The sequence below is a fragment of the Sminthopsis crassicaudata genome, chromosome 1, assembly GCF_048593235.1.
Source record: "Sminthopsis crassicaudata isolate SCR6 chromosome 1, ASM4859323v1, whole genome shotgun sequence".
Lineage (NCBI taxonomy): Eukaryota > Metazoa > Chordata > Mammalia > Dasyuromorphia > Dasyuridae > Sminthopsis > Sminthopsis crassicaudata.
The window spans coordinates 642619796-642763974 of record NC_133617.1 but is presented as its reverse complement, the minus strand read 5'-3'; the positions used below and the strand labels follow the sequence as shown (position 1 = coordinate 642763974).

The window sequence follows — 144179 nt, the reverse complement described above, 5'->3', positions numbered from 1 at the left end:
AAGGTTTTGAAAGTTGACCTTCATTTTATTGATTCCATGATCTGGAATCCCTTCTTTTGCCCTTTAAAATAATTCTTTGTTATGTAGGACCAGTCTATAGGAGGGAAGAATACAAGGATGAGAAAGGGAATTTGGAGGATGCAAGACAAAATATGGTAAAATATTTACATTTTTGTTAGCATTCCTATTTCTATCAATGGAAAGAATAGAAAAAAATTGACTATTTCATCTTTGTCACCATAATCACCATCAAAATACAAAACAGTAAGGAAATAAATATATTAAAATCTACTTTTAGTCAAGAAACTTGAATATCATTCTACAACTCCTGATGATTTTCATCCATTTTCAATTATTTGTATTCTTTCTCTGATTTCTCACAATAGTAACTTCATTCAAAATATTACATAAAGGTACCATACATATATAGGTGTTTAGAGAACAATTGCCTCATTTCCAGGATTATTTATATTGCATTGGGCAAATCTACATAGACTATATAAATATTAGATATATATTTAGTAGTAGCAGTAGTAGTAGTAGTAGTAGTAGTAGTAGTAGTAGTAGTAGTAGTAGTAGTAGTATATGATCCATAATATTCTTGTAGCACTTTCTACTTCTTCAGCGATAATAGCTATATGGTTGAAAAGGAGGCAACCAGTTTCAATAGGATAACTTATAAATGCTAACCACTGTGAATATGAAGAATCTATTGAGTACTAGATGTATTATGAATGGAGTTAAATCAATTTTATATAATGATAAATGCAACAAAAAGAAAATGGTTGCTCACAAGTTTTTACACAGAGAATAACATAAAAGAAATGGGTGAGTTTATTATGTCTACCAAAGTATAAGGAAATATTTGTGCAGATGGTTACTTGAATCTTCAGTGGTCACAAATAATATAGGCTAAAACAGACCTACATAAAGATACACTAATTGGTGCACTAGTGTCTATGTCAGATAATTAAACAAATAACACAAAAAGATTACTTTCCAAGATATTTTAAAGAAAATACAAAACAATGAATGGTTTTTAAAGAACATATATTAAACTGCATCTTTACTTTCTCATCTTGAATGATCTATATAGAATGAAATACATATAGCTCAAGGATATTTTTCATGAAAACAAGAGAACTGAAAGATTTCTACAAACAATTTTTAAAGCATATGGTATCTTTGTAATCATACAATTGACTGAAATGTACAAAAATCACGTGTCTATTTTTTGTTGACAAAAATTGAATCAATAAAGCAAATGCAGTCAAATTCTTTCTCTAATGATGATTGTCTTGTGCTTAAATTAAAACAGCACAATATCAATTGATAAGTACAACCACAGGGATAACTCTGTTTAATAATCCTATGATGACTGATGTTAATCAAAGCAAGAACATGTTTAATTATCAAGTGTGTTTGTCACAGTTAAAAACAACAATATACAAAAAATCGAAAGGAAAGAGATTTCTCTACATATTGTGAGATGATTGTTATTGAAAACATCAAGTACAGAGAAAATACTGTGCTATATTTGTGAGGCAAAGGTCAATCTAATAATTGATTAAAGAAAAACTAGAATAGATTTAAAAAGTCTATTCCTCAGATTAAAAAAATATGGAGTTGGATGTCAACACTATTGAAATAGTTAATCAATACATAAATCTAGGGCATCTACCATCGATAGATAATGAGTTCAGTCCTGGAATGAATAAGAGAAAGAATGGGGTAGATTTATTTGGGGAAATTGTGTTATGTTTTTAGGAACTCTAAACTGCTTTCTGGTGTGTGTATGTGTATATACATATATATATATACATACATATGTATGTGTACATACATATAGATACATACTATATATATATATAGTATATGTATATACATACATAAATATATACATATACTATATATATAGTATGTATATACATACATATATATACATACTATATATACATACATATATATCCATACTATATATATATATCCATATATATATATACATATATATCCATACTATATATATATATATATATATATATATATATATATATATATATATATATATATAATTTTAAAATATATACTATTTTGATTATGTCATGTGAGTACCATTCTTGGAATATTATAATGTCTAAAAATCTAAATAAAATTGTAGGTGAACTAAAGAACAATAAATAAATTGTTATGATAAAATCCCTTATATTGATATCCAAATCATCATCTACTGGCAAGAAATGAAATATAAGTTTTTACTAAGGAACCACTTTATAAAAAGAAAACTAGGTTAGCTGCATTGGATCCATGTGGTGAATAACAAATAAGAAATATAAATTGTATGTGTATATGTGTGTGAACATAGATTGATTGTTAACAATATTTTAAATAGAGGATATATTTAACTTGTGTAATTAACAAGATAGGGGACAAGACATTTTCCATATCATCATGACCTTATATATTTTTGCAAAAATGAAAATATATGTCAGAGATAAATATAAATTAAGTTTTAGCTATCTTCATAGTTTGGGATACCGGGGATTTAAAAAAAATGATAAAAATAAAAGGAAAATCAAAGAACTTACTCTACCCTAAGCTCATTCAAAAAACTTTATAACTCTCATTGTGCTACCATGGCAAAAATGCACGAGTTAACCCAAGGACCCAACTGATAGATTTGCAACAAAACCTAGTTCTACATCTTGGTTCAGCCTTTTGCTTTCTGGTGCTTTGGAGATTCAGGCTCCAGACTGCAGAACATTACTAAGGCTGTGATAAATAACCAAGGTTGTGGCAGCAGTGTTCTGTACTGTTAAACATCTCTGCAGGAAAAGAGGAAGAGATAAAGGGGACCAAGATATATGTCTAGGCTTGAAATAATCTCAACTCTACACCCTGTATCCCATATTCCCAGACACTCAGAAACCCAAACTACAGAAATAAATCCTATAAGACCAACAAGATAGATCTGTAAACTTCTGGTTTCAGGTCAGGAAACTGAGGAAAAGGAACAAGGCAGGACATCAAAACAGGACATTGAATGGGAGCAAGAGCATGCAGCATTATTTTAAGCTTGAATGAAAGTATTCAGCAAACTGCTGATACCATTTCTCTCTCCCCAAAAGTAAATTGAGAAAGAGGGTTAGGATGTTGAATTGTGAATTTCCCAGCAAAGAAGGAGCTTAGGATATTTTGAGCTACAGGCCCCAGGGAAATCTCTATCAAAAAGAGAAAAATAGAAAATGAGTAATAAGGATGAAAAAGAAATAAATTATAACAGGTCAAAGAAAAAAGAAAAATCAAAATCTTGAACATAAGCCAATATATCAACAGGGAAAATAATATCAAAAGGAACAATTGTCTTCAAATTGAATAAGTGAATTCAGTAATTTATTAACAAATATTGCAAAGCAAGAGGAAATGATCCCACATTTAATGAGGTCTAGGATTTTGTAGATTATAAGGACAGCATGAAAGCATTATAGTTTCTGAATTATTTATAAGAAAAATAAGAATTATGAAAGCAGGATTTATAACTTGTACAGCAAAAGTAATTGACAGAATAGGAGAACAATAAAAACAATTCTGTAATTGCAAAACTCATCATAGAAGCATAACAAATGAAAACAAATTAGAAATGCATAAACATAGAAATGAAGGGCATTGTAGAAAAAAAGTGAAACAAAAAAGTAAATCCAATAGAATACATTTCTTATCTAAACAAAGCATATTTAAAGAAAAGATGCATAGAGACAATTCAGAATTCTACAAGAACAACATGAAGAGACAAAAAACAAACAAACAAACAAAAAAAAAACCTGTACTCCATAATTCAAGAATAATAAAAGATAACTACCCAGAGCATCTGAACACACACACACACACACACACACACACACACACACACACACACACACACAAGTACAATTTAAAAGAATTGATAGATCATCTACAGAGAGGGGGGAAAAACTTATCAACAAGAAGCAGAGCTACAAACAACAAGACACTTATTGGATAAATTTACAATTCAATTTATAAACATTAAAAAAAAACAGATCTCAAGAAATTAGTTGCTTCTCAAACACAATGCAGGTAGGGTGAATGACTGCAGCAGCCAAGGACAGTAACAACAACAAAATGACATAAGATTATCAATTAAGAGATTTATTCCTAAATCATGCAAGGAAACCCACAAATTATTCTTATGTTTATAAAAACAATTGGAAAAGACAAATGTTAGCATATTATTTATAATATCATAACTTAAAATTTAAAATAATCAGTAACATCTAACTAAGACCATAAGCATTCATTTGTAATGGGGACAAATCAGAAGGGCAGATCAAGGGCAAAAGGAAGCTGTCCACTATCAGCATTACTGTTTAATATTGTATTAGCAATGTTTGCTTTGGCAATCAGAGAAGAAAAACAGATTTAAAAAAAGAGTAGGTAATGAGGAAACCAAATTATTATTCTTTGCATAAGATATGATGACATGTTTAGAGAACCTTAGATAATCAACTAAAAACCTACTAGAAACGAAACAATTTACAACTTCACCAACATTGCAGGATACAAAATAAATCTACATAAATCATCAGCATTTTTTATATATACTTAGAAGAGATACAAAGGGAAATTCCATTTAAAGTAATTGTCAATAAGATCAAATATTTGGGAGTCTACCTGCCAAGGCAAAGTCAGGAACTATATGAACACAACTATAAAACACTTTCCACACAAATAAAGTCAGATCTAATCAATTGGAAAAAATCAAGCGCTCCTGGGTAGGCTGAGCAAATATAATAAAAATGACAATACTCCCTATTTCAATCTACTTATTCAGTACCATACCAATGAAACTCCCAAGAAATTATTCTATAGATCTAGAAAAAAATAATAACAAAGTCACATGGAAGAACAAAAGGTCAAAAATTTCAAGTAAATTAATGAAGAAAAATTCAAATAACAGTACTCTAGCTGAGCCAGAACTAAACTATATTATAAAGCAGTGGTCATCAAAATCATTTGTTACTAAGAAATAAAGAAATCAATCAGTGGAATAAGTTTGGTTTACAGGATAAAATAGGCAATGACTAGCAATCTAGTGTTTGATAAATCCAAAGACCCAGCTTTTGGGACAAGTATTTAACAAATATTTGACACTATTTGACAAATATTTCTGGGAAATTGGAAATCGCTATGGCAGAAACTGGGGATTGACTCATGCCTAATATAACATACCATGACGTTATATAGGTTATATAGGTTATAAGGTTGAAATGGGTTCATGATCTAGACATAAAGATTGATATTATAACAAATTATAAGAACATAGGATAGTTTATCTCTCAGATCTGTGAAGAAGAAATCTGTGGCCAAAGAAGAGATGGTACTTGTTATTTAATACAAAATAGATAATCCTGATTATATTAAATTACTAAATTACTGTACAAACGAAACTAATGCAGACTAGGTTAGAAAGGGAGCAATAAACTGGGAAAACATTTTTATACTCAAAAGTTCTGATAAAGACCTCATTTCTAAAATATGTAGAAAACTCACTCATATTTACAAGAATTCAAGCCATTCCCCAAATGATACATTATGAACAGGCAATTTTCTAAGAAAGAAATTGAAATCATTTCTAATCATATGAAAAGGTGCTCTAAATCATTGCTGGTTATTAAAATGCATATTAAGACAACTTTGAGTTACCACTACACACCTTTAAGATTGGCTAAGATGACAGGAAAAGATAATGATGAATGTTTAAGGGGATGTGGGGAAATTAATACACTAATACATTGTTGGTGGAATTCTGAACCTATCCAAACATTCTGGAGAGCAATTTGGAATTATGTTCCAAAATGTTATCAAAATGTGCATACCTTTTGATCTAGCAGTGTCTCTACTGGGTTTATATCCCAAAAAGATCTGAAAGGAGGGAAAGGGACCCACATATGTAAAAATGTTTGCGGCAGCCCTTTTTTTTTCTATTAATTTTTTATAATTATAACATTTTCTTTGATAGTACATATGCATAGGTAATTTTTTTTACAACATTATCCCTTGTACTCCCTTTTGTTTCCAGTTTTTCCCCTCCTTCCCTCCACACCCTCCCCTAGATGGCAGGCATTCCCATACATATTAAATATCTTATAGTATATCCTAGGTACAATATATATGTGCAGAACCGAATTTTGTTGTTGTTGTTGCAAAGGAAGGATTGTATTCGCAAGGTAAAAATAATCTGGGAAGAGAAACAAAACTAAACAAAACTAAACAAAACTAAACAAAACAAAAAACAAAAATAAATAAACAATGCTCTCAGTTTACACTCATTTCCCAGTGTTCCTTTTCTGGGTGTAGCTGATTCTGTCCATCATTGATAAATTGGAATTGGATTAGCTCTTCTCTATGTTGAAGATATCCACTTCCATCAGAATACATCCTCATACAGTATCATTGTTGAAGTGTATAATGATCCCCTAGTTCTACTTGTTTCACTCAGCATCAGTTGATATAAGTCTCTCCAAGCCTCTCTGTATTCCTCCAGTTGGTCATTTCTTACAGAACAATAATAGTCCATAACATTCATATACCATAATTTACCCAACCATTCTCCAATTGATGGACATCCATTCATTTTCCAGTTTCTAGCCACTTCAAAAAGGGCTGTGTGGCAGCCCTTTTTGTAGAGGCAAGAACTTGGAAAGTAAGTGGATGCACATCAGTTGGAGAATGGCTGAATAAGTTATGGTATATGAATGTTATGGAATATAATTGTTTGCTAAGAAATAATCAGCAAGATCATTTTAGAGAGTCTTGAAGAGACTTACATGAATTGATGCTAAGTGAAATGAGCAGAATCACAAGATCATGGTACATGACAACAACAAGATTATACGATGACCAATTTGGATAGGCATGGTTCTCTTCAACAATGAGATGATTCAGACCAGTTCCAATGATCTTTTGACAAAAAGAGCCATCTATACTCACAGAGAGGATAATGGGAACTGACCACATATCAATTTCCCTTTTTTTCCTTGCATTTTGTTTTCTTTCTCATTTTTTCTTATTTGATTTGATTTTTATTGAGCAGCAAGATAATTGTTTAAATTTGTATGCATATATTGGATTTAACATATATATATATATATACATATATATACATATATATACATATATATCTATATATATAGATATATATAGATATATTTTTACCATCTTTTTAACATATATTGGATTTCTTGTCATCTAGAGGAGGGGTAAGGTAAGGGGGGGAAATTGAGACACAAGGTGTTGCAAAGGTAATGCTGAAAAATAATCCATGTATTTTTAAAATAAAAAGCTTTAATTAAAAAAAATTAAATTGCTGTGAAAATTTGAAAACATTATGGAAACTAGATATTAACCAGCACCTAACATCTTGTATTATGAAAAGGTAAAAAATGGGTTCATAGTTTAGACATATTAATACTATAAGCAAATGAGGAGAACAAGAAATAATCTACCTCTCAGAGTCGTGGGGAAGGAACAAATTCATGACTAAATAAGAACTAGAGAATATTATGGAATACAAAATGGATGAATTTAATTATATTAAATTAAAAAGTTTATGTGTAACAAAACCAATGGATCCAAAATCAGAAAGGAAGCAGAAAACTGGTGAAAAGTTTTACATTCAAGGGTTCCAATAAAAGCATCATTTCTAAAATATATAGAGAATTTATCCAAATTTATAAGAATACAAGCCATTTTTTTATTATATATATATATATATTTTATAATATTATCCCTTGTATTCATTTTTCCAAATTACCCCCCCTCCCTCTATTCCCTCCCCCCGACGACAGGCAATACCATACATTTTACATGTGTTACAATATAGTCTAAGTACAATACATGTGTGTGAATATCATTTTCTTGTTTCACAATAAACATTAGAATCCGAAGGTACATGCAACCTGGGCAGACAGATATTAGTGCTAACAATTTACATTCCCCTCCCAGTGTTTCTTCTCTGGGTGTAGCTACCTCTGTCCATCATTGATCAACTGGAAGTGAGTTGGATCTTCTTTATGTTGAAGACCTCCACCTCCATCAGAATACATCCTCATACAGTATTGTTGTTGAAGTGTACAGTGATCTTCTGGTTCTGCTCATTTCACTCAGCATCAGTTGATTTAAGTCTCTCCAACCCTCTCTGTATTCCTCCTGCTGGTCATTTCTTACCGAGCAATAATATTCCATAACTTTCACATACCACAATTTACCCAACCATTCTCCAACTGATGGACATCCATTCATCTTCCAGTTTCTAGCTACAACAAAAAGAGCTGCCACAAACATTTTGGCACATATATGTTTCTTTCCGCTCTTTAGTATTTCTTTGGGATATAATCCCAGTAGTAGCGCTGCTGGGTCAAAGGGTATGCACAGTTTGATAACTTTTTGGGCATAATTCCAGATTGCTCTCCAGAATGGCTGGATTCTTTCACAACTCCACCAGCAATGTATTAGTGTCCCAATTTCCCCACATCCCCTCCAACATTTGTCATTATTTGTTCCTGTCATCTTAGCCAATCTGACAGGTATGTAGTGGTATCTCAGAGTGGTCTTAATTTGCATTTCTCTGATCAGTAGTGATTTGGAACACTCTTTCATGTGAGTGGATATAGTTTCAATTTCTTCCTCTGAGAATTGTCTGTTCATATCCTTTGACCATTTATCAATTGGAGAATGGTTCGGTTTCTTATAAATTATGGTCAGTTCTCTATATATTTTGGAAATGAGACCTTTATCAGAACCTTTGTTTTTAAAAATATTTTCCCAATTTGTTACTTCCCTTCTAATCTTGTTTGCATTAGTATTATTTGTACAGAAACTTTTTAGTTTGATGTAATCAAAATCTTCTATTTTGTGATCAATAATGATCTCTAGTTCTCCTCTGGTCATAAATTCCTTCCTCCTCCACAAGTCTGAGAGGTAGATTATCCTCTGTTCCTCTAATCTATTTATTATCTCCCTCTTTATGCCTAAATCATGGACCCATTTTGATCTTATCTTGGTATATGGTGTTAAGTGTGGATCCATATCTAATTTCTGCCATACTAATTTCCAGTTTTCCCAACAGTTTTTTCCGAATAATGAATTTTTATCCCTAATGTTGGAATCTTTGGGTTTGTCAAAGATTAGATTGCTATAGATGTACCCTTTTTTGTCCTTTGTATCTAATCTGTTCCACTGATCTACCGGTCTATTTCTTAGCCAATACCAAATGGTTTTGGTGACTGCTGCTATATAATATAGCTTTAGATCAGGTACACTTAGACCACCTTCCTCTGAGTTTTTTTTCATTAGTTCCCTTGCAATTCTTGACCTTTTATTCTTCCATATGAATTTTGTTGTTATTTTTTCTAGGTCATTAAAATAGTTTCTTGGGAGTCTGATTGGTATAGCACTAAATAAATAGATTAGTTTGGGGAGTACTGTCATCTTTATTATATTCGCTCGGCCTATCCAAGAGCACTGAATGTCTTTCCAATTATTTAAATCTGATTTTATTTTTGTGGCAAGTGTTTTGTAATTTTTCTCATATAATTCCTGACTTTTCTTTGGTAGATGGATTCCCAAATATTTTATACTCTCAACATTTGTTTGGAATGGAATTTCTCTTTGTATCTCTTGCTGTTGCATTTTGTTAGTGATATATAAAAATGCCGAGGATTTATGTGGATTTATTTTGTATCCTGCCATTTTGCTGAAATTTTGAATTATTTCTAGTAGCTTTTTAGCAGAGTCTTTGGGGTTCTCTAAGTATACCATCATGTCATCTGCAAAAAGTGATAGTTTAATTTCCTCATTTCCTACTCTAATTCCTTGAATCTCTTTCTCGGCTCTTATTGCCGAGGCTAGCGTTTCTAGTACTATATTGAATAGTAATGGTGATAGTGGGCAACCTTGTTTCACTCCTGATCTTACTGGGAAAGGTTGCAGTTTATTTCTATTGCATATTATGCTTACTGACGGTCTTAAATATATACTCCTGATTATTCTAAGGAATAATCCATTTATTCCTATACTCTCAAGAGTTTTTAGTAGGAATGGATGTTGGATTTTGTCAAATGCTTTTTCTGCATCTATTGAGATGATCATATGGTTCTTATTAATTTGATTATTAATATGGTCAATTATATTAATAGTTTTCCTAATATTAAACCAGCCCTGCATTCCTGGAATAAATCCTACTTGATCATAGTGTATTATCTTGGAGATGATTTTCTGAAATCTTTTTGCTAATATCTTATTTAAGATTTTAGCATCAATATTCATTAAGGAGATTGGTCTGTAATTTTCTTTCTCAGTTTTCGATCTACCAGGTTTAGGTATCAGTACCATGTCTGTGTCATAAAAGGAGTTTGGTAGGACTCCTTCATCCCCTATTTTTTCAAATAATTTATATAACATTGGGGCTAATTGTTCTTTAAATGTTTGGTAGAATTCACATGTGAATCCATCTGGCCCTGGGGATTTTTTCCTGGGGAGTTGATTAATAGCTTGTTCTATTTCTTTTTCTGAAATGGGACTATTTCAGCAATTTATCTCCTCCTCTGTTAATCTAGGGAGCCTATATTTTTGGAGGAAGTCATCCATTTCACTTAAGTTATCAAATTTATTGGCATAAAGTTGGGCAAAGTAACTCCTTATTATTTCTCTAATTTCCTCTTCATTGGTGGAAAGATCCCCCTTTTCATTTGTAAGACTATCAATTTGATTTTCCTCTTTCTTTTTTTTGATCAAATTTACCAAAGGTTTATCTATTTTATTGGCTTTTTCATAAAACCAACTCTTGGTTTTATTTATTAATTCAATAGTTTTTTTACTTTCAATTATATTGATATCTCCTTTTAATTTTTGTATTTCGAGTTTAATTTTTGGTTGGGGGTTTATAATTTGGTTTTTTTCTAGCCTTTTAAGTTGTAAGCCCAATTCGTTAATCTTCTCTTTCTCAATTTTCTTCAAATAAGCCTCTAAAGATATAAAATTTCCCCTTATTACTGCTTTAGCTGCATCCCAAAGATTTTGATATGATGTCTCATCATTATCATTATCTTGGGTGAAATTGTTAATTGTTTCTATAATTTGCTCTTTCACCCAGTCATTCTTTAAGATGAGATTATTCAGTTTCCAATTACTTTTTGGTCTATTTACCCCTAACTTTTTACTGAATGTAGCTTTTATTGCATTGTGATCTGAGAAGAAGGCATTTATTATTTCTGCCTTCCTACATTTAATTTTGAGATCTTTATGTCCTAGTATATGGTCAATTTTTGTATAGGATCCATGAACTGCTGAGAAGAAAGTATATTCCTTCCTATTGCCATTCAGTTTTCTCCAAAGGTCTATCATACCTAGTTTTTCTAATGTTCTATTTACTTTTTTAATTTCTTTCTTGTTTGTTTTGTGGTTTGATTTGTCTAAATCTGAGAGTGCAAGGTTGAGATCTCCCACTATTATAGTTTTACTGTCTATTTCTTCTTGCAGTTCTCTTAACTTTTCCTTTAGAAAGTTAGATGCTATACCACTTGGTGCATATATGTTTAGTATTGATATGGCTTCATTATTTATGCTACCTTTCAGCAGGATATAGTTTCCTTCCTTATCTTTTTTAACAAGATCTACTTCTGCTTTTGCTTGATCTGAGATAAGGATAGCTACCCCTGCTTTTTTGGCTTTACCTGAAGCATAATAGGCTCTGTTCCAACCTTTTACCTTTACTCTGTATGTATCTCCCTGCTTCAAGTGTGTTTCCTGTAGGCAACATATTGTAGGGTTCTGCTTTTTGATCCAATCTACTATCCGTCTCCGTTTGATGGGATCGTTCATCCCATTTACATTTACAGTTAAAATTACTAATTCTGTATTTCCTGCCATCGTATTATCCCCAGATTATGCTTTTTTCCCTTGACCCCCCTGATCCCCCTCCCCGATATTTAATTTACAGACCCCCCTTGTGACGCACAACCCTCCCTCTTTTTTTTTTTTTTTTAAGGATCCCTCCCCCCTCCCTTCAAGTCCCTTCACTTATTCTCTTTTTCCTTTTCCCTTTTCCTCTCCCCCCTTTTAATGAGGTGAGAGAAAATTCTCTGAAAAACAAATATGTTAATTATTTACTCTTTGAGCCTCTTCTGATGAGAGTAAGATTCACACAATGATTCTCCCCCTCACTAAGTTCCCTCAGATATGGTGTATTTTCTATGTCTCTTCCTGGGATGTAGTTTCCCTCTTTTTATCACTCCTTCCCCTTTTTCTGAACCGACCTCCTTCCCTTTACTACACCCCCCTTTTTTTCTTTTATATCAGTAAAATCAAATTATCCTTGAGTATTTTTATATACCCACAACAGAGTTACAGTTCTCAAGGGTTCTGTGTACCTTTTTCTGTTTCTCTTCAGTCTTGTGTATGTAGATCAAATTTTTTGTTTAAGTCTGGTTTTTTTCTTAGAAACATATAGAATTCCTCTGTTTCATTGAATGACCATCTTCTTCCATGGAAAAAGATGCTAAACTTAGCTGGGTAGTTCATTCTTGGTTGCAGTCCTTGATCTTTTGCCTTACGGAATATCAGGTTCCAGGCCCTTCTATCTTTTAATGTGGAGGCAGCCAGATCTTGGGTGACCCTTATTGTGGCACCTTGGTATTTAAATTGTTTTTTTCTAGCTGCTTGCAGGATTTTCTCCTTTGTGTGGTAATTCTGCAGCTTAGCCACAATATTCCGTGGTGTTCTTTTTTTAGGGTCTATTTCAGAAGGAGTTCGATGAATTCTTTCCACATCTACTTTCCCTTCTGTTTCTATTATCTCTGGACAGTTCTCTTTGATAATTTCCTGTAAAATAGAATCTAGGCTCTTTTTTTGGTCATAGTTTTCTGGAAGTCCAATAATCCGCAGATTATCTCTCCTAGATCTATTTTCCAGGTCTATAGATTTTCCCAGTAAGTATTTGACGTTGTTCTCCAGCTTCTCATTTTTTTTGTTTTGTTTGACTGATTCTTGGGTTCTCTGTGAATCATTCATTTCTATTTGTTCCATCCTGACTTTTAAGGAGTTATTTTCTTCTTTCACAGTTTTTAGTTCTTTTTGTAAATGCCCAATTTCGTTTTTAAATGAATTATTTTGCGCTATTGAATTTTTTTTCCATTTCCCTAATTTTTTTTTTGAGAATTATTTTCTTTTTCCAATTCAGAAATTCTATTTTCTTGAGACTTTTTTATCTTTTCCAATTCAGAAATCCTACTTTCCTGTGTTTTTTTAACCTTTTCTAATTCACTAATTTTGTTTCCCTGCATCTCCTGTGAATTCTTTATTTTTTCCAACTCCAATTTCAGGACGTTGTTATTTTCTATCATAACTTCCCTTTCCTTTCCCCATTTTTCTTCGATCTCCCTCAATTTTTTAAGAGCTTCTTCTAGGAGAGAGTTACGTGATGGGGGGCAGGAATCGTTCCCCTTTAGGTTGTTATCTGCTGACTCTCTGCTGTTAACTTCCTCGGGGTTGGATACCCGCTCTTTCTCTGTATAGAAGGAATCTATAGTTTTTCTAGCTTTTTTGTTCATATTTAAAAAAAATGTTTTGGGGGTCTGTCCCTGGGGTAGGAAATTATTTACTTCTTTACCAGCTTCCTCCCAGACCGGATGGATGCAGCGGCTCCTGCACCTGAGCTAAGATAGAGCTCTGGGAGAGAGTTCCCCACCCCCTCCCTGGAGGTGCCTCAGAGGTGATTAGCACTACTGTGCTTTGAGGGCGTAGAATAGTGAAGACAGCAGGAAGCCCAGCCTATGTGTCCGGGTGGGGAGTGGATGTCTGCAGCAGGTGACGTGAGAAGCCCCTGCGCTCAAACTGGAAGTGTCTGCCAGAAACCGTGGTCCCTAGTTCAAAGGTTCTGCTTCTCTGGGACTTCCTGGAGCTGAGTTCCACTCCCTCCAGCTAAGCTAGGCAGTGTGTGTTGCCTTGGGCCGTATCCACCCACTTGTCAATCTCTTAACTATTCTCAGGTGGTAGCTGTGGCCACACCCCCTGGTGCCGAGTCAGCTGAGTCACCCCCCAGGATCGGGGAAAATCTAATCTAAGTTTTAAAATATTTTGGCTTTCTCTTCTGAACTGCTAAATAATTAGCAGAGAAGAGCTAACAGCCTGTGCCAGATTCCTTTACCTCAGTGGCTTCTCTGATCCCAGAGCCCTTCCCAGCGCAATGGGCGCAGTGTGCCCCTACCCCACCGTCTGTGCTGGTCTTTCTTATTCCTCCCCTGAGAACTGACCTTTCCTGTTGAAACTCCAGATTCTCTTCAGCTGGTAAGTCGTGCTTCCAGTCCTTGTGGTATCTATCAGTCCTGAGCTAATTTTGAGACTTAATTTATCTAATTGGTTGTGAGGGAGTGAGGACGTTCACTGAGTCGTGTGTTTCTTCTCCGCCATCTTGGCTCCGCCCCCCATTTTTCAGTTGATAACTAGTCAAAGATATGTACAGAGAGTTTTCAGATTAAGATATTAAAACATTTTTAGTCATATGAAAAATGTTCTAAATCAGCTATTGATCAGAGAAACCCAAATTAAGATAGAGGTACTACTATATATCTCTTAGATTTACTGAAGATGACAGGAAAATGATAATGATAAATGTTGAAGGGGATGTGGGACAACTGGGACACGAATACTTTATTGTTGGAGTTGTGAACTAATTCAACTACTCTGGGGAGTAATTTGGAATTATGCTCAAAGTATCATCAGACTGTGCACACCTTTTGATTCAGTGAAGTCTTTACTGGATCTGTATCCTAAAGAAATCACAAAAAATAATAAAGGGCCCACATGGAAAAAAATATTTGTAGCTTCTCTTTTTCTAGTGGTAAGGATCTGGAAACTGAGTGGATGCCTATCACTTGGGGAAAGGCTGAATAAAATGTGATATATGAATTTTATGAAATATTATTTTTCTATTAAAAAACAAAACAAAACAAAACAAAGAGCAGAATGATTTCATAGAAGCCTAGAGAGACTTAAATTAAGTGATGTAAGGAAAGTGAGTAGAACCAAGAGAGCATAATATACAATAAGAAGATTATGTGATGATCAATTCTTATAGACGTGGCTCTTTCATCAGTGAGGTAATTCAGGTTGATTCCAATAGACTTGTGATGAAGAGCATCTTCTGCACCTAGAAGGAGCTATTGTGCTAAAGAGACAGAGTTCTTCCTCAGTCTTAACAAAGAGACTTCTATGAGCTGAGGTCTCCAAAGCTTCCAGGGCCACCATTGTTCATGAACATTCCTAATATACTAGTTTCCCAGGGCCTTTCTCCCTATGAACAAACCCTCCTTGCTGACCTTCCAAGTCATCTCGTGTTTCTCTGGCTGGCAGAAACTGGCAGTGCTGCTGCTAACTTAGAGGTCTGTAGGTACATTCCTGCTTTGGTAGTGCAGTGCCTACACTGGTGCTACCTGCTCTGTCAATGCACACTGGACTCCCATTTGGTTCCACAAACGTTTCTGTTGATGTCCCAAGTCATTTTTCATTTCTCTGGGCTGACAGATACCAAAACCATTAGTACTTTCATTGATTCAGATGTCATGCTTTGCTGTGTGGGGCTGGGGCTGGTTCTGAAGCTGTATTAGTGTGACCTGAAGCAGGACATATAATGGACTTCCAACTCTGGTGTCAGAGACATTTTTGGGTCATCCTTTAAATTGTCTTCTACTGGTAAATATTCTACTCCATCTTTTTGTGTATTCTGACATTGCAAAATTTGTGTAGAGCCATTATTAAAAGAATTTAGACTGATTTGGTGAGGGGTCAGTTGAGTTCCTTATTTTGCTCTGTTGTCTTTGCTCAGTCTCACAAGATCTGGAAATGAGGAAGACTATGCAAGGCTATAAAATTATAACTGGAATTAGAAAACTGAAAGCATCTTCTCCCATGCTGAAATCTGTGAAATAATTCCATTTGCCATCCAACTACAATAACCATATTTCACTTGAGCCAAGGAGAATTTAGGGAGAAAAAGATTAAGATAAAATAGGTCTAGCGGCCATAGTGTTGTACACTCAATCTGAAGTCACAACAAATGAGAAGTGATGTACTGTTAAGGAGTGCTAAGCAGGAGAAAAATGTTTTGAATAACTAATATGCTCCTTTGGGGGCATGGAATAAAGAGTTAGGGCTAGCTCTTAAAAGTTTCAAACTTGTGTTGGTTTGAGTTCTTACCTAGAATCCTTGAAAAATCTATTAATTAGTCAGACAAGAATGCTGAACCATCTTTTCACTTAAAAGCACATTGCCCAGCATGTGTCTCATGTAAATGCTTTTATTGTGTGAAAAGCAGAAAATATTAAATAAAAGGAAATGGGTAGTAGAAACTAGGACCTCTCTAGAGTCTAAAGATAAAAAGAAAATGCAGTTATATGCCAGATCTCTTCAAGGGCAAACAGGTAATTCTTTCAAGAGGTAGAAAGTTTGATGTTGAAGTGAATATATAACTTGTTTGCATGTTGAAATAAAACTTAAAAATTGTACAAAAGCATGGCTAGACAAGTGGTGAGGAAGAACATTTATAAATGTGAATCATATACATACACATGTACACATGTATCTACATTGGATTTTTATATATGGATATGTTTACATGAGTGTATCTCTGGATATGTATACATTTATATATAATGCATACCTATATAATGATTTCATATTTTAAATAAATATAATCTATATTATATATTTATACTCTTTCTAGTTTCTCTGATGAAGTTTTCATTAAGTATAAATTGAAACATATGTGTCTGTTGTTGTGTTATTGCTTGCCCTTCCCATGGTATCTGGGAACTGATGCCATGACATATAAATGAATTAAACTTAAGGGAGGGAGGGCTATGCAAAGTTATCAGGCTCAATTTCCCCTGTATAGTCATCAGGATCCAGTGTAAAGACATAGATCAGCAAAACTGGAAATGGATCTGAATGAAGAGGGAGGCCTTAGCCTTTCTAAGCTTGTTAAAATCATTTTACTACATCTAGTAATATAATCATGATTTTTGTTTTTCTTCTTATTCATATTACTTTTATAGTTTTCCTAAAGATTAAAAAAATAAAAAACCTGACATAACATCTTCCTGATTAAAGTATAAACTCTTCAGAATATGTTGGCAAATTCTCTTTCCTAACATTTTGCTTATTTAATTTTGCATTGATATTGATTAGGAATATTTGTCTATAGTTCTCTAAGTCTCTCTTTTGCTTTGTCTCTATATCTGTGTGTGTGTGTGTGTGTGTGTGTGTGTCTCACTCTTTCTCATATACGTTCCCTGTTTGAGGAGCAATAATATATTTTTATCATAAAATAAATTTAGTTAGACCTTTTCCTTTTTTCAGTACACATGATTTTGTAACTTTATTCTCTAAGTATTTATAAAATTCAAAGTAATTTATCAGTTCTTATAATTTTTTTTCATTGTAAAGCTTATTTTCCTTTATACCACAATGCAACAAACTCTTTTTCATTTTTGGTTTGTATGTCCTTTGAAATGCTTATTTCCCAAAGAAATAGATATTCTAATATATCTGTCATTGAAGGTAATTCCTTAAGAATTAATAGTTTCAGGTATCCTTAGAATATTCTTTGAACACCCTAAATTAAAAATGCAATGAAAGAGAACAATGTGCAATATGTGTCTGTCACAATATCCAGTACTTGTCTTACAAATGGTATTAACTAAATATAGAAAACTTAGCTCAACCTACTTTCATCTAGTTAAAGTGATAAATTCTGAGGCATTATTGTTTCTGAAGAAGCCAGCACATGAGCATTGTTGTAACAAAATGAAATCATATCAAAATTTCAGTTTATTTCAAATAATTCAAACACTAGGCCCCTAACAAGATAACCATAGTCAAGTAATTTAAACCCTCTAGATTTCTGTATCCAACAACAAGTAGAAAGAACATCATTATATCTATTCAGATTAACTTATTTTTTTCTTTTATTCTGAAACTAAACTGAGGCAAAACATGAAATAGCATCAATGACTCAAATGCTATACTGAAAATATATGGTTTGAGTTTTCATTCGCCTCTTTTGTTTTTTTAGTAGCTGTTTTAAAAAAAGTACATACATAAATATGATCACATATGTTCACCAAGAGTGGGAGAAATCAAAATAAAGAATTTCCTTGAATTGGAGTTTCTGATAACTTACAATATTTTTCATGTTCTAAAAACACTGCATTTCATATTATTTAGGAAGACAGCTTATCATGTTCCTTAGTTATGGTATGTGGCAGGTACATTCTTGAAAATAAACCATCAAAATAATTATATTATTTCACAGATATTGAGCTCCAAATTTTGGTATCATTCTTCTATGGGTATGACTATCAAATACTGAAATTAATCCTCAGAGTAAGTACATGGAGAGAAAGAAAGCAATCATGCTATAATGAGAGTAAGCCTTGTGCTTGGCCATCTCTAATTGATCCTCCTCTTTAGGAGAAGTTCTGTTCTTAATGATCCCTTCAAGCATCTTAATAGATATGAGGAAATTCACCTCTTACATGCCTTTCAAATGTGAGAGCATGATGCCATCTTAATGAGCAATTCTCTTCTGTGTTTTCCTTCTGATTTTCTTATAGATTTAACACCCTTATAAAGTTAACAAGATGTTTAACAATAAGCAGTCTGCTGCTTTGTTTAGCATCAGCTAATTTGTAGTTTTGATATTTTATTGACACACACATATATACACATGCAGGGACACACACACACACACACACACACACACAAAATAAATCATTCTGCATCTTGCAAGAGATTTCTGAAAGGACAACCAAAAGAAAAATATATGCAGTTCTATTGATTATCTAAATTTCTCATTATAGGATTTTACTCTGTTTTCAAAGGGAGCCTATGTAATATTAGATCAGAAATAAATTCACACTATAGAATCCTGACTGAAAGACCAATTTCTTAGAAATTATCCAATGATCTGCTGCCGTATATTTTTGTCATTTGAGATTATGTGGATTCTACATTGATGGTCAGAAAGAACACAGGGAAGGCAGAAACTAAATCTTTGCTCATGCCATCCCTGTCACAAGAAGTGACTCAGAGTGTATCTAGAAGGGAGGAAGAATATTAATATACATCTGTGACTTTTTATCCCCCAACAGTTTTCCAAGGATGTCTCTTATTCTTCTTAGAAGAGGAAGCAGGAAGTAGGAGGGAAAGACCACAACTCCATTCTCCTCAGGCAGGGGTAGTACTGGGCTAAAAATATGGAGAGTGAGAAAGAAACAGAGAGGGATACAGAGAGAGACAGAGAGACAGAGACAGAGGCAGAAAGAGACACAAAGACAGAGAGAAAGAGAGAGAGAGAGATCACTATATCTATTTCATACACCTATAGCTTTATATCAGCTCCCTTAAATATTGTTTAGCTGTTATATGATTGAATTTAAGCTGACATTTGATCATTTTGATTTTGGGGGGAAGCTAGGATCTGAACTCTTCATCTACTGATTTCTATATCTACTTAATGCTAATGCCACAATGGAAACACTTTGAAAACAGCATTTAAATAAATCATAATAAAACAGTTCAAACAAGGGATATAATGGAGTATAGATACAAGACAGTAAAGATGAAAAGGGCTCTTCCACTGAGAGTGAGATAACTCAGTTAAACCAAAAAAAAAAAAAAGAAAATTTTTGATCTTAGCCAAGTGAAAAGTCCCCAAAATCTCTGTAAGAACAAAACAGTGAAAGAGACATAATGAAAACAACTATCTTCTTTAAATTAAAATAATTTAGTGAGTTTTTTTTTCCAGTTATGTATCAAGAGCTTTTTAACACCCATTTAAAAAAAAAAAAACTTTTGAGCTTCAAATTGTCTCCCTCCTTTCTTCCACATCACCCATTCATAAGAGAAGGTTAACAATAACACGGTTTATACATGTGTAGGCATGCAAAATATTTCCACAATAATTATGTTGTGAAAGAAAACATAGACCAAAGAATTCTCAGTAAGATGTATTATGGATTTTCTCCTGCAGGATTATATAAAATTTTACTGGGTAATTTTTATTGGTTGCAATCCTAGATTTTTGCCTTTTGGAATATCATATTCCAAAACCTCTGATCCTTACTCTAAAAGCTGCTAAAACTTGTGTTATCCAGACTTAATTCTTTCTGACTGCAAGTCAATATTTTCTCCTTGGCTTGTGAATTCTAGAATTTGGATATAATATTCTTGTTTTCATTTTGGGATCTCTTTTGGGAGCTAATTGGTGGATACATTCCATTTCTATTTTACTTCATGGTTCTAGAATACCAGGGCAGTTTTCTTTGATAATTTATGGAAAATGGTGTTTAGGCTTTTTGTGGGCATCATGATTTCAGATAATCTAATAAACCTTAAATTATTTTTTTCTGGATCTATTTTCTAGATAAATTTTCTTTTCAAAGCAAATACATCATACTAACTTTTTGTTCAGCTTTTTGGTTTTCTTTTCTTGTTTTTTTTTTTTTTTTTCACATAAACTCATTAGCATCCATTTTCTCATTTCTGATTTTTAAAGAATTCCTTTCTTTTTTGGACTGTTATAATTCCTTTTCTATTTGGCCAATTCTTCATTTTAAGGTTTTTTTTAATCTTCAATGCAGTTTTGTACCTCTCTTTCCAACTGACCAATACTGCTTTTTAAAGCATTCTTCTCTCATTGACTTTTTTGTACATATATAAACTTTTGACCTAGTCTTTCTTTTTTTTCTTTTTCTTTTGTGGTGTTAACTTTATAATTTTTTTTGTGTCTCCTTTAGCAAACTGTTCATTTGGTTTTCATTACTTTCTTGTATCACTTCCATTTCTCTTACCAATTTTTCCTTTACTATGTGGTTTTCAAAATCCTTTTGAGTTCTTTTCTGGCTGGAGACTGATTTCCATTTTTTTTTTTTTTTTATATTTTGGAGACTTGAAGGATAATAGGAGATCTGACTTTTTATTTTCTTCTGTTTTGATTTTCATTATCATCATAGAACCTTTTTATGGTCAGAATTTTTCTATGACTTACTCATTTCCCCAGCTTATTTCTTGAATTTTAACTCTTTGTTAAAGTAGGGTTTTGCTTCCAGGAGAGAAGATACACTGCCCTTATTCAGGGAGTTTATATAGTTTTTTTGTTTGTTTGTTTGTTTTGTTTTGTTTTGTTTTGTTTTGTTTTGTTTTGTTTTTGTTTTTGTTTTTGTTTTTGTTTTGTTTTTTGTTTTTTGTTTTTTGTTTTTCTCCAGAGGTACTTCTAGGTAACTAAATTTCAGTTCTTCCAAGGTGGTGTTTTCTAAAGAGAGGTGTTTGCTCTTTCACTGATCTGTGCTCTGGATTTTGAGTTATTCAAAGCCTTATTTTTTGCCTTGAAACTGTGAGGAGGGTATCATTTCCCTGTGACTCCAAGCTCTGATATGCTGGGACTCCCACCCAGAACTATGTCCCAGATATGAGTATGGGCAATATAATTGAGTCCTACCTACCTCAGTCCTAACAAAGAAACTTCTGTAATCTCCTTCTGGCCAGTTAGTTGTTTGACTCCCTTATTGTTTGTGGGTTGAGAACTTCTGAAGTAGCAGTGCCTGCCACTGCTGATTCATTGGGTGGTAGATCCTGATCCTTGTTTACAGGGCTTATTCCACACTTGGTGGCTTGTGCTGAACAGTGCTTTACTCACTGTGAAGTAAGAAACATTTTCTACTAACATTTTGAGTTCTCATGGACTAAAAAATGTTTCACTCTATATTTTTGGGCGTTCTGTGACAATAAATTTTTTTTAGTCATTATATAAAGATATTTGAAGAAGTTTGGGGAGAGAGCTCAGGTGAATACATTCCTTTATTCAGTAACTTGACACCACCTCTGAGACTATCTTCCCAGTCTTTTTCTTCAGCATCTGAAAGTAAGGTTAGACTCTTTAAATATTTTCTCTCAAAGTCAGAAGCACACAACACTATATTCAAAGATTCTTGCATGGAATGTCTCAAAGGGAAATTCCACTAGAAAACTCTATAAGTGACTGACTACTGGAGATCTTGTTTCCTACCAACTCTGTCTCATATATCTACCTATTAATTTCCACTAATCAAGAAGGTTTCATACCAATGAACTTTGAAACAGGAATTATAGTCTATCACTCCTTCATCTCTTGTTTTATGACATTTACAAGGTAGGAAAACTAAAGTTTCTTGATGAGTTAGAAAAAATAGAGAGAAAGGCAGAGCCAAAATGGGGGAGAGTAGATATAGCTCTATTTTATCTCCTCTGAGTTACCTTCAAATTAACACCAGTTTAAGTCTCTAAACGGTTTTAGGAATGAGAGAACCCACAAATATTTGGAGTATAAAAATTTCCAGAATAAGATACTTTGGAAGAAAAGACTTTTTTTTTTCAGTCAGGCAGATGAGAGTCTGCTGAATCCAGATCACAACATAGGAAGCCTCCGGGAAAGAGCTGATGTGAGGAGCCATGGCATTGTGGCATCTGCTCACAGGGACTCTATTGTGAGGCTCTCAGGCTGTTCTTTTCTACTTACAAGCCATTATTTCAGCAGATTTGTTCTGAGACAATCAAAGTGAAAAGAAAAGGCAAATTGTGAGCCTCTGTACACCAGAATACCAGAAAAAATGGGACTTGGCCATGCCGACTCAGCACCAGAAGTCAGTCAGCAGAACCACCCCAAGGCAAACTACAGCCACTATTGGCCCTTTTGCCCTAAAAAGCATACTAAAACCTTTAAAAATAATGATCAATGAAAAGTTATCAGCCTGTGCATACCCCCAGTATTCCTATTGGGCCTTTATGCCAAAGAGATCTTAAAGACAGAAAATGGACCCACATGTGCAAAAATGTTTGTGGCAGTCCTCTTTGTAGAGGCAAGAAACTGGAAACTGAGTGTATGCTCTTCATTTGGAGAATGACTAAATAAGTTATGGCATATGAATGTTATGGAATCTTGTTGTTCTATAATGTTCTATAATGACCATCAGGATGATTTTAGAGAAGCCTGGAGAGACTTATATGAACTAATGTTAAGTGAAATGAGCAGAAACAGGAGATCATTTTACACGACAATATCAATATTACAGGAGGATCAACTCTGACGAGCATGACTCTTTCTAAAAAGGAGATGATTGATTCCAGTTCCAATGCTTATAATGAAGAGAACTATCTACACCCGGAGAGTGAACTGTGTGACCTGAATGTGGATCATACCACAACACACGCATTCTTTTTGTTGTTGTTTACTTGCATTCTGTTTTCTTATTTACTTTCTTACTTTTTTGATCTGATTTTTCTTGTGCAGCAAGAGCCTTCTACAAATATGTTTACACATACTGGATTTAACATATTATATATATATATATATTTAACATGTTTAACATATATTGGATTGCTTACCAGCTAGGGGAGGGCATGGGAGGAAGGAGGGGAAATTCTGAAACATAAGGCTATACAAAGGTCAATGTTAAAAAAAAAAATTTTCTGTGCATGTGTTTTGAAAATAAAAAGCTTTTTAAAAAAGTAAAAAAGGAAAGAGCAAAAAAGCAAAAATAACTCTGATCATATTCAGCTTTTATGGAGAGAGAGAAGAATAGACCACAAACTCTGAGGATCCTGAATGCAAGTCAGCTCCAGAAGAAGTCCCAAAGGGTAATATGAGTTGGTCCCCATTCACAGTTCTCTCTTGGAAGAAGTCAAAAATGAACTTAAAAGAGAGAAGAAAAATGGGGAAATGAAATGAGATCTTTTCAAGTGGGTAAAGAAAAGGAAAATCAGAACATATCTGAAGAAAACTCTTTACAAATAGACTTGAAGAATTGAAAAAAAAAAATAAATTATAAAACTCCTTACAAAATAGATATGAAAAAGAACCAGTTCTTTGAAAAACAGAATGTGTGAAATGGCAAAAAATGTGATGATCAAAATATATCAACATATCAAAAGGAGATAAAAAAGTTATCTGAAGAAATTAGAATTAAACAAGTGGAAATGAGTGACTCAATGAGACTTTGAGAATAAGTCAAAACAAAACAAACAAACAAAAAAATTAAAAATTGAAGAAAATGTGAAATACCTCATTGTAAAAACAACTAACCTAGAAAACAGATCTTGGAGAAACAATCTAAGAATTAAAGGACTTCCTGAAAACCATGATGAAAAAAGATGCAAACATCATCTTTCAGGAAACTGTCCAGTATCTTGGAATCACAAGGTAAAATAATCATTGAAAGAATTCACAATCAGCTCCTGAAAAAGACCTGAAAATGACAACTTTAGAATATTGTAACTAAGTTTCAGAATTATCAAATTAAGGAAAAAATATTGCAAGTAGCCAGAAGGAAACAATTCACCTATTAAAGAGCCATGATCAGAATTACAAAAGACTTAGCATCTTCCACTTTAAAAGACTGAAGGGCATGGAATCTGATATCATAAAAGACAAAATAATATAGAATGCAGCCAAGAATCCCCTATCCAGCAAAATTAAGCATCATCTTTCAAGAGAAAAGATGGATATTCACTGAAACCAGTGAATTTCATCTATTTCTGATAAAAAGACCAGAATTGAATAGAAAATTGCAAATTTGTTTAGTATTGATATCACTTCAGTATCTATGGGATCCTCAAGTAGGATGTAGTTAAAAGACATAGAAGAAAACTACATCCTACTTAACTATCCCATACATAATGAAGTGATATCAAACGAAACAGATTTGTACTAAGTGCAATAGCATCCAAATTCCTAGAGGAGAAGTTTTGAAAGCTGCAAGAATAATTAGACAGCACAACTATACTAGTGGGGATCTCTAACTAGTTTTCTCAGAACTAGATAAATCAATTCACAAAATAAGGAAGAAGGTGAAGAGTTAAATAGAATCCTAGAAAAGTTAGGGATGGGGGAAGGGTGGAGCTAAGGACACATGTTTCTTTCTGACCTTCTCCCATTATCTTCAGACTATTTAGCAAATCCAGCCACTGGCTGGCAGAATCCACAAATATTGGGAGTATAGAAAATTACTAGCAGAAGATAATTTTGAAGCTCTCCAGAAAAGGAGTGTATAGAGTGAGATGGCTCAAGTGCAAGCAGGCTGAGCACAGATTCCATGTACTAATACATAATATAGACACTAATACATTGTTTTGTGGAACTGTGAAGGGATCCAACTATTCTGAAGAGAAATTTGGAACTGTGCTCAAAAATTTATCAAATTGTTTATACCCTTTGATCTAGTAGTGTTTCTACTGAGCTCACATCCAAAATATATTTTAAAGGATGGAAAGGGACCCAGTTGTGCAAAAATATTTATGGCAGCCCTTTTATGTACTGGCAAAAAACTGCAAACTGAATGGATGCCCATCAATTGTAGAATGGCTGAATAAATTATGGTGCATGAATATTATGGAATATTATTGTTCTATAAGAAACAACCAGCAGGATGATTTCAGAGAGGCCTCGAGAGACTTACATGAACTTATGCTAAGTGAAATAAGCAAAAGCAAGATATCATTGTATATGTCAAAAACAAGATTATATGATGATCAATTCTGATGGACATGGCTCTCTCCAACAATGAGATGGTTCAAATCAGTTTGAATTTTTCAGTGATGAAAAGAACCATCTACACCCAGAGAGAGAACTGTGGGAACTGAGTGTGGCTCACAACATAGCATTATCATTTCTTTTGTTGTTTGCTTACATTGTATTTTCTCTCTCTCTCTCTCTTTTTTTTTTCTTGTGCAGAAAATTGGACCACAGGGTTTTGCAAGGGCTAATGTTGAAGAATTGTCATCCATATGTTTTTTTTTTTTTTAATTAAAAGCTTTAATTAAAAAAAAATAAAAAGGAAAGTTAGGGATGACAAAACTTTGGAGATAATTGAATGGAGACAGAAAGGAATATACTTTTTTCTCACCAATACATGGAACCTATACAAAAATTGCCCATATGTTAGTGCATAAAAACCTCAAATTCAAAGGCAGAAAGGCAAAAATAGTAAATGCATTTTTTTCAGATCATGCTACAATAAAAGGCCAAGGGATAATAACCAAAAATTAATTGGAAACTAAATAATGTAATCCTGAAGGAGTGGGGAAAACAACTAATGAAACACACAATCAATAATTTCAGCCAAGAAAATGACAATAATGAGACAATATACCAAAATTGGTGGAATGCAGCCAAAACAGTTATTAGAAGATATTCTGTATGTCTAAATGCTTACTTGCATAAAATAGAGAAAGAAAAAATCATTTAATTGAGCTTGCAACTAAAAAAACTAGCAAAAGAGCAGTTTTAAAACTGCCAATTAAATATTAAATTTGAAATTCTGAAAATAAAAGGGGAGATAAATATAATTGAAAGCAAGAAAACTATTGAATTAATAAATAAAAGTTTTATGAAAAAACAAACAAAATAGAAAAATGTTTAGTTAATTTGATTAGATAAATAAAAGAAGAAAATCAAATTGTTAGTCTCAAAAATGGAGTGGTAGAGCTTTCCAACATTGAAGAGGAAATTAGTACAATAATTAATGAGTTATTTCAATTTGAAAATCTAAGTGAAATAGCGCAATATCTAAAAAAATAGAGATTGGCTGAAATAAATTTCTTAAATAGTTCCATTATAGAAAAATAAATAGAAAAAGTTATTAATCCACTCTATAAGAAAAAATTTCCAGGGCCAGATAGATTTACATGTGAATTCTACCAAACATTTAATGAACATTTAATCCAATACAATGCAAACTTTAAAAAAATTAGAAAGGCGTCCTACCAAATTCCTTTTATGATGCAGATATGTTGCTGATATATAAAGCATATAGCATGAAAACAGAGAAATAAAATTAGAGATAAATTTCCCTAATTAATATTGATGCAAAAATCTTAAATAAATTATTAATAAAAACATTACAACAATTTGTCCCTAGAATAATACATTATGACCAAATAGTATTATTACAAAGAATTCAGGGCTGGTTCAATAGTAGGAAAATTATCAGTGTAATTGACTATATCAATTGCCAAATAAACATAAATCATATGATTATCTCAATATAGAAAAAGCATTTGATAAAATCCAACAACCATCCCTACTTTTATAGCTTTTCATCATGTATATATATATATATATATATATATATATATATATATATATATATATATATATATAAGATTTATGTATGGGTAGTTTTTCAGGATTGACAATTCCAAAACTTTTTTTTACAATGTTTCTCCTCCTTCCTCCCACTCCCTCCCCCAGATGGCAGGTTGACCAATACATTTTACATCAATAAAGAAACTAAGACAAATTATATAATAACATAACATAAATAGATAGATAACATAAAATCATAAAATACTTGGGGATCTACCTGCCAAGACAAACCCAAATACTATATGAACACAATTTCAAAACATTCCTAAAACAATTAAAGTCACATCTAAACAACTAGAAAATTTTCACTTGTTTATACGTACGTCGAGCTAATATAATAAAAATGACAAATCTGCCTCAATTGCTCTACCTGTTCAGTGCCATACCAATCAAACTGCCAAAAATTATTTTATAGAATTAAAAAAAATTAATGTTAAAATTCACCTGGAAGTACAAAAGGACCAGAATATCATGGGAATTAATGAAAAAACAAGGTAAGATGTATGTTGGCTTAATAGTACTGAACCTAAAACTATATTATGAAAGCAGGAGTCATCAAAATCATTCGGTAATGGCTAAGAAAGTGGTGGATCAATATAATAAATAAAATACACAAAACATAATAATCAAGGCTTAGTAATTTAGTATTTGATAAACTTCCAAAGTCCTGCTTCTGGAATAAGAACTTTTTGACAAAATTTCTGGGAAAATTGGAAAATAATATGTCAGAAACTCAACATAGACTTACATCTCAAATTGCATGTCCAAATAGGGTCTGAGTACATGATTTGGGTATAAAGAATGATATAGACAAATTATGAGAGCAAGGAATAATTTACCTATCAGATCTTTGAGAAAGAGAGGAATTTATGAACAAAGAACAAGAGAACATTATGGAATGTGATTGGACAAATCTGAGACAATTAAATTAAAAGGGTTTTGCAAAAATAAAATCAATATACAATTTAAAGGGAAGTACAAAACTGGGAAAAAATCTTTACTGCAAATGTTTCTGATACAGATCTCATTCCTAAAATATAAAGAACTTTGTCAATTTTGTAAGAATATAAGTCATTTCCAAATAGATAAATGGTAAAAGTATATGGACAATTTTCAGATGATGAAACTAAAGCCATTTATCATCATATGAAGAAATGCTCTAAATCACTATTGATTTGAGAAATTCAAATTGAAACAACTACTTCCTCATACCTCTGAGATTGGCTAAGATGACAGGAAAAGATAAAGATAATTGTTGGAAGGGATGTGGGAATACTAGGACACTAGTGCATTGCTGGTGGAATTGTGAAATTATCTAACCATTCTGGAGATCAATCTATAACTATGCCCAAAGGGTTATCACCCTGTGCATACCCTTTGAGTCAGTAGTGCCACCATTGGATATGTATCTCAAGGATACAGCAGGGAAAAAGACCCACACATGCAAAAATGTTTGTACTAGCTCTGTTTGTGATAACAAAGAATTTGAAAAATGAATAGATGGCCATCATTTGGGTAATGACTAAATAAACTGTGCTATATAAAGTTAATGGAATATTATTTGTTCTATAAATATGATGAACAAAGTTGATTTTAGAAAAGCCTGGAAAATTTTACATGAACTGATGCTGAGCTATTCAAGCAGAATAAGAAATAAATTGTACACAATACCAGTAGTATTGTGTGATGATCAGCTATGAAAGATTTAGTTCTTTTCAGTGGTTCAATGATTGAAAACAATCCCAATAGACTTTCGATAGAAAATGACATCTGAATCCAGAAAAAGTATCTTGGAGATTTAATGTAAATCAACACATGTTATATTCAGTTCTTTTTCTGTATTTATTTTTTTTTTATTTTCCATGTTTTTTTCCCTTTTGCTCTGGTTTTTCTCTCCCAAATGATGCATAAGGCAATGCTCATGACAAATAAATTTTAAAAAATAAAACTATTGGGTTTAAGTTTTCATTTTAAGGATGAAGATACTTAGACTCAAGATTATATGATTAAAAAATCAGCTGAACCAGGATACAAATCCTCATAGTTTTTTCCAAATCTATAGCTCCTCCCATTAAAATGGAGAATAGAAATTTCAAAAGTGGAGGGTCTCATTTGTCTTTACAATCAGTGAGTAAATAACAAAAAATTACCTGCTACATTCTAATCACTGTTTAAAGAACTGGACATACATCAATTGTGTATATCCCACCAAATATGCAGACCAACCAAGCCTATTAATGTTAAGTGCATCCCTCAGAGGTATTTATTCTTATTCCTACTCCTGTTAATATACTGAGTCTAGATTTTATGACAGCACTTGCAGGAAATACATCTGAGTGAAATTGGAACTGACATATTGAGTCGTGTACAAGCTAGAGTGTAGTCAGGCAGTTATTTGCTTGCCTGTTAATAAAAGTTTATGAAGTGACAGGGTAGAAAAAGCAATGCTGAGAAAGATAAACAGTGTGCAAGGAAACAGAAAGTTGGGAAAACCTTCAAACATTCTACAGCTTCAACACTTCATAACTTAATGTGAAACTTCACCCAAGATATCTAATAATTACTGTAAAACCAAAACAGCTGAAATTCAATAGATTTACCCAAATTGAAAAGCTACTAATTCACTTTACAAAAAGAGTTAAAATGAGTTTTATTAGACTCTTCATTATCGTAATGTAAAAACCATTATACCTGGATAGGGAAAAAGTAAGGAGAATTTCACTATCTTGTCAAAATAAAAAGAGCCAGGAGCAAATGTAAACAAGATACATAATCAAGCATGGTAATATTCCATGGAGTCTAGAAGGAAAGAGTTTTTGTCAGATTTTTTGTAATCATATATTTAAATGCTAGATAGCCACATAATGCTCATTTTATTTCATGATAATCATTTGTTCAGTGCCTATTTACTAGTTACTTACTTGACACTGGAGATGATATAGTAGTGAAACAGATCGTGCCATCAAGGAACTTGCATTCAATTAAGAGAAACAATATGCAAAATATGCTGTAATTTAAAATCAGAGGTAAAATGATGTATTTGGAGAAACACAAGCAAAAAAGGGGAGAGGACCAACACTACTCATGATCACTTTCTATGTAATAACTTGCCACAGACAACACAAACAAACAAATAAATAAACAAGCAACCAAAAACCTAAGGAACAAACAAATAAATCATGCTGATTGCACTTATGCTGATTAGCTACTCCATATATAGTTAGACAGATCCATAGATTGCAGTCTATTTTAAGTCCTATTCTTTTTTTTTTTCTTTTGTTTTAATTTTTAAATTTTATTTTAAAAAAGGAAAATAAAAAGAGAAATAAAAAAGGAAAATAAAAAGAGAAAAGAAAAAACAAAGCAAAAATGAACAGAATACCAGGGAGGATCAAATATATATAACAATAAATTACCATTTCAATAAAAGATATACAATAATAGAAGAAATTATATTCATGAGTATTCAACTTTTCTTTACTTCCTTGTAGGCTGTTCTTTTATTCTTTGCTGCACACTTTTTAAAAATTTCATTCTTTCTTCCCCTTTCATCACCCCTATGTCTCCAAAACAGTATATATGAGAATATATTTATGTATACATATAGAGATACACACACATACACAAACACACACACACACACACACACACACACACACAAAAAAAAAAAACAAAAAAAACACAAACACATCTTTTCTATCCTAACTGCCTCTTTGATTAAATTCTGTTCCTTAAATTCCATTGCTCTTAATTAACCTCCCTCACTTATGGATGCCTCCCTTGTCTTCTTCCTCCATCACTTTGCATTGCCCTCTATCCATCCCTGTATCTTTATTTCTTTATACATTTTGGATGGTGCTATGCCCTTCATGCTAAGTATGTAATGGTGCCTATTTAGTCCATTTCCAAAATGAATAGGTTTTCAGAATTATGAGACTTCCTCTCCCTGTACTGCTTCTGTGTTTATTATTCCTCTGCACTTCATATGTATAACAGAAATATTATTTTTACATTTTTCTACGTTGTTTTGCTTTTTTGAGAGTCTACTCAACTGGGCCCTAAACTGGGCCCTTTTGATTGATTCTAGTGCTGATGTCAATCTTAAACTCATGATATATATTTCCATATAACAAAAATATTAAGTTGCTTGAAACTGATTTTCTGGATTAAAAGGGTCATTTCTAAGCCATGATGAATCATCCGATGCTTGTTACCAGTGCAATACTGGGGAAGTTATTTTACTCTCCTGCTCCTCAGTTTCCTCCTCTTTAAATTGAGGTAAGACTAAATTGCTTATGAGTTCCATTTTTTTTTTTTAATTTGTGACTCAGTAACCATGTAGTACTAGAAAATATAGCATGGAATTAGAAAAATCCGAGTTTGAGTCTTCCAGACACTTTTTAACTGTGTGAATCTGAGCAATTCACTTAGGATCTCTCAGGCTGTGTTTCCTCTTCTATTGAGAGTGATAATAATAGCACCTGTGTCATAGGAATGGTTTACAGATAGAAAAATATCAGAAGTAAAATGCTTTTCAATTGGTAAAGTCCTACTGAAATGCCAACTGGCATATGAGTTGGACCTTTTTGGAATATTTGCAGAATGATAAAAGGAAAATAAAAGGTTTTAATTAAGCAGGTAACTAGATAAAACAGAATGCAAATTTTGGGCCTGGAGTCAAGAAGACCTTATTTCAAATAAAATCTTAGTCATTTACTAGTTTTGAGTCACCTGGGCAATATACATTACAAAATATTAGCTTTTGTACCTAAATACTATCTTTAATTTTTCCAGTGACACTATTTTCTGTTTAATCAGTTGTTTGGTTATATTATAATATATATATATATATATATATATATATATATATATATATATATATATATATATATATATATATATATATATATATATATATATATGTATATATATATATATATATATATATATATATATATATATATACTATATATATATATATATATATATATATATATATATATATATATATATATATATATATATATATATATATATATATATATATTTATTCTTTTGTGAAGTGATTATTTGCAAAGATGGTGGCAATAATTTCCTAGTCAGACTAGGAAACTAGTGGGGGCTTTCAGGATTGTTGGGTGTTCCATCAGTAACCCCAAGACAGCTCAGAGATGTGACCTAATGCATTTTTTGCAGAGGTTCCATTCCCAATTGTCACCATCTCCACTCTGAATGCCACTCCACTTTTAACCTGCTTGTGAGATTTGTTTCCTCCAGGCTTCAAGCTACAAACTTCCAACTACTCGTTCAGTCTGAATATTATGAGTCAACTGACTTGGACACTTAATATCTCCTAGATGTTGCTGCTGCTACCTTCAGATCTTGCATTTCTCCTACTGGCCTGAACATGAATTAAACATAGAGACAGCTCTATGGCCCTTGTCAGCTTGAGGCAGCTCCAGAAAATGAGGCCTTTATCCTTTTGCCCCAAATAAATTTGGGGTGACTGCTTGAAGGGGGGATGATGTAAACTGTCTCCTTGATCTTTGTGAACTGAAGAAATCCTAAAAAAAATCAACCCCTCCTGGCTTCTGGAAGATATTCCACCCTCCTGTTCTTAGGGAAAACTCCCAGATGGTAATCTTCCCCTACAATTCAATTAGAGATCTTGGCCTGGGGCATAATTATCATCCTTTATTGAGTTGAAAATTATTCTCTCAAATCCATCTGGAGATTGGGTTTTTATGGCCTGGAGCTAGGGATCAATCTCCAGATGGATTTGAGAGAATCCATCAAAGGCCAAAATCCTAACAAGATTTGGCCCATTGAGAAGTTACTACTCATTGTAACAAACACATTTTTGCCACAAACCTCTCCTGTATTCATTTAGGTTGTGAATTCTTTCACAAAGCTTATGACAAGTGCTAGAGATAGTGTTCATAGCTTTGATCAAGTCAAAAATGAAATTTATCTTGCTTGTGGAATTAGTGATGCCTCATTACATGATAAGTTTTCTTGGGAAATATAAATAACAGAGAAGCAAGATATGGTCTACAGAGCACAGATGAATAAAGTGATGTTGGTACAGATGCACATGTTTCTTCAAATAGCTCAATTAGTATTTTTGTGAGCTATAGTTGAATATTAGTCACTATTTTTTTTAATTATAGAATATCCTGATTAATTATATCAGTGAATCTCCTGAAGAAGTATTTTTTTTAATCTACACTAATATAAGTTACAATTTTACAAAATATGGTCATTGGTTCAATAGAAATCTGCAAAAAAAAATTGAAATAACAAATTTAGAAGATGCATTATTTGCACTAGCTAGTAATTGTTCAATTAGGGATGGGGGGGATTGAGGTTTTTTTTTAATCTCCAATTAAATTTTATTGGAAGTTTCTATGAATGACAAGCTTAAACATAGGTTCTAGACATTAGAAGAAGCAATTATCACTATTAGCCCAATTCCCTTTCACTAATATTTTTGTGATTATTATTACAAATATCAATAAAGGAAGTGTACTGATTGTGTCACTGAAACTAATTTTAATCTTACTTACCATCCTCCTGTAATGCTGGAGAAACTGAGCAAGATAGAGATTAGAGAACAATTTAATAATTTATTTAATGGAAAGAAATACTGGGACAAAATGGATCCATGGTTTGATTCCAGGGCTGAATGAGACTATTGTCTCAAAGAATCCAGCCCTGAATGTCCAATAACAAGGTTCTTTTATAGGGTAACAAGAGCAATGACATGATGGGAGAGGTACCTGGATGGGGATGACCTAATGTGGGGACAAACCTAGGATGAGGATGACATAATTGAGGCAGGAATAATGGAGGAAGGTACTGGAGAAGCTCCTGATATTCTAATGATGTCTAGAATGGATAAAGCTATTTTTCATTTATCAAACATTAAGAGGGAGTGACTATAGACTAAGGTCTAAGATATAAGACCTTCATCCTAACATTAAGAGGGAATGATTATAACCTGAGGCAAAACAACTCAATAGGACAATTAGGGAAACTGGGTCAGGACATTAAAAGAGAACTGTGGGACAACATTCCTTCCTCTTCTTCAGGTCATCTGGCAACTATGTATATGATTAGAGAAAAAAAGAGAGTCTTATCTGAGGAAGCAAACCAATTTCCCTGACAGTCACTGCCCACACTGGAGATAGCCATTCCTCTATATGTATGCACAAATAAATGTATGCATTGTTGATAATGACTAAATTCTGTTTTTCTAAACATGAGACAAGTCACACTCAGTTTAAGTAAGTATTTGTCCAGCTCATTGTTTCAAATGGGAGTACAGATTTTGCAATTTACCTATAACAGGATCATAAATCTAGAATTTCAAAGGACTTCAAAAAGCCTTTTATGGATGAGGAAATGGGTTCCAGTAATGTTACATTATTTAACCAAGGTCATAGAGACAATAAATGATGGGGACAGTATTTCACTCAGGTCCTCTGACTATGGTCAAGCCTCTTTTCCCTCTATTAGATTGAACTGAGTAGACTTTCACTGAAATGAAAACTTGTCGGTTTAAATTGAAGTGAATGCAAAATATTAGTAGAATTAGATAACAGTCAGTTTACTACATTGAAATTCCCAAAATGAATAGATTCATCTAAATTACCCAAATATTTGAAAGTCATACACTGCTAGTTGTATAATTGTTTGTTTTGTGTGTGTGTTTTACATAGCATTATCAAGATTTTTCCTTGTGTGTATCTTCTTTCCACCTTCTCAATCAGAATGCATATTTTTTGAAGGCAGAAATGCTTTTACTTTTATTTTTATGTTCACTAAACATAGCACAATACTGGGCATATATTTTAGTAGGTGCTTAACAAATTTGAACTGAATTTTATCTTCATTATTATCTATATGTTGGTATTATTACACATCTACAAAAAGAAAACATGGGCTAATATTTATCCATTTTTAGTAATTGTGAACTATAGTGGGTGTTTATGCTTACTCTTTTCTTAAAATTACCTAAGGATTCATCTTTTAAATCCTGAATTTAGCACAGAATAATTGTAATTGTCAGCTGAATTAAATAATTATCATTTTATGATGATATGTTTAATATGCTGAAATATCTCTATATAGCAGTGTGGTAAAAATAGAATAGACAACTTTTTAAAAAATCTCTTGTTTGTTTTTCATTTTTGTTGCAGCTCAATAAATATTTCATATTATAGCTTACAAAAAATATATATCCCTCTGTCAGAAGACAAGAAAAAAACAACTGAGTAGGGTGCATAATACAGTTTTCTTTTTCAGCTCATTTTTTTTTAAATCACTAAAATAGTAAATTATATAACCCACAACTCACAAACTAAATCCTCGCATTATGTTATTTTGCTTCTTATTTATTGTCAGTATATGATGTAATAATAAGCATAGTATGAGACTCCTATGCAAGTATTTATACACATATACGTTTATTACATTTGTATACATCATCATGTATATTTATAAATGCAAAACTTATACATCAGATATTTTACTTTTTTTTCTTTTTTTCTAGTGGTTATACTTTTATACTAGTTCATCTTCCCCTCGTGGTATTTACATGGCTCAGTGGATAAAATGTTGAGCCATGAGTAAGAAAAATCTGGGTTCAAAGCCTGATTTAGGCACTTATTTTTCTACAGGACGTTGGCTATTTTACCTCTCAGTCTTAGTATCTACAAATATAAAATAGGAACAATAACAGTATCAGCCTCACAGATTTGTTATAATTAAATATGATGACATGTAAAATACTTTGCACACATTAATTTGATATGTGTATGTGTATGCATATATAAATCAATAGATATTATTGTGCTGTGGTTATTGTTATCATGTTTTTATAGTGTATGGGCCGAATGGAGTTGTGATAATCTATAACAATAAAACCAATAAAACCAAGCAAATTGATAGTGATAGTAAATGAATATTCTCAGTTCAAAATTCTAAGCAATTTGAAGGAAAAAGCATTTTACATAAAAACATTGGAATTTTTAGTGGATTGCTATATCAGCATATGTGAACAGAGTGACATGACAATCAAACAAATGAAAAAAGTAATGAGATCATAGACTACATTTAGTGCTATGATAATTAGATTTGTGGTGATTCTTGAGTAGATTTTGATTTAAGCTCCCAGGATATAGAGGAACTTTATTAAAACAATCGTAATTGTCTGATGTAATTTACTTTACAATGAATTACTATAAAATAAATCTTAAGCATAAATAAGAAAAAAATGGACTGAAGATTTATACCTTTATGCCATGTGATTTTTCAATAATGACAACACAAAAATTGCAAGGAAAACCACAATATTATAGAATCAGTGAAAATCTAACCAAAGAAGAAGATAGGCATTTCTTAAAAATTTAAGTTCAGTGGAATATTACCAGAAGTATAGAGTAAACCCTCCATCTTCCAGTTGAAGTGGCTACTCTAATGGCTTATAAACAGAGTAAGTTAAAGATCTGAAACACCTGAAACTTGTTTGAATGACATTTGGGGGATATCAGATAAGAGTAACAACTGCAGATATCCTGGGAACACAAGGACAATGCACTATAGATATCATAATATATGAGATCTTGTGTCCAAGAGGGAAGGTGGACTCTGGTTATGTTTGAGCAGCATGTTTTTGTACCCATCCTATCATGATGAGTTAGCAAAATACTATAACAAATGACAGTAGGTTACTGTTTGACCATTCCAGGGCACAATGTAAGAACAGGTTTAGGGTAGAGGGAATCATAATTTTCAGAATATTAGAAGATATAGGCTAGTATACTCTTCAAGAATATGTGAAAATAAAATATTATACTCTTCCCTGGTTAAATTACCTCTGGAGATATAGGTTCACTTTATGTTGAATAGACTAGAGAAACTAGATCAGCTTGAGAGAGACAAGAGAAGAAAGATCAATTAAAAAAAAAAAAAAAAACTTAAGATCTTGACATGCAGTTTGGCTGAAGAAATGGAGCAAGTTTATCCTAGAGAATAACATCACAATAAGTATAGAGAAGAAGAGATGATGGAAATGCATTTAGATCAAGAAGAGAAAATTTTACATACAATCTTGTTTTCAGATCTACCTTGTATTAATGATGAAAAGTACCTTAGACATTATTTATAATGATGTTTTGGGTCCTTTTAGCTTTGATGTCTATGATCCTAAAACTGAAAACAAATGAAGACTAAAGTTTAATCTACAATCAGACAATAGTCAAAATGGGTTCTGTAAACTATGAGAAGGAAAAAATATAATATAATTATCAACAATATGACTCTGTAGATACTCAGGAAAAGGAACATAATGTGCTTTCATGAATTTCCCCTAACATTCTCATAGCAGGGTTTTTCAAATAGCTATGGACAGAACTTTTCTGCTTCAGAATATTGTAGCATATATTAAAAAAAAAAAAAGAAACGAACAAAAATAATATTATTAGACCAATTAAATCACAAAAACAGCTCCTGTTTATAATATTCACCAACAGAAACAAATGCAAAATGTTTTGGATATCCTACATAACATAAACCACCCATGTTTCTCCACTATTCTTTATATTATCCTTCCCCAAAGGTACTGTGATCCAGTGATACTGCACTCCTGGCTATTCTAAGGGCAAAACACTCCATCTCTTGGCTCTTAGCATTTTCTCTTGCCTGAAATATTATCTCTCTTCTGTTCTGAATATTGACATATCTTTCTTTAAATACCAACTTAAATACCATTTGCAACAAAAAGCTTTCTCTAATCCCTCTCAAATCCAGTGCTATACCTTTCTTGTTTCCTGTTTATTCTTTATATACCTTGCTTTATACAAATGTGTTTACATGTTGTTTTTCCCTTTAGATTATAAATTCCTCAAGGGCAGTAACTGGCTATAACTTTTCTTTATTGGACACATAGGATACAGTTAATAAATGTTTATTTTTTAAAAATATTTTCTGGTTATACATGTATATTAACTTTTTAAGATACACATTTCTTTATGAATCATTTTGGGAGAGAAAAATCAGAACAAAGGGAAATAAACACAAGAGAGGAAAAAAACAAAACAAAACAAACAAACAAAAAAACATAAGGAAATGAAATGAACACACCATGTGTGGCTTTACTTCTATCTCCATTTTTCTTTTTGTGGATGCCCATGGTGGTTTTCCTCCAAAATTTATTGGGATTGCCTTGGATCACTGAAGTACTGAATAGAGTCTTTCATGGTTAATCATCGCACATGCTTGCTGTTACTGTGTACAATATATTCCTGCTTCTGTTTAGCATCAGTTTATGTAATCTTTTCAGACCTTTATAAAATCAGCTTGTTCATAAATTTTATAGAATAATATTCCATCAACTATATATCCCTCAACTTATCCAGCCCCTACCCAATTGATGAGCATTTATTTTTTTTCCAATTCTTTGATACCATAAAAAGAGCTGCTACAAACACTTTTGCACATGTGAATCCTTTTCCCTCCTTTTTGATTTCCTTGGAATATGACCCAGTAGTGGTACTGTTGGATGAAAGATTATACACAGTTTTATAGTTATTTGGGCATAGTTCCAAATTGCTCTTTAGAATGGTTGGATTATTTCATCACTCCACCAACAATGCATTAGTGTCATAATTTCTCTATATCCTCTCCAACATTTGTCATCATCTTGTTCTGTCATCTTACCCAATTTGAGAAGTGTGAGATAGTACCTTGAGTTGTTTTAATTTGCATTTGTCTATTCAATAGTGATTTAGAGCATTTTAATATGACTAGAAGTGGCTTAAATTTATCATCTGAAGATTGCCTATTCATGTATTTTGACCATTTATCAATTGTGGAATTACTTGTATTCTTATAAACTTGATAAAGTTCTTTATATATTTTAGAAATGAGACCTTTAAATGTGGCTTTAATTTTTTTCCCATCTTTGTATTTCCCTTTTAATCTTGTTTGTGTTGGTTTTGTTTGTGCAATAAATGTTTATTTGTTGATTGATTCCTTTAAAGTCAATTTAGACAAAGTTCATTCATTCATCTTAGAGTAAATGTGAGGGTGGCAACAGTAAAATATCTCTTAATGCAATCACCAAAAATTAATTCAGATTCAAACACATAATGAATCTGAAGTGTTCTGGAAACACTTGCCTGTGTTGTATGATGAGACTTCACTGCAGCTTTGGTTCTGATTAGACAACATATCATCTGGACATTGTACTGTCATGCACAAACATTGCCAAAAATACATTGGCTCAGATTTGATATTGGATTGAGTTAAAAATTTCTCAGGGGAATAAGGATCATTGATGCAAAAAATTTCAGAAGTGTCTTAGAGAATTCTGCTTGTTTTTATCTGATTACAATGTGACCCTTCTGGCATGCCAGGCATGCATTTTGCAAAGTTAGGGTGAATAATTCTGGTTTATGTCTTATCTTAATGGTATCCAGAATGTCTTGAAGGACTCTGGCTGCATTAATCTATCCAATAGGGAGACTTGGGAATTTAATGTGAGTACTGAAAAGGTGTTTTAAATAAATCACTTAAACTTTAGGAGCCTCAGTTTCCTTAGGTACTAGATGATGTGTAAGGGTTTTCACTCATTTCTAAATCCTATCATACTGTGATATCACCAGAGATTTCCAGATTCACTATAGTGTTATCAAAAAAGCAAAACATAACAAAACAAGCCACTGAAGAAGAAAATGGCAATTTCAGTGATACTTGGGAATAAACTGAGTTTAAATTCTTCTCATATAATACAGTTCCAACCTGGTTTGGATTAAGTAGTAAGCGCTTCAAAAGAAAATCTTTTCCACTTTAGGAAATAGGAATATGAATGTGTTATTGGTGGAGCTATGCATTGGTATATTTTGGACCTATGCCCCCAAATTTACTTAAACCTACACAATTCTTGACCAAGCAATATCACTGTTAGATTGTTAACCCAAAGAGAGAAGAAAGAAAGACAAAGAGAGACAGAGAGAAATGAAAATTACCTTTATGTAATCTCTCTCTCTCTCTCTCTCTCTCTCTGTGTGTATATATATATATATATATATATATATATATATATATATATATATATATATATATATATATATATATATATATGTACTTATGGAAGTTTGTTGTGTAGTATCCTAAACTCAAAACAAAATTAATATATAACTAGTAGGAATAGTTATGCAAATTCCGGTAATGAAATGTAATATAATATGTTTGTAACAAAAGGAATAATAAAATGGGCAGTTTGTGAGAAAACTTGGAGCACTACTATGAATTGATGCAGAGTGAAGTCAAGGGAACCAGGAGAACAGTTTATACAACAACAATAACATAAATAATATCAAATCTGAAATACTTCAGAACTTTGATTAGTGAAATGATCATCCATGGTGCCAAAAAATTACAAAAGAATACTATGTTTATTTGCATGAAAACAACTGGTGACATAGTAGATAGAGTGCTGGATTTATTGTCGCCTAAATTAAAATCTATCCTAAGATAAAAAACCAATGGTTTAATTCTGAGACAAGTCATTTAATATTTTTGCCTCAGTTTCCTTAACCAAGAAATAGGAATAATATTTTTTTAAATCTAACTAACAAAGCTCTTTTGAAAATAAAATAAATATTTGTGACATATTTGTATACACATACATTATGTCTATATATACATGTGTGTATACATATGTACGTGATTGTATGGATATGTGTATTTGTTCCATTTTTTTCTCTTCTGTCAGATGTGGAAAATGATGTACTCCAAATGCACAATGAAATATGTATTTTGGGATGTGGCCAACAATAAGAATTTTTATGCATCATGAATTTTTATTCCAATTGTTCTATTTTTTAAATTTCATTTTTTAAGTGTTCAATTGAGGGTAAAGGAAATAAATGGAAAAATAATAAAATCCAAAAAAGGAGAAAATGCTATTTTTGCACTATTTAGTCATTTAAAATAAGCCATTTACATGCAATCCAAAATGAATAAAATAGCAATAAATGAAACATTTGTTACATGTTTAATAGGATCAGCATGAGAGGAAATCTGGAAGAGTGAATATAAAGATAGACATGAAATTAGAAAAAACTGACTATAAATTTTGTTTTTACAATCTGTATAATCATGAATATTTAACCTTTTGTGACTTAAAAAAAATTCTTTTGAGTTCCAAATACTAAAGTGATTGATCTAATAGTTGAAATTTCTACAATGAGGTACCACTTATGAGAAAAATGAAAAATTCTTCCTATATTGAGTTACTTCATTTTCTTATACCTTTAAAAAACTATTAAACACATGATCAGGCATAAATTCATGATCTCTCAAGGACATTACACTCTATAATAAAGATAAAAATGAGTAGAATCAATTAAAATACTCAATTCAATACTAAATATGTGATGCAGTTTCATTAATATATAATGCTATGGTGTATTTTTAAAGTACTATGTGATGTATGAAGAAAAAAAATCACTATTAACAGCCTTGGCTTGAGATACACCATGGATAGAGGGATTAATTAATCCCTAATCCACGAGTGACATCTAATATCTTCAACATATGAATTACACAGCATAAAGAAATAGAAACATTTTTTCTCATTTCACACCACATATAATACAATAATAATAATAATAATTTTGATTTAATGAAGGTAAATAGTGCAAGAGGAAAATTAATTTTTCCTAAAATCTCTAAAATCTCAGATTTACTATTACATAAAACTCTTCATATCAAATTCTCACAAATATTTATGAAGACACTGCTCTCAAAAAGATATTATGCTAAATTCTAGTAGAACAAAGACTTTAATCTGGTAATTTTACACTAATGATATGCAGAAGTTCTTGAAAGCCTTATCTCATGTATTCTATCTATTAGTGAGACAGAATTTTGATGGAAGAAACAGAAATGATGGATGAATCACTTAACCTTTCTGGGCATCACTTCAATAATTTTTAAAAAGATGTTATTCAAAATTTTGTGAACAGATATGAAAACCATCATTATTTACTGTGGTCCCATAGCTACCTCACAATCTATAGGTCTCTGACAGCAAGAAAAAATCTGTATTTCCAAATAATGAGAATAATTTATTGATGACAAGTTTCAAAATAAGCATTGACCAATTTACTGCTTATACAAAATTTGAAGTCTTTCTCTTCTTTATTTTAACAGAAATGGTTGCAGTAGATTTTATAATTGGTTCAAATATTAAATGTAACACTTTTTCCCCCTGAGGCAATTGGGGTTCAGTGACTTGCTCAGGGTCACACAAACAGGACATGTTAAGTGTCTGAGGCCAGATTTGAACTCAGGTCCTCCAGACTTTAGGACTGGTGCTCTATCCACTGCACCACCTAACTGCCCCTAAATTTAATACATTTGTAGTAGCCAAGAATTATACTAGGTGATCTCTAAGTATTTTCACTTATCTCTAAAAAAAGAACATCAGCAGCAAAACTTTTGGGCCATATATTTGACTAAGAATGTGCTATGTTTACACATACAACTAAATATCAATTATTTTGAAGACGAAAAGGATAACAATAAGCCGTGGGTCAGAGTCTACTATGACCATATCTACGATCAAAGATGAAGGAATATGTGAGTTCCAAAGAAAGAAAAAAGTGAAGAGGTAAGAAGTTCCAAATTTTTCCAGTCTCTAAAAATAATTTTCAAATTCAATGAATATTTATGAGGTGTGTAATATGTTTAAAGCACTATCCTAGGAGACAGAGAGGAAATTTCCTGAGCTCAGGAAATTTCTAGATAAGTGCACATGGAGAAGAAAAAAACACATTCTAACTGATACACACTTTAGTCAGACAATAATCTATAAACTATGAAGTATCTATTCTGTGATACACTCTGCTGAATGCAATGGATATAAAAAAGACAAAAGAAAATTTATATATAAGTATTGTAATAATTGATTACTTTAGTTATCAGGTCCTTTAATATATGTTTGAGTAGAGATAAGAACCATTCCTCTATATCCCAATAAAACAAAAGAAAAAAAAAAGAAAGAAAAAAAAAAAAAAAAACGTCCTCACTTTCAATGATCTTACACTTTAATAAGGAAATCAGCATGCAAAAACTATATAAACAAAAGGCATAGAGGATAAATTAAAATCAATCTCATACATTTAGTTGACACTTGAAGATATATAGCAAGATTGTTAGGATACAGACATTAAAAAAGAGTATTCTAGACATGGTGGATAGCCAAAAAATCACTTAGAATTGGGAGACGAAAAAAGGTATGTTATGTTCAAGGAAGCCCTACAATGGATCAAAACATGATTAGTTTTAGGGTGAAAATAGAGAATAAAATAAAACAGAGGTGTCAAAGAAAAAAGTACACTTCATCAAGGACTAGGAACAAGGAGCAGACAAATTTTATAATTCTTCAAAATAACAAGAATTGCTATTTATATAATACATTCAGCTCTACCAGGAAATATATATATACAACCACATGAATATAATGGATGACACCACTAATTTGGAAAGGAAGATGAAAAATCTAGTTATTTCTTTAGAGTGACATAGTTATCAGAATGTTTAAACCTAGATAGATTAAACATAGGCATACACTATATCAGGGCTACTTAAATTTTTCCCACTTGTAATCCCTTTTTACCTGAGAAATTTTTAAGCAACCGCAGATATATAGGTATATAAAATAGTTATACCAATCAAATATTTACTGATAATAAATCATAAATAAATTTATTTTAAAACAATTCTTTTGTGTGTGTATGTATATGTATATATATATATATGTGCTTATAAATCAACATTTATTAAAAACAAAAACAAATGTGCATGCTAATAAGGTGGATGTGGTTGTTTATTTTTACATAAAAATTTAAATCTTTATATGAGCAAAATTATGAAATACTCACCACAAAAATAAAGTCAGATTTAAATAATTGGAAAGACATTCAGTGCTCTTGGATAGGCTGTGCGAATATAATAAAGATCACAATACCCCCCAAACTGATCTATTTATTTAGTGCTATAACAATCAGACTCCCAAGAAACTATTTTAATGATCTAGAAAAAATAACAACAAAATTCATATGGAAGAACAAAAGGTCTAGAATTGGAAGGGAACTAATGAAAAAAAAAAGTCACATGAAGGTAGTCTAGGTGTACCTGATCTAAAGCTATATTATATAGCAGCAGTCACCAAAACCATTTGGTATTGGCTAAGAAATAGACTGGTCAATCAATGGAACAGATTAGGTACAAAGGACAAAAAAGGGTACATCTATAGCAATCTAGTCTTTGACAAACCCAAAGATACCAACATTAGGGATAAAAATTCATTATTTGGAAAAACCTATTGGGAAAACTGGAAATTAGTATAGCAGAAATTAGATACGATCCACACTTAACACCATATACCAAGATAAGATCAAAATGGGTCCATGATTTAGGCATAAAGAATAAGATCATAGATAGATTAGAGGAACAGAGAATAGTCTACCTCTCAGACCTGTGGAGGAGGAAAGAATTTATGACCAGAGGAGAACTAGAGATCATTATTGATCACAAAATAGAAGATATGGATTACATCACACTAAAAAGTTTCTGTAAAAACAATACTAAGGCAAATAAGATTAGAAGGGAAGTAACAAATTGGGAAAATATTTTTACAGTTAAAGGTTCTGATAAAGATCTCATTTCCAAAATATAGAGAACTAACCCTAACTTATACAAAATCAAACCATACTCCAATTAATATAAATGGCCAAAGGATATGAAGAGACAATTGTCATTGTCAGATGATGAAATTGAAATTATATCCACTCATATGAAAGAGTGTTCCAAATCACTACTGATCAGAGAATTGCAAATTAAGACAACTCTGAGATACCACTACACACCTGTCAGATTGGCTAAGATGACAGGAACAAATAATGATGAATGTTGGAGGGGATGTGGGGAAAGTGGGACACTAATACATTGTTGGTAGAGTTGTGAAAGAATCCAGCCATTCTGGAGAGCAATTTGGAACTATGCCCAAAAAGTTATCAAACTGTCCATACCCTTTGACCCAGCATTGCTGTTATTGGGCTTATATCGCAAAGAAATACTAAAGAGGGGAAAGAGACCTGTGTGTGCCAAAATGTTTGTGGCAGCTCTTTTCGTAGTGGTTAGACACTGGAAGATGAATGGATGCCCATCAATTGGAGAATGGTTTGGTAAAATATGGTATATGAAGGTTATGGAATATTATTGCTCTGTAAGAAATGACCAAATACAGAGAGGTTTGGAAAGACTTACATCAACTGATGCTGAGTGAAATGAATAGAACCAGAAAATCACTGTACACTTCAATGCTGTATGAAGAAGTATTCTGATGGAAGTGGATATCTTCAACATAAAAAAGATCCAACTCACTTCCAGTTGATCAATGATGGACAGAAACAACCACACCCAGAGAAGAAACACTGGGAAGTGAATGTAAACTGTTAGCACTACTGTCTATCTACCCAGGTTACTTATACCTTTGGAATCCAATACTTAACGTGCAACAAGAAAATTGGATTTACACACATATATTGTATCCAGGTTATACTGTAACACATGTAAAATGTATGGGATTGCCTGTCATCTAGGGGAAGGAGTAAAGGGAGGGAGGGGATAGTTTGGAAAAATGAATACAAGGGATAATGTTATAAAAAAAAATACTCATGCAGATATACTGTCAAAAAATTTTAAATTATAAAATAAAAAAAATTTAAAAAGAATTAAATCTTTTGTGAAATAGTTGATTCCTTTAATGTTGACAAATGTTTTCACAACCCCTACATTCAGTTATATCATCCTATGTAAAATTGAGACCTATAGTATGAAAAAAATTTACCATATCATGCTAAAATATTAATTATATGATATACATGCATATTATATTATGTTAATATAATAAAATTCTATATCCTCGCATTTTGTCATGTATGAATTCATTGTTTAGAAAATTATAGTGATCAAGCCCTCAAATGAGCTTGAGTAGAGGTAAGAATCAGTGTAATGTAATGCTCCACGTAAAACAAATGGAATACATATAGCAAATAGGGAAGCTCATGAATCTTAAATTGCATTCTTTATATGTTTTTCTTTTTTCCCTTTACTTTCTTAAAGAATAGCAAATTCCATTTATTAAGAACATACATTTTCTAATGAAATATTTATACTACATAATAGGATGTTTCATTTAGTGCATAAAATACACACTCAAAAGAAACCTTGTCAATTAGAACATTTGGAAATGATGTTCCCCTGAGGCTACCAATAGCTTGACTTTAAGGAGAGTGTGATAAACAGCTCTAATATGCAATACAGAAGGGCCTCAACAATAATACATCATTGAGAGATTAATACCCAGATAGAAGAGCAATGCAATTTAAAAGAAGACCATTTAGTTGGAAGGCATTAGCTTACCCCAGGTGCAAAAGGATTAAGTGACATGTTTGATGCTTTGCTCTCCTATTAATTTTTTTCCTTTATCTGCCACAAGTGGTGTAGTTTCTTCTAAGTGATTTTTACTGATTGGTATTTTGTTTAGAAAGAAAAATTCTTCCATAAAATTTATGTCAAGTATGATATTAGACTTTTAAGCAGAAATTTTTCTTCAGGTGACTTGGAAATGTAAAAATTTATGTATCCAAATTCCTGACAGATATTATCTTAGAGACTGAGGGATGAGAAATCAGGATCCCTGTGAATTCTGAGGAAATTTTTCAATAATATGTTATCTTGTATGTTTTATAATGTTTCAGTTATTTCAATAAAAATGACCATGATAATAAAATGTAACATTTTTTCTGTAATAGTATTTTATTATATTTCAGAAATTTTCTTTAACAAAAATAATAATAAATACATGACCATTTATTATTATAAAAATTGTTATGACAATAATTTGAAATATTTTAAAATGAGTTGACTGATGTACTTTATTAGATTATTCCAATATCCCTAATACTTTTTAATGAAATATTATCCAAATACATGAATTTTAATAAATAAAAATAAAAATTTAGTAATAATTCAAATGACTATGGTCTGTGGAATATATTCGTGAAATTGGAAATTCCAGGGGACATATTGAATAGTAATATTAGAATAATATCATATTCATCCATTCAAGAAAGATTACTAACTTGGCACAGAATCATGTATCAAAATCAGTAATACAAAATTTTATTTTGCTTAAAAAACTTCTTGTTACTTGGGACAACACTAATAGAATTTGTGTATATGCTTCTGATTATTATGATGTTTGTGTAACAATGTTATACTTTTAACTATAGGCAGAGGCACACACACACACACACACACACACGTACAACCACACACAATATAACAACTGTTATATGCAAGAATGCCTAACCAGATCATGACCACTTTTCTGCTTTGTGTTTCTGTCCTCATTCCTGGAAAAGATTGCCTTAACTTCCAACTTTGTACATCATTGTTTCTTTCTATTGCTTTTTCCTTGTACTGTTGATTCACATTGAACTAGTAACAGTTCTAAGTTGTTTACATTTTATTCTTATGGAAAATATTTTTCCTATTTCTTGACTGAATTTTCTTGAGATTTAGGATTCAGAAAAACATACACATTTTCTGAAAAAGGATAGAAAATAATTCCCACATGGAAGCACTTATGACAATGACTTTACATATCTACATACATCCATCTACCTACCAATCTGAATTTCTATCTCTCTCAATTTCTCATTTTTTTCTAACTTCCCTACAAATAAGATTGATCAACCTTGTTGAAGCTGTCAAAATGAAATTAATAAGTTTCTTTGTCTAAAGAACCTTTGATACTGAAAAGATAATATATTTGTACTGTTTTATACCAATTAAATCATTACACAGTTAAAAGGAAATTAAAATTTAATTGATACTTTTGTAATCTAAATTTATCTTTACTAATATGTGGAAGTGAAATTATGTTAATTCCCTCTCCTAATTACATTTTTATGGTACAACTATTTTTTAATTGTTTGGATTTACTTGTTAAACATACACATATGAATACATATGTATGAATGTCCCTACCCCTAAATTTTCTTCCTTATGCTTTATCAAAATGATTTGTACTCCCAAAGGCATTATCAGCAGATTATTAGTTCTGGTAGTTACTATGAAATATAAACAAGCATATTCACAAACACAAATGCATTCATAAACTATATGTGAAGTGAGTCTATGTATATGGATACATGTACAATTATATGAATACATACATAAAAACATGTACATGTATGTTCATATCTATATAGAGTATTACGGTTTAACATAATCTTTCTTTTTTATTTTATTAATTTAATAATTATACTTTTTTTGATAGTATATATATATGCATGAGTAATTTTATAACATTATCCCTTGTATTCATTTTTCCAGATTTTCCCCTCCCTCTCTCTCTCCCTCCCCTTGATGACAGGCAATCCCATACATATTACATGTGTTACAGTATAACCTAGATATAATATATGTGTGTAAATCCAATTTTCTTGTTGCACCTTAAGTATTGGATTCCGAAGGTATAAGTAACCTGGGTAGATAGACAGTAGTGCTAATATTTTACATTCACTTCCCAGTGTTCCTTCTCTGGGTGTAGCTGTTTCTGTCCATCATTGATCAGCTGGAAATGAGTCGGATCTTCTCTTTGTTGAAGATATCCACTTTCATCAGAATACATCTTCATACAGTATTGTTGTTGAAGTATATAGTGATCTTCTGGTTCTGCTCATTTCACTCAGCATCAGTTCATAGCATAATCTTTGTTTATAATAATACTGTTAATCACTTACTGAAAGCTTACAATTCCCACTCTACCTTTGACAGTTTAAATTCAGAGGCAGCTAGGTGGCACAGTGGATAGAGCACCAGCCTTGAATTCAGGAGGACCTGAGTTCAAATCTGGTCTCAGACACTTAACACTTCCTAGCTGTGTGACCTGGGCAAGTTACATAACCCCAGCCTCAGAAAAAAAAAAAAAAAAAAAAAAAAAAAAAAAAAAGAGTCTAAATTCAAATTAAATTTGACAGAGTTAGTAAATGGTAGAAGTATTAGTTGTCTATATCTTGGATCAAATGAGCTTCATGGTGTACTTGGAGACCTTCCTTTGTTTCCATTTTTCTTTATTTTTTTTAATTCCTCTGACAAAGAGTTTCGAATGCTAATTTCTGACCTATGCTTCCCTGTCCCACAATCACTTCCCTTTACCAGCTGCAGAGAACTCAATAAAGTTATTTTAAAAATCTGTAAATTTCTCTCCTATAACTAGTTAATTTTGGGTACCAAAATTTTACTGTTACAAAAATACAAAGTAATTTTCAACAAAAGTGTAAAAACAGGGTGAAACTATTTTTTTTCATTTTTGCAATTCTTTCCTATAATCTCTTATCTGATAGCCTGCCAAGATTTTTTTTTTAAACAACTTGTACTCCCTATGCTTTCTTTGTCAGTTCTATTTTGTGAAAAATACATCTTCTTGTCAGAAGCTTTACTATTTTTATTTATTTTACTATGGTGCTACAAGAGGAGAAAAAGAAGAAAAACCTTCAGGGTCAAGACAAGTTCTTCATGATCATAAAGATAAATATCATCCTGGAAAGATGTGCATTCATGAAGAGATGGAATACTATCTCTCTTATGCTATCTTTCATGCTGTTCTAAAGAGACATGCAATTATGGACCTAATTGTTTCTGTAAGTCAATAACTCTCATGTACTATGTTAAAATCAAGCTAAAATGTTATGCTTATTTTTCTCATCCAGGATGATAATAATTTAATTATATATAACATGCATCTTTTGAAGATATAATTTCATGTTTTATTCCATTTCAAAGATTGACAATTATTTAAAATTCAAAGGAATTGAAACTAGTTCTATACATGTAATTTATTGTTATGTTGGCAAAGAATAGATTTAGGAGGTGTATAAAGAAGTAAATAAAAGAACTATCAAAAACAGAAGAGGAAGGATGACTGCATGTATACATGATAGCTTGTTCAGCCAAGTCTGACTCTGTGAATTCACATGTGGTTTTCATAGCAAAGATAAAGTAGTTTGCCATTTTGTTCTACAGGACATTATGGCAAACAGATTAAGTGATTTTCCCAAGGTGACAGCAAACATCTGGAACCACATTTTAACTCAGATTTTTCAGAGCTCTATCCACTGAGCAAGCTCGCTGTCTCTCAGAGTCTAGTCAACCATTTATTGTTATCTTATTTCCAATCTAGTCAAGATCTATAGTAGCTTAGAGTAAGAAATATATAGGTGCAGATCTGAATTTAAATCTGTACTTGGATATTTCCTCTCTGTGGTTTTTATGGCCAAATCACTTAACCATGTTTACCTCAGTTTTCTCATCTATAAAATGAGCTGCAAAATGAAATGGCAAACCACTCCAGTATCTTAGTCCCCCCCAAAAAAAAGGTAACCCAATGGTATCACAGAGAGTTAGACACATCTCACATGATTCAACACCAGCAACAATGTGTGATAGCATTTTATTTCATTTATCTCTCTTTAAGATTATTTTTTGACTCTATATTAGTTTCTATAAAGAAAGATGGAAGAAAAAATGTATTTATTTCAGCTGTTTAGGCAATGTATATCAATATGAATTAATTAATAATATATCTGAAATAAAATTAGAGTCAGGCAGCTTTAGTTTCAATATACCTAGAAACATTGCCAGATTTTCATTCATCCAGAGTTTTTTTATTTTTGTTGAGTCTGAAACTACTTACTGAATTTGATAATAATAAATCAGGGCCTTTTCTTTATTGCTTGCCTTATATGTCTGATCTTTTCCACTTATCTTACTTTTTAATTTTCTCATGCTCATTTTCATATATGCATATTCAGCTTTCATCTCTTTAATGAGCTTTAATTTTCTATCAATATGTGGCTTATATATTAGACCTGAATATCTTGGAAATATCAAACTTAATATGTCTAACACAGGGATCATTCTTCCTCCTTTAAATACTTCCTCCTCTAATCTTTCATAAATCTAGACTTGATATCACCCACGACTATAAGCAGAGCTTCATTCCTCAATCATGATGTTTCTCACCCCCAATATATATGCAATTGAATAATAAGTCTAATTGATTTTTCCTATATATTTCTCATATATACCACCTTTTCTCCATTCAGTAACCTGCCTAATTCAGTGTGTCACCATTATTGTCAAATTATTTTTTGACTATAGGTCTTGAAATAATTCCTAATAGGTCTCCTTTCTTCTAGTTATTCTTCTTCACTTCTTCAAATATCTGCTAAAATGATATTCCTAAATGATAGGTCTGGTTATATTATTCACAAAAATCTTCTGGACTCTTTAATCCCTCTAAGAAAAGGTATAAATTACATTTTCATTGAAAGACCTTCACAAGATAATTCCACACTATCTTTTCATATTTATTTACTACCATGAATCGATAAGCATTTATTAAGTATTAACTCTTTGTCAGAAATTCTACTAAGCACTAATCCCCTTCACACATTGTATATACAATCCATATGAGCCTACTTGCTGCTCCTCACACAACATGTTCCATCTTCTATTTCTATTATTGTGCACTGGTTGTGTTCCATGTCTGTGCTTTTATTTTTTCCTCACTTCTACCTCCTAGAATCTTTCATGTTCTTCAATGCAGTTCAAGTATTACCTTGCATTCCTGGAATACATTAAGAATTTATATTTATTGGTTTGGATTAGAATGTGATAGTGAATTAATCATTCCATAAGTATTTATTCCTACTTATTTTACCTTAATGATTGCTATGAAGTATGTCAAAACTAGAGAATAAAAAGAAAAATAAGCAAAATAGAACTTGTCCTCAATAAACTTGTATCTTAATATGGGGGGATTCATATATCTTAACAGATGTATAAAAAGAAAAAGAAATTGATGGTAGTCCTTGAGGAGAAATCATTAGAAACTTCTGTACTGGTGCTGTGTTTGGAGTCCAGAAGGAAAGAGAAAGAAACAATCAAAGAGAAGGAAGGAGGAAGGAAGGAAGGAAGGAAGGAAGGAAGGAAGGAAGGAAGGAAGGAAGGAAGGAAGGAAGGAAGGAAGGAAGGAAGGAAGGAAGGAAGAAGGGAAGGAAGGAAGAAAGAAGGGAAGAAAGAAAGAAAGAAAGAAAGAAAGAAAGAAAGAAAGAAAGAAAGAAAGAAAGAAAGAAAGAAAGAAAGAAAGAAAGAAAGAAAGAAAGAAAGAAAGAAAGAAAGAAAGAAAGAAAGAAAGAAAGAAAGAAAGAAAGAAAGAAAGAAAGAAAGAAAGAAAGAAAGAAAGAAAGAAAGAAAGAAAGAATTGTATGGATGTTTTATATTATCTAGATTCCTGAATTCTATACTATAGTCTGGTCATGAAGATCTCCATAGATTTATAATAATTATTTCAGCCTGTGCCAATTAAGCCACTCTATTGAATTCCAAATTACCAAAGCTTGCAATTCTGCAATGGAAAGATAATTAAGACTCAAGTTGGACTACAAGTAACTGGGTGAGAGACTCAGCTCTTTCTCATATTAGCTATCTAACACTGAAAAAGTCTCTGCTTCTTTTAGCTTATTTTTCTTTATTTGTAAGATAATGAGAGTAAATGGTATCCAGGGTCCCTAGACTTTATTTTTGTCATCTATAGAAAAAGGAATTTTACTTTAAACTTTGAGTTCTTAAATTATCTTCCCGCTTTGGCTTCCATGATTCAGTTCAGTGATTGTTTCATAGAAAAGTCAGAATTTGAGAAATAAAGTGGAAAGCACTGTATATTTAAAGATGTATTTAAGTTTAATTCCTGGAATCCACATTTACTTGCTGCGAGATCTGGACTAGAGAAACTTAAATGGAACAGTTGTTGGAGTATAAGATACTTCCTAAATTTGTAATGCTCAACAAATTATTTAAGCACTGCCTTTTTCAGTTATGTCAGCTATAAAATGAGGTTGATTATAAGAAAAATTTCATGATGTTATGGAATATTATTGTTCTGTAAGACACGACCAACAGGATGATTTCAGAGAGGTTTGGAGAAACTTACATGAACTGATGCTAAGTGAAATGAGCAGAACCAGGAGATCATTATACATAGCAGCAACAAGACTATATGATGATCAATTCTGATGGATGTAGCTCCCTCCAACAATGAAATGATTCAAACTAGTTTCAATTGTTCAGTGATGAAGAGAGCCATATGCACTTAGAGAGAGGACTGTGAGAACTAAGTGTGGACCACAAAATAGCATTTTCACTTTTTCTGTTGTTGTTTGCTTGCATTTTGTTTTCTTTCTCAGGTTTTATTTTTCCTTCTTGATCTGATTTTCTTGTGCAGCAAGATAACTGTTTAAATATGTATGTGTATATGTGTATGTATGTATTGTATATTATTATTATTGTATATTTAACATGTATTAGACTACCTACTTGCTATTTAGAGAAAAGAGTGGAGGAAAGAAGGAGAAAATTTGAAACAGAAGGTTTTGCAAGGATCAGTGTTGAAAAATTACTTATGCATAGGTTTTGTAAATAAAAAGTTTTAATAAAAGAAGAAGAAGAAGAAGAAGAAGAAGAAGAAGAAGAAGAAGAAGAAGAAGAAGAAGAAGAAGAAGAAGAAGAAGAAGAAGAAGAAGAAGAAGAAGAAGAAGAAGAAGAAGAAGAAGAAAACGACTTTCATCTCTGGGCTGTTGTCAGATACAATAATTTGTAAAGTACTTTATAAACATTAAAGCACTTAGAATTAGTAGGAACAACAGCAGCAGCAAAGTATATGTAATGACTATTTTTATTTAAAATTCAGGAAGTTGCAATCTACTCGAACATTAATTTTCTCATTTGTAAGGTAGCAATACTATTTGAATTTCTAAGATTGTTCCTTCCTCTTTTTCCTCCTTCTTTCCTTTAAAAAAATCTCTGACAGAAAGACAAAATAAGAAACAAAAACAAAAAGAGAGTCTTTGAGGTTGCTGGGAGACAGCATAAATGCAGATATGTTGAATGATACAGAAAACTTTTTTTCTGATCTAATCCTTTCCTTTGGTAAAATTCTTCAGGTATATTGCCTTAGTTTTTGCTCCATTAGTAAAAGATTACTTGGCTCACTAAGTTAATATTCTCTGTTATACAACATCAATATATCTTACCATTTTCTTTTAACTGAATTACATCTTTTACATGCTAATAATCAATCTGCTTTTTTGTTTGACATTTATTATTGAATCATTTCTTTCAAAATTTTGTCTCTATAAAATGTTCTATTTATTAGAACACTTCGATTTTACTAATAATAATACACATACATACACATACACAAAGTGAAGCAGGTAGATTGGAAGAACATTGAAAAGTAAAAAGGATATTAAACTCCTCAAAATTCTCATTTTTCATATATGCATCCTGAAAATTTAGAAGACATTTTAAAGTATTTTAGCCAGTGGATTTTTTTTCCAAAGTATTTTTTCATCTGTCAAGGTAGAAGCTACAAATTAGAAATCATCAACCTCCTAATAGTTAAGTACAATCAACTTGTGCTAATTATTCCCATGCTTTCTCTGACAGGTTGAAACTTTTCAGTTAATTAGAAATAGTAAGGATGGAGGAGGGAATAAAATGAATAAGCACTTAAACAAGTAATAATATTGTAATTTATTCAATAGCAGGCGTTGTTTGTCAAAGTGAAGCTATTAAAATCAAAATTTAAAATTCATTCCAGTGAAATGTTGTGGGGGCCTATATTCTATATTTAGATGTACATTTATTCTCTTAACATCAGCCTAGTATTAACAGAAGTATACATTCTTAGACAGACACACAATCAAGGTGATAACTCGATCAATTCAACTGTGAGGGGTTTAGGGTTCACTTTTTTAGACAAACATTTCTTCCTCTCCCCATAAAATAATTAAGCCTTATTACCCTGATGTGAAACATTTCAAGGGAAAGTAAGTAATATCCTTTGTCATTTGTTTTATGTTCCTTGGATTTTTGTTGTTGCTGTTGCCATTGTTCATTTTGTTTTTTAATCTTACTTTTAAGACAATTCCATAATGCTGAGCTTGCTCTTCCCTATGAATTATATAATGTTTTTTCCACATATTTCGATCAAAAAAATCTATGTTTATAGCTTTACTAATGTCCTCTGTAATCAATATTTAATTATAAATATGTAAACAAACATGAGGAGTGCAAATCACCTTCAGATGAAATTCCATTGGGTGATATGAGTTGGTTTCCATTTCACAAGGCACTCTTGGAAAAAATAAAATAAAATAAAGAATTTTTAAAAATCTTAAAAGAGAGAAGAAAAATGGGGAAAGAAAATGAGAACTTTTCAGGAGAGTTTGGAAATACTCTCCAGAAATTATTTGAGGAATCTATAAATACAGATTTAGAGAAATGGAAAAAGGTTATATCTCTTTACAAAATAGATATGATGGAATGGAAAGAGAAGCCAACTAATTGAAAAATAGAATTTGTGAAATAGGGAAAAAAACAATAAACCTAACAGATAATTTAAAAGCTCAATTGACCAAATGCAAAAGGAGATGAAAAAGCCAACTGAAGAAAATTATTCACTAAAAATTAAAGCTAGAAATAAGTGTACAAATTTTAAATGATACACTTTTTCAGTAGAAGTGTAAATAGAACTTAGATTCACATATTTCTAATTAACCTTTCTGATATAAGATGCACCTATGATTTAGTATAAAAAGATACTATATGATATTACCAAAAGCAAAGGAACTTTGATTACAGCCTACAATCAATTATCCTGCAAAATTACCTTTCAGGGACAATGATGGACATTCAATGAAATAGGTGAATTTAATTTTTTTTTCTGATAACAGACCAGAACTGAACAGAAAAAAATTGTTCTTCAAATACAAAACACAAGGGAAGCATTAAAATGTAAAAAGGAAAGAAAATAATAGCTGTTTCTTTTAAGAATTAAATAGTTGCAGAGGCAAGATGGTGGAGAAGATACATGCGGTAATAAGGGGAAATTTTATATCTTTAGAGGCTTATTTGAACAAAATAGAGAAAGAGAAGATTAAAGAATTGGGCCTGTAACTTAAACAGCTAGAAAAAGACCAAATTAAAAACCCCCAACTAAAAATCAAACTTGAAATACAAAAGTGAAAACGAGAAATCAATAATATTGAAAGTAAAAAAAAAAAAAAAAAACTATTGAATTAGTGAATAAAACCAAGAGTTGCTTTTATGAAAAAGCCAATAAAATAGATAAACCTTTGGTAAATCTGATCAGAAAAAGGAAAGAGGAAAATCAAATTGTTAGCCTTACAAATGAAAAGGGGGATCTTTCCACCAATGAAGAGGAAATTAGAGAAATAATAAGGAGTTACTTTGCCCAACTTTATGCCAATAAATTTGATAACTTAAGTGAAATGGATGACTTTCTCCAAAAATATAGGCTTCCTAGATTAACAGAGGAGGAAATAAATTGCTTAAATAGTCCCATTTCAGAAAAAGAAATAGAACAAGCTATTAATCAACTCCCCAGGAAAAAATCCCCAGGACCAGATGGATTTACATGTGAATTCTACCAAACATTTAAAGATCAATTAGCCCCAATGTTATATAAACTATTTGAAAAAATAGGGGATGAAGGAGTCCTACCAAACTCCTTCTATGACACAGACATGGTACTGATACCTAAACCAGGTCGATTGAAAACTGAGAAAGAAAATTATAGACCAATTTCCTTAATGAATATTGATGCTAAAATCTTAAGTAAGATATTAGCAAAAAGACTTCAGAAAATCATCCCCAGGATAATACACTATGATCAGGTAGGATTTATACCAGGAATGCAGGGCTGGTTTAATGTTAGGAAAACTATTATTATAATTGACCATATTAATAATCAAATTAATAAAAAACATATGATCATCTCAATAGATGCAGAAAAAGCATTTGACAAAATCCAACATTGATTCCTACTAAAAACACTTGAGAGTATAGGAATAAATGGACTATTTCTTAGAATAATCAGGAGCATATATTTAAGACCGTCAGTAAGCACAATATGCAATAGAAATAAACTGGAATCTTTCTCAGTAAGATCAGGAGTGAAACAAGGTTGCCCACTATCACCATTACTATTCAATATAGTACTAGAAACATTAGCCTCGGCAATAAGATCCGAGAAAGAGATTCAAGGAATTAGAGTAGGAAATGAGGAAATCAAACTATCACTCTTTGCAGATGACATGATGGTATACTTAGAAAAACCCAAAGATTCTGCTAAAAAGCTATTAGAAATAATTCAGAATTTTAGCAAAGTGGCAGGATACAAAATAAATCCACATAAATCCTCAGCATTTTTATATATCACTAACAAAATGCAACAGCAAGAGATACAAAGAGAAATTCCATTCTAAACAAATGTTGAGAGTATAAAATATTTGGGAATCCATCTATCAAAGAATAGTCAGGAATGATATGAGAAAAATTACAAAACACTAGCCACAAAAAATAATTTCAGATTTAAATAATTGGAAAGACATTCAGTGCTCTTGGATAGGCCATGTGAATATAATAAAGATGACAATACTCCCCAAACTAATCTATTTATTTAGTGCTATACCAATCAGACTCCCAAGAAACTATTTTAGTGACCTAGAAAAAATAACAACAAAATCCATATGGAAGAATAAAAGGTTGAGAATTGCAAGGGAACTAATGAAAAAAAGGTCAGATGAAGGTGGTCTAGGTGTACTTGATCTAAAGCTATATTATATAGTAGCAGTCACCAAAACCATTTGGTATTGGCTAAGAAATAGACTGGTCAATCAGTGGAACAGATTAGATACAAAGGACAAAAAAGGGTACATCTATAGCAATCTAGTCTTTGACAAACCCAAAGATACCAACATTAGGGATAAAAATTCATTATTTGGAAAAACCTATTGGGAAAACTGGAAATTAGTATAGCAGAAATTAGATACGATCCACACTTAACACCATATACCAAGATAAGATCAAAATGGGTCCATGACATAGGCATAAAGAATAAGATTATAAATAGATTAGAGGAACAGAGAATAGTCTACCTCTCAGACCCGTGGAGGAGAAAGGAATTTATGACCAGAGGAGAACTAGAGATCATTATTGATCACAAAATAGAAGATTTTGATTACATCAAACTAAAAATTTCTGTACAAACAATACAATACAAACAAGATTAGAAGGGAAGTAACAAATTGGGAAAATATTTTTACAGTTAAAAGTTCTGATAAAGATCTAATTTCCAAAATATATAGAGAACTGACCCTAATTTATAAGAAATAAAACCATTCTTCAATTGATAAATGGTCAAAGGATATGAACAGACAATTCTCAGATGATGAAATTGAAATTATATCCACTCATATGAAAGAATCTTCCAAGTCACTACTGATCAGAGAAATGCAAATTAAGACAACTCTGAGATACCACTAGGCACCTGTTAGTTTGGCTAAGATGACAGGAACAAATAATGATGAATTTTGGAGGGGATGTGGGAAAACGGGGACACTAATACATTGTTGGTGGAGTTGTAAAAGAATCCAACCATTCTGGAGAGCAATTTGGAACTATGCCCAAAAAGTTGTCAAACTGTGCACACCCTTTGATCCAGCATTGCTGCTATTGGGCTTATATCAAAAAAAAATAATAATACTGAGGAGGGGAAAGGGACCTGTATGTGTGAAAATGTTTGTGGCAGCTCTATTTGTAATGGCTAGAAACTGGAAGATGAATAGATGTCCATCAATTGGAGAACGGTTGGGTAAATTATGGTATATGAAGGTTATGCAATATTATTGTTCTATAAGAAATTACCAGCAGAAGGAATACAGAAAGGCTTGGAGAGACTTACATCTACTGATGCTGAGTGAAATGAATAGAACCAGAAGATCACTGTACACTTCAATGTTGTATGAAGATGTATTCTGATGGAAGTGGATATCTTCAATATAAAGAAGATCCAACTCACTTCCAGTTGATCAATGATGGACAGAAACAACTACACCCAGAGAAGGAACACTGGGAAGTGAATGTAAATTGTTAGCACTACTGTCTATCTACCTAGGTTACTTATACTTTCAGAATCTAATACTTAATGTGCAACAAGAAAATGGTATTTGCACACATATATTGTATCTAGGTTATATTGTAACACATGTAAAATGTATGGGATTGCCTGTCATCTAGGGGAGGGAGTAGAGGGAGGGAGGGGATAATTTGGAAAAATGAATACAGGGGGCGCAGCTAGGTGGTGAAGTGGATAGAGCACCAGCCTTGAATTCAGGAGGACCCAGGTTCAAATCTGGTCTCAGACACTTAATACTTCCTAGCTGTGTGACCCTGGGCAAGTCACTTAACCGCAGCCTAAAAAAAAAAAAAAAAAAAAAAAAGAAGCAATTATTTAAAAAAACGAATACAAGGGATAATGTTATAAAAAATTACTCATGCATATATATTGTCAAAAATTATAAATAAAATTTAAAAATAAGAATTAAATACTATACATCCTTGTATGGGAAGAAGATATATTTAATTCTTAAGAACTGTATCTCTGATATAGGCATAATTTGAAAGTACAGGTATAATTTGATTTTAGGACTGTTTTACAGACAGAGTGTTCAGAAACAAAACCGTGATGAGGGAAAGGGTGAAATGAAAGAGAAAATATAACAGGGAAACCAAGATGGTGTGAAATATAGAGTTAGTAAATTGTACTGTGAATGTGAATGGGATAAATTCTCTTATAAATAAGAAGCAGATAATAGACTGTATTAAAATTCAGAATCCTACAACATTTTGTTATACAGAGTAAAGGTAAGGGTGGGGGCTTGGCAAGAAAGCAGAGAGAAGACTCAACTTTCTTTGACCTCCTCTGACTTCTCAAACCAACACAAATATTTGGAGTTCAACACATTTCCAGAAAAACATACCATGGAACAATTTCAAAACAGGTCTGTTATAAACAAGTGGGAACAGTCTGCTGAGCCCAAACCATACCCAAAGGAGCCTCGAAAAGAAGCTGGAGCAGGGAGTTAAAGTGTTGCATCTTCTATGCACCTGGGAAATTTCTGTGACCCTCTTAGGCAATACTATCCTGGTTGAAAATTAGTGATAAAGTAAATTTGCTATAAAAGGCAAATTGTAAACCACTGAGATTACCCAGCAGAAGAAATCAATCAGCAGAACTATGCTAGGACAAACTAAAGCAACTGTAACTCTTTTTTGTTAAGAGCATATTTCAAACCATAAAAAATGAACAACAACAAAAAAAAAAAAAAAAAAAAAAAAAAAAAAAAAAAAACCTCTCACCATAGACAGCTTTCATGGAGAGAGAGAAAAACAGACCTTAAATCCTGAGGTTGCTAAAGGCAAATCAATTGCAGATGAACCCCAAAGGGAGATATGAGCTAATCCCCATTTCACAAGGCTTTCTTGGAAGATATAAAGAAAAATGGAGAAAAGAAATGAGATTGTTGCAAGAAGGGATGCGGAAAGCATATAACTTCCTACAAAAGAGATATGAAAAAGATAACAATTCACTGGAAAATAGAATTTGTGGGGAGATGGAGTCAAGATGGCGTACAGTATACATGCTTCTTTCTGAGTTCTCCTGCTATCCTCACACTGATTGTGAAATGCAGCTTCTGAATTAGTGCTAGACTAACAGAATCCACAAATATTGGGAATGCATCCAATTACCAGGAGAAGATAATTCCAAAGATTGCTAGAAAAGGTCTGTTTTGATCAGGCACAGGCACAGGAAAAGGTGGCTAGGTGCAGGCAGAGAGACAAGTATGGAATCTAGTGCACAGTAACCAGACAAGTAACTGTAGGGTGCAGTCTCAGTGAAGCAGTGAATCTACAGGGAGGATTCTACCACAGTATTGGCTACTCTGATCTGGTTGCAAGCCAGTAGATCATCACAGAACTTATAAAATATCCAACACAAATGCAGAGGGTAAAGTGTGTACCCCAAAATGCCAGAGTCTCACAGGATATAGCCACACCCACCCATCACCAGGAGTGAATCAGCGAGATCCCAGCATAGCCATTGCCTCTTCCTGGAGTCTGTAGCAGAAGCATGAAACTTCCTTGCCCCAAAAATTAGATACAAAAAAGAAAGAAAGAAAGAAAGAAAGAAAGAAAGAAAGAAAGAAAGAAAGAAAGAAAGAAAGAAAGAAAGAAAGAAAGAAAGAGAGAGAGAGAGAGAGAGAGAGAGAGAGAGAGAGAGAGAGAGAGAGAGAAAGAAAGAAAGAAAGAAAGAAAGAAAGAAAGAAAGAAAGAAAGAAAGAAAGAAAGAAAGAAAGAAAGAAAGAAAGAAAGAAAGAAAGAAAGAAAGAAAGAATAAAAAAGCAAAGAGAGCTATAACTATAAACAGCTTCAAACCCTATGGAGACTAAAGACTGATTGTCTCCAGATGAAGCCATAAAGGGGGATATAACCTGGCACCTAAAACACAAGGCTCAAGGCTCTCCTAGATGAAATTTAAAAAAAAGAAGAATAGGGAATGGAAAGGAAAACTCCGCCAGAGAGTTTGGGAAAAGCATATAACTCATTAAAAGAAAGGTTTGATAAAATGGGAAAAAAATAACTACTTGAAATATTAAATGGAAAAGGTAGAGCACTCCCAGAAAAACAGAATCTGTGAATTGGAAAAAGAAAATAACTACTTTAAAAAAGTAGTGAAATGGAAAAAAATCCATGAAACAGAACAACTCCTTTAAAAGCTCAATCAGACAAATACAAAAATAAGTAAAAAACTAAATAAATGAAGAAAATGATTCACAACTGAACAAATTAAACTGAATTATTCAATGAGATATCAAGAATCAAGCAAGAAAAAACAAACAAAAAATAATGAAAATAATGAAAATAATGTTAAATACCTACTTGAGAAAACAACAGATCTGCAAAATAGATCTAGGAGAGATAATCTAAGGATTAGTGGACTGTCTCTAGAGGCCTACATGATTAAAAAAAGTGTCTAGACATTATTTTTCAGGAAATCATCAAAAAGACCTGCCCAGATGTCATAAAATCCGAAGGTAAAATAACTATTGAAAGAACACATTAAACACCTCCTGAAAGAGACCCAATATTAAAACTACAAAGAATATTATGGCTAAATTTCAGAACTATGGGATAAAAAGAAAAATATTACAAGCAGCCAGAAAAAAAAAAGGCAATTCAAATACCCAGGAGACACAATAAGGACTACTCAGGATCTAGCAGCTTCCACATTAAAAGACTGATGGGGCTGGAAACTGATATTATGAAAGGCAAAGAAACTTGGAATGTAGCCAAGAATAAACTACCCAACTAACCTGAGCATTTTCTTCCAGGGAAGAAGATGGACATTCAATGAAACAGGTGAATTACATTTATTTCTGATGAAGAAATCAGAAGTAAACAAAAAATTGACCTCCAAATATAGGACTTAAGAGTTACATAAAAAGGTAAAAAGAACTCTTAAGAACTGTGTTTCTGTTATGGTCACATACATAGAGAGTGCATGTATAATTTGATTTTACTGTCATTATATAAAAAAGAACTAGAGGTGAAAAAGAGAATGTATCAGAAAAGGGAAAAGTGCAGGTAAAAGGTAGGAAATTACATCTCACAAAGAGGCAAAAAAAAAACCCTATAATATCTTAGGGAAAGAAGCAAGTGGGATAAACATTGTGTGAATCTTACTCTCATCAGATTTGGCTTAAAGAGAAAATAATAGACACATTTGGTGTACACAGAAAGATCTCTCACCTCATTGAAAAGTGGAAGGGCAAAAGTGAAAAGGGTAGGATTAGGCTAAATACAAGGAAATACAGAAATTATAGGGAAAAGGTATAAGAAAGGGGGAGGGATGGTGCCCATAAATTAAATACTGGGGAGGAGGGTAAAAGGGAAAAGAAAGAGAAAAGTATAATCTGAGGATCAAAAGATGGCAAGAAATACAGAATTAGTAGTTTTCACCATAAATATGAATGGGGTGAACTCTCCTTTAAAACAGAGGTGGAGATCAGATTGGATTAAAAGCCAGAATCCTACAATATGTTGTTTACAAGAAACCAATTTAAAGCAGGGTAATATATATAAAAAAAGGTAAAAAGTTGGAGTAGAATCTATTATGCTTCAGGTGAAGTAAAAAAAGCAGGTGTAGCCATCCTTATCTCAGATCAAGGAAAAGCAAAAATTGATCTAATTAAAAGAAATAAGGAAGAAGATTATGTCTTGCTAAAGGGTATCATAGCTAATTGTAAAGGGCTAGAACTGAGAAGATTCACTTAACCCATATAGCCTAGCACTTAAGGCACTTAAGACATGATAAGACTATTGTAGGACTTGAAAGCCCTCAGGAATCATTGGATTTTCTGAGACATGATAAGACTGTTGTAGGACTTCAAAATCTGTAGGAATCATTGGATTATCTAATATATAAAAAGAATGTTACAAGACTTCAAAAACTCATGGGGATCATTGTATTCCCTGACACATATGGACAACAGATTGGTTTTGGACTATCTCTTGGCTGCTGAAGAAGGCATATGACTGATATGTACATACCCTCTTTCTAGGACTTCTGGAAATCTTTTACAAGACCATGTTTATTTATATTGTTTGTTTTATCATTACTTGCATGTACAATTCATTTTTGTTACACCTCATCGAGCCTGTACTGACTGTGGGGAAGAGTCATCACTAATAGCCTGTGCATTATTGCTATGTGCTTGTGTAATAACTCCCATGCTGATGGATTTGTGCACACCTGTCTCTAATAAGACCCTTCACCCCAGAAACCCATTAGCAATCTCCATTTCCCTTTGGGGCTTTTCATCCCCCTTCCTGAGATGTCAGGGAGCATGTGATCACCTTCTTTTTTAATGTTTTCACCTCTATTCCTGAGGAGTCAGGGGGGGGTGTGATCACCTCCTTTTTGGGGTGCTCACCTCCCTGGGAAGTCAGGGATGGCATGACCACCTGTCTTCTAAAACAAAAGAAAGCAGCAGATGTAAAGGGCTGGAACTGAGCAGATGCACTTAACCGAGATAACCTAGCACTTAAGGATGATTACCAATTGGACAAGTCTCTATTAACATGCTTGGAGGATGACCTTACTCAAATCTATACTGGCTAGATCTGTGGGTGTGGACAAAGATAGGGAAGAGAGAGATCAAAGGGTGGAGTAGGACAGGCAGGATCATCCTTTGGGGGTGAAGAGAGAGAAAGGAGGTATGCAGATTCCTATATCTAATCCCCTGACTGCAACCCCAAAAGACCAAGAATAAAGACTTTTGTTTATCCTGACTTCAGCTGATTCTAAGATTCTAAGATATCCAGGGTACTAATGAGGTCACTACAATTTGGCATCCAATGTGTGGGCCAAGCACCCTACTTTCACTGAAGATGTTCTCCTGTGACCAGGAAATTAGGTGAGTATTTTTTAATAGACAAACAGGGAACTTACTTTGTTAAGGGCTAAATTAGTAACCTGCTAAACTAGTAACCTTTTATAGCTGAAATGGAGCAGATGTTAGGAAAAGATTCACTCCCATCCCCATTGCCACCCCCACTCCCACTCCCACCCCAAAAGGGTGCTATAGAAATTATGTGTAAGTTAATTGAGAGGCAAGGTTTAATTATAACTTAGGAACAGATTACTAGACTCTTGGGTACATTAGGATGCATGTCTCCTTGGTTCTTAGAGGAAGAAGAAATAAGTGTAGATAGTTGCAAACTTGTGGAACAATAACTTTGTGAATACTACAACAATAGAGGTCCTCCTTCAATTTCCACAGAAGCATTTTATACATACAACATAGTTCAATTGGCCTTAAACAGTCTGGAAAGTTGTAGAAAAAGGAAAAGTTTTAGAAAACATGGCCAGATGAGGAAGTGTTAGGGAAAAAAAAAAGAAAGACAATAAGCAATCTCAAGATCATGCCTGAGGGTAACAGGACTTAAATGATGTTCAAGGGTATGGTGATTCTGGCTCTCTTGAGAAAGCTGAAACCCCACCTAGGGAGTAGATTATTGACATGCCCCCATCAATTCCACCTTCAGGGATGGAGGGAGGAGGAGGAGTGGGAGGGGTTGTGATATCACCAGCACCTGCCCCCCAGCAATCACCTCCTCCTATGACTAGATTGCAAAAGGCAGTACTTAAAGCTACAGAAGAAGGGAAGGAAATAGGTGATCTGAGGTTCCAAATTTACCCTGTGATTCAACAGTTTAACTCTTCAGGTCAAGAGAGTAGAAGATACACTCCTTTTGATGAAAAAGACTTGTATTCTTTATGGGGCTACATCAGCTTATGTTAAGATGTTATTACAGAATTTGGCTTATGAAGTCTTGAGCCCTAGTGACTGGACATCTATAGCAAGGGTATGTTTAGAACCTTGACAAAACTTGTTGTGGCTTTCTGAATATAGTGAGCTCTGTAGGATACAAGCCAAACAAAATAGTCAAAGTGGAGTTAATACTTCAATCACCTGTGACCAACTAACAGGTGTAGGTTCTTATGCAGAAATTTCAGTACAGATTAATTACTCCATAGCAGCATATGAGCAAATTGCTGATGCTACTATCAAAGCATGGACTTTTCTCCCCAATAAAAACAACAAGGGTGAGAGACCTTCACAAAAATTGTACAAGGACCAAATGAAGCCTTTCTGATTTTGTGGGATGTTTGCAGACAGCTGTCATATAGCCTAATGGTGAAAATACAATATTTTGATAAGGCAACTTGCTAAAGAAAATGCAAATGAGGTTTGCATAAGGATTATATTAGGACTACACAAGGATGCTCCTTTAGAGGAGATCATAAGACTCTGTGCAACAGTGGGCACAAATGCTTTTTATAACCAGGCTATGATGCATTCTTCCCAAGATCCCAACATAGGAAGACAGAGTGCATTTTGTCAAGAGACTCCCAGAGAAACTCATCAATTATTTCAATATGGTAAAGCAGGGTATCTGAAAACCCAATGCTGGCATAGAGACAGAGTGAGAAAACAGGGTGGTAGAACAAGACCCAATACCCCAGGTCCAAAATGCAACAGAGAGTTCCATTTGGCATCAGAGTATAGAAAGATTCATGGAAACAGGATGAGGAGCCCAGCTCCAGGGCCCCAGGCAAAAAACACTTGGGGCATGATGGCAGCCGATGCCAACCCAAATAGTCCAATACCCACATATGACCAATCAGCCAGGAAGCCATCTGATGGGAGAAAGGGATTACATAATCAATCAATCAGCCAGGAAGCAATCTGATGGGAGAAAGGGTTTACAATTGGGGAGGATAGAATTGTATACAGCTGGGACAACTTAGATACTCCCTGGAGAAGTGAAATCTGTTCCTCTTTAGCTTATGGATCCCTTGCCTCCAGGCACAGTAGGCTTGACCATTTCACCTCCTGAGAGTACTTATAAAACAGTATCTATCCATACAGTGATGTGGGAAACTGGAGAATGTGTAGCTAATATCCCCATCACTAATATAAGTAGACAATGTGTGACTTATCAACCAGGGGAAGTAGTAGCATCAGGTGTATTGACACAGAGTCTTAATACGCAACCTTGATGATAGTCACCCACATTCTGACTCCAAGCAGCAAAACCCATGAATATACTGGACAGCAGTTGTGACAGCTGATCAACCTATGCTCACCATCTATATAAATGGCATACCATTAGAAGGATTGGTAGATACTGGTACAGATCGCACAGTCTTTAGAGGTGCCAATTGGCCCAGTCACTGGCCAAAAATTAAGGCAGACACGTATATGTCTGGTGAAGGAGGATCAATAGTAGCTGAAGTTAGTGCTACCCCTTTGAGATGGATATTTGAAGGCAAAACAGGAGTTTTTACTCCTTTTATAGTTGAAAAAGTCCCCATCAATCTGTGGGGAAGAGAAATTTTATAACAATTAGGATTAAAAGTGAGTACTTTGCCTTTTTAAGCAGGGCTGCTGTTGAAGGCCTGCCAACACTTTCACCTATTCCTATCCAATGGAAAACTAATACACCAGTGTGGATAGAACTTGGCCCTTCATTAGCAATAAAATGCAGGCCTTATTAGATCTAATACAGGAGCAACTTTTTTTTTTTTTTCAGAGATGAGATTTGAATTCAGGTCTCTACTTTTAGAACCTGTGCTCTTTTTATGATTTTATTTTTTTTTAATTTTATTTATAATTTTTGACAGTATATATGCATGAGTATTTTTTAATAACATTATCCCTTGTATTCATTTTTCCAAATTATCCCCTCCCTCCCTCTACTCCCTCCCCTTGATGACAGGCAATCCCATACATTTTACATGTGTTACAGTATAACCTAGATACAATATATGCGTGTAAATCCAATTTTCTTGTTGCACATTAAGTATTAGATTCTGAAGGTATAAGTAACCTAGGTAGATAGACAGTAGTGCTAACAATTTACATTCACTTCCCAGTGTTCCTTTTCTGGGTGTAGTTGTTTCTGTCCATCATTTATCAACTGGAAGTGAGTTGGATCTTCTTTATGTTGAAGATATCCACTTCCATCAGAATACATCTTCATACAACATTGAAGTAGTACAGGAGCAACTTGACCAAGGACATTTACAATCTTCTTTAAGTCCTTGGAATTCCCTAGTATTTGTTGTAAAAAAAGAAATGGAGGATGTTGACTGATTTAAGAAAGGTAAATAAACAGATAGAAACTATGGGAACTCTTCAACCTGGACTTCCATCTCCTACTTAGTTGCCTAGAGAATGGCCTCTGTGGGTTATAGACATTAAGGATTGTTTCTATTCTATCCCTCTAGATAAGGAGGATATGAAAAGATTTGCCTTCTCAGTGCCCAGAGTTATCTTAGCTGAGCCTTATAAAAGATATGAATGGATAGTTTTGCCACAGGGAATGAAAAACAGCCCTTTAAAGAATGGAATTTAAAGAATGGAATGTGAGGTCTGGGACAGAGGTAATTCAATTATCAGAGAGGAAAAGTACCAGGATAGAAGTATTTCTAGTTTCTACCTTACATATTATTAAGCTAGGAGATCAAATTGAGTGCTAATTTCTGATCACTTTTGTCATTGGCATTATTACTGATGACAACATAAAACTCCAAGCTCTATATCCAAGACTTGGCAAATTTCTCTACTAGCATTACTTCCACAATGAATGCATATAATGAATACTAAGGAAACCCACTTATCCAAATCAACAAAACAGAATTCAGAAAAGTTGTGCATAGAAGAATATATACAATAAAATGCAAAGTGAAGGAGCTTTCCAACTGAGAACAAGCCAGAATGTTCTAATATCACTGAAAGGTAATTTCCCTATAGCCTCCAGCATAGCTAGCTAAGACTAGGTATGGGATTTAGTCCTAAGGTTTTTCATACATTTTTTATCCCCTAAAGCAATATAAATAGAAGTTGGTCTCTTCTATCTTCTCTCTCAAGACAGAAGTCAGAAGCACTAGAAGCATCTTGACACTTGAGAAATCTCATAGAAGACTTGAAACTTTATGAGTTTCATACAGATTTCAAGGAGAACTTGTAAAGTTTGGAGCTCTACAATGTCAGGATGATGAATCTGCATTTATCTCTGCCCATAAGTAGAGAATTGCATAAAAGTGAGCTTTGTGGAAAAGGCTATATAACTTTGCACATTTAATAGATTTATTATCTGTTACTATTCTGCCCACAAACCCTAACAGTAAAAATATGTTTTTATAATCATCTGAGGCACATTTATATCATTTAAATTAATTTATGTCATTTGTGACATTGCCTATTTTGGATCTAAAGGACAAATATTCTTTATGCAAACACACACATATGCATTCATTCTCATCTCTTCTATCTTTTAAGTTTAAAATATTATATGAAAACAATAAAACTTTAAGATTTCAATGGTTTATCATACTATTGAATATGATTTGAGGGTTTTGCATATGGACATGAAGAGAATAAGATATCATATCCTCAACTTCTACTAGCCCCTATGCCTTTATAAAGAGAATAGTCAATAAGTTATGTTATATTAAGTGACTATGAACCTAACACCATCCTAGGGAAAAAAAGACAAAAGCAAGTGGGCACCTGTCTTAAAGAAGTCAGATCTTAACTTAAGAAATCTTAAAGTTATTTCAGAAAGTTGGAAAATAGGGAAATATTACGTATAAGAGAATGAAAAGAAATACTGTACTATGGATTATTTGGCTCTAAGATAAAAATATGCGATATTTATCCACAAGAGTAGAGCCCATATCAGGAAGTAGCTGTTAGTACTCCAAGGAAGGTCAATGTGCATTATTGGTGGGACTCGCCTCAGAAGTGACAAGTAGTGGTAGTTGATAAATCCCTGATAAGATGTATTGAGGTAGTTGTTTATCAACCGATTTGTTTTATTATGCCTCATTGTGTATGTCTTTTCATGTTTCTCTGTATTCATCATATTTTTCATTCCTCATAACTCTCCATTCATGTACCACGATGTTTAGCCACTCATAAGTCAATAGGCATGTACTTTATTTCTAATTCTTTGCTACAATAAAAATATTTATGAAAATGGCAGGTTGCTCAGTCATTAGAGATGCTACCATAAATATCTATGTGGGCCTGGAGTCTTTCTTTTTATCAATGACCTAGTAGAGATTTGTGCCCAGCATTATAGTATCATTCAAATGTTCTTGAAAGGAATTTCAGGAGCCTTTGAATGACAATGTACTGTCTTTCCAACAGATACCTTTAGAGGGAAACATTTCAGAGGACAGAAGGGAGACATTTAGCTAAAGTAATCTTGATTTTTTTTTTTTTTTGGCAAAAGAAAAAAAAAAAAGTGTCACCATAGGCATATTAACCATATTTTTCCAGGAGAAAAAGGAGGGTGGCAAGAGCAGGAAATAAATTATGAAGTGTGCCAAAAACTTATTCCTTTAGCAAAGTCTAGTTAAAGCTATATCCTTTCTCCTTTAAAACTGACCTGTACAATGTCTGATCTTGTATTTTAGAATTTGAGCTTTTTAAGGAAAAGTATTCTTTTTGCCTTGTCTTTGAATCCTCCTCACTCAACATAGTGCCCAGAATATAGCAAGCACTTTATAAATGCCTAATTGACATATAGTCATTTTACCCATAGGGTCATTTATTATTGATTTAGTGGTTTCAAGAAAAAAAAAATCAACTTCTCCCCAGAATTCCTTGTAAAAATAAGGGCAATATGAACAGTTTTTACTTCCCACCCCATTACTTTAATTAAATTTGTTCTTTGGCATTATTTTTACTGTATCTTCTCTTTATATTACTATTTTTATACTACTACTTATACTACTTATGCTTTGCTATACTTATACTTACTATACTTATATACTTTATTATACTTATACTTTACCATATTTATACTATATACTTATACTTACTATTACTTATATTTTTATACTACTACTTATACTCTTTATACTACTATACTATAATCACAAAAACAGTCTGCTTACTGAAAGAAGATAAAGTAATGCAGAATGGGAATATATATATATATATATATATATATATATATATATGTATATATATATATATATATATATATATATATATATATATAATATATGTCAAAATTGGAGATGGTGATGAGATACCATGAAAGATGAGGAAATGAGTAAATGTAGCTTTCATATTGTAGCAATTATAGCTCTGATTTGTTCAGAACTATACTTTTTAAAAGTTCTTTTTTCTTCATAGAAACTATGAAGAGAAGTAAATGTTTTCCTCCATGTAGTAACTAAGGTTCAGAGAAATCAGGTAATTCACTCTGCTTCACATAATTTAACTAGTATTAGGATCAAGATTTGATTTCCATCTTTCTTGAATCTAGGTCTGATCCTTGAAGTGTAATAACAGGTTATCTCCAGTTACAGTGCATTATTAATTATTGAACCATGTCAATTGTCATGAATATCTAAACTGTGCATACTCTGTAACTACACAACATTAAATGTTGCTGAATCAATACATATGGTAGCAATTTAAATATATCTGCCCCCTTGACCCAAGTAATAGAAGTAGGGTATATACACTACATTTATATGATAAGAAACCTTACTAAGATCTCATTTTCCTAAAATTTATTTTTGTCAGTATTAAATAGTTCATAGAATGTCAATTTTAAAAGGCACTCTATCCAGCATTTTAGCCACATTCTTCTGTATTACCTGATATTATCAATGCGGAGTAGAAAAGGGCATTTTCATTTTCCTTTCTGCTTCAATTAACCTTTGAATTTTTATTGACGATTGCAAAAGTCTAATGTCATTGCTACTAGGCTTTGTCTTATACATTGATATGAAACCTATCTATCCTCTTAAGAATAAAAAAGAAAAAGAAGAAATTTCCACAATTCTGAGGATCATTTGGAGGTAAATGTAACATTGTTAATAAATTGAATCAATATAATTAATTTAGTGAACAAATATTGAACAGCTGAGTTCTATGTTGTCTTATATTATCATAATTATTATTGATATTGTTACTATTGTATCACTAAAACTATGAAAATTCCACCACATTCAAGGAAATGCAAAATTAAGTTTGAGTGATGTACAGTTGTATAAGTTATGACAGAGATGTAAAATCAAGATTGAGGTTTCATAATTTAAAATTTATATAATTATTGTAATATATTATTTAGAAACAAACACATTATTTTACATTTCAAATTATTTACAATGCTTATATATAATTTGTTCTTCTCAAGAATACTATAAGGTAGGCAGTACTGGTGTTTTTGGTCCTCTTTATATATGAGGAAATTATAGCTGACTAAAAGTATATGTAAACATTTTTATATTTAGGGATTTTGATAAAGGCCACATTTCTAAATTTTTTAGAGAAGTGACTCAAATTTATAAGAATTCAAGCAATTCTCCAATTGAAAAATGATTAAAGTATATGAACAGACAATGTTAAGATAAAGAAATTCATGCCATTTCTAGTCATATGAAAAGATGTTCTAAATCACTATTGATCAGAGAAATGTAAATTAAGACTCTTAGATACTACTACCCACCTCTCAGATTGGCTAAGATGACAGAAAAAGATAATGAGGAATGTTGGTGGGGATGAGAGAAAACTAGGACACAAACACATTGTTGTTGGAACTATGAACAGATCCAGCCATTTTGGAGAGCAATTTGGAACTATTCTCAAAAAGTTATCAAACTGTGCATACCTTTTGATCCAGCAGTGCTTCTACTGGTCTTATATCCCAAAGAGACCTTAAAGGAGGGAAAGGGACCTACATGTGCAAAAATGTTCATTGCACCTCTTTGTGTAGAGGCAAGAAACTGGAAACTGAGTAGATGCCCATTAGTTGGAGAATGGCTGAATAAGTTTTAGTATATAGATGCTATGGAATATTATTGTTGTATAAGAAACAATAAACAGGATGATCTCAGAAAGGCCTGAAGAGACTTGCATGAACTGATGCCCAGTGAAATGAGCAAAACCAGGAGATTGTTGTACATGGCAACAGCAATGTTATACTATTTATAACTGATGGACGTGGCTCCTTTCAACAGTGAGATAGTCAGTCCAATTCCAATGGTTTTGTGATCAAAAGAGCAATCTACACCCAGAAAAAGGAATGTGGGAACTGAGTGTGGTACAGCATAGCATTCTCTGTCTTTTTGTTGTTGTTTCCTTGCATTTTATTTTCTTCATCATTTTCTTTTCTGGTTTGATTTGATTTTTCTTGTACAGCAAGATAATTATATAAATATGTATGCATATATTGGATTTAACATATATTTCAGAATGGCTGAATAAATTGTGGTATATGCATATTATAGAATCTTATTGTTCTGTAAGAAATGATTTCAGAAAGGCCTGGAGAGACTTGCATGAACTGATGCTGAATGAAATGAGCAGGACCAAGAGATGTTGTATACTTCAACAATACTATATGATGATCGATTCTGATAGATGTGGCCATTTTCAATAATGAGGTGAACCAAATCAGTTCCAATAGAGCAGTAATGAACTGAACCAGCTACACCCAGCAAAAGAACTCTTGGAGGTGAATATGAACCACTACATAGAATTCCCAATTCTTCTATTTTTGTCTGCCTGCATTTTGGATTTCCTTCACAGGCTAATTGTATACTATTTCAAAGTCTGATTCTTTTGTACAGAAAAACAACTGTTTAGATATGTATACATATATTGTATTTAATTTATACTTTAATATATTTAACATGCCTTGGTCAACCTGCCATCTGGGAAGGAAGAATGGGAAAAATTAGAACAAAAGTTTTGGCAATTGTCAATGTTGTAAAATTAACTATGCATATATTTGGCAAATAAAAACTATTAAAAAAAAACATATTTCTACCATTTCTAACATATATTGGACTACTTGCCACCTAGAGGAGAAGTGTAGGAGAATGGGGGGAAATTGGAACACACTGTTTTACAAAGTCTAACGTTGCAGACATGTTTTGAAAAATAAAATTCTTTAATAAAAATAGCATGATACATTTTGCTGATACCTACTATTTGCCACTCTATCATTCTTTGGTTGAACTGTAATTTTTATTCTTCAGAGATGTATCACCCTATGATACACAATCAAAACAGAAACTTTTAGTCTGAATGGGAGAGCAAAATCTTGACTAGATTTATCCATCCTTCAGTTTGCAGGCAGATATCTTGTTTCTGAGCACAAGATGTTAAAGAGAAGTCTGATGTATACATCATGGGGAAAGAAAAAAAAAATAAAATGAAAGCCAAGTTTTCTTTTAAATTGATGTGAAGCTTATCCAAGACAAGACAAGAGAGGTACTGACCTGTGGCATATTCTGAACCCATTCTAATGCAAACTATTTTAAACATAGATTAATCACTTTATAGGAAATGAACTATAAATTATTATAGAGGTATTCATAGGCTTTTAAATTATGAGAGAGGAATAAATTATAAGAAAGAATTAAAATAATCCTTTCATTAAACTTCTTTAGTAAAAAAACATAGAAACTTGGCTTCAGATAAAATTTTTATAAAATCACATTTGTTCTCTCATGTTAGTAGGCTATTTCTAATTTTCTTAACCTGATTCTATGGACATGATTTACCTTTATAAGAATTTAAAAGTAAATTTTAATTTAATTTTTAAAAAGATGGTTATTTACCAGTAAATATCTAAAGCTCAAGAATATATGTAGATTTTGGCTTTAAATGAATATAGGAAATATATTGCTTGTCTTGTCTCCTTTTACAAAGGACCAGATACACAGACCAGTTGCATATACTACTAATAATAATAAAATATAATAAATAATAAATATAATATAAATATATTAAATAATAAATGCAATTACATATTTATTATATTAAAATAATAAAATATAAAGTAACATAAAATAGATGATCAAAATAACAAGTATAGTAATTTCTGGACATCCCATATTATAAAGTATCTTACTATGTATTACAATTCTATTATAGATTGCAACATTCTCTAGATGCCACTTGCCATGGCATATCTGACATAATAGAACAGCTAGGTGACATAAAGGATAAAGTAGGATAGAAGCTGAAATCAGAAAAAAACAAAACCAAAACCAAAACCAAAACCAAAAAAAAAAAAAAAAAAAAAAAAACAACTCATCTTTCTGAGTTCAGATTGGGACTCATAAACTTATTAACTATGTGACAATGGGTAAGTCTTTTCAACTTATTTTCTCACCTATAAAATGAGCTGGAGAAGGAAATGGCAAACCATTACCAAAAGTGATCATGAAGAGTCACACATGATTAAAAAATGATTAATCAAACTGATATAATGCTTCAAATTCTTGAACAGAAGGAAGTATTTTTAAACACCTATTATTTGCCATATATTAATCTGTGTCCACCATATCATTTGATCCTTGGAAGACAGATGCTATTATTATCTTCATATTACAATTGAAAAAAACTGAAGGAGAGAAAATTATATGACTTTCCCATGATTATTGTAACATTGAGGCTAGATTTGAACTCATTTTTAAAAAAATTTCTTCTAATTTAAGGCTGAGCACTTTATTTTCTATGCCAACTGCTAGGTTCATGGACTTCATCTTCAGATGTTGGGAATTTGTAGGAAGCATTCCTATTCACATAAAAGATGACCTAGTTAACTGAGGAGATGCTTTTCAATTTGTAAGATTGTAAGATATTATGACTTAGGGACTTCTTGGAGCTTACAAGAAAAGAAATGTTTTTGGCACTACATACAGCTTACATTACATTCTTCTATTACTCCTTTCACTCAGCTAGAGCTCTTGACTCTGAATGGTTCATATGGAATATTTCCCTGAGTATAGCACTGAAATGTCTCTATACCCTAAAATTCCAATAGTATACATACATATATATATATATATGTATATATATATATATATATGTGACAGAGAGACAGACAAACAGATAGAAACAAACAGACAAAGACAGAGAGAGGCAGACATAAAGAGAGAGCAAGACAGATAGAGAAGGAGAGAGAGAGAGAGAGAGAGAGAGGGGGGGGGGGAGAGAGAGGGGGAGAGACAGAGAGAGAGAGCACAATAGATCTACAGAAATTCTGGGTTCAAATTTTCCCTCTGGCCTTTATTAGTTGTGTAAGCCATTTGAAACTCTGTTTTAGGAAATAATAATAGTACCTATTTATGCAATTTTTTTTGTTAGGGTGAAATGAGAATAACTATCTATATTTATATATAAACTTTAGATATAATATAAAATTTTAGTCATCACTATACACACCATTCCCTAAGGTAGATTTATAAATTAAAACCAAGTAATGTAATTTGGTTACATACATAGTAGTAATTTTATAAAGACCTGAGAGACAAAAATAAAAAACAGATTCAAACTCATTCATCCTACCTGAAAATTTATATCTGCTCTTTTCCTGTCTCTCTCCACTCCCATCATGATCTCAAAAATTCATTTTTGAGAATAAACCATCTAACTATTATAATAGATATAGCTATAACCATAACTCCCCTTCCATTCTTTTACATTTCTGTATATGACTTACTGCTCAATATCTTCTTATAATTTGCCTATGAATTTCAATAAATATTTTTCTTACATCTAAGAAAATCATATCCTAATCTGCTAGCTATAGTTTGTTGCATGGTACTGTATGTTTGAACTTCTCTGTGTATATGTGTATATTGTTTGAAACCATATATATATATATTTATATGTATATACACACACACACATGAAATTAGAAAGGTTGTAATTGATTTTGTTTCCTTAATCATGAAATTTTAGTAGAAGTTTAAAGGGGTGGAATGATAGGGAGAAATTCCAAGCAATTCTAAATGTGTGAGCCCAACAAGCTTTCCTTCCCTTTCTATATCTATACCTAAGGATAAACTAGACCAATGCAGGTGGCAATATTTTATTAATTTTATTAATAATCTTAACATCTTGATTTTATTCAGAAAGTATCATTCAGAGACTTCTCTTGTTTCCTGACCTGGTAAAGAGGAAAGTGTGTTTATTAATCAATTCTACATGAAATTTATTACCTCCCTATATTCCCATTTTATCCATTTCCACCTTTACTATCCACATGTCTATTTCCTTTTTATCATCAGTGTCTCTAGAAACATATCTCTAAAGGAATGGAGGATGGGAAAATCACTTCTAACTTTCTTTCATGTTTTATTCATTTTTTATTTTTATTTTAAAATAAATTTCTTCATTTTACGAACCCAGAGACAAATTGACTACTCCATCATTCAATAAAGACAATTTCTTTATATATTGTTGCTACATAAGATCTCTAGAGAGAGAGATCTATATATCTATCTATATGTTTCTATCCATCTATCTATCTATCTATCTCTATATAAAGAGAGAGAGAGAGAGAGAGAGAGAGAGAGAGAGAGAGAGAGAGAGAGAGAGAGAGAGAGAGAGAGAGAGAGAGAGATTGGAAATCTCAAAGCCTTATATACATGTGTGATGAAATTCATATAAAAAATTACGTTAATATACAACAAATTAAAATAAAAACTTTTTAAATACTAAAAGTCCTGTATGAAAAGTGCTCAAGTATGAGACTCTTAAGTGTGTTCAGGGTTAGCACAGTTTGGCATTGAGCCATAATAAATGCAGTCTCATTCTGAGTAAAAGCAATAGAGTGGATCCTAATAGAATACATTAGTACTGATGATGACCCAGTGGTGATAATGAGACTCCTGAATTTCAATATAGAGGCATATTCAATTAAGAGAGAACTTGTTAGGGAGATAGATTTAAATGTCTCTTCTTTACTGCAGTTTCTGAGTATCACATCTCAGAGATGTAATACTATATATCTGTCATTATATACAAAGCCTAGGGAGGATGGGCTTCCAAAATCAGTTGCATGCACAGAAATGTAATCTCCATATCACAAGTTCAGGACCAGTTTTATGAGGTTTTCAATGATGTGACAAGTCAGATCAGCTAAAGTAGATGGTATCTGGCATTTTCACCAGCTTTACCTCTCTTGACCTAGAGCTAAAAAGCCATAAAAGGTATAGACTTATTTTGAAATAAGGGAAATATTAAAGGGCATTGGCTTAAGAAAATACATGAATGTTAAAAGAAAATATTCTATCAAGTGTCATTATGTTGTACATTTGTTGAATTGTAAGTTCTGTTATTGTTTACTAGCTTTCATATATAAAATGGATAGATGGATAGATAGAATATGTATATGTAATGTGCATACATGTATTATGCATATATACATACATTTGTGTGCATATACATATTTCTTTCCCTATGTCAATTCAATTCACTTTAACATTTATTGCAAAGATCTGTGATTGGAAATGGGGACAAAAAGATGTTGGAAACAACAGCCTTTGCCTTCAAAAACTTTGCCATTTATTGCAATGTCTATAAATAGGTATACATATGGATAAAATGTAAAACATAGAATTGTTGTGTGAAGAAAAACATCCAAAAAAAGTTCTCAAAGAGGGAAAATAAGATATCAGGGTAAAATTCATGATGGTATTTGCAAACGTACAGTTTCAAAAGAGGAGAGTATTATGTTTTGTTTTTATGAACAATGTTAATTCCTTTTACTATTATTGTATTCATAATTGGTGCCTTATACAATTCTGGCTGCATCCAAGGCTATCTTTAGGCATTCCTATCTCTATATTACCAGTAGACCCAGATGACTCTGAAAAAGAAAAGTGAGGCAAATAATTTTGCACAATCATATATCATTTAAATACAATTCACTTGTATATCACAATATCAACTCCTGCATATTATGATCCTCTTCTTTGGAAGACAAAAAATCTCTGAGTAGTTGAAGGAGTTACCCATAAATAACCAAACTTAAACTAATTATTTTTCCTTCCCCTTCCCTTCCTTCTTTCTCCTTCTCTCCCCTCATTTTCCTTCCCCTCCCCTCATTTCAACTTCCCTCTCTTCCTCTCTCCTCTTCTCCTCTTCTCTTCCCCTCTCCTTTCTCTTTTCACCTCCCCTCCCTTCCCTCTTCTCCCCTCTCCTCCTTCCCCTTCCTTCCTTCTAAACCTTACTCTCTTCAGTATTGTCTCAAAGAAGTAATAATAAACACAATAAATTTAATATAGAAATCTATATTACCTATTAGGAATATAGGAGGGGAGAAGATTAAGTAAAGAGGGGGGAGGGGGAGATTGAAAGAAGAAAGGATAAATCATAATAGGTGGTAAGCACAATAAAATATTGAAGTGGAGGAAAAGGGTGAAAAGAGAAAAAGAACAAATAGGAGGAAGAGTGGGATTGAGGGGAATACAAAGGTAGTAATCATAGCTATTAATGTAAATAGAATGAAATCTCCCATGAAATGTAAACAAATAGCAGAGTAAATACAAAGCCAAACTTCTATACATTTTTTTGTGTCTCTGTGTATACATACATATATAACAACAGCAACAACAACACATGCAACAGAGAAATGCAGAGAGAATAAAGATAAGGGGCTGGAACAGAATCTCTTATGCTATAACTGAATACAAGAAGAAGAAAAGGTACTAATCCTGATCTCAGGCAAAAGTAAAAACAGACTAAATTACAAGAGATTAAAAAAAAAAAAAAAACTATATGTTGCTAAAAACGTACTATAAATATCAATACTCAATATATATTCACCAAGTAATCTAACATCCAAATTCTTAAATGAAGTTATTTGCAGGAAGATATAGGTAAGCTAATGAGAGATGTCAAGGGTTCCCTCACAGAATTCAATAAATCTGACAAAAATTAAATACAAAAAGCCAAGGAGGTAAATAGGACATTATAAAATTTAGGTATGAGAGACATTAGAGAAAACTGAATGGAAACATAAAGGAATATATTTTCCCCCTCAGAAGCACTAGGCACTTACACACAAATAGATCACATATTGCAGCTTAAAATGTCAAAATCGGTTGCAAAGCCAAGATAGCAAAGTGATACAGGAATTCATCTGAGGTATTCCCAAACTCCTCAAAATATCTTTAAACATTGACTAAATAAATTATAGATGGTGAAGAGGACACACATTTCTTTCTGATTTTTTCCCATAACCCTCGCACTATTTACCAAATCTGGACTGGCAAAACCCCCAAATATCGGGAATGTAACAAATTACCAGTGGAAGATAATTTCGAAGTTCACTAGAAAAGGTCTGTTTCAATTAGGTATGGAGGGAGGTGGCCAAGTGCAAGCAAGCCAAACACAGATGCTGAATGCAGGCAATGTAGATCCAGGTTGGTACAGGCTCTAGGTGCTAGAAAATCAATGGGGAGGAAGCTACAACAGTGTTGGCTTGGTTGCAAGCCAGTAGAGCAGCAGAGAAGTTATAAAACATCTAACACAAATACAAAAGGCAAATAATGAACTCCCAAATGCCAAAATTTCATGGGAACTAGCCATGCCCACCCAGCACCAGGAGTGAGACAGCACCAGTTCAGTGCAGCTGCTGCCACTTATAGAGGAAGCTTGGATAATGTCTCTTTTCCTAAAACCAGACCTCAAGTTAAAAAAAAAATGAGTAAAAAAGCAAAAAACAAAACAAAACAAAACAAAACAAAAAAAAAAAAACCTCTGACTAAAGATAGTTTTTATGGTGAAAGATTAGATTTCAAACCCTGAAAAGACTAAAAGCAGATCATCTCCAGATGAAGGCCAAAATGATGATATAAACTGGTCCCTATCACACATGGCTCTTCTAGAAAAAAATTATAAAAGATCTTAAAAGAAAGCTGGAAGAAAAATGAGAAAATAAAGTGGGATATTTATAAGAGGGTTTGGAAAAGAAAACACAGAAATTATCTGAAGAAAGTTCACTACAAAATAGACTTAGTGAAATGGAACCGTTTAAGTCCTTTAAAATAGAAAAAGAAAACAACTTTATGAACAACAAAATTTGGGAACTGGGAAAGGAAAATAACTCCTTAAAAAGCAGATTTTGTTAAATGGGGGAAAAAAACAACTTATTTAAAAATTCAATTGTACAAATATAGAAGGCTGTAAGGATTGCATAGGGCTTGAACTCTGAAAAGGTGTATTTGAATCTAAGGCAGCAGAGTACTTAAGGCTAATTACCTATACAATGTGAGATAATGGTTCTATAAACATATACTTAGATGATATGCTGATGTGGTGGCTCTACTCATGATTGGTAATCCTAGGGACGGATTGGAGGTTTGAGAGGAGAGTCAGAGTCTCTCTGTCTCAGTATGCTCAGCTAGGAAGATTTCAGGCTCCAAACTTTAGAGTCAAGCTGCATGGCAGCTTGCCTACCTTCTTTCTTTTCCCTCCAATGCACTAAAAATCAGAAATGAACAAATGGAAATGAATGACTCAATGAGATATTAAGAATCAGTCAAGCAAAACCAAAAAAAAAAATTTTTTTTTTAGATTTAAAAATGCAATATACCTAGTTGGAATGACAAGTGACCTGGAAAATAGATCTAGGAGAGACAAGATTAAGGATTATTGGACTTCCTGAAAAACATTATTAAAAAAAAAAGAGAGAGAGAGAGAGAGAGAGAGAGACTAGATATTATTTTTCAGGAAATCATCAAAGAGAACTGCCCAGATGTCATAGAATCAAAAAGTAAAATAACTATCAAAAGAATTCACCAAATATCTCCCGAAAGAGACCCTCAGGAGAACCCAAAATTAAAACTCCAAAGAATATTGTGGCTAAATTTCAGAACTATCAGATCAAGGAAAAAATATTACAAGTTGCCAGAAAAAAACAATGCACATGCCAAGGATCCACAATGAGGGTTACTCAGAACCTAGCAGCTTCCATTTTAAAGGATTCAATGGCCTGGAATCTGATATTCCAAAAGGCAAAGGAACTTGGAATGCAGCCAAGAATAAACTACCCAGCTAACCTGAGCATTTCTTTCCAGGGAAGAAGATGGACATTCAATGAAACATGTGAATTCCATTTATTTCTGATAAAAAGACCAGAGCTATATAAAAAAATAAAAAAAAAAAAAACCTTCCAAATATATAATGAAGAAAAGCATAAAAGAGTAAATAGAAAAGAACTAATGAGAACTGTTTTTTTTTTTTTTTTTTTCTGGTATGGGAATACATATAAAGTGCATGTATAATTTGATTTTACTATTATGATATAAAAAAGAAACTAGAAGTAGAAAGAGGATTGTACCAGAAAAAGGGGAAAATAAAAATAAAGGTACAATGAAGGAAATTATATTTCATGAAGAGACAAAGGAAACCTATTATAGGTGAAAAAAAGAAGGTAGAGGGATGAATATTGTGAGAATCTTATTCTCATCAGATTTGACTGAAAGAGAAAATATTAGATATATTTGGTTTCACAGAGAAACTTGTATCACCTTAAAGTAAAGTAGGAGGAAAATGAAAGGGGTAGGCTAAACAGAAAGGAAAACAGAAATAGTACGGGAAAGGTATAAGAAAGGGGGAGGGACTCAAAAAGGGGAGGGCTGCATGAGACAAGTTGAACTCATAAGTAAAATACTGGGGAAGAGGGAAAGGGAAAAAGGAAAGAGAAAAGTGCAATTTGGGGTTAATAAGATGGCAGGAAATATAGAATTAATAATTTTAACCATATATGAAAAAGGGGGGAACTCTCCCATGAAATGGAAATGGGCAGCAGACTGGATTGAAAGGCAGAATCCTACAACATGTTGTTACAAAAAACACATTTAAAGCAGAGTGATACAGAGTAAAGATAAAAGGCTGGAGCTGAATCTATTATGCATCAGTTAAAAAAAAATAGGGGTAGTGATCCTGATCTCAGATCAAGCAAAAGCAATAATTGATCTAATTAAAGGAGATAAGGAAAGAAACTATATCTTGCTAAAGGGCAGCATAGATAATGAATTAATGTCAATACTAAACATATATGCACCAAGTAGTATAGCATCTACATTCCTAAAGAATCTAAGACAGCTACAATAAGAAATAGACAGCAAAACTATAATAATGAAACATTTCAACTTTGCTCCACAGAAGTAGATAAATTAAAACCATAAAATAAATAAGAAAGAAGTTAAATAGGTAAATAGAATACTATAAAATTAGCTATGCTAGACCTTTGGACAAAATTGAAGGGAGACAGAAAGGAATAACGCGGATAAACTGGAACCATTCCCAATAAGATCAGTAGTGAAATAAGGTTGCCCACTATCACCATCAATTGTTAGGTTCTTACTAAGTGCTAAGTCAGTACTTAACAATTCTCTAGTTCAGAGTTCACACATTTAGATCAAACAAGCAATTTCATTGGTTGAAGTAAATTTCCCACAAGGCCCTGGAGTACACCCAAGTCCATCCTCTGGGAGGATAAAAGGAGAAGTTAGAGTCTGGAAAGTCAGTTCTAGATTGGGTCAAGGAGAAGACATCCCGTGGATTTACAAGTCCAGCAATCCCATACTTTTGGAGGGGAAGAAGAGGACAGAGAAAAAGATTCACAGAGAAAAGAAACCTCCTTCCAGAGAAGGATTATGACTGAGAGATGACAGGACATTTACATATTGGTGCCCCCAATGTGGGGCAAGGACTTTTGCTTATTCTGACAAAGACTTATTCTGAGTCCTTCAGAGGAGCTAGCCCGGACCTCCACATTCTGGTGCCTGAAGGGACAGACAAGATCCTGATTCCAGTGGAAAAGCCTCTGGTCCAGATCTCAGTGGAAAAGTCTCTCTGACCCAGAAGCGTGAGTAACAAGGAAACTTTGTTAAACTTTGTTAAAGAGTTAAAGTAGAATTTCAGTGAAATGGGGCAAATGCCTTCTATTCAAAGAAAATGTTTAGAGAGCATTATCAAGGTTATGAAAAGCCAAGGATTGATTATAATTTTGGAGGAAATTACTGAACTTTTAAAAACTGTGCAGGTCCTTGTTTTTCTCTGGAAAAAGAATTGGATCCAGATGAGTGGAAATTAGTAGGAGAGCAATTAGATGAACACTACAATTCCAAACCAAACTTCAGGGGTGGAACAAGAAGGGAGGAGTGGAAGAGGCAGAAATACAAACAGAATCGCCTGTTAAGTAGCCTATGATAAGATTAGAAAAAAGCATTGATTAAGGCTAAGAGAGAAGGACAGGATATAAGTGATTTTATACATGCATATCCTGTGATTGAAGAGATTAACTCTGTAGGTCAAAAAAGGAGAAGATATACACCTTCAGATTTGAATAAAATTAAAGTTTTGAAAAAAGGTTGTACCCTTTATGGGGCTACATCAGCTTATGTTAAAATGGTACTAGATGGTTTGTCTTATGAAGTCCTAACCCCAAATGATTGGAAATCCATAGCAAGGACATGTTTAGAACCTGGACAAAATCTGTTATAGCTTGTGGAGTTTCATGAATTTTGTAAGAACCAAGTCAGATGCAATTTGGAAATAGGAGTTAACATACAATTCACTTTTGAGCAATTAGATGGTGAAGGTGGGTATGGAGATAATTCAGAACAGATTAATTATGCCATGACAGTGCATGAGCAAATTGCTAAGGCTGTAATAAAAGCTTGGGGTTCCCTCCCCAGACAGAAAGATTAGGGAGAGGCTTTCACTAAAATAGAGCAAGGTCCCAATGAACCTTTTGCAGATTTTGTAGGACGTCTGCAAACTGCTGTCAAAAGAACTATTGGAGAAAATGCAGCTACAAAAATATTGACCAGACATCTGGCTAAGGAAAATGCCAATGAGATTTGCAAAATAATTATATGGGGATTAGACAAAGATGCTCCTTTAGAGGAGATCATAAGACAATATGCTACAGTGGGAACAAATGCTTTTTACACCCGGACTATGATGAACATGGAAAGACAGGGTCCCTCCTGGCAAGGGATTTCTAGAGAAATTCGGCGTTTCTTTTAATGTGGAAAAATTGGACATCTAAGAGCTCAATGTAGACATGGAGATAGAGTGAGAAGACAGGGTGAAAGAAGACCTAAAACTCCATGTCCAAAACATCACAAAGGCTTTCACTGGGCCTCAGAATGCAGATTGACCCAGGGAAATGAGAAGTGGGGCCCAGCTCCAAGATATCAATCAAAGGATAGATGGGGCATGATTGCAACTGAGGTTACACCCAAAGAGCCTTTAGAGGGTCAGGACTCTGATGTGATCTATCAGCCAAAGAGCAATCACATGGCAGAAAGGGATTACTTGATCAGTCAGCCAAAAGGCAATCCGATTGCAAAAATGGATTACACTTGGGGAGAATACAGGCCTTTTAAACCAACAGGGCTGTGTCCAGTATAAACAACTCCAATGTAATTGCCAGATGATGAAAAAAATTTAGAAAATGGTAAATAGAAGGAAATTAGATAGGTTAACTGCCTGGGAGAGAGGGTTTGCTTGTATTTTAAAAGACAGAAGGAAAGTGATGAAGAAGAAAACAGATAGGTGGCAACAAGCACCTGAAGAGAGACATAAAAAGAGAAAAACCTCAAAACAAAGGAGAAGCTCTAAGAAAAATCTGACACTGAAAGAGCATGGCTGATAAAAAGACTGTTAAAGATTCCCTAACACAAGATAAGACTGTTAAAGAATTTTAAAACCAGCAGGAATCATTGGATTTCCTAATACAAGATGAGACTATTGGAGGACTTCAAAACTTGCGGGAATTATTTGATTTTTTTGGCACATGAACTAATGGACAATGGACTTATGGACATGTATAAATTCTCAATTTATAATTATTTGTTCATGTTATTTGTTATATACTTCTAGCATGTTACTATGTTAGTATGTTACTATGTGTTTATGTAATCTATGTAATTATGTGTAATACCTCCCATATTGATGGATTTATGTTTCAAGTTCATGACCACCCTTTGTTCTAAATCAAAAGAAAGGGGGAGGTGTTAGGTTCTTACTAAGTGCTAAGTCAGTACTTAACAAGTCTCTAGCTCAGAGTTCACACCTTTAGATAAAACAAGTAATTTCATTGGTGGAAGTAAATTTCCCACAAGCCCCTGGAGTACACCCAAGCCCATCCTCTGGGAGAATAAAAGGAGAAGTTAGAGTCTGGAAAGTCAGTTCTGGATTGGGTCAAGGAGAAGACATCCTATGGATTCTCAAGTCCAGCAATCCCATACATTTGGAGGGGAAGAAGAGGACATAGAAAAAGATTCACAGAGAAAAGAAACTTCCTCCCAGAGAAGGATTATGACTGAGAGACGACAGGACATTTACAATTACTATTCAATATTGTCTTATAAATGTTACCTTCAGCAATAAAAGAAGAAAAAAGAGATTAAAGGAATTAGAATAGGTAATAAAAAAAACAAATTATCACTCTGTGAAGAAAATATGATGATATACTTACAAAACGCTAGAGAATCAACTATAAAACTAGTAGAACTAATCCACAACTTTAGCAAAATTACAGGAAACAAAATAAATCCACATAAATCTACTACCTAAACTAATCTATTTATTTAGTTCTATACAAATCAAATTCCCAAGAAACTGTTTTATTGACCTAGAAAAATAATAATAAAATTCATCTGTAAGAATAAAAGGTCAAAAATTTGAAGGGAATTAATGAAAAAAATAAAATAAAATAAAAGTGGTCTAGCTGTACCATATCTAAAATTATGTTATAAAGCAGTGCCCATCAAAACCAATTGGTAGTGGCTAAAAAATAGCTTCATTGATCAGAGAAATATCTTAGGTTCACAGGATAAAATAGTATCTAGTATTTGATAAACCCAAAAATTCCAGCTTTTGGGATAAGAATTCACTATTTAACAAAAACTACTTGGAAACTTGGAAAAACTTCTGGGAAAACAGAAACTATGTATTGACCCACACCTAACATCATATACCAAGATAATGTAGAAATGGGTTCATGATCTAGGCATAAAGAATGGTATCATAAAGAAATTAGAAGTACATAGGAGAGTTTACCTCTCAGACCTATGGAGGAAGAAAGAATTTATGACCAAAGAAGAACTAGAGATCATTATTGATCATAAAATAGATAATTTTGATTACATTAAGTTAAAAAGGTTTTGTACAAACAAAACTAATGCAGACAAGATTAGAAGGAAAGCAATAAACTGATTCTGATAAAGGCCTCATTTATAAAATATATAGAAAATTAACTCAAATTTATAAAAATTCAAGCCATTCTCTAATTGCTAAATGGTCAAAAGATATGAACGGACAATTTTCAGATGAAGAAATTGAAACTATTTCTAGTCTTATAAAAAGGTGCTCCAAATCACTATTGATCAGAGAAATGCAAAATAAGACAACTCTGAGATAGCATTCAAGTTGGCTAAAATGACAGGAAAAGATAATGTTGAATGTTGCAGGGTATGTGAGAAAACTGGGACACTAATACATTGCTGGTGGAACTGTGAATGGATCCAACCCTTCTGGAGATCAATTTGGAGCTATGCTCAAAAAGTTATCAAATTGTGCATACCTTTGACCCAGCAGTGTTTCTAGTGATATTACATCCCAAAGGGATCTTAAAGGAGGGAATGGAACCCACACGTGCAAAAATGTTTGTGGCAGCCATCTTTGTAGTGGCAAGAAATTGGAAACTGAGTGGATGCCCATCAATTGGAGAATGGAGGAATAAATTATGGTATATGAGTGCTATGGAATACTATTTTTCTGTAGGAAATGACCAGCAGGGTGATTTCAGAGGCACCTGGAGAAACTTTTATGAACTGATGCTAAATGAAATGAGCTAAACCAGGGGATCATTATATATGGCAACAATATGATGATCAATTCTGATGGACATGGCTCTCTTCAACAAGGAGATGATTCAAACCAGTTCCAATTGTTCCATGATGAAGAGTGCCATATAGACCCAGAGAGAGGATCATGGGAACTGAATGTGGTTCACAACATAGAATTTTCACTTTTTTGTTGTTACTTGCTTGAATTTTATTCTGCTTTTTTTTTACTGGTTTGATTTTATTTTTCTTGAACAGCATAATAATTGTATAATTACACATGCATATATTGAATTTAGCATATATTTTTTCCATGTTTAACATATATTGGACTACTTGTCATCTAGGGCAGGGCGCAACGGAAGGGAGGGAAAATTGGAACACAAAGTTTTGCAAGAGCTAATGTTAAAGAATTGTCCATGTATCTGTTTTGAAAAATTAAAAGCTTAAATTAAAAAAAATCTAGAGCATTAGAAGCCCCCAAAAAGAAATAAATTTCCAGCCTAGGTTGGCAGTAAAGGTGTGCTGAAATAGAGTAAGAACAAAGCACATATCAGCAGAGGCTGTGGCAGCACAGCCTCTACCCCAGCAAAAAATATAGAATCCTTAGGGTGACTAAAATATAGAGTATTTAGGATAGCAGAAGTGGTACTTTCATTACCTCTTAGCCAACAGAAAGCAAAAATAATTTAGACGATCAGCAGGAAAGTTGTCACATTTAAATCAGACTGAAGCATACATAGTCTAGAGAGGGCCACATCAGTACAGCGACAGCCACAGAAAATCCATTGAAGCTATGGAAGCAGTAGTACCTTCCATATCTTTCAACCCACAGACAGTAATGATATCAAACAACCAGTCAGAAGGTCTCTTTGTTAGCGAGACAGGACTGTGTTTCTCAGATCTAAATCACATTCCTGGGTGGCAGTCTCAGGGTGAAGAAGATCATTAGCGCAGTAGTAGAGCAAGAACCCCTTCCTCACAGTTATAGGGCAGAAAAAAAAGTGCTTGTAGTCACTCACAGACCAGAGAACAGGCCAGGAAAAGTGTAAAGACATTCCTCTATATGTCTTACCACCTTGGGAGAAGTGGAGTCTTACAAGTCTCTAGAAGTCTCTCTGAAAAGAGTTCAACAAAACTTCTAAAGTTTGTATGAATGCATCTTCCACCATAGAAGTAGAGCCCTACTTTAATAAAGAGTTATTCACCAATGGGAGAAGAAAGCAGATTTTATATTCCAATATGAGTTACTCATATATTATATAGACTTTCTAGCTTGAAAAGGCCCTAGGTTGAGATCAACCTAGAGGAATGATTTTTGAAACTATGTTCCAGCTCCAGCTCCTGGGACCCTTTCCTGGCATAATGTGATTGATTCTTTTCCTCAAATCTACTTGCCAGATGGATAATACACTATGCCAAAGGATAGATCCTAGTGCTAAATGAGTACAAAGCCTTCTGTTCAATCCCAGAACAGAAATATTATCCAAAATATGTCACTGAATGCTAGCACCTACTGTAGAATTAGTATTAGTTGGAAGAATAATTCCTGAAATACTTTCCATATAACAATAGACTTAAGCTGTTTTCTTTATATGTACTACTATTTCTTGCTGTTTGTCACTTCTACTAATATTAAGTTAAACACTCCTAATACTTTTTGAACTCTAGATGCTTAAAAAGCCCACCTAGATGCTTTTTTATCTCTACATATTAAATTACTTCATTGTATGTACAGTGAAATGTAGCCTAGCCTGGTAATAATAAACCAGCAGTTATTTATTGAGTGCCTAACCTTGGGAAAATACTGTGGGGTAAAAAGAAGTATAAGATATAGGAGACATTGTTTCCTGCCTTCATAGAGACAAAAATCAAATTCTAGGGAAAAAATTAATATTTAAAATAAGTATAGATGACAAAATATAATAAAATGGTCAATTTATAAGTTATGTATTATGTATGTATAAGGGATGTATTTGTGTTGCTCTTCTATAGAGATCTTAATATGGTTCCAAAATGGTCAGTGTCTTATTTTTCAAAGCAGGATAAAATAACAAGGAAATTACAGCTAATTCAGAAATGAACAATAAAAACTTCCAGAAGAAGATAGAGTCATAGAAAGTTAGAAATTAGGAATCTAGTCCAGTTCACACAAGCAAAAGAAATGGCAGAGCCTTGGTTCTAATCAGGTAAAGTAGCAGTATAAATAAGAGTGTTGGAAGCAAGTACTTACTTCAATAACTATGCATATGAAGGCATATCCCAATTCTGTACTGTCAGCAGAAGCTGGAATAATATCCATAAATGACTGTGCCAAAATCAAAAACCTAACTGCCCACTCCTCAAAGGACTTGGAGCCAATAAGAGACAGAGAGATTCATACCTGGGCACCATGCCTATGAAGGTGGTTTAGGATTCCTGAGATAACGTGACCTTTAACATTTTACTGAAAGTCCCAGAGATAAAAAGGGGAAATTATCTACTCTTAAGTGAGAATCAAACAGGGAAAAGAAATATAAAAGCCTGAACCTGGCTCAAATGTGGAACACTAGGAGACTCAGGATGTAGACAGGACTTGAATGAGAGTTTGAGACTTCAGATCAGCCACTCCATCTAAATTCCTATAAGTTGAAGCAATAAATATCACTCTTTGCAGATGATATGATAATATACTTAGACTATCTTAAAAATTATCCAAAAACCTCATGGAAACAATTACAGCTTTAGCAAAATTGTAGGATATAAAATAAATCCACACATCATCAGTACTTCTATATGTTACTGATAAAATCCAGCAGCAAAAGATAGAAAAAGAAGTTCCATTTTAAATAATTGTAGAAAAAATAAACTATTTAGGTGTCTACTTGCCAAAAGAAACTTAACTATATGAACACATTACAAAACACTTCTCAAACGAATAAATTCAAATATAAACAATTAGAAAACTATCAATTGCTCATGGATAGGCTGAACTAATATAGTAAAAATGACAATTCTGCCTAAATTGGTCTATTTGTTCAGTGTCATACCTTTCAGACAGCCAAAAAATTATTTCACAAAGCTAGAAGAAAATAATAACAAAATTCATCTGGAAGACCAAAGAGTTAAGAATATCAAAGTAATTAATGAAAAAAATTACAAAAAATGGTAGCTTAGCAGAACCACATGTCAAATTCAAATTATATTATAAAGCAGCAATCATCAAAACCATTTGCTACTTGATTAAGAAATAGTGGTAAATCAGCAGAATAAGTTAGATACATTTTTGAAGGTATATTTGAATGTAGTCATCCATTTCACTTAGGTTATCAAATTTATTGGGCATAAGGTTAATCAAAGTAATTCCTAATTATGGCTCTAATTTCCTCTTCATTGGTGTAAAGTCCTCTCTTTTATTTTTAAGACTAACAACTTAATTTTACCCTTTCCTTTTTCTAATCAGTTTTACCAAAGATTTATTTATTTTATTGTTTTTTTCATAAAACCAACTCATAGTTTTACTCATAGTTTTTTGTTGTTTTTTTTTTTTACTTTCAATTTGATCAATTTCTCCTATTAATTTTAAAATTTCAAGTTTAGTATTTGATTGGGCTTTTAATTTGGTGTTTTTCTAGCTTTTTAAGTTGCAAGTCCAATTCATTGACCTTCTCTTTCTCTATTTTATTCTAGCAATCCTCTAATGATATACGATTTCTCCTTATTACCACTTTGGTTGCATCTCACAAATGTTTGTATGTTGATTCTCTTCGGTGAAATTATTAATTATATCTATGATTTGCTGTTTCACCCAATCATTCTTTAGGATGAGATTATTTAGTATATTTGTCTGGCTTTTTGATGAATGTAGTTTTGTATTGCATCATGATCTGAAAAGGATGCATTTACTATTTCTGCCTTTTTAAATTTAATTTTGAAGTCTTTATGTCCTAATATATGGTCAATTTTTTGTATGGGTTCCATGAACTACTGAGAAGAAAGTGTGCTCCTTTCTGGCTCCATAATGTTTTCTCCAAAGGTCTATCATACCTAACTTTTATATTTTATTTACCTCTTTAAATCCTTTCTTATTTGTTTTGCAGTTTGATTTATCTAATTCTGAGAGTGCAACGTTGAGATCTCCTGCTATTGTAGCTTGCTGTCTGTTTCTTCTTGCAATTCTCTTAATTTCACCTTTAGGAAGTTACATGCTATATCACTTGGTGCATATATGCTTAGTATTGATATTGCTTCAGTGTCTAAGTTACCATTTAGCAAGATTTAATTTCCTACCTTATCTCTTTTAATTAGATCAATTTTTGCTTTTGCTTAATCTGAGATAAATATGGCTACTCCCGCTTTTTTGACTTCACCTGAAGCATAATAGATTCTGCTCCAGCCTTTTACCTTTAATCTGTATGTATCACCCTGATTAAAATGTGTTTCCTAATTTCCTAAAAAAAAATATTGAATTAATAAATGAAACTAAGAGTTGGTTTTGTGAAAAAAACAATAAAATAGATAAATCTTTGGTAAATCTGATCAAAAAAAGGAAAGAGGAAAATCAAATTGTTAGTCTTAAAAATGAAAAGGGGGATCTTTCCACCAATGAAGAGGAAATTAGAGCAATAATAAGGGGTTACTTTGCCTAACTTTATGCCAATAAATTTGATAACTTAAGTGAAATGGATGACTACCTCCAAAAATATAGGCTTCCTAGATTAACAAAGGAGGAAGTAAATTGCTTAAAAGTCCCATTTCAGAAAAAGAAATAGAATAAGCTATTAATCAACTCCCCAGGAAAAAATCCCCAGGACCAGATGGATTCACAGGTGAATTCTACCAAACATTTAAAGAATAATTAGCCCCAATGTTATATAAACTATTTGAAAAAATAGGGGATCAAGGAGTCCTACCAAACTCCTTTTATGACAGAGACATGGTACTGATAACTAAACCAGGTAGCTCGAAAACTGAGAAAGAAAACTGTAGACCAATTTTCTTAAATAAGATATTAGCAAAAAGACTTCAGAAAATTATCCCCAGGATAATATGATCGAGTAGGATTTATACCAGGAATGCAGGGCTGGTTTAATAATAGGAAAACCATTAGTATAATTGACCATATTAATAATCAAATTAATAAAAACTATGTGATCATCTCAATAGATGCAGAAAAAGCATTTGATAAAATCCAACATCCATTCCTACTAAAAACGCTTGAGAGTATAGAAATAAATGGACTATTCCTTAGAATAATCAGGAGCTTATATTTACAACTGTCAGTAAGCATAATATGCAATAGAAATAAACTGAAACCTTTCCCAGTAAGATCAGGAGTGAAACAAGGTTGCCCACTACCACCATTAGTATTCAATATAGTACTAGAAATGCTAGCCTTGGCAATAAGAGCCAAGAAAGAGATTCAAGGAATTAGAGTAGGAAATGAGGAAATCAAATCCTAACTCTTTGCAGATGACATGATGGTATACTTAGAGAACCCCAAAGACTCTGCTAAAAAGCTATTAGAAAAAATTCAGAATTTTAGCAAAGTTGCAGAATACAAAATAAATCCACATAAATCCTCAGCATTTTTATATATCACCAACAAAATGCAACAGCAAGAGATACAAAGAGAAATTCCATTCCAAACAAATGTTGAGAGTATAAAGTATTTGGGAATCCATCTACCAAAGAACAGTCAGGAATTATATGAGCAAAATTACTTGCCACAAAAATAACTTCAAATTTAAATAATTGGAAAAACATTCAGTGCTCTTAGATAGGCTGAGCGAATATAATAAAGATGACAATATTCCCCAAACTAATCTATTTATTTAGTGCTATACCAATCAGACTCCCAAGAAACTATTTTAATGACCTAAAAAAATAACAACAAAATTCATATGGAAGAATAAAAGGTCGAGAATTGCAAGGGAACTAATGAAAAAAAAGTCAGATTAAGGTGGTCTAGGTGTACTTGATCTAAAGCTGTATTATATAGCAGCAGTCACCAAAACCATTTGGTATTGGCTAAGAAATAGACTGTTAGATCAGTGGAACAGATTAGGTACAAAGGACAAAAAAGGGTACATCTATAGCAATCTAGTCTTTGACAAACCCAAAGATACCAACATTAGGGATAAAAATTCATTATTTGAAAAAAACTGTTGGGAAAACTCGAAATTAGTATGGCAGAAATTAGATATGGTTCCACACTTAACACCATATACCAAGATAAGATCAAAATGGGTCCATGACTTAGGCATAAAGAATGAGATCATAAATAGATTAGATGAACAGAGAATAGTCTACCTCTCAGACCTGTGGAGGAGGAAGGAATTTATGACCAGAGGAGAACTAGAGATCATTATTGATCACAAAATAGAAGATTTTGATTACATCAAACTAAAAAGTTTCTGTACAAACAATACTAATGCAAACAAGATTAGAAGGGAAGAAACAAATTGGGAAAATATTTTTACACTTAATGTGCGCTGGTCCAGTCTAGCTCCTCTGAAGGGCTCAGAATAAGTCCTTGTCAGGATAAGGAAAAGTCCTTGCCCATGTTGTGGACACCAATTTGTAATGTGCTGTTGTCTCCAGAAGCTGCCGATAGCTCGCTGGGAGGAGATCTGCTGTGTCAACTCAAATCTCTCAGACAGATTCTTCTTCCTGTAGAGAGCTGACTTCCCTTCCTGCAGAGAGCAGCCTCAAGTCTGGTCCAGAAACAACTCTCTTTTTCCTCCTGACCTGCCCTCTTTATCCTCCCAGAGAATGGGCGTGGGATAATGCATGGGCTTCTGGGGAGAATTGCTTCAACCAATGAACTTGCTCCTCCTAAGCATGCAACCTCTTCCCCAGGAAAGGCAGGAACTAGAGAATTGTCAAGTACGGACTTAACACTTAGTAAGAACCTAATATCTCATTATCTCATTAGCACTTAGTAAGAACCTAACATTAAAGGTTCTGATAAAGGTCTCATTTCCAAAATATATAGAGAACTGACTCTAATTTATAAGAAATCAAACCATTCCTTGGATGTCCATCAGTTGGAGAATGGTTCGGTAAATTATGGTATATGAAGCTTATGGAATATTATTGCTCTGTAAGAAATGACCAACAGGAGGAATACAGAGAGGCTTGGAGAGACTTACATCAACTGATGCTGAGTGAAATGAGCAGAACCAGAAGATCAATATACACTTCAACAACAATACTGTATGAGGATGTATTCTGATGGAAGTGGAAATCTTCAACATAAAGAAAATCCAACTCACTTCCAGTTGATCAATGATGGACAGAGGTAGCTACACCCAGAGAAGGAACACTGGGAAGTGAATGTAAATTTTTAGCACTACTGTCTATCTACCCAGGTTTCTTGTACCTTCCTAATCTAATGCTTATTGTGCAACAAGAAAATGGTATTTACATACATGTATTGTATCTAGATTATATTGTAACACATGTAAAATGTATGGGAATGCCTGTCATCAGGGTGAGGGAGTAGAGGGAGGGGGGGGATAATTTGGAAAAATGAATACAAGGGATAATATTATAAAAAAAAAAAAAAAAAAAAAAAACAGAAAAAGAAATCAAACCATTCTCCAATTGATAAATGGTCAAAGGATATGAACAGACAGTTCTCAGATGATGAAATTGAAACTATTTCTACTCATATGAAAGAGTGTTCCAAATCACTACTGATCGGAGAAATGCAAATTAAGACAACTCTGAAATACCACTTCACACCTGTCAGATTGGCTAAGATGACAGGAACTAATAATGATGAATGTTGGAGGGGATGTGGGAAAACTGGGACACTAATACATTGTTGGTGGAGTTGTGAAAGAATCCAACCATTCTGGAGAGCAATTTGGAACTATGCCCAAAAAAGTTATCAAACTGTGCATACCCTTTTATACAGCATTGCTGCTATTGGGCTTATGTCCCCCAAAAATACTGAGGATGGGAAAGGGACCTGTATATGCCAAAATGTTTGTGGCAGCTCTTTTCGTAGTGGCTAGACACTGGAAGATGAATGGATGTCCATCAATTAGAGAATGGTTGGGTAAATTATGGTATATGAAGCTTATGGAATATTATTGCTCTGTAAGAAATGACCAGCAGGAGGAATACAGAGAGGCTTGGAGAGACTTACATCAACTGATGCTGAGTGAAATGAATAGAACCAGAAGATTGCTGTACACTTCAATGTTGTATGAATATGTAGTCTGATGGAAGTGGATATCTTCAACATAAAGAAGATCCAATTCACTTCCAGTTGATCGATGATGCACAGAAACAACTACACCCAGAGAAGGAACACTGGGAAGTGAATGTAAATTTTTAGCACTACTGTCTATCTACCCAGGTTACTTACATCTTCATAATCTAATACTTGATATGCAACAAAAAAATGGCATTTACACACATATATTGAATCTAGGTTATATTGTAACACATGTAAAATGTATGGGATTGCCTGTCATCTAGGGGAGGGAGTAGAGGGGGGGAGGGGATAATTTGGAAAAATGAATACAAGGGATAATGTTATAAAAAATACTCATGCATATATACTGTCAAAAAAATTATAAATAAAATAAAAAATAAAAATAAATTTGTTTACTGTAAACAACCTATTGTTGAATTCTGGCTTTTGATCCAGTCTGCTATCCACCTCTGCTTTATGGGAGAGTTCATCCCATTCGCATTTACTGTTAAAATGACTAATTCTGTATTTCCTGCCATCTTAATATCCCCAGATTATGCTTTTCTTTTTCTTACCTCCCTTACTTCCCTCCTCATTATTAAAATTATGGGCACTACTTGCCTCATGCAGCTCTCCCTCTTTAGAATCTCTTCCACTCCCTTTGACTGCCTTCTTTTTTTATACCTCTTTTTATTACTCTTTTCCTTTTCCCTTTTCCTCTCCTACTTTTTAATGAGGTGAGAGAAGTTTCTCTGTAAATCAAATAGTTTGGTTTATTTTTTCTTTGAGCCAAATCTGATGAGAGTAAAATTCACATGTCCCCCCACATCCCTAAATTCTCTCAGATATGATAGGTTTCCTTTGTGTCTTCTTGGGATGTAGTTTCCCTCTTTTTATCTCCCCCTTTCCTCTTTTTTTATATTATATCAGTAAAATCAAATTATACATACATTTTTTATTTATGTCCATGACACAAAGACAGTTCTCAAGAGTTCGTTTTTTACTTTTTTCTGCTTCTCTTCAGTCATATAGTTGGATGTCAATTTTTTTGTTTAGTTCTGTTTTTTTTTTTTTTTTTTCATTAGAAACAAATGGAATTTACCTGTTTCATTAAATGTCCATCTGCTTCCCTGAAAGAAAATGCTCAGCTTAGGTAGATAGTTTATTCTTGGCTGCATTCCAAGTTCTTTTGCCTTTTGGAATATCATATTCCAGGCCCTTCAATACTTTAATGTGGAAGCAGCTAGATCCTGAGTGATCCTTATTGTGGCTTCTCCATATTTGAAATTTTTTTTCTGGCTGCGTTAATATTTTTTCTGATAGTCTGATAGTTCTAAATTTAGCCACAATATTCCTTGGAGTTTTTATTTTAGGAAGGTGTTTGTTGAATCATTTCAATGAGTATCTTACCTTCTGATGTAGTTCATCTGGGCAGTTGTCTTCATGAATTCCTGTAAAATAGTGTCTAGGCTATTTTTTATCATAATTTTCAGGAAGTCCAATAATCCTTAGATTATCTCTCCTATATCTATTTCCCCGGTCTGTTTTTTTTTTGTTTTTTTCAAGTAGATATTTAACATTTTTTCTACTTTTTTTTTTTTGCTTGACTTATTCTTGATGTCTTAATGAATCATTCATTTCTATTTGTTCAGTTCTGATTTTTAATGAGTAATTTTCTTCATTAGTTTTGTTTTACTTCATTTTGGATATGTGCAATTGGGTTTTTTTTTTTTTTTTTTTCACAGAAATGTTTTTTAATACTGAAGAAATCACAGTGCATATCTCCTTTCTTTGCCACAAAACAAGATAAAACAAAACAAATTACCAGCCCAAATAGTAGGGTCCATTTTTAGGACCTTAATACATTGCAAATGAATTGGTTTGCTTAAATTCACTATTTATTCAATAGTCATTAAAAAGAATAAATTTGTTGTTTTAAATTAAAATAATATTAAAGAAAGCAGTTGAAAATAACATTATTATTTTTTTTCTTTATCATGATGTTATCTGTATTTGGGCATATTTATTTGCTATAATGAAGATGAGCTTATACAATTGCAAGCTGGTCAGTTTGTGCCTATAAGTTCTTTTTTTTTTTTTTTTTTTTTAACTTTTTTTTTTTTTATTATATATATATATATATATATATATATATTTTATAATATTATCCCTTGTATTCATTTTTCCAATTTACCCCCCTCCCTCTATTCCCTCCCCCCGACGACAGGTAATACCATATATTTTACATGTGTTACAATATAGTCTAGGTACAATACATGTGTGCGAATATCATTTTCTTGTTGCACAATAAACATTAGAATCCGAAGGTACATGCAACCTGGGCAGACAGATATTAGTGCTAACAATTTTCATTCCCCTCCCAGTGTTTCTTCTCTGGGTGCAGCTACCTCTGTCCATCATTGATCAACTGGAAGTGAGTTGGATCTTCTTTATGTTGAAGATTTCCACTTCCATCAGAATACATCCTCATACAGTATTGTTGTTGAAGTGTACAGTGATCTTCTGGTTCTGCTCATTTCACTCAGCATCAGTTGATTTAAGTCTCTCCAGGCCTCTCTATATTCCTCCTGCTGGTCATTTCTTACCGAGCAATAATATTCCATAACCTTCATATACCACAATTTACCCAACCATTCTCCAACTGATGGACATCCATTCTTCTTCCAGTTTCTAGCTACAACAAAAAGAGCTGCCACAAACATTTTGGCACATATATGTCTCTTTCCGCTCTTTAGTATTTCTTTGGGATATAATCCCAGTAGTAGCGCTGCTGGGTCAAAGGGTATGCACAGTTTGATAACTTTTTGGGCATAATTCCAGATTGCTCTCCAGAATGGCTGGATTCTTTCACAACTCCACCAGCAATGTATTAGTGTCCCAGTTTCCCCACATCCCCTCCAACATTTGTCATTATTTGTTCCTGTCATCTTAGCCAATCTGACAGGTGTGTAGTGGTATCTCAGAGTGGTCTTAATTTGCATTTCTCTGATCAGTAGTGATTTGGAACACTCTTTCATGTGAGTGGATATAGTTTCAATTTCTTCCTCTGAGAATTGTCTGTTCATATCCTTTGACCATTTATCAATTGGAGAATGGTTCGGTTTCTTATAAATTAGGGTCAGTTCTCTATATATTTTGGAAATGAGACCTTTGTCAGAACCTTTGTTTTTAAAAATATTTTCCCAATTTGTTACTTCCCTTCTAATCTTGTTTGCATTAGTATTATTTGTACAGAAACTTTTTAGTTTGATGTAATCAAAATCTTCTATTTTGTGATCAATAATGATCTCTAGTTCTCCTCTGGTCATAAATTCCTTCCTCCTCCACAAGTCTGAGAGGTAGATTATCCTCTGTTCCTCTAATCTATTTATTATCTCCCTCTTTAGTGCAATTGGGTTTTTAAATGAGTTATTTTGATCCATGGATTTTTTTTTCCACTAATTTTGTTTTTTTGTTTACTGAGCCATTTTCTTTTTTCCAATTCACAAATCCTACTCTCCTGGGAGTTCTTTATCTTTTCCAATTCACAAATCCTATTTTCCTGGGAGTTCTTTATTTTTTTCCAAATGACAAATTCTGTTTCCCTGGGAGTTCTTTACCTTTTCCAATTCACATTTCATGAACTTGTTTTCTTTTTCCACTTCATCAAAATTTTCTTTAAGTGAATTATATGCTTTTTCCATACTCTCTTACAGAGCTTCTCTTTCATTTCTCCATTTTTCTTCTAGCTCTCTTTTAAAATCTTTTATAATCTCTTCTAGGATAGCTTTGTGTGATGGTGACCAGGTTACATCCCCCTTTGTGTTTTGTCTGGAAATGGTCTGCTATTAATCTCCTCAGGGTTGAAAACTGCTCTCTTTCTGTATAGAAGGTATCAATGGTCCCTTTGATTTTTTTACTCATGTTTAAAAAACCCTTAGGGTGTGCCTTCAGGGCAAAGAGGTTACCAGCTTCCTCTGCAGAACAAGGATAGATATATAGGCAGTAGCTGTTCTGCAAACAGGCTGCAAAGAGACCCTGAGCTGTGGAATTGCTCTGGGAAGAGCCCCACACTTGAAGTGTATCTGCCCTGGGAAGCACAACCATGCTGAGGAATTTCTATTGCCCTGGAAAGAGCCCTTCTGCTCTGCAGATTTGTGGCTGCCTAGGGTAGAGTGGGTGTAGCCAGATCATGTTACAGTCTGGATATTTTTGGAGCATTTGTGTTATTTTTCTGCTTATTTACTGCTTTGCAACAAAGCAGAGCAACCAACTTGTGGTAGAGTCCACCCTGCAAAATCTCTACCTGCAGAGACTGCCTCCCACCCATCTTTTTTCCCTTGGCCTTTTATTGAATGTCATTTTTATTGCATTGTGATGTGAAAAATGCATTTACTATTTCTTCCTTTATGCATTTGATTTTGAGGTCTTTATGTTCTAATATATGGTCAGTTTTTGTATGGGTTCCATGAACTGCTGAGAAAAAAAGAATACTCATTTCTGTCTCCATTAAGTTTTTCACAGATCTATCATACTTAACTTTTCTAGTATTCTATTTAACTACTTACCTTTTTTGTTATTATTTTTTGTGTGTGTGTGTGTGTGTGTGTGTGTGTGTGTGTGTGGTTTGATTTATCTAGTTCTGAGAGAGAAAGGTTCAGATCCTTTACTAGTACATTTTTTGCTATATAGTTCTTCTTGTGGCTCTCTTAACTCCTCCTTTAGGAATTTAGATGCTATGCCACTTTGTGCATATATGTTTAACTATTTTTAATTATCTGTGGTATCCAAGTTTTGCTTGATTTGCATGCCCATGCTTTTTGTTTTTTTATTTAATCTGAAGCATAATGGATCCTGCTCCAGGCTTTTACCTTTCTTTATTCTGTCTCATTTTTGGATAAATGTGTTTCTTATAATCAATATATTGTAGGATTCTGGCTTTTAAACCAGTCTGCTATCCCCTTCCATTTTATGAGAAAGTTCATCCCATTCACATTCACAGTTAAAATAATTAATTCTGCATTTCCTGCCATCTTATTTACCCCAAATTAGGCTATTCTCTTAACTTTTCCCCTTCTCTCCTCACAAGTATTTTTCTTCTTACCACCCTCTCCCCCAAACAGTTCCCCTTTTAGAATCCCTCCCCCTTTTTTACACTTTCCCCCTGATTTTTGTTTTCCATTTTATTAGCCTTTATATTTCTTTTCTCCATTCCCTTCCCACTTCCCTACAAGGTGAGAAAAGTTTCTCTGTGAAACTAAATATGTCTGATATTCTCTCTTTGAGATAAATCTGATGAGAGTAAGATTCCCACAGTGTTCATCCCCCTCCCTTCTTTACCTCAATCACAACAGGTCTTCTTTGTCTCTTTATGAGATGTAGTTTCTCTCATTTTACCTCCATTTTCTTCTTTTTTCCAGTACAATCATCTTTCCACCTCTAGTTTCTTTTTCATATTATCACAGTAAATTTGAATTTTATGTACAGTCTCTATGTATACCCATAACAGAAATATAGTTCTCAAGAGTTTTTCCTTTTTTATGCTTCTCTTGAGTTCTGTCCTTTGAAATAAGTTTTTTTCAGCTCTGGTCTTTTCATCAGAAATAAGTGAAATTCACCTGTTTCATTGAATCTCCATCTTCTCCCCTGAAAAATAATGCTCAATTTTGCTGCATTGTTGATTTTTGGCTGCAAATTAAGTTTCTTTACCTTTTGGAATATCAGATTCCAAGCCCTTTGATCCTGTAACATGCAAGCTGCTATGTCCTGGGTAAACCTGATTTGATTCCTCAATATTTAATTGCTTCTTATTTTTCCCTTGCCATGATAATTCTGAAATTTAGCTACTACATTCTTTGGAGTTTTTATTTTAGGGTCTCTTTCAGGAAATGATTGGTGAATTATTTCAATGGCTCCTTCACCTTCTGGTTCTAGGACATCTGGGAAGTTTTACTTGATGATTTCTTGAAAGATGATGTCTAGGCTCTTTTTTTCATCATGGCTTTCAGGAAATCCAGTAATCATTACATTGTCAATCCAAAATCTATTTTACAGTTCAGTTGTTTTTTCCTATGAATTATTTCATATTTTCTTGAATTATTTTCAGGTTTTTGGCTTTGTTTGATTGATTGTTGAAGTCATAATGATTCATTCACTTCCTTTTGTTCAATTCTAAATTTCAGTGTAATTGTTTTCTTAAGTTACCTTTTTTAGCTGCTTTTATATTTGGCCATTTGAATTTTTAAATGGTTTGTTTTCTTCATTACCATTTGATAAATTCTGTTTTTCAACAAATTGGTTTCTTTTTAGTATCTATTTTTAAGGGAGTTATAAGCTTTCCCCATTTCAACATATCTATTTTAATGAGTTTTCTTCAGATAATTTTTTTTCCTTTTTCATAGGAAAAAAAAATCTCATTTCCTTTCCCCATTTTTCTTCTAACTCTCTTTTAAGAACTTTTTGGAAATCCTCCAAGAAAGTGACTTGTGAACTGGGGACTAGCTCATATCTCCCTATGAAGCTTCATCTGGGGCTGATTTGCCTTTTGCAACCTCAGAGTTTGAGATCTATTCTTTCTCTATATAAAAGCTATGCAAGGTTAGAATTATTTTGCTTTTTTTGCTCATTTTTAAAACTTGAGTTCTGCTCTTAAGGCAAAAGTATGACAGACACTTTAATTTGCCCAGGACAGTTCTGCTGATTGACTTCTACACCTGGTCCATCACGGCCAATAACCACATTCTTCTGAGACCCAGTGGCTTACAATTTGCCTTTTATATTTACTTTTTTGGTATCTTATTGCAAATCTGCTAAACCATCAGCTTACAACCAGGACTAAGTAGCCCAAGAGCCTCATTGAACATTTCCCAGTATGCAGATGTTGCAATGCTCTGGCTCCCTGCCCTAGGTCCTTGCCCCAGGCTCCCTACAGTGCAGTCTGAGCTCAGCAAACTATCCACCTGCTTGATTGAAACAGAATATTATGAAGTTCTTCCAAAGTATCATCTCCTGGAAATGTGTTGTACTGCAAATATTTGTGTGTTCTGTCATTCCAAAACTAGTTCAGAGGCTTAATCTGCTGTTGGTTGAAGGAGAAGTTCGAATGAAGTTACATGAAGCCACATCTAGTCTCTGCCATCTTGGCTCTGCCCAAACAAGAGTGATTTTAGAAAGGGCTGGAAAGATTTTTATGAACTGATGCTGAGCATAACAGGCAAAAAAAATAGGAATATATTGTACACAGTAATAGCAAGAATGTACAATGATCAACTATGAAAGACTTGGTTCTTCTCAGTAGTTCAGTGATCCAAAGCATTTTCAATAAACTTAGGACAGAAAATGCCATCTACATCCAGAAAAAAGAACTTTGTAGATCAAATTTAATTTAATATATGTTATGTTCACTACATTTTTTTTGTTTTGTTTTGTTTTTCCTCTCCCATTGTTTTTCCAGTTTGTTTTGGCTTTTCTTTCCCAACATGGTTTTAAAGAAATGCATATTCAAAATAAAATAAAATAAAATCTGGAAATAGTGAAGAAAATTAAACAAGATATTAAGGAAATGAAATTTAAATTCAAATGAAAGTTTAAGGGAAAAAAAAAAACAATGAAAGGAATATAGACAACTTGGGAAATAAGAGAAAATATCTTACCAAATAGTGAACCCACTGACAAACAGAAAAGAAAAACAACTGAATATTAGAAGTCAATTAAAATGTAAAGTATTTATTAACTAAACAAGTCAAGGAGAGATATACTTAGGCTTTCTGAAAAATATGAATAAACAAAAATCATAGCTGATATATTTTAAAAATCAAACAAGAAGTTTGCCTGGACCTGTTAGAAGCAAGACAAAGTTTGAATCAAACAAACAAAATACCTCCTAAAAGAAAGTTCAATTTGATAAGACTCAGAAGTGTCATGGCTTAAGAAAAGCACTTCCAATATAAGAGGGAAAAAAAAATTATGTACTCTGAGGTACTAAGGAACCATTCAGTGTCACGCTAGACAAAGCAATAATTATCATTAAAAAAAAAATCTTGAATGACATGTTAGAAAATGCAAAAGCTAAAAATATTATAATAATAAATTTGGATATAGTTGTTATTATTTTTATTGGAGAAGGAAAATGAAACAGACAGAGGTTATGTGATTGCTCAGGGTCACCCATTTGGTAAGTAACTGATGAATTTTAATTTAGAAGTAGTACATACACTATTTCTAATACCTATAGAGCTGACATAATATTTTACCTAGTGTTTAAGTGTAAGTTATTCTTGGTTATAAGAAAATATATTTCTGGCTTTTTTAATCTTTATTATTTCTTTTTTGTTTTTGTTTTATAGAGTAATTGCAAGCTTATTTGGTTCATTCTAATCACTATCAACTTGGATTACTTTTTTAATTAATTTTGTAATTATAACATTTTTTGACAGTACATATGGATAGGTAATTTTTTACAACATTATCCCTTGTACTCCCTTCTGTTCCAAATTTTCCCTCCTTTCCTACACCCCCTCCCCTAGATGGCAGGCATTCCCATACATATTAAATATGTTCTAGTATATCCTAGATACAATATATATGTGCAGAACCGAATTGGATTCGGAAGGTAAAAATAATCTGGGAAGAAAAACAAAAGATGCAAACAGTTTACACTCATTTCCCTTCCCTCCCCTTTCAGGTCTGAGCAGTGTGAGCTGCCTGACTTGCTCTCCCTACTTGCCCTCAGCCTGCGCCCAGTCTGTTCAACCCCCCCTTTTCTGGTGAATTTCAAGGATATCTTCTGTTGGTAATTATTTGTGGGGTTTTTTCCGGTCAAGCATTAATTCTGAGGCTTGTCATGAAGTAAATTCTGAGAGAAAATGTGGAGCTCAAGCAGCTGTGTGCTTCCTCTCCACCATCTTGGCCTGAAGAAGTCCCATCAACTTTGATTCTTGAATAATATTTTATATTTCTTGTTCCAAGCTATTCATTCTTTTTTTTTTCATTTTTCCCTCATAGCTATTTTTATTTCCCATTTTTCCTTCAGAATTAGTATTTACTTACTAAAATCTTTTGAACCTTTTGTGAAACAATTCATGTTTGGTTGAATGTTTGGTTATTTGTTTTTTCATGAATTCCATTGAATTTCAGCCCAACCTAAATTTTAATTTGAAACATTTATTGTAGTTATTTTAGCATCATTTCACCATTACAATTTGAACATATATATATATATATATATATATATATATACGTGTGTGTGTGTGTGTGTGTGTAATTTTTATGGTGGGATTATTTATCTATTTGCTCACTCATTCATTCTTTCTAGAGTCAGAAAGATGTAACTTTAAATCTTACTTGAAAACTTAAAACCTGAGTCACTTTAGGACAATTACTTAAACTCTGTTTACCTTAGTTGTCTCATCTGTAAAAGTAACATCTATCTCAGAGGACTGTTGTATGAAATATGATTAAAATTCCAAATAATGTAGCATATATAATGTGTTTCACAAACATTAAGTCCTATATAAATGTTAGCTATTATTATTATTTCCTTGCTTCAGCATTCACATTAGTGCAGACTCTTTTTAGTCCTGTAGGAAATATCCATATAGATCTTAAGTATTCCTGGATCCTTCTGTTTTCTTTTTTTGTTTGTTTTGTTTTTAATGGTTTGTTATTATAGGAAAAATAACTCAAGTTGGAGACAAGATTTCAGCACATCAAAGTAATCAAATCCAAAACAAGTTTGATCACTGCCTTCCTAGCTTTATTGTTGACACATACCTGGTTGGAGTTCCAGTAGATTGCTATTGGAATCAATCACTATAAGCCAGCTAGAATGTTCTGTAGATAAAGAGCTATAGGTGATCGTTCTGTCTAAGATTTCTGTGCTGTTTAACCCTTTATAGATTTTGGAATGCCCTGAGGTAGAAGAGATGGAAATGAAATCCTGCTTTTCTCATGGAAACAAAAATCACACAGCTGCTGCTTACTTTGAAACTTATTCTTGGCTCAGTGCTAAGTCCAGAGCCTAAAAATGCTCTTTATTCTAGAATGTCATCCCAAAGTATTGATCATCGTATTCTTTCCTGAATTTTTAACCCAGTGAGATACTCAACAATGAGAGGCAGAGTGTTGGGACCTATTCCTTTGTTTGGTACAATATTTGGCCCCTTCTGATGGGTCTGGGGACCTTTTATTTCACTAATGAACAGTCTTGTTCTTTATTGGAAAGCCCTTCAAGTTTGCTCTTGGAAAGATTTCACTCCATTTTCTGCAGATACATAAACATATTGTCTATTTTGAACATTCATTTTTCAAAATTCCAAGTTCTAAACTTTCTCTCTTTTCTACCCCTTCTTTACTCATTGAGAAGATAAGCAATGTAACATCAATTATACAACTTAAATCATGTAAAACATATTTTTTCTACTTTAGCCATGTTACTAAGAAGAAAGGAAAATAAGGTGAAAAAGTATTCTTCAATTATTCTTCAGAATTCTTCAGCTCTCTATCTGGAGGACAATAGCATTTTCCATTATGTGTCAATTTTTCTTGGGTTACCATATTGATCAAAGCAGGTATTTCATAGTTGATCATCATTACAATATTACTTTTACTATGTACAATGTTGTCCTGATTCTGTTCACTTCACTGCATCAATTAATAAGTCTTCTCAGGATTTTCTGAAACTATCTCCCTCAAAATTATTTGCAATATAATATAGCACTACAATCTTATATTACAACTTTTCGATTTCCAGTGTTCTTACTGAAAAGATAAGAGCTGAGTTTAAAAAAAAAAATATATATATATATATATATATATATATATATAGAACGCAAACCTAAGTTAAGAGAAACCAAAAAAGCACAATTTATCACATACTAGATGAAAGTTAAAAAGAAAAAATAAATTTAATCTTAAAAAGGCATATATATGCAAAAATGATGGGGTAAATAATAATGAAGTGTTGACAGACTAATAAAGGACCAATTTTTTTAAGAATTATTCATTTATTCAAAAGTCATAGTAGGTATTAAATAATACAAATACAGGATTTTGTTAGATTCTTACTAGGTGGTAAATTGGTACTTGGCAATTGTCTAGCTCAGAATTTACTTCTTTAGTTCACACCTTTAAAAGGTGTTAAGACATTTAGACTTCTGGAAAAGAGTTTACACATTTAAAGAAGTTTACACCTTTGAAAGGACCAAGTTCATTGGTTGAAGGAGTTCCCATACGCCCCTGGGAGTACCTACAAGCCCATTCTCTGGGAGGATAAAAACATTGAGTCTGAAAAACAGTCTAGATTGGAACAAGAACAAGACTTCCTGGAAGAACTTCAGGGAGGCTCAAGGAGATTCAGAGCCAGGATTCAGGAAGAGGAAGATTAGAGATTCTACCTTCACTCTGGCTGGAGGCTCCAGAAGCCTCTCAAGAAACTTGCTCATAGAGAAAAGATTATACAGAAAAGAAACCTCTTTCCAGAGAAGGATTACAATTGAGAGATGATAGGACATTACAATTTGGTGCCCACAACATGGGGCAAAGACTTGCTTATCCTGACTAGGACTGATTCTGAGCCCTTCAGAGGAGCTAGCCCGGACCTTCACATTTTGGCAACCAAACAGGGACTGACAAGATCCTGATTCCAGTGGAAAAGCCTCTGATCCAGATCTCAGTGGAAAAATCTCTCTGACCCAGAAATAACAAGGAAATTTTGTTAAAGAGCTAAAGTAGGATTTCAGTGAAATGGAGCAAATGTTTAGAAAACAGAATTTTAGAAAAAAAAAATTAGAAAACACAAAATGAAGAGAAGTCTTGTTCTTATCCCCATCTAGACTATTGTTCAGACTCAATGTTGCCTCTTTTTATCCTAGATACCATATACCATAGATAATGTTAATTTATGTTTATCCAAGTCACTACAAGGCCTCATAGAGATTCCTTCCTATGAGAATTTAATAACACTGGTTTGCATGAAACACAAAGATTTCTAGAACTAAAATAAGAAAGTAAAGCACAATTTATCACATACTAGATGAAAGTTAAAAAGAAATAATATTTTTTATCTTAAAAGAGGCTACAGTAAAAATAGACAGTTAAAAAGATAAAACATGAAACTACACTTAAAGGCATTATAGATAATGACATATCTGATTTTCCATCCACATAGTTATATTCAGCATTAGTATTTAGATAATTTAGTGTCATATTGCATGCATTCAGTGTATATATGTGCTGTAAATATATTCAGTATATGTGTGTATGTGTAGAAAGATAATTATATTATAGATAAATTAATAGATAGACAACTAAATCATCTGAATTCTTGAAGGAAAAAATAATCACAGGAAGAAGTAGTATAACTGATAAGGTTACAATGTGTCTCAGACCTTTACAAGTCAAACAAAAAGGCTAAGCAGGAAATACAAATAATATCATAATTTTAGAGAGGATAAATATAAATACATGTAATATATAGATAACATGTGATATCCTTGTGTGTGTGTATATATAGATATATATATATAGATATAGATACAGATATAAACATACATGCATATAGATATTTAGTTCTCACAGGACAAAATCCTCAAAAACTGTAGACAACAGAAGTTTTAAATATATCATTTATTAACTACAATGAAATAAAATTTATAATCAATAAAAGATATTTGAAGGAAATAATTTAACTAATGGAGACTAAGTAATTTTAAACATAATTAGCTAATGGGTTGATTAATAAATTATATAAATTAGAGATCATTTTTTCAAATGAAATGAAAACAGTAATAGTTTACAAAGTTTTTGGAATATATCCAAATTTTATATTTATAGAAAATTTTGTGTCTGTAAAATATTTTCTTTGAGAAAAGAAAGAAAAAAAAAAAAAACAAGGTGAAATAAAGGGACAGCCAGGTGGTACAGTGGGTAGAGTACTAGGCCTGAACTCAGAAGGACCTCAGTTCAAATCTGTTCTCAGATACTTAACACTTCCTAGTTTTATGTCCCTGGACAAGTCACTTAACCCGATTGCCTCAGCAAAAAAAGAAAGAAGAAGAAGAAGAAGAAGAAGAAGAAGAAGAAGAAGAAAAAGAAGAAGAAGAAGAAGAAGAAGAAGAAGAAGAAGAAGAAGAAGAAGAAGAAGAAGAAGAAGAAGAAGAAGAAGAAGAAGAAGAAGAAGAAGAAGAAGAAGAAGAAAGAAAAGAAAAGGAAATAAATTAATTGTTCCCAGAAATAAAAAGGAAAAATGCTAAAGGCAAAAATATAAACTATATAAATCAATAACAAAACTTATAATAATTAAAAATAATTATCTGTTAAATTGATCAATTAAGCAAGATATATTAACTTTAAAGATTAATTACAATTATCTAGTCAAAAACAAATATTAAACAAATATATAATATTTAAGAAGGAAAACTTGCAAGAGGTTATTAGAAAATAAAAGAAATATCTAGAAATAAAAGAAATGTGTATATATATATATATATATGTATATATATATATATATATATATATATATATATATATATATGTATTCAGTAAGGTATAGAACATCACAATTACAAGAATAAGAGAATTTAAATAGATCATTTTTTTAAATTATAGATTTTTATTTTAAAAATACATACATGGATAAGTGTGACATTCATCCCTAGAAAACCCTGTGTTTGAATTTTTCCCTCTCTTCTCTACCCTTCCCCAATCAGCAAGTGATCCAATACATGTTAAACATGTATAATTCCTCTACACATATTTTCACAAATATCACACTGCATGCAAAAAATTAGATCCAAAAGTAAAAAAAAAACAAAAACAAAAAAACAAACAAACAAACAAAAAAAAAAAAAAAGAAAGAAAAAAAAATGCAAGCAAACAACAACAAAAAGAGTGAAAATTTTCTGTTGTCCACATACAATATCCACTATCCTTTGTGTGTAGATGACTTTCTTCATCACAAGACCATTGAACTAGTCTGAATCACCTCATTGTGATTGAAATCTATCTGATCAGACTTGATCATCATATAATCTTGCTGTTGTCATATATAATAATCTTCTGCTTCTGCTTATTTTACTAAATAGCTCATTTTAAAGAAAATTTTATAAGCAGAATTTCCCTTGCCAATCAGTAAAGAAACAACTGGATTCACAAGTGAATTACACAAAAATTTAAAGTACAATTCACTGAAATTTCATATAAATAATTTGCAAAAATAGGGAAAATAACATTCTGATCTACTTCTATGAAATAAATATGAGTTATGTTACAAAAGGAAAAGTCTGATCAATTTCTCTAATTAACCCTGATTTTAAAATATTGAATAATATTTTAATAAAATATAATAGGAATGGCTTCTTGAAAAAAAATGATATCTGAAATTGGCATTGAAGGAAACAAGGGAATCTTGGAGGTTGCTATAAGAAAAGAGAACATTGCATTGAGTAATAACCATTACGAATTCTAGGACATGAGAGTCAAGTATCAAGTATGAGTTTACAAAACTTATTCTAATGAAGCAAAAACATAGTTTTTGAAGGTGAATAAAATATTTAAAAAATATTGAAAAGGTAAAACAAAACAAAACAAAACAAACTTGGTTATTAAGAGCTTTAAATGTCAGATAATTTTATAATTCATATCAGAGATATAAGGAACTATTCAAATTGATTGAGTTTTGTGGGAATAGATGAAGGGTTTTCATGGAAAGATTGATATGATCAAACCTATGATTTAAGATAATCATATTAGCCCCTGAATGGGAGATTATTAGAATGCTAAGGGACATGAAACAAAAAGGTGAATTACAATATTATTAAAATAGTTGTGTCGAACGATGATCCATCAGGAAGTGGGATAATGGCTATGTAATTTGAAAAAAAGATAATACACATAAAGATTGTGTAAAATTAAATAGAAAAAATAAAGACCACAACATATTGGATATTTGGGATGAGTGTAGGTAGGAAGTTGAAGATGATTCATTTAGTAACCTAAGTATTTGGGCAAAGAGTGGAATCTGTGATAGTAAAAACAAAGCTGGAAAAGAAGAAGGAAAGAAAATACATTCTCTTTTGGACTTTTTGAGTTTGAGATGTCTATAAATTACCCAGGTCAAGAGGTAGTTTATGATGTGGAACTTAGGAGAGTGGATAAGACAGATAAGCCAATCTGAAAATCATCTTCATAGAGCTGGGAAAACAAAACAAAACAAAACAAAAATCGAGGCCATAAAATCAATAATAAAATAGATTTGAAGTAAAAGAAGACTCTTACTTAAAACAGAGCCTTGAGAGTCATAACTGATTAGAGAGCATGTGATAAAGATTTAGAAAGGAGAAATAAGAGGAAATAGAAAGAAGGTAAGAATGGCTGACAGTGTAAAATTGTAATAAAATTAAGAATAATATAAATAATGACTCCAAGAAATATAAAAAGGAAAAATAAACAAGAAAAAGGAAGAAATGAAGGAAAGAAGGAAAGGAAGGAGGCAGGAAGGAAAAGAGGGAGGATAAAAAGAGAGAAGGAGCAGGTGAGGGAGGAAGAGATATAAAGAAAAGAGCTATATAATTATAAATAACTATGCATTTTATTGGAAAGGTAATAAGAAAATACTTCTTCCTCTAAGTGAAGTTGAGTGTGGAGTATTGCATACACTCTTAAGCTTTAATTTGTTGATTGGCATCTCTGAACTTCTATATTCTGTTTTGTTTTGTTTTTTGTTTGTTTATTTATTTATTTGTTTTTCTGTTACATGGAATGAATGACTGCATAAAGAAAATGAAATATCACAAAAGTTAAATTGATATAAAAGGCACCAATAACATATAATTTTATAAGTTAAAATATATGTATATCATCAAATTAAAAAGCTTTTGTACAAACAAAACTAATGCAAACAAGATTAGAAGGGAAGTAACAAATTGGGAAAACATTTTTACAGTTAAAGGTTCTGATAAAGGCCTCATCTCCAAAATATACAGAGAATTGACTCTAATTTATAAGAAATCAAACCATTCTTCAATTGATAAATGGTCAAAGGATATGAACAGACAATTTTCAGATGATGAAATTGAAACTTTTTCCATTCAAATAAAAGAGTGTTCCAAATCACTATTGATCAGAGAATGCAAATTAAGACAATTCTGAGATACCACTACACACTTAGATTTGCTAAGAAGACAGGAAAAAGTAATGATGAATATTGGAGGGGATGTGGGAAAACTGGGACACTGATGCATTGTTGGTGGAGTTTTGAAAGAATCCAACCATTCTGGAGAGCAATCTGGAATTATGCCCAAAAAGTTATAAAACTGTGCATACCCTTTGATACAGCAGTGGAACTACTGGGCTTATATCCCAAGGAAATACTAAAGAAGGGAAAGGGACCTGTATGGGCCAAAATGTTTGAGGCAGCCCTTTTTGTAGTGGCTAGAAACTGGAAAATGAATAGATTTCCATCAGTTGGAGAATGGTTGGGTAAGTTGTGGTATGTGAATGTTATGGAGTATTATTGTTCTGTAAGAAATGACCAGGAGGATGAATACAGAGAGGCTTGGAGAGACTTGCATCAACTGATGCTAAGTGAGATGAGCAGAACCAGAAGATCACTGTATACTTCAACAACAATACTGTATGAGGATGTATTCTGATGGAAGTCGATATCTTCAACATAGAGAAGATCTAATTCAGTTCCAATAGATCAATGATGGACAGAATCAGCTACACCCAGAGAAGGAACACTGGGAAATGAGTGTAAACTGTTTGCATTTTTTGTTTTTCTTCCCAGGTAATTTTTATCTTCTGAATCCAATTCTTCCTTTGCAACAACAAAAAAAAAAAATATCGTTTCTGCACGCATATGTTGTATCTAGGATATAATATAACATATTTAATATATATGGGAATATCTGCCATCTAGGGGAGAGGGTGAGGGGAAGGAGGGGGAAATTCAGAACAGAAGGGAATGCAAGGGATAATGTTGTAAAAATTATCTATGTATATATACTGTCAAAAATGTTATAATTATAAAATTAATAAAAAACAAATATAAAAAATAAAATAAAATATATGTATAGGAATGTACCATGATCTGGTCCAATACTATCACATAATTTTTAAAATATTCACCTTTTAATGGACTATTTTTTAAATGTTAATTGCATTTGTAAGAACTTGGAAATGGTATATAGTTATTTTTATTACTTTCACAATTAATAATTATGAAGGATGTCATATGTCTAAATTACACATGAGGCTACATTTTTGCTATAAATTTCCTCCCATGTTTCAGTATGATACCAAACGAACTCCATCAGTAGAGAATTTAATGTAATGCTCCAATATTATATCATGTTCATTTAAAAATCATCAAATATATTGAAAGTTTCTTTTAATACTGAATTATCATTAATATAATTTCAAGATAAATCTTCCCCCAAAATAATTTCAAACATATATAGTATATAAGTAATCAAAAAAGCATCTTCAATTATTCCTGTTCCATCTTCCATTTACAATGCAAAATAGAAAAATTCTTGCTAATCAATGAATTAATTCCACAATTCTTCACACTTTTTAAAAATCAGTTCTCTACTATACCTATTATATACAAGTACAACCACTCAAAGCTGTTTTGCATGTGATTTGCTAATTAACATTTTAGCCATATTGTTAACCTCAAGTGTTCCTAATATTTCTCCAGTGGTATGAGGCTTTTTACACTTTGCAATTCTCTAAGCAAAGTTATAAAAGAGAAACAAATACTTTACCATCATAACTACTTAATTTTTTTCATTATTGAAAGCCTCTAATTTTCTCTAATATTTTAAAAATGTGTGTTACATAAGCTTATGTCTTACTTTCATTTTGATGATTAAAATTATTTATCTCATCCTCTAGTTTGAAATATTTAGAAGTCAGGTATTGCATTACCAATATTTCTTGATGTTTCATTGTTGTTATTTTCTCTCAATAGTACTTCAAATTTTGTCAAAGATTGTACCTTGAGGTTCTTTGTTTTTGAAATATCTAATTTTTACTTTTTTTTTTTGATTACTCAATAGTTTTGGAAAAATACTGCATTAGTTTAATTGGTTTTCCATCAAATCTAAAGACCTTTCCATTGGTTACTTACAAGATGTAATGTTTGGTGTTGGAATGTCAGCCACTACAATCCTTAGAGTTTTTTGTATTTGGTTTTTCTCTAGGAGCAGCCATTACTAGAGGTCAAGGAAGAACAGGAAAGCTCCCCTAAGTGGAGCCTGAAGTACATTCCTACAAAGTTTTTTTTTTATTGACTGTGTCTATTACCTGAAGCAGGATGATAGTTTTAGAGGTCAGGATTAAGTACTTTAAGAATTTTAGTTCTTTGATGTTATTTCTTGAGGATTTTGGTCCTTAATATTTTTATCTTTTTACCTTTCTGAATTCATCTTTCTTTTGTATAGATTTAAGATTATGTCATTTTGGACATTATTTTCTAATCACTTGTAGTTTTTTGCATAAAATAAACTATTCCCCTATTTTTTCCAATTCTGTAATTCATGTAGTTGACTCTAAAAACACACTATTTATTTTTATGATAAAATTTTGTTGGGACCTGGAATTTGTTAGATTTATTATTCAAAAATACCTTAAAAGATGACAGCCACCAGCAGTAATAATATAAGGCCATTTTAAACTAGGTTCCCCTGAGAACCTCCATCTGTCAAGTATGGAGGCTAAAAAACTCTGACCATGATTCATGGCAATGGTGTCAGTTCATGCTGCATGTTAAGTCTGTGTGCCTGTGGATTTAGCAAAGGAACAGGTAAGCTCAAATGCTAATGAAGAAGACATCCACAATGCCATCATAGCTATCTGAAGCAATCATGTAGTTTTGAAGGTAAATACCGAAACTAACCACAATCTTCCACCATCTTATAAGTCTCATATCAACATTCTGCACACCAGCTTAGACCTCAGTCTAAGTGTCATTTACTAGAAGAACCTGCCAAATGTGGTGATGCACTATAAAAGCAAAGACATCCTCATTGTTATAGATAACACAGAAGGAAAGTATAGCAGCCTGGAAGATGGGGTAATGGCGAGCTTGAAAATCATCACTAAGGTAAAGTCCCTGTTTATTGCTGAGTATGCTTTCTGCCTGGCCTAGGAAACTGAGTGCAAGAAAATATCTGCTGTGCACAAGGCCAACAACACAAAACTGGGAGATAGCCTCTGTTTTCAGTTCTGGAAGGAGCAACAACACAAAGCAGCTAGTATCTCCACCCCAACAATTTGATGTCATGGTAATGCCCAATCTTCATAGCTGGTATATGCATGCTGGCATAGTTGAGGTCCTAGGTTTTGTGGCTGGGGAAAATTATGGGCATGTATATGCAGTTTTTGAGATGATGGGTCTGAATGCAGATAAACATGTCAACAGTAAGAACTATAGCCACACTGTTGACCAGTTGCATGATACTGGGCCATCTGAAGCTCTATTTGTATGCCACCTCAATTCAGAAAATTAACTTGACATTGATGGATAAAGAAAATATGCACACCCCAAACTCGGGGAGTGAGGAACCACTTCCCAAATTATCTAGGACATCATCACATCAGAGTCATCAATGCATGGGTCTTGAAGGTCTAGCTCTTGAAATCCTGCTAATCTCCATCTCCACACTTCTTCCATCGGTGCTGCTTATTTATTAAATTCCTAAAACTTGCTTGTCAATACCTGGAGTTTGGCCAAGGGATGTATATCTGGAGTCAAGTAAAGAGGTTCCTCTTCCTTGATACCACATACACATTCTTTTCTGGTGCTTCTTAGGTAATAAAATAAACAACTCTATCACCTTCAAAACCAAAACAAACAAAAAAATATAAAAAAGAGGCCTTGAGTAAAGGAAAGAACAATATAGACTGGGAAAAACAAGGAAAATTGAATACTTGTTGTATCAAGATCACTTTCTGGACTTTGAAAGACAGGTAAATACAAAGAATTACATTCAGGTAATCATAGGCTGTTGTGAAAACTCTTTTTTTAAATTTTATTTAGATTTTTTCCACAGTATATATGAATGAGTAATTTTTTTTATAATATTATCCCTTGTATTAATTTTTCCAAATTATCCTCCCGTCCCTCTACTCCCTTCCCCTGATGACAGGCAATCCCATACATTTTACATATGTTACAATATAACCTAGATACAATGTATGTGTGTAAATACCATTTTCTTGTTGCACATTAAGTATTAGATTCTGAAGGTGTAAGTAACCTGGGTAGATAGACAGTAGTGCTAACAATTTACATTCGCTTCCCAGTGTTCCTTCTCTGGGTGTAGTTATTTCTGTCCATCATTGATCAACTGGAAGTGAGTTGGATCTTCTTTATGTTGAAGATATCCACTTCCATCAGAATACATCTTCAATCCAACTCACTTCCAGTTGATCAATGATGGACAGAAATAACTATACTCAGAGAAGGAACACTGGGAAGTGAATGTAAATTGTTAGCACTACTGTCTATCTACCCGGATTACTTATACCTTCGGAAGCTAATAATTAATGTGCAACAAGAAAATGGTATTTGCACACATATATTGTATCTAGGTTATATTGTAACACATGTAAAATGTATGGGATTACCTGCCATCGGGGGGAGGGAGTGGAGGGAGGGAGGGGATAATTTGGAAAAATGAATAAAAAAAAAAAAAGAATACATCTTCATACAACATTGAAGTGTACAGCAATCTTCTGGTTCTGTTCATTTCACTCAGCATCAGTTCATGTAAGTCTCTCCAAGCCTCTCTGTATTCCTCCTGCTGGTCATTTCTTACAGAGCAATAATATTCCATAACCTTCATATACCATAATTTACCCAACCATTCTCCAATTGATGGACATCCATTCATCTTCCAGTTTCTAGCTACTACAAAAAGAGCTGCCAAAAACATTTTGGCACATACAGGTCCCTTTCCACTTGTTGTGAAAACTCTTGACTGCACAAGCTGACATTGGTAATTGGAAGTGAATATTGTCTAAAGAAGTAAAGAAAGTAAAGAGAATGCAATTGTTTGAGTTTAAAAGAATATCATATCCAATATGAGCAAATGAATGACCAATAGCAACAGTTTATACTGGTTAGGTTGTATAAAAATGAAAATAATTTGTGAAACTTCTTTAAATGGAAAACATTTAAATTATTATAAACTTTGTAGTATCTGTCCTTTTCTCTTTCTATGAAATGTGAGCAGAAATTTTCCACCCAGTTTCCCAAAGTATTCCCAAAATATAATATATTTTAAAGTATATTATAAAATATATCAGTATTCTGTCAATAACTATGATATAAGTACCCCTTGGAAAGAGTTTGGGAAGGTCTTCAGAATCTTATTTTCACCTGTTTCTCTGCTATGTACTCACTTTGTTGGCACTCTCAGTGGGAGGCCACTAGGAAAACACTTTCTTCATATTTCCTGAAAAACACGTGTGAGAGATTTTTGTCACAGTGACTTTGAATATGATTGTAGTTGCAGCTTGACTTCAAAATAATGATAAATGGACTATTGCAATGCTGACTAAAAACTGGAAAGGCTAAGAACAAGATATTAAATTTCAAGCAATTTAGATTCAAAAGATTAGAGTACATGAGCTGACATTGATGGAGACCTTAGGTAAATCATGTTATCTCTGTGTACATATTTTTCCTCACCTGTAAATTTAGAGAAATATCCTTCACAATATGATTTTGAAGGAAGGTTTTTTAAACTTTAAAGCACAAAATAAATGTTAGCTATTACTACATAAGCATATGCTTGATAGATTAAAACAGAAGTGTTGACTAATAAAGGCTCAGAAGATGAATTATAGGACTTAAGATCCTATCTACACAAATGTTTAACTAAAAGCATACTGACTTCAATGCAATCATTAGCTGTATTTCTGAATAACAATGACTTTGTATTTCAACAAATAAATTAAAATGCTAACATTTTATATTTTGCAACAGGACTTGAAATTAGCTGATATATTAAACTTCAGTGATAGAAAGGACCTTAGAAAACCATCTACTCCAACTTCATTCATTTAAATAAGAAATAGAAAGGCAAAATTATTTTTTTCATGATCACAGGGTTGGATAGAAGTATTCTATCTTCTAGCTCAGGTTCTTTACACTATGACTTTGATCTGATATGACCTGATCTTGAAGTAATTTGTTACAAAAATAGAAAGCTCTTTCTATCTGACTAATGCTTTCAGTGTTATATTGTTAATTCTAATGGACCAAGCCCTATACATACATTATGAAATCAAGTATTTTTATTGTGTAATTTATCTTTTTTGATATGATGAAATGTCAAAAATTAAACAGATTAAATGGGTGCATCTATCCTTTGGGTTATCTGAACAAAATTATCTTTTTTTTTTTTTCAATAGGTAACAATAGGTCTTTACAAGAGAAATTTAACATTGAATATAGCAGAATGACCAGTCCTATTATACAATTATCCAAATCCTCTGATACTAGAAAGTGAAATTAAATTTAATCTTATTGTCAATTATAATTATCAATATAAAACAATTGAAGTTTTAATATAAAGCTTTGCTTTCTTAAATCAAAATAGAAATCTCATCATTGGGAAATGCATTTCTCATAAATACATGGAATTCACAAAGCAATGATGGAACATTCACACTTCTGACTAGATAGGAGAATATGCAGGCTAGTTGTCAGAATACCAGATACAAAAGGTGGCATGAGAAATCAGATATGGGAATAGTTCAAGCAAGTCACTAATCTAATTCAGATACAAATAAAAAATAAATTGCTATTTCTATGTCAGTAAAACCTAGCTACGTATTTTCTCAACTATAGTCCTTAACATCAGAAACCATGTATCAGCATTGTTAATGTTTCTCACTACTTGAGATAGTGGTAAGTTTTTAGGCTTAAAGTCTCATCTCAAGATTTTGCATGTATCAGGCAACAAAATAAATCCAGGCAAATGAAGTAAGTAGAAACAAAAAGTTCCAGACTTGAAAGAACTTACTTCCTAAAGAGAATGGCAAAATTGAAAAATCTATATACATATATGACATTTTTATTTGTGTTTATTTATTACACACATACATACATATGGGGGTATGTGTGCATCTGCATTTCATTTACAAAGTATAAAAAACAATTTCAAAGGAAAATCATTAATGTTATGAGAGGATTGAGAAAGGATTTCTCTAAAAGATAACATTTGAACTGAGTCTTAAAATCTTGAAAAAATCCAGGGGATGTAGAAATAAACAAGGAAAGCATTCAAGTGATATATTAATGCAAATTCATGGAATTAGGTTGTGGAATGTCACATGTAATGAATATCAATTAAAGTAATTGTGCTAGATTAGAGAATTAAGGGAATAAAATTTAAGAAGACTGCTAAAGCAAGGTGAAATCAGATTACAAAGGACTTTTAATACCAAACAGGGGACTGTATATCTGATTCTGGTGGTAATATGAAGTAACTAGGGTTGGTTGAATATTTGTTTTGGGTCAGGGTAAAGGGGTTATGTGACATGATTAGATCCCTGCTTTGGAAAAATCCCACTGGAGGCAAATTGGGGGGGGGGGAAATGGATAGGGATGAAAATAAACTTGAACTACAGCTACTGATGGGAAGGATTTTTCAGTAGTCTAGGTGGGAGAAAATAATGGCCTTTACTACTATCTACCACCTACTACAAGGTGAAGGAGATTTATATTAGAAATTTTGTGATAGTAGAAATCATATGATTTTAAACATTGTACATAGGGATAAGTATAAATGAAGACTCAAACATGACATTATCCTGAGTAACTGAGAGAATAGGGATGAGGGTACTTTAGATAATAATAGGGAAATTAAGAATGTAGTCAGTTTTGATGGAAAATAAATTCTGTTTTGTATGTGATAATGTTGAGATGTCAGTGGGCAAACAGTAATTTTGAAGTTTCCAAGAGTCATCTGTTGATACAAGACTGTTTCTCATGAGATATTAAATTTAGATATACATGTTTTACATATATATGCATGTGTATAAATATGCACTCAAATTATTTCTACATCCATATATTTATCTACTTTGACGTATGTATATATTATACATTTCAAGGTATATATGTTTGTACACACATATAAATCCATATATATATGTATATTATGTAAATGCCCAATATGTTCATATGTATATATATATATTTATATATAATAAGCATAAGGATGACCATTGTACATATGAGAAATGATGTGATTACTGATTAAAATGTACAAACATAAAATGTTTGAGAGCCAAGGATAGAGTACTAGATTAAACACAAATTTAGTGAGTATGAAATGAAAGAAGGGATCTCAAAGGAGAATGAGGAAGAGCCAGATAGATAAGAAGAAAATGAAAAGAACAAAAACCCATAGAAGAGAGGACCTCCAAGAGGATGTTACTCACAGTGACAAATTCTACAGGGATATAAAGGAAAATATAGATTGATAAAAGACTATTGCATTTAACATTTAGCATTTGCTAAAAAAATATCCTAACAGCCAGGTATTATGCTAAATGTTTCACAAATATTGTCTCCTTCGATTCTCACAACAAACCAAACAAGGCTGTAATAAAGGTTAACTTTTTCAAGTGAATTGGTTGAAGGAGTGGATAGCAGTGAAAGGTGATCTTTCTTATATGACATGAGGAGGGAAGAAGAGGGAAACCATAACAAATAAACTTTTCATTTCTCTAAGAATAACAGAAGCATGGAAAGCACCAAGATTGTAGACTCACAATACTATTGCTTATTCTATTAAATTATTATGCTAGGCTCAAAACCCAAAGGGGAAAGCATAATTGGAAAATAAACTACAACCTATATTATCTGGAACTTTACAAGGTGTACATTGGGAAATGATTGATGAAAATAAATACTTAATACAGAGACAGGTAAGTCACATTGTGGATAGAATGATAAACTTTGAATGGAGAAGATATTAGTTAAAATACTGTCTCAGACACTCACTATCAGTGTGCCCTTAGGTAAGTGACTTAACTTCTCTCATCCTCGCTTTTCTCATCTGTAAAATGGGGATAATAATATTTACTCTATTGGGTTGCTATATGGATCAAATCAAAAGATAACTTTGGCAAAAGCACTTTGAAAACTTCAAAATGTTATATAAATGTTGGTTATTTTTATTATCATTCATTTTTATCTCACATAATTTGCTTTCTATTTTTCCTGACCCTCTGTTTGCAATTTCTTGAGAATTTGACTAGAAGAAGCTATCTCACAATGTTGTTCCAGTGTTGTCTAGAAAGATTGCTTCTAAATATTTATTGAGTCATCAGCTCTTCTTGTTCAGCAGCCAATAAGAGGACTTCCTCATCATCACAAAGTACCAAGGTTTTTCAGCACTAAGCCACCACCAACAGCTCACACTATTTTTCAGGCATCCAAATAAAACATCACTCATGTGGTTGAGCAAAATTAGGATATAAATGATCCCCAGGATGGTTCCTGAAGAACATTTTAACTCCCCATATACAATCAATGCATTAATATATCATAGGAGGTAAGCAATGTTTCCAAGAAATGTATGTTTTATCTCTATAGGAAAGGGGAGACAAAAAAGTCACTCAAATAAAAGCATAGCCAGAAGAAACTTTAGAGGTTATCTTACTCAAAACCTGGATATTATGTTTTAGGAAACTGAGGCTTATAGCAGTGGTTAGTGAGAAGACTTTTGACTTTTAGTGCAAAAGAAGGCATTACCTTCCTCCTTTACTATTTCATTTCTTAAAATCAATCACAATTAATGTATCCATTAAATGTAAATAAAAAATTGAATTTGAATTTAATAGGCTATAACAAGACATTGCTTGCCTTGCCAGGGAAAATCAAAAAGCCCGAGTATTAAAAACTGAAATTGTTAAAAAAAAAATAAAAAAATAAAAAAAAAAAAAAAAAAAAAAAAAAAACTATCTGAAAAGCATGTAGAGTATTGTCATAGAATTGTCTTTAAGGCATACCAAAAGGAAAAAAAAATAATACAGCTTAGCACTTACATTGCATTTTTATTACTTGTCCATGCTTTACAAAAATTAACTAATAAATCCTCATAACATCCCTTTGAGGAAAGTAAATGTAATTAGATAATGTAGGTCAGAAATACATAAATGTGTCTAGTGACAATAGCTATTTCCATAGTAACATGCTCACCACAGGCCTAATACCAGAGTCCTTGCTTGTGCAAAACACCCATTGGTTTTAATGAGCATATTCTCTGAATCTAGATCCAAATTGTGCCCCATGTGTTCACTTCTCTGGAAGCTGTTTGAACTGAGGATTGCTTTATTCTTGTTAACTGTGTAGAGTATAGTACAAGTGAGTCACCCACAACAGCATGGGGTAATTTAGGCTGATACTGCAATTACAATTAGACTCCACCAGCTGGGTCAAGAAAATGAATTACAAATGAATTTGGTCCCTGATGAGAATTGGTTTGGTCTAACAAAAGAATAAAGACAATAAAAAGAATTTTCAACCATCAGTTTTCTGTGACTTTTTCCCTATTACTTATCATGTTGCCAGTGCAATACAATGGTTCCATTTTTGAATGAAAAGCTTGATATCTAGGTCAAAATACTCACTAAAGCATTGTTGAGCTCTGGTAAGGATGTCTGGGATAATGACCTTACTTCAGACAAAGATGTATGAAGTCAAATTCAGTATTTCTAAGATACCACACTACACATTCTTGTCCTAAGAGCTGTTCTAACTCTATTTAAATAATTTACAAGGCATCCAGAAACTTGAAATTACTTGAGTAAACATACCTCAATATGGCTTTGGAAAAAGGAACAGATCTTCCATCTTTCTGTATATGTAATTTTCTCTTATTCACTATTATATATAAAAAAGAATGATCTGTTATGTAAAAGATTAGGGTGTTGAATTTTTAAAATTAGAACAAAAATCATCATTATTTATAAATATAGGGAAGACCTAGATTCAGATCATATCTTTGATATGTATTAACTGTATGAATCAGAAATGTGTTGGAGCCCACACATGAGACCCAATTGTTTAATTTTCAGATTGGATAATTACAATTTAGCAATCTGCAAATGCTACAAATCATGGTGCATTTTGTTGGTTATCTACACTTAATTAATAAAATATTAATAATGTAATGTAAAATGAAAACTCTTTTATTTGTGTGTGTTTTTCTGAGAACTGATTTTTTTAAAATTTATCAGAATGCCATTGGGTGTAATCTAAGACAATTCCTTCACCTTTTTTGTATTTCCTTTTTTATCTATATATCACTCATGTTGAACTTAATGGCCCTGAAGCCTCTGTTGGTTCTAAATTCTTTCTTATTTAAAAAATAATAATAAATTACAATATATTCCATTCAGCAAAAAGACATGTTATACTTCATCAATGGGGTTTGGACTTTGTAATAGAATTGTAGTAAAAGCCAATTGTCCCTGCTGCCCAAACTTCATACAACATTCTGCATCTTTCTTATGCATATTCCATATACTGATTTGTATTATTTCTTACCAACATATTCCACTATTAGCTAGAAAACATTAGGAAGGCAAGAATTATGTAAAAATGTATATCCGCTGATACATGGCAAAACATATCAAACATATTTGACTTAAAAATGACCATTATCAGAAAAGAATCTCCTCTTATCTGATAGAGTATGGACTGTACATAAGACTATGAAATCCTCCCTTTTCCTAACTCCATTACCTTACCTGAGACATGCAGATTCATAAACCCTCTCTTTCCCAAGGCCTTCAAATAGCTACAGTAAGTGGACTTTATCAAGGACCCTAAGGACCACCTATTGTCTAAGACAAAATATTGGATGCTTCAGTTCTTTTTGACCTAGATGAAAACTAATGTCTTCCCTCATACAGAATTTCACACCCAATTGCCAGGAAATTTTGCTATCTGAGGAGAGAGCAGGAATTATTGATTCTTAGTCCTACCCCTTCTTTGAACTACCATTGGAGCACCCAGATGAGACTGAGAAGAGAGACCTAATTGTGCCTGAGTCTCATCAAATCAATAGTCCTATTATATAATTTAATCTCTGTGAGAAAACAGTAAGCTTGGGTCCCACAGAAGTCATGTTTGCTAAGACTTCCTCTGTTAATATTCCATTCCTCAAAAGAAAATTCAATGTTCATTCAAATTTATTCATTTGTTCAAAATTAAATAAATCAAAAAAAAAAAAAACAATAGCAATAAATAATAAAAAAGAAAAAGGAAAAGAAAAGAAAACAAAAGAAAGATAAAGAAAAGAAATCTATAATGCAAAATATTTATAATTTTGGAGGCATTGTATGTAGTACCTGTACAAACAACAGATTTTGGAGTCTCAAGAGTAAAATTAAAATCCTGGCTCTGCTACAAAGTTGTCTCCATGATCTTGGGCAAGTAATTTAACCCATTTGTTCCTCAGTTACCCCAGCTCTTAAAGAATATGGAACCTAATCTCCTATAAATCCTACAGTGCTCCTCAAATTTTTTAAATAGGGAGACAGTTCACTGTCCCTCAGACTGTTGGAGGGTCAGACTATAGTAAAAACAAAAACTCACACTCTTGTCTCCACCCTTCAGCCCATTTGCCATAACCTGGTGGGCCACATAAATGTCCTCAGTGGGCCACATGTGGCCCACAGGCCATAGTTTGAGAATCCCTGCTTAGAATAAAAAAAAAAAATTAAAGCATCAAGTTAAAATCATTTGGAAAAAAATCAAATGATGAATTATAGTGAATAATACATATGCTAAATAAATGAGGAATAATTCATTTAATGTAGGTTGAGATGAATATTTAGGAACAATTAAAGTGATATTAAAAATTAAAAACAATATTGAATTTATCAAATGAAGTGAATTAAATGATTAAATGAAGTCACAGATAACAAAAATGAAATTGACAAACAAGCTTAATGCATAAAAGAATGAAAATAAAACACTAATAAGTATGCAATGCATATTAAAAAAGACAAATCTAGAGGAAAATTTTATATTAATGGGGATCCAATTAGATACCTAAAAGGATCCAGTCTCTCAACAAAAATAAATAAACTATAAATTTGTGGACATAGTGAGAGAAAGCTTTCCAATATATATAATATCAAACATTACTAAGAGGAGACATGATATATTATCCCAGCATGAAAGAAATCTTGTTAAGCTATGCTTTGTTAAGCTATAAAATTTAAAAAAAAAAAAGTAAAACAAATTTTCAAGGACAGTGAAAATAAATTTTATATATATACATATATATATATAATGTGTATAATTAGCATTATTATTATATAATTATAATTATATATGTGTATATATGCATATATAACAATTAGTATAACATTGAGCTTTTCAAAAATAACAAAGAAATATATCTTGCTTATTTGTCTTGGATAATAAACTAAGAATTAAAATATATAGAATATTTAATCAAAAAAAAAAAAAACAAAAAAACAAGAGACATTGTAGAGATAACATTTTATACTTCATAGTTGTGATTTTACTATTTGAAATCACTAATTTCAAATTAGTATATTTCTCAAATTTAAAATAAGTTATGTTAAAATTATGAAAAAGAAAACTTTGGAAAATTTTAACAAGAAGTAATGAATGAAAATGTATTAAGTACTTGCAGTATTTCAATTATTGAGCTAAAAAGCAAATATTAGACATTTCATATATGTCAGGCAAAGAGTTCACACTCTAAATCACAATCACACCACAGAAAAGAAAGTTCCTCTAAAGGGTAAATGGAAAAGATGGAGATAGGACTGGAGTGATGACAAGGTTTAAGATCAGAATCTAAGAGTATATAGATGGACCAAATGATAATCCTCAGTGCTCTTTATCACTATAGAAAGAGAGAGTTTCCCATCATATCCAAAAACATTTACACAATTAAAAAAGAAAATATATATTCTGAGCAATGTTTCAAAGGAAAGGAATCAAAAGAATGAGGCAAAAGATCAGGGAACTCTTGGTGCTAGCAAGGTTCCCAATATGTTTCTACCTCAGATGAAGATCCCTAGAATAATAAAGTAACATCTCCAACCTGCTCCAAACTGATAGAAGGAAAATATCTTAAAATAAATACTTTGCATGTTACTAATTATAATCAAGATTTGAAATCTATGTTGGGATGAGCATGAAATATCAATTATAGAAATAACCTTATTTGGATTTGGGGTTAAACTGTGTGATAAACTCAAAATGGTAATAAACACTAAAATATGTTCTCATTTACTAAGAATAAACATGTTTAAAACAGACCAGATTTTAAAAGAAAGAAAAGAAGGAAAAGAGCTATTTTTAACAAAAATCAAAATTCCATCTATAATTAAAAAGTGAATTACATTTTAAAAATAAAAACTATTAATAAATTAATAACCACAAATATACTTCCTTTTAGTTACTAGTTTTAACATTTGAAATAGATGATAGAAGATTAAGATATGTCACTCCTTCTAAGCAGCATCTAAGCAGCATCAGAATCAATCAGAATAAAATGCCATGAGAAACATCAGATGAATTATTTCTAATCATTGTATTTTAAACTTTTCCTTTAAAATAAAAAAAAATAGAAAAATATGCTTTTGGAGAGTATACACACATATACATAATTATAAATATATGCATGAATATATGGAAATATATATAAAGAAAATGAAAGCAATAAAATATATTTAATATGAAATAGTTCCAAAGTAAAAAAAAAAAAAAAAAAAGAAAAGAAAAGAAAAAAAGAAAAGAAAAAAAGAAAAGAAAAAAGAAAAATAATCCATTGTGATACTAATTCCTTACTTTCAAGTGTCCTATAAACAGTTCTACTTGGATATCCTTGTATCATTTCTACCTTATTCATTTCCATCTTTCTGTTATAATGTCACTATTTGGGAGGCTTTCTTGGCAGAAATATGAAAGGACTTTGCCATTTCCTCCCTAGCTCATTTTAAATATAAAGGTCAAACAGGTAAGTTAAGTAGAGTTTTAACTCATGAAGATTACTTTTTTTACTCCAAGCCCAGTGTTCTATTCACTGAATCACTATGTCTAATTTATGATCTAGCTCATCCTTAGTAAATTACCCCCTTCTCACTATTTTATATACATATTCAATACAATGGAATTAACAGAAATATGAAGAGTGCCATGGTATCTACATCCCGCTTAAGTAGACATGAAAATCAGTTATAAAACCTCATCACATATGTCATCAAGAAACCTTAAAGAAGTTCAAAAATTTTGCATGACCACTTTTCAGAGGATAAAAGTAGACATAACAAAAACAGCATGAGTAAACATTTATACTTATAGTCAACAGTTATTAGGATAAGGAAAGGTAGAGAAAAACAAACATACATAATGATATTTCAAAGACATGAGATGTAGGGGATATAGAAACATTTGTATCACTGAACATTAATAGTAATAACATCAAACTAATATATTTAACTGAATAAAGCTTACAGCTAAAGAAACAAATCAGGAACCAAAGCAATAATGTAATAGAATTTTTTTTCTTCTTTTTTGTTATTATTATTACAAAAGAGGATGATATAAAGTTAAGAACAGAAATAAACAAGAGAGAAAATAGTAGTCTAATTGACTTGATAAATAAGACTGAGAACTAGTTTCTCAACAATACAAAATTAACAAGCCATTAGCAAATGTAATTGTTTTTAAAAAAGATTAATAATGAAAAAGGAGAAAATACAACAACTCACAATAAATTAAAAATATCATTGTTTTTGTGGCCTCTATTCCTGAAATATTCTCTGTCTCCAGCTGCTTGTTTCCTTGGCCAAGGTATCTGTTATTTTAACATTCTACTTCTCTATTTCTTTGATGGGAATTTACTTCTAGAAAGACATGGAAAGGTTATGATATGGTATCTAAAAGGTACCTTTTTAGCTTTGCTGTGAATGTGTAAGTGTTTGTGTGTGTTATATGCCAGGAAAGAATACCACATCAGTGGGTTCACAGTATAATATCAAAAGATCATGGATTTAAAGTTGTAAAAGATCTTAGAGTTCACTGAGTCTACTTACTCATTACTTATATGAGGAAATGTAGGGTCATTATGTGATTTGCCTAAAGTTACTGGATACATTTGCTATTTGTTATCAGGAAACAACTGAAGATCTGGGAGACAATATATTTCTTCCTAAGTAAAATAAGAACCATTACATAGAGCATACTCAGAATTCCTCTTCCTGGTTCTGGCTAAACACACATACTGACTTTGTTTATGGGCATTTTGGAAATCACAAATTATCTTTCTACTTCTACCAGTGTGGCTCAAAGCCACACTGAAAGAACTTGTTTGGTGTGAAATAGTAATAATTTTAAAAAAAAAATCTCTCTCATATCTTAGTCATTGCCTGTCCTATAACAGTGGTGGTAAATGAGGAGTTATTTCAATTAAATGGTGAAGTTGCTAGCTCATTTATCCTTTACCTTCAGTTGGCTTCTTTAACTCTGCATCTTTCAATGAGAATTGGGAAATACTCGACTTTATGCACTCTACAGTATTAGGGGAACTATGCCCATTAGGCATTGGAATTCCAATGCCTAAATAAAACCTTAGTTGACTTTTTTGATTCATGTTTTCTTTTCTGCATAAGTATCTCTAGATAAATCACAAGATAGATATCTTTAAGATTATAGGTAATTTTGAAAATAACAGAAATTAAGAAGACTAACAGATCAATGGTTACCCACTAAATGATGACCAGAAGAGTTTCTTCATTAGAAATGACAGAAGACTATTGGCAGAAGTATAATGGTAAGTTGTTTAGATAACAAAACTCCTGGATAAAATAAAAAATTATCATCATTCTTGTCATGAAAACTACTTTATATTCTTATGAGTTTTAAGATGGTGTGGAGCCAAGATGGCAGAGAGGAAACACGTTTCTTTCTGACCTTATCCTACAACTCTCAGACTAATTAGCAAATGCAGCCTCTAAATTAGTTCTGGACTGGCAGAATCCATCAATATTGGGAGTGCAACAAATTACAGCAGAAGATAATTTCGAAGATCACCAGAAAAGTTTGTTGCAATTGGGCATAAAGGGAGACAGGACAAGCACAAACAGACTGAGCACACGTGCCAGCTCAGACAGTGCAGTGTCCTGAGGCCTGGACTTCTGCACAGTGGAGAATCTACAGGGAGGAATCTATAGAAGTGTTGCCTACTCTGCCCTAGCTGCTAGCCAGTAGATCATCAGAGAAGTTATAAATCATCCAACACTAACACAAAAGGTAAATAGGAAACCCCAAAACACCAGAATCTCATGAAAGCTGGCCATGCCCCTCAGCACCAGAAGTTATTCAGTACTGACCCAGTGCATCCACTACTGCTTGTAGAGGAAGCTTGGTCAACCTCCCTTGCCTAAAATCAGATCTCAACATTTTGAAATAAAATTAATAAAAAAGCAAAAAGACCTCTAATAATAAACAGCTTTTTATAGTGAAAAAAAGAACAGATTTCAAACCATGAGGAGAATAAAAAAAAAAAAAGTGTGGCCAGAAGAAGCCCGAAAAGATGATATAAACTTGTTGCCATCACACAAGGCTCTTCTAGAAGAAATTTTAAAATATCTTACAATAGAGCCAGAAGAAAAATGAGGAAAGAAAATGAAAACTTTGCAAGAGGGTTTGAAAAGGCATATAACTCATTAAAACATAGATTTGATAAAATGGCAAAAGAAAACAACTTCCAGGAAAGCAAAATTTGTGAAATGGAAAAACAAGATAACTTTTTAAAAAACTGAATTTGTGAAATGGGATAAAAGGTAAATAGAATACTGGAAAAGTTAGGTATGATGGACTTTTAGAGAAAATTGAATGGAGACAGAAATTGCTGGAACTCTATCTTCCCAGAAATCAGCAGGAGTCAGGATCACTAAACGTCTTTATTCTAGATCTTTACTGTCACCTCCAATGCCAGGTCACAAGTGCAAGTGAGCATGAGTTCCACCACCCAAGTTTCTCTTACTCCTCCCACACAAGTCATTTCCCCCTCTTTGTCCCACCAATCAAGTCAGCACAGAACAGCTGGGAGGGTCAACCTTCAACAAGTTAATAGGGAACCATCCAATTGGCAATTAGTCTCATGTGCTTCATTATCCAAGTGCATTGCTCAGTTCTAGCCCTTTACAAGAAATGAGTATACTTTCTTCTAGGCATTTCATGGAACTATACAAAAATTGACCATATATTAGGACATAAAAACCTGAAACCCAAATGCAGAAAGGAAAAAAAATAATGAATGCATTTTTCAAACATACAATGAAATAAAAATTACATTCAATAAAAGGCCAGGGGAAAATAGACCAAAAAATAATTGGAAACTATAATTTTAAATGAATCCTAAAGAATGAATGGGTAAAACAGCAAATCATAGACACAATCAAAAATTTCATCCAACAGAATGACAATGAGACAACATACCAAAATTTGTGGGGGTGAAGACAAGGCAATAATAAGTACATCTTTATTGTATTTCTTTATACAAATTGTATATCTTTAGATGCTTACTTGCATAAAATAGAGAAAGAAAAAATCAATAAATTGGGTTTGCAACTAATAAAGCTAGAAACAGACCAAATGGAAAACCCCAATCAAATACCAAACTTGAAAATTTAAAAATAAAAAGAGAGATGAATACAATTGGAAGTTAAAAAAAAAAATAGGACTTCTAGGGGTGGAGCCAAGAAAACAGAGACAACACACATTTCTCTCTGACCTTCTCTACAACTCTTAGACTAATTAGCAAATCTAGCCTCAGAATTAGCTCTGGACAGGCAGAAACCACAAATAGTGGGAGTGCAACAAATTATCAGCAGAAAATAATTTTGAATATCGCCAGAAAAGGTCTGTTAAAATCAGAAACAGGAGGGAGCAGCCAAGCACAAGGCTGAGCACAACCAGTGTAAACAACTCAGATACCCAATGTAGTGCAGTTTCTGTGCGGCAGAGAAGCTATGGGGAGGAAACAGACAAGAAAAGTTGTGTTTCAGTTAGAAACAGGAAGGAGGCAGTGAAAGCACAAGCTGCTGAGCACAAATGTGCAGAGTCCCAGGGTGGTGTGGTTCAGTCTCCATGTGGTGATCCAGACTCCATGCAGCAGAGAATCTCCAAGGAAAAAACAGACAAGAAAAGGTCTGTTTCAATGGAAAATGGGAGGGAGACAGCTTACCACAAACAGCTGTGCACAAATGCCAGCACAGACAACATAGAGTTCCTGGGTAGTGCAGACTCTGTAGGCAGTGTGGAATCTGCAGGGCAGTGAGAACTCTGTGTAGTGGAGAATCTATGGGGAGGAATTTACAAGAATCTATAGCAGTGTTGGCCACTCTGCCCTGGTTGCAAGCCAGTAGATAAGCAGAGAAGTTATAAAACATCCAACAGAAACACAAAAGATCAATAGCAAACCCCTAAACATCAATATCTCATGGGACCTGGCCAGCACCAGGAATGAATCAGCACTGACCCAGCATAGCCACAGCCATTTAAAAAACATCCCCCACCCTAAAAGAAGATCTTAACTTTAAAAGAAAAATGAGTAAAAAAAGTAAAGAGCACTTTGACAATAGGCATATTCTATAGTGAAAGAGAACAGGTTTCAAACCCTGAGGCAACTAAAGGCATATTGTCTCCAGATGAAACCCCCAAAATTGATATAACCTTTCCCCATCACACAAGGCTCTACTAGGATCTTAAAAGAGAGCTGGAAGAAAAATCAGGAAAGGAAATTAAAACATTGCAAAAGGGTTTGGAAAAGGCATGTAACTCATTAAAAGATAGATTTGATAAAGTGGAAAAAGAAAGAACTTCCAAGAAAAAACAGAATTTCTGAAACAGAAAAAGAAAATAACTCCTTAAAAAACAGAATTTGTGAAGTGGAAAAAAGTTCCATAAAACAAAACAACTCATGTAAAATTCAATTGGACAAATAAAAATAAATAAATAAATAAAGGAAATTAAGAAAAAAATTCACTAAATTGTAAAACTGAACAAATAGAAATGCATTAGTCAATGAGCAAAGAAGAATCAGTCAAGCAGAATCAAAAAAATGAAAAAAATAGAAAAAAAATGCAAAATATCTAATTAAGAAAACAACCTACCTGGAAAACAGATCTAGTAGAGAAAATCTAAGGATTATTGGACTCCCTGAAATCCATGATGAAAAAACGAGCCTAGACAGTATCTTTCAGGAAATCATCAAAGAGAACTGTCCAGATCTCATGGAATCAGAAAGTAAAATGACCATTAAAAGAATTCACTGAAAACTTCCTGAAAGAAACCCCAAAATTAAAACCCCAAGGACTATTGTGGCTAAATTTTAGAACTATTGGACCGAGGAAAAAATATTACAAGCATCCAAAAAGAATTCAAATATGGAGTGTAGTGTTTCTTCACTCTACCTTAACCTTGTAGCTCCCCTTTGAGTTACTCTTAATGCCTATCAATGGCACAGCTAGATGCCCATCTTCGGGCACCAACCCAGATAACATAGAGACAGACTACCAGGAGGTAAGGGTGAAGCAAAAAAAAAAAAAAAAAAAAAAAAAAAAAAAAAAAACTTTATTCTTAGATAGCACATATTTATACCTCCCTGAGGATCTGGGGGAAGGGGACTTCAGTCCAGCAAGGGTAGTCATTTCTCTGTTATGGTGCTGTTTCAGGCATCTCCTGGGTCATCTCCTTCTCTTCTTTTTCAGCCACTATTTTAATAGGGGAAACTTTCTGTGTTCTTTCTGGAATCCAGTGGCCCTCCTCATCAGGACCTAGAAGACATAAATATTCCAGCTCTCTCCAAAGTACTAAGAATGGACCTTGCCAATGTCCTTCCTCATCCTTCCAATGGATCTTGTGAATGTTCTCTGGCTCTTGAAGCACATTTTTCATGGAGTTTAGTTTTATGTCCTGCCTATAAGATTGTGCCAAATGAATCATTCCTGGAAAGAGACTGGTATCCCTATCCAGGCACAACATTTTTTAAATATATAAGGTCTTATCAACATATACCTGTGTGGGCCATTAGAGATTCTGCCTACTTCCTCCCCCTTTCTGTTTAACAAGAGTGGCCTTTAGGGTACAATAGGCATGTTCTACTAGAGCCGGACCCTCGGGATTATAGGGAATCCCTGTAACATGTTTAATGGCGATTGTGGCAAGGAAGATGGCCATCTGCTTAGGGATATAAGCTGCCCCATTGTTGGTCTTTTTGGTATCAGGGACTCCATGAGAAGAGAAGCAACAATACAAATGTTTAATTACCAAAGGAATGTTCTCACGGGAGGCCACTGTGGTCCAAAGAAATCTAGAAAATGTTTCAATACAAATCTGGATAATCACATTGCCCACATGTTTCACATCCATTTACCACAAATCATTAGGGAATAAACCCCTGGGGTTAACTCCCTTACTAGAAACTGAACATACTGCTTCCCTATCTGTTGGGCTTGTTCCCAGGTGAGGCCATAAAGGCAAAATAGAGAATTAGTGGGTAAGTGGAGAAATTCATGGGCATGTTCAGGGGAGGATTTCTGTTGTGGATATATATATATATATATACATATATATATATATATATAAAGACTACATGTATAATTTGATTTTACTAATATCACATAAAAAAGGGAAGTAGAAATAGAAAGGGGATAGTGTCAGAAAAATGGAAAAGGGGACATGAAAAGAGGGAAACTACATCCCACAAAGAGGCAAAGGAAATCTATCATATCTGAGGGAATTTAGAGAGGGGGAACAACATTGTGTGAATCTTACTCTCATTAGAGTTGGCTCAAAGAGAAAATAATTGTCATATTTTTTTACAAAAATCTTCTCTCACCTCATTAAAGAGTGGGAGAGGGAAAGGGAAAAAAGGAATAGAGTAATAAGGAAAGGGTACACAAAAGGGGGGGATTCAAAGGGAGGAGGGAGGAATCCTAAAGAGGAAGAGCTGTGTGATGCAAGTGGGGCCCATAAGTTTTATGTTGGGGAAGGGGGGACAAAAAAAGAAAAACATAATCTGGGAATAATATGATGGCAGGAAATACAGAATTAGTCATTTTAACTGTAAATGTGAATAGGATGAACTTTCTCATAAAGTGGAGGCAGATAGCAGACTGTTTCACAAGTCAGAACCTACAATATGTTGTTTACAGGAAACACATTTAAAGCAGGGAGATACATCTAACTTCCTAAAAGAGAATTTAAGAGAGTTGCAAGAATAAACAGACAGCAAAACTATAATAGTGGGAGATATCAACTTTGCACTCTCAGAATTAGATAAATCAAACCACAAAACAAATAAAAAAGAAATTTAAAAGGTAAATAGAATATTGGAAAAATTAGCTATGGTAGAACTTTGGAAAAAGCTGAATGGTGACAGAAAGGAGTACACTTTCTTCTCAGCAGTTCATGGAAGCTATACAAAAGTTAACCATATATTAAGACATAAAACTTCAAAATTAAATGCAGGAAGGCAGAAATAGTAAATGCTTTCTTTTTGGATCACGATGCAATTAAAAACTACATTCAACAAAAAGGGGTAAATAGGCCAAAAAGTAATTGGAAACTAAATTATCTCATCTTAAAGAATGATTGGGTGAAACAGCAAATTATAGACACAATAATTTCACTCAAGACAATGACAATGATGAGACAACATGCCAAAATTTGTGGGATGCAGCCAAAGCAGTAATAAAGGGAAATTTTATATCTTTAGAGGCTTACTTAAATAAAATAAAGAGAAGATCAATGAATTGGGCTTGCAACTTAAAAAGCTAGAAAAAGACCAAATAAAAAACCCCAATCAAATTCTAAAATTCAAATTCTAAAATTAAAAGGAGAAATTAATAATATTGAAAGTAAAAAAAAAAAACACTATTGAACTAATAACCAAAAAAAATAAAATAAAATAAAAAGAGGAGTTAGTTTTATGAAAACAACCAATAAAATAGATAAACCTCTGGTCAATCTGATAAGAAAAATGAGAGAGGAAAATCAAATTATTAGTCTTAAAAATGAAAAGGGATAACTTTCCACCAATAAAGAGGAAATTAGAGAAATAATAAGGATTTATTTTGCCCAACTTTATGACAATAAATTTGATAATCTAAGTGAAATGGATGACTACCTCCAAAAATATAGGCTTTCCAGATTAATAGAGAAGGAAATAAATTACTTAAATAGTCTCATTTCAGAAAAAGAAATAGAACAAGTTATTAATCAAGTCCCTAAGAAAAAATCCCCAAGACCAGATGGATTTACATGTAAATTCTACCAAACATTTAAAAAAGAATTAACTTCAATGTTATATAAACTATTTCAAAAATATTTAATGAAGGACTCCTGCCAAATTTCTTTTGTGACACAGACATGGTACTAGTACCTAAACCAGGTAGGTTGAAAACAGAAAAAGAAAATTATAGACCAATCTCCCTAACGGATATTGATGCTAAAATCTTAAATAAGATATTAGCAAAAAGACTACAGAAAATCATCTACAGGAAAAAACATTATGACCAAGTAGGATTTATATCAAGAATGCAGGGCTGGTTGAATATTAGGAAAACTATCACTATAATTGGCCATATTAATAACTAAATTAACAAAAACCATATGATCATCTCAATAGATGCAGAAAAAAATTGATAAAATGCAACATCCATTTCTATTAAAAACACTTGTGAGCATAGGAATGAATGGACTTTTCCTTAAAATAATCAGTAGCATCTATTTAAAACCATCAGTAAGCATCATATGTAATGGGGATAAACGAACAATTCCCAATAAGATTAGGAGTAAAACAAGGTTGCCACTATCACCATTACTATTTAATAATGTATTAGAAATTCTAGTTTTGGCAATAAGAATTGAGAAAGAGTTTAAAAGAATTGGAATAGGTAATAAGGAAACCAAATTATCACTCTTTGCTGATCATATGATGGCATCCCAGAGATTCTGCTAAAAAAGCTATTAGAAATAATCTACTCCTTCAGCAAAGTTGCAGGATACAAAATACACCCACATAAGTCATCAGCATTCTTATGCCACTAATAAAATCCAACAATTAGAGATACAAAGAGAAATTCTATTTAAAGTAACTACCAATAGGATAAAATATTTAGGAATCTATCTGCCAAGGGAAAATCAGAAATTATATGAGCAAAACTACCAAACACTTTCCACACAAATTAAGTCAGATCTAACCAATTGGAAAATATTAAATGCTCTTGGATAGGGTGAGCAAATATAATAAATATGGCAATATTACCTAAACTAACCTATTTATTTAGTGCTATACCAATCAAACTCCCAAAAAAACTATTTTAATGACCTAGAAAAAAATAACACCCAAGTTCACATGGAAAAACAAAAGGTCAAGAATTTCAAGGGAATTAATGAAAAAAAAAAATCAAATGAAGGTGCCCTAGCTGTACCAGATATAAAATTATATTATAAAGCAGCGGTTACCAAATCCATTTTGTATTGGCTAAGAAATAGACTAGTTGCTTAGTGGAATAGGTTAGGTTCAAAGGACAAAACAGTCAATAACCTTAATAATCTAGTGTTTGACAAACCCAAAGATTCCAGCTTTTGGGATAAGAACTCACTGAAAAAAATTGCTGGGGAAATTGGAAATTAATATGGCAGAAACTAAGCATTGACCCACACTTAACCACGTATACCAATATAAGGAAAAAATGAGTTCATGACATAGGCATAAAAATGATATTATAAACAAATTAGAGGGACATAGGATAGTATACCTCTCAGACCTGTGAAAGAGGAAGGAATTTATGACCAAAGAAAAACTAGAGATCACTTTTGGTCACAAAATAGAAAAATGTAGTTATAGCAAATTGAAAAGTTTTTGTACAAACAAAACTAATGCAGACAAGATTAGAATGGAAGCAATAAACTGGGAAAACATTTTTACAATCAAAGTTTCTGATAAAGGCCTAATTTCCAAGATATATAGAGAATTGACTCAAAGTTATAAGAAATTAAGCCATTCTGCAATTGATAAATGGTCAAAGAATATAAACAGACAATTCTCAGATGAAGAAATTGAAACTATTTCTAGCCATATGAAAAGATGCTCCAAGTCATTATTAATCAGAGAAATGGTAATTAAGACAACTCTGATATACCACTACACACCTTCAGATTGGCTACAATGACAGGGAAAGATAATGCCCAATGTTGGAGGGGATGTGGGAAAACAGGGACACTGATACAGTGTTAATGGAATTGTGAATACATCCAGCCATTCTGGAGAGCAATTGGGAACTATGCTCAAAGTTATTAAACTGTGCATACCCTTTGATCTAGCAGTGTTACTACTGGGCTTATATCCTAAAGAGATTGTAAAGAAGGGAAAGGGACCTGTATGTGCAAGAATGTTTGTGGCAGCTGTCTTTGTAGTGGCTAGAAACTGGAAACTGAATGGATGCCCATCAATTGGAGAAGGTCTGAATAAATTGTGGCATATGAATTTTATGGAATATTATTATTATGTAAGAAATGACCAACAGGATGATTTCAGAAAAGCCTGGAGAGACTTACATGAACTGATGCTGAGTGAAATGAGCAGGACCAGGATATCATTATACATTTCAACAACAATACTATATGATGATCAATTCTGATGGACCTGTCCCTCTTCAACAATGAGATGAACCAAATCAGCTCCAATAGAGCAGTAATGAATCGAACCAGCTACACCCAGCGAAAGAACTCTGGGAGATGACTATAAACCACTACATAGCATTCCCAATCCCTCTACCTTTGTCGGCCTGCATTTTTGATCTCCTTCACAGGCAAATGGTACACTATTTCAAATCTGATTCTTTTTGAACAGCAAAATAACTGTTTGGACATGTATACTGTATTTAATTTATATTTTAACATACTTAACATGTATTGGTCAACCTGCCATCTGGGGGAGGGAGTGGGAGGAAGGAAGGAAAAAATTGGAACAAAAGATTTGGCAATTGTCAATGCTGTAAAATTACCCATGCACATAACTTGTAAATAAAAAGCTATAATAAAAAAGAGAAAAATATGAGTGGTAAAAGAAAAATTGGGAAAATGTATGGGAGTGATATAAGAAAATTCTGAATAGTAACAATAATTTGGGAAAAGAAATAAAAATAATGAAGAAAATACACTTTAAAAACAGAATTGACCAAATGCCAAAAGAAACATAAAATTTCTCTCCAAAAAGTGATTCCTAAAAAGGAGCATTTGAGTGCTGGCCCTAAAGTCAGGTGGACCTAAGCTCAAATCTGGCCTCAGACAGCTAATACTTCCTAGATGTGTGACTTTGAGCATGTGCTAATTGCCTCAGGAAAAAGAGAGAGAGAGAGAGAGAGAGAGAGAGAGAGAGAGAGAGAGAGAGAGAGAGAGAGAGACAGAGAGACAGAGAGAGACAGAGAGACAGAGAGACAGAGACAGAGAGAGAGAGACAGAGAGAGAGAGAGAGACAGAGAGAACCAGAGAGACAGAGGGAGAGAATTTGTCAAATGGAAAAAGAGGTAGAAAAGATCACTTAATAAAAATCATACCTTAAAATTACAGTTGGGCAAATGGAAGCTGCCAACTCCATAAAACATCACAAAATCTTAAAACAAAATCAAAGAATAAAAATAATAGGAGAAAATAGGAGAAAAAGAGGGGAAAAATAACTATTTCATAAAAAAAAAAAAAAAAAAACTAAACTAAAATGGAAAATAGAGAGAGGAGAAATAACTTAAGAAATATTTGAGTACCAGAAAGCCAAGATTTAAAAAAAAAATAGAAATAATATTACAAGAAATCATCAAGGAAAACTCCCAAAATTCTAGTCAAAGAATAAAATAGAAATTCAAAGAATCCAGTGATTAATACATGAAAGAGATCTCAAGATTAAAACTCCAAGGAATATCATTGCCAAATTCCTAAGCTCCTAAGTCAAAAATAAAATATTAGAAGTAAGAGAAAAAAATCATTCAAATATAAATCGCAAGAATCAGGATCACAAAAGATTTAGCAGTTTCTACATTAAAGGGGTGAGTGGTTTCATATGTGATACTCTGAAAAGCAAAGAAAATAGGATTACAACCATATATGAATGAGTTGAGATTATTGTTAAGATATAAATAGAGATCAGAATGTTTTGGAAACCAGAACAACATATTGTTAGCAAGACATACTTGAAACAGAAATTCACACATATACACAAGAGTTAAAATAAGGTAGAACAGAATATATTATGCTCCAAATAAAGAAAACTAAAGAAGATTAGTGATAATGACAAAGCAAAAGCAAAGATTTAATTGAAAGAAATAATCAGGAACACTTTATTTTACCAAAAGGTAACATAGCTAATAAAGCAATATTCAGAAAAATTGCAGCACATTTCTCTGATCGAGGTCTCTGTTCTCAAACATATAGGGGACTAACTCTAATGTATAAAAAATAGTAGTCTTTCTACAGTTTGTGAATTGCAGTTTTCAGAAGACATCAAAATTATATATATATATATATATATATATATATATATATATATATATATATATATATATATATATATATATATATATATATAATTATACATAAAATGCCCTAAATTTCTTCTCATATAATTCCTGACTCTCCTTTGGTAGATATATTCCCAAATATTTTATACTATCGACTGTTATTTTGAATGGAATTTCTCTTTGTATCTCTTGCTGTTGGATTGTGTTGGTAATGTATAAAAATCCTGAGGATTTATGTGGATTTATTTTGTATCCTGCGACTTTGCTAAAATTCTGAATTATTTCTAATAGCTTTTTAGCAGAGTCTTTGGGGTTCTCTAAGTATACCATCATGTCATCTGCGAAAAGTGACAATTTGATTTCTTCATTTCCTACTCTAATTCCTTGGATCTCTTTCTCGGCTCTTATTGCCAAGGCTAGAGTTTCTAGTACTATATTGAATAGTAATGGTGATAGTGGGCAACCTTGTTTCACTCCTGATCTAACAGGGAAAGGTTCTAGTTTATCGCCATTACATATGATGTTTACTGAAGGTTTTAAATATATGCTCCTTATTATTTTAAGGAATAGTTCATTTATTCCTATACTCTCAAGCGTTTTTAGTAGGAATGGATGTTGGATTTTATCAAATGCTTTTTCTGCATCTATTTAGATGATCATATGTTTTTTATTAATTTGATTATTAATATGGTCAATTATACTAATAGTTTTCCTAATATTAAACCAGCCCTGAATTCCTGGTATAAATCCCACTTGGTCATAGTGTATTATCCTGGGGATGATTTTCTGAAGTCTATTTGCTAATATCTTATTTAAGATTTTAGCATCAATATTCATTAAGGAAATTGATCTATAGTATTCTTTCTCAGTTTTCAATCTACCTGGTTTAGGTATCAGTACCATGTCTGTGTCATAGAAGGAATTTGGTAGGACTCCTTCAATCCCTATTTTTTCAAATAGTTTACATAGCATTGGAGTTAGTTGTTCTTTAAATGTTTGGTAGAATTCACCTGTAAATCCATCTGGTCCTGGGGACTTTTTCTTAGGAAGTTGGTTAATAGCTTGGTCTATTTCTTTTTCTGAGATGGGACTATTTAGACTACTTACTTCTTCCTCTGTTAATCTGGGCAAGCTATATTTTTGAAGGTATTCTTCCATTTCATTTAAGTTATCGAATTTATCGGCATAAAGTTGAGCAAAGTAGCTCCTAACTATTGTTCTAATTTCCTCTTCATTAGTGGTGAGTTCACCCTTTTCATTTTCAAGACTATCAATTTGCTTTTTCTCTTTCCTTTTTTTAATCAGGTTTACTAAGGGTTTGTCTATTTTGTTGGTTTTTTTCATAAAAGCAACTCTTAGTTTTATTAATTAATTCAATAGTTTTTTTACTTTCAATTTTATTAATCTCACCTTTTATTTTTTGATTTTTAAGTTTTGTGTTTGTCTGGGGGTTTTTAATTTGTTCCTTTTCTAGCAATTTTAGTTGTAAGCCCAATTCGTTGGCCCTCTCTTTCTCTATTTTATGCAAGTAGGCCTGTAGAGATATAAAACTTCCCCTTATTACTGCTTTGGCTGTATCCCACATATTTTGGTATGATGTCTCATTATTGTCATTTTCTTGGGTGAAGTTATTATGTCTATGATTTGCTGTTTTATCCAATCATTCTTTAGTATAAGATTATTTAGTTTCCAATTATTTTTTGGTCTATTTTCCCATGGCTTTTTATTAAATGTTATTTTGATTGCATTATGGTCTGAAAAGGATGCATTTACTATTTCTGCCTTACTGCATTTGATTTTGAGGTTTTTATGCCCTAGTATATGATCAATTTTTGTATAGGTTCCATGAACTGCTGAGAAGAAAATATATTCCTTTCTGTCTCCAATTAGCTTTCGCCAAAGATCTATCATATCAAACTTTTCTAATATTCTATTTACCTCTTTGACTTCTTTCTTATTTATTTTGTGGTTTGATTTATCTAAATCTGAGAGTGCAAGGTTGAGATCTCCCACTATTATAGTTTTGCTATCTATTTCCTCTTGCAGCTCTCTTAATTTCTCTTTTAAGAATTTAGATGCTGCACCACTTGGTGCATATATGTTTAATATTGATACTGCTTCATTATTGATGCTGCCCTTTAACAGGATATAATGCCCTTCCTTATCTCTTTTAATTAGATCAATTTTTGTTTTTGCTTGATCTGAGATCAGGATGGCTACTCCTGCTTTTTTGGTTTTGCCTGAAGCATAATAGATAATGCTCTACCCTTTTACTTTTAGTTTGAATGTCTCACCCTGTTTCAGGTGTGTTTCCTGTAAACAACATATAGTAGGATTCTGACTTTTAATCCAGTCTGCTAACTGCTTCCTCTTTATGAGGCAGTTTGCCCCATTCACATTTATGCTTAGAAGGACTAATTCTATATTGCTTGCCATCCTATTAACCCCTGCTTATGCTTTTCCCCTTTCCTTCCCTTTTACCCTCCTATCCAGTATTAAACTGGTGAACACCACTTGCTTTTCACAGCCCTCCCTTTTTAGGATCCCTCCCCCACCTTAAAGATCCTCCCCTTATTTTACCCCTTTTCCTCGAAATTACTGTATTCCCTTCCCCTTAGCTTACTCCTTCCCTTTCACTTTTCAATGAAGTGGAAGAAGTTTCACCATAAATCGAATATGTCTATTGATACATGCTATGTTCATCTCCCTCCTTTCTTTCTCTCAGATATAATAGGTTACCTTTGCCTCTTCATGAGATGTAGTACCACCACTTTACACTTTTTTATGATATAATCTCCTTTCCACCTCTAGTTTCTAAGACAAATATACGTATGTTCTTTACTAATTTTTTTGACAGAAGTATAGTTCTCAAGATTTCTTTTTACCTTCTTAGAAATCTCTTGAGTTCTGTATTTGAAGATCAAACCTTTTATGTAGGTCTGGTTTTTTCATCAAAAATAGATGGAATTCATTTATTTCATTAAATGTCCATCTTCTTCCCTGGAAAACGATGCTCATTCTTGCTGGGTAAGTTATTCTTGGCTGCATACCAAGTTCCTTAGCCTTTCGGAATATCATGTTCCAGGCCCTGTGTTCTTTTAATGTGGATGCTGCTAGATCCTGGGTTATCCTTATTGTGGATCCTCCATATCTGAATTGCTTTTTTCTAGCAGCTTCCAATATCTTTTCCTTTGTCTGATGGTTCTTGAACTTGGCCACTATATTTCTTGGCGTTTTGATTTTAGGGTCCCTTTCAGTAGGTGATCGATGAAGTTTTTCAATGTCTATTTTACCCTCTGTTTCCAGAATGTCTGGGCAGTTCTCTTTGATAATTTCCTCGAAAATGGTGTCCAAGCTCTTTTTCCTCCCATTTTTCAGGGAGTCTGATTATTCTCAAATTGTCTCTCCTGGATCTGTTTTCCAGGTCTGTTGTCTTTCTGGTAAGGTACTTGACATTCTTTTCAATTGTTTCATTTCTCTGGTTTTGCTTGACTACCTCTTGGTTTCTCCTTGAGTCATTCATTTCTACTTGTTCCAGTCTAATTTTCAATGATGTATTTTCTTCACTGACTTTTTTATATCTCTTTGTAATTGTCCAATTGAGTTTTTATCTTCTATGGAATTTTTTTTCCATTTTATCCATTTTATTTTTTAGAGAGCTGATTTCTTTTTCCAGCTCACTAATCCTGTTTTCCTTGGAGTTGTTTACCTTTTCCAGCTCACTAATCCTGTTTTCCTTGGAGTTGTTTACCTTTTCCAGCTCACTAATCTTGTTTCTCAATGATTTGATTTCTTTATCCACTCTGTCTTTGAATGCTTGGGATGACTTCTCCAGGCTCTCTTGCCAAGCTTCCCTTTCCTTTTCCCATTTCTCTTCCAGCTCTCTTGTGAGAGCCCTCCTGATTTCCTCTATGAGGTTCATTTGCACTGAGGAGCAGCTTATATCCCTCCCAGGGGATACATCTGGGGACAGTCTGTTCCTAGTCTCCTCAGCATTTGAAGTCTGCTCCCTCTCCACACAGAAGCTGTCAATTGTTAGAGCCCTTTTGAATTTTTTGTTCATTTTGTCAGAGTAGGAATCAAAGAAAACAAACTGACAAGAGAAACAATTGGTCTGTTTTGAGGGGGATGGGGCTGAATGGTATTAATGGGCTTCCTCTACAGACTTGGGGTAGGGCAGCAGAGAGCCACCAACAGAACAGCAATGACTGTACTGAGTCTGGGCTCTGAGGCTCCGAGAACGCACCAAGTCAGTCCAGGTGGGGGTTGGGGGTGGCCGGGCTCTGAGAGATGCTGGCTTTCTGGGGTTTCAATCTTCACCTCCGGTGTTTACACCCTCTCCGCTGCTCCTGGCTTGCTGCCAAGACAGAGCATCCACACTGGGGCAAAAGCCCTCTCACAGAAATGGCAGAGATCACACCCCTCCCCCTCTGGTCTGAGCTGTGTGAGCTGCCTGTCTTGCTCTGGCTGCCTGCCCTCAGTCTGTGCCCAGTCTGATTGACCCTCCCCTGAGCAAACACAGACCTTTTCTGTCGACTTTCAAGGATGTCTTCTCTTGGTGATCATCTGTGGATTTTTTTCTGGGTCAAGCATTAAGTCAGAGGCTTGTCATGAAGTAAGTTCTGAGAGAAAATGAGGAGCTCAAGCAGCTGTCTGCCTCCACGCCACCATCTTGGCCGGAAGTCTCCCTAAATTTCTTTTCAATAGAGAAATCCAAAGAAAAACAAATCTGAGCTACCACTTCACATTTATCAGAAATTCTGAGAGGGTGAGGGAAAATAAATGCCCTAATAACT

General features: G+C 32.8%; 1 pseudogene; it reads left to right on the top strand.

Annotated features, from left to right (window-relative positions):
* The first annotated feature begins 80080 nt into the window (after positions 1 to 80080).
* LOC141551121 (isocitrate dehydrogenase [NAD] subunit gamma, mitochondrial-like) lies at positions 80081 to 131141 on the top strand (annotated as a pseudogene).
* The last annotated feature ends 13038 nt before the right edge of the window (positions 131142 to 144179 follow it).